Genomic DNA, 110,280 nt, shown 5'->3' with positions numbered 1-110,280 from the left:
GCAGAGGCAGGCGGATTTCTGAGTTCAAGGCCAGCCTGGTCTACAGAGTGAGTTCCAGGACAGCCAGGGCTATACAGAGAAACCCTGCCTAGGGGGAAAAAAAAAAGCAGCCAGTGCTTTTAACTGTTGAACCATCTCTTCAACACCTAGTTTTCTCATTTTTTAAAAAGATTTATTTATTTTTATGTATATGAGTATTTATGTAGCTGTACAGATGGTTGTGAGCCTTCCTGTGGTTGCTGGGAATTGAATTTAGTTCCTCTGCTTGCTCTGGTCGGCCCTGCTCGCTCAGTCCCTGTTTGTTCCGGCCCAAGAATTTACTTATTATTATAAGTAAGTACATTGTAGCTGTCTTCAGACACACCAGAAGAGGGCGTCTGATCTCATTACGGATGGTTGTGAGCCATCATGTGGTTGCTGGGATTTGAACTCAAGACCTTTGGAAGAGCAGTCAGTGCTCTTAACCGCTGAGCCATCTCACCAGCCCCCTGCAAACATCTTTTTCATCATAGAGTTAATGTGAGTACGAAGTGGAGACAAAATGTGCATTTTAGACATGGAAGGGGGAGACAAAGGAAAAAGCTAACCAGAGTGGAATGTGCTCGTAATGTCAACACTCTAGGAGGTAAGGAGAGTCAGGATCTTGGGGGAATCCTTAGCTGTAAGTACTTGGCTAGCCTGGGCTACATGAGACCCTGTCTCCAAAGAAAAAGATATCCTCTCTGTCACATGATGTTTCAGTAAGTGATAGCTACCATTAGTCTCTTTCTGAAACAGGTTTCACTATCCTAAACTGGGTGACCTTGAACTCCTGCTTCCTACTGAGTGCAAAGATTCCAGGCCCCGGCCCCCAGCCTGTCACCTTTTCCTGTTAGACTTATGAGGACCTCTGAAAGTTACTTGCAGGTTCTGTGACGCTCAGTCGTCACTGTGACTCTCAGTTGTCACTGTGACGCTCAGTCGCCACTTCTCTTTTCAGATCCCACAGTGTAGGATTCTCTGTCGGTACTTAGTCTTGGCACAAAATACTTGCTTCACACTTATTCCAAGTCCCTCAGGGCAGCCAGTTCTGTGACACTCATGCTTAACATCCTGCCTTGAGAGGAAAAAAAAGGATTTCATATACTGATGAAGCAGCCTGCTTTAATTACTTGTCTGCTGTAATTAACTTGGCCATGATGACTTGGGTCTGTGGTCTTTCTCCTCTCATCTTTGGGATTAATTAGACCCCGTAACTGAATTAAATAAAATTCGTGACTGAAACCAATCACTAATCCTATACGGTCCGAGTTCTGTTCTTCTGGCAGCAAGGCATGCACACATATCCTGTGCAGGTTAAATAGCCCCAGCTCCTCCTTGGGTGCCACCGTCCCTTATTTATTTTCTCATTGCTGTTACAAATGGAGTTACAATCAATAACTGTCTTTGTGACAAGTACCACCCAGTTTACAAGGCAACACAGCAGACTGACACACAAACAGCATAGTACCAGAAATGAAGCATACCATAAATACCTTTTGGAACAGCGATTCTGAAATGCTTTGTGTACAAGATGACAACAAAAACATTAATCTTACTATTTTACAAATGTCAGTTTGGCTTATATATTTTATTGAAACGGTTATTCTTTAAACATACACATTCCTCCACCTGCATTTTCTTACAAACATTTATTATTAATTTTTTTTTTGCTTTTGCCCATCAGTTTTTTGTTTGTTTGTTTTTGTTTTTTCCTTTTCTATTTGTTTCACATTAAAGACTCAGCTGGCTTGGTTTGCAAAGTCAATGGAATAAGGTTTGGAGCCAGTCATGGCTTTTGCTCCATCTTCAGCTCATTCATTCTCTGTCTTATTTAAACTCGAATGGCTGATTCTGAGGCTCTGTCGTTACTAAGACTTCAGTGCCTTATCTCTCAGAATTTCTCAGCTCCCAGTATAATGTTTGGCGTGTTTTAATGCAGTTTTCCATTGGGAAGAGTTTCCAAAGTAATTTGGATATTCAGTGGTATTGGTTTCTAACAACACGTTTAAAGAATTGGAATTTCCTTTTCAGACAAAGGGGACTGATCCCTGCTTGCAAAGCACAGACAGGAAATCCGATGCTCAAAGGCAGGGAACAGTGAGAAAATTGCTCCTGACAGCACAGCTGCAGCCTTCATGGTAAGCTTGTTTGGCTCAGGGACTCCAGGGATGAGAACGCTCAGAATTATATAGCAGAAGAGACATGTTGCTTGGATACCATCCTCCAAGAAGGATAAAGTGTAGTCAGATTAAGGGGCTTAAAATAAAAATCTTACAATGAGGACAGGCACCTGTGTTGTTTCCTCAATGTCTCTTATTTCTACCTCTTTAAAAGGAAGACAAAACTCAGGTTAGGACGGTCACTGTAGCATGCACAAAGCCCACCCAAACGAACCCCAGACAACTTAACGCAAGCATCATTTCCCAGGCACTTTAGAAGGAAATGTGTGTACATCCTGTGAGGATGTTCTTATGCCAATTAAACGTAGGAATAAGAAGCCAGAGACACAGGGCAGTGGTGAGCGTCAACCTTTTCCTGGAAGCATCCAAGTCCTGCTCCAGAGAACACTTCATCTCAGCAGCCACAGCGGCTTCCGCTTTTCCCTGGTCAACAATAGGAAATGTTCCGCTTCACCCACCATGACCAGCTGACTTTGCTTTGTTCTTTAAAGGGCTCATTCAGGCTTAGCAGCTATGCCTTAAGTGCCCTAATCTTCAAAACCATCTAAAAGGCAAGTTACTTGTCCTGGAAAGGCTGCCTGTTTGGTTTTTTTTTTTTTTACATTTCTCAGACACCTTTCTTCTCTTTGTGTGAGTTGTATTGATACTTTTGCTGGTAGTGAATCCTTTCTGCTAATTCCTTCCCAAGCGCCAACGCCAAAAATGTTAACAGCCTAGAGCTGAACCCAATCCCACCTCCCACCACCCCCTTGTTTTGCTCACCACCTACTCCTTCCATGTCTCTTGGAGTCTACCGCTGAGAAAAAAGACATCCAGGATACCATTCAACCTCTCAGCGGGGAGAGGGCCATGGGGGGTTTGGGTTTCAGTGCCTTTAGGAAATGATTGCTGAAAATTTAAGGCCTAGAATCATCAAAAGTTCCACATTTGCATCCTTCTAGAATGAAAGAAATGGGAGAATCGCCAAGTTTTGGGCCAGTATCAAATGTCCTTTGACCTACTGAGAGAAAGGTCTACTCTCCCTCTCTATTCCAAGCAGTCTTGAAATTCTGGTTGTTCTCGTTCCCAGAAAGAGGAGAAAGTGGTATGCAAGGGGATCTTTCAACATCCCTGAGAGACTTTCTCTAGAGGACTGTCCCTAAGGACATTCATTAAGTGACATGTAGTGAGAATTTGTTTCTCCTAGAAACATCCAGCAGAGAAGTCTTTAGGGGAGTCAGTCAAATTGGAGTAAAGAGCCACAACTGCCCCGGGATAATCGTTTTGATATCTGTTGGCAAGCCTCTGAATATCGAAAAGGAAAGCTCTTCAGTGAATCGTGTCCCATCTTGGTTGGACTCCCTCCTTAGTTATTATTTTAGGGTTCGACGGAAATAGGAAGATTGGCTGTTGATGAGGTAAGAGAAAATCCCTTTTCTCTGTCTCCCACCATCGAAAATCCTCCCCAACTAACGTTCAAACCTTATGACACAAGAAGTCAAGTCAAAGTAGAAAAAAAATGTGTTTCCTTCTTTTTTTTTTTAATGTTAATTTCTTAAATGCAGTTCTCCCAGTACATGTTGCAGATAGGTATATTATAAGGCGTGGGCTTCTGTTTTGACTATCTGAATAATCACACTAATCCAATAAATTTGCAGAAATGAATAGAAAATTGATCTACGAGATTCCCGCTTCTTCTTGACTGTGGTGACTTGCAACATCCTAGGTAAGATGTTTCAGGTGTGTGCAGCCTCACCTTTCCCTTTATTTTCACCAAATAAGCTTGGGCCCCTCCTCCCCTCCACTCTGTCTGAAGGCACAGTGAGGTGCCTTTAGAGATAGATGGTCAGCCTCCGTCCTTGTGTTTGTTTGGTATCCTATATAAGGAGGGTACTCATCAGAACTGGTCCGTGCCATATCTGCAGCTACTTAAGTGAGATCGTATCTGGCTGAGGGGCTTGCGTGGCTGGTGGACGAGCTCCAGTGACTAGGCTAAGATCCTGACTTTGGGGCAAGTGCGAGTCAAGTCCACTCTAAGTCAGACAGTTTGGAAGGCTTTGCTCTGGCTGGGCGTTGTGCTGAGTGTGGTTTCTGCTTTGGTCAGGGTCGTATGGTGGACTTTCTTTGGTTCAGAACCTCTCACTTCTGGTCCTATGAGGCTGTACGCCTGCGGGGCTAGCCCCGGCTGCTGCGGCGCTGCTTCACTCGACAGCGTCCGCTGGCTTCTGGAGGCACTGTTCCCGGTGGAGCGGGTGGAGGAGGAGCCAGAGCGTGAGCTCCGGGAGCCTGAGGAAGAGGAGCTAGGCTTCACAAGGCGGGCTCGGGGCGCTTCGGCGTCTTCTCTGAAAGCGGAAAAGGGAACAGACAGCAAAGATAAACTTTAGTACTGCCCGGGCTGGGTGGACACTCGTTAAAGTTACTTCCTCCTGAGATTTTTTTTTTTTTTCCAGTAAACTCCTCAAGCCATAAACCTCCAAGGCAGTCAGTTAAGGAACTGAGCAGTTTCTGGCTTCCTAAGACTTAATGCTCAGTTTAGGAAAATGTTTGTTGACTGACTGCCAGAGAGGTTAAGCCAGTTGCACCAGGATGATACAGCTCAACAGGAGACTTTGATTTGCTTTGATAGAATTGCTTTGATTTGGGGGTTTCAACCCTTTCATGTCCTGTGGGTTGTACCCTTTTCATTATCTACCCTTGCTAAGTGGAAGTGAATCAGAGGTAAAGTTGAGACTTAAGCTGGTTGATTGTTAGCATGACACAAGCTAGAGTCATCCGGAGAGAGGGAGGGAGCCTCAGCTGAAGAAATGTCTCCATCAGAATGGCTGGTTGGCAAGTCTGTGGGGCTTTTTTTCTGGACTAATGATGGCTGTCTGAGAGTACTGCTCTTGTGGGTGGTGCCACTCCTGGGAAGGCGGTGCTGGGTTCTATTAGAAAGCAGGCTGTGAGGAGCAAACCAGTAAGCAGCGCCCCTCCATGGCCTCTGCTTCAGTTGGCACCCCCAGCTTCCTGCCTTGAATTCTTTTCCTGCCTTGAATTCCTTTCCTGCCTTCCCTTTGTAAGGGACTGTAAGCTGTAGGGGGAAATAAACCCTTTTCTTTCCAGGCTGCTTTTGCTCATGTCCTTTGCCATAGCAACAAGAAGCAAGCCAGGACAAGGATAGTTTCACAATAAAGTGAATCACATCTCCTGTCCCCAGACTGTAATTTCCTACTTGCTAGGATAACCCTTTGAAGAGGTTAATAATGCAGGGACCTACGGGATGATATTGACTGGTTACTATGGAATTGGCCTGTAAAGAGAGTTTGCACAAATAGGGAAGCTTACCGGATTTCATTAGGTCTGTCTTCTTCCTCGTATCTGTCTTTGCTTTTCCTTCGTATTAGCAGCCATATCAGGAGGAAAATGAGCAGGGCTCCTGCCACTATGCCTGTCACTGCTCCTGCCACCATGCCAATGCTCTGCACATCTGTTTCCTCGGAAACACAGACAGAAGTACCGTCAAACATAAGCTCGGAAACAGGACAGAAGCCCGGACAGGGTGGCTTCCAGACCACACCCAGCAACCCTCGCATGCTGTGACTGTGCCTTTCCATATTCTTGCAAGCTGAAGTGACTGAACCACTTTACTGGTTTGCTTAGATTTTAGTGACTACGTCTGTCTTGGTTCACATGATAAAACAGGCTAGGAAAGTTATTGTGTCGTGTACAAAAAAAATTCAACCTTCATAGAATCCTTCTGGGCAGTCTTCTAGCTCTGCCTCTCTTTATCTAAGTGCCCCTCTCTAACAGTAAAATAAAATAGAATATAGCCCACAGCATACAATTCTGTGTGTGACTGCCGGTGACTCTCAAACTCTGAACTCAAGGTAAATTTTTATTTAGTAACATATTTGTTCTCATTTGGCTATGACACATGCTAAATATTTGTTAAGTGCCCATTTAAGCCAGCAGTCTTGTAAAGTTCAATAAGAGTTTCTCTGTTTTTGAGTTTGCACTCCACAAAAGGGAAAAGCAATAAAGAATAGATGCAAATAATTTCGGACAGTGGACATGTGAGGGCAAAAGTGTACAACTGGCAGCTTAGAAAGAGAATAGGGGACTACAGTCTCAGTTTGGGAAAGTGGTGTTCAAGTTGAAATACAAAAGACAGGACCATCTTGTGGTGAACTGGAGACAGCGCTCCAGAAGGTACAGAGGGTGAGGTGAATGTGAGTGTGTCTGGAGCACAATGAACAAGGGAAAGCGTAGGGAGATGAAGTCACAGTGACAGGAAGGGACCACTCCCATGGGTCCTCATGGGCCAGGCAAGCATTTCACTATAGAAGCAACAGAGGAGTTGCATGGCTCGTGTTACAGTGAAGACAGCACACTGTGGCTGTTCTGGGGGGAAATGGAGAACAGGAAGCAAGGATACAAGTCAGGATGCTTCTGACGGTGCAAGCCACAGATGACAGTGAGTGGACCAGGCTGGACCTGATGTGCACAGAGGCTGGTACAAGGATGCAGCTTCTGTTCTGAAAGTGTTGTCTACCAACAGAAAGTTCTTGACTCTTGAGCTGCCTATTTTTATAAACGACATGGTCTCTTACTATAAAAATTTACCTTTTATCTACCCCCCCCCCAAGATAGTGTCTTCGGTGGCCTTGAACTCATTATATAAGTTACCCTGTCCTCACTTACAGAAATCCTCTTGCTTCTGCCTCTGGAATGTGGGGTTAAAGGTGTGCACCACCTACCATGCCTATCTTTTTGTTTGTTTGTTTGTTTCCCTCTTTGAGACAGGGCTTCTCTGTAGCCCTGGCTGTCCTGGAACTTGCTCTTAAGACCAGGCTGGCTTTGAACTCAGAGATGTACCTGCTTCTGTCTCTTGAGTGTTTGGACTAAAGGTGTGTGCAACCATCATCATACACACACACACACACACACATATATATGTATATATATTTTGGAAAGAGATTGGACTTTAGCTATTGCTAGGTTCTTGAAAAGCTAGAGTTTATCTTATTTTATCATTACATTTATTTATTTATTTTCTATGTGTTTATTCCTTTGTGAGTGTGTAGGGGTCAGAGGATAACTTGCATGAATCTGTTCTTTCCTTCCATCATGTGGATTCCTGTAGTCAAATTAAGGTCACGGGGCTAGGCAATAAGCACCTACGGCTGGGCCATCTCACTGGCTTTGGGATTTATTTTATGTAAACAAATTCAGTTCAGGAATGTTCTTTTCCTTATGGCCCCACCCCCAATATACACTCCGAATGGATTATCTACTAATGGAAATTACCGCTGTCTTTACTTTTTCACAATCAAAATATTTCATTAATTTCCATGTATGGGGCTGGTGAGATGGCTCAGTGGGTAAGAGCTCCCGACTGCTCTTCCAAAGATCCGGAGTTCAAGTCCCAGCAACCATATGGTGGCTCACAACCATCTGTAACAAGATCTGACGCCCTCTTCTGGAGTGTCTGAGGACAGCTACAGTGTACTTACATATAATAAATAAATCTTTAAAAAAAATTCCATGTATGTTTGCATGCTTTTGGAAAAATATCTAAACGATAAATTCACAGAAATGTTGCTCAATATAGTGAAATGCATTTCTCAATCTACAGTTAAATAGAATAGATAACAGGCATGGTGGCACATGCCTATAATCTCAGCATATGGAGGCAGAGGCAGGGGGATTGCTGTGAGTTTGAATCCATCTTTGGCTATATAGAAAGTCTATTGAAGTTCTGGGCTGCACAGTGAGACCCTGTCTCAATAATAAGAAAAATTTTACACACACACACACACACACACAATGTATCAATAGGATGGATTTGTAATTGAGGCACACTAGTATAACAAAACACTACAGAACAATGGGGATGTCCAGTTGGTGGGAACACTGTAATTTCAGCATTTGGGAAGTCGAGGCAGGAGGAATTCCTGAGTTTGAAGTCCAGCTTCAGCTACATTGAAGACTTTGCCACAGAAAGATGAAAGCTGACTGCTTGCTTAGAACATGCCAGGCTCTGGGTTCTAGTTCCCTACACCTTCCTTTCCCCACAAACCCAGAAAACCTCAACACCAGTCAACATATCACAGCAACAATGAAAGTAGGGAGAGTTTCAGAAACAAAATGAGGTATAGAAGAAGTCAGTATAAATGGAATTTTACTTCACTAGGGATCTAAAACAGGAAGAGTAATCTGTCAAGTTAGTCTCTGGGTCTAAGAGGCAGCAGGAAGCCATGACTGGTCTAAGACTATGATGCTACTTACCATTTTTAAAATAAAGATTTATTTATTTATCATATATACATATACATACATACGTACGTATGTACATACATACATACTTTATCTGCATGTACACTTGCATGCCAGAAGAGGGCATCAGATCCCATTATAGATGGTTGTTAGCCAGCATGTGGTTGCTGGCGATTGAACTCAGGACCTCTTAACCACTGAGCCATCTCTCTACCCATGATGCCCTTTACAAGGACACAATCACTTGCCATTCTACCAGAACGTGCACTCAGGGTTTACGTGCTCTCTGAAGTTCCACTACACTATATTTTCTCTTTTCCAGTGTACAGACAATAATAAAAGGAGCTAGAATTTATACTGGCCAAGAATATAGCAGTATTTAGCTCTCCCCACCCCATTTCTCCTTTATTTAAAAAATATTTCTTTGAAGCAAGGTTTCAAGTAGCCTAGACTGGCCTCAAATTCTTTATATAAGAGAATGACATTGAATTCTGGATCTTTCTACTTCCACCTCCTAAGTACTGGAATTATAGATATGTAGCACCAGGCTAAAGAACCATTCTTTTTGTTGTTGTTTCAATACATAACCTTCCTAATAACTGGTATTATTATTATTATTATTTATGGGTGTGTGTATGTGTGTGTGTTTGAAACCCAGCCTTGGTTTATAGCCCAGACTGATTTTGAATCTATGATCCTCCTGACTTCAAGATTTTTACTAACACCATAGCTTGAAATAAAAAGGACAGATGTTCAGTTGACACGAAAGCCAGCTCATACGTTTTCAGTGAAGACCTTGTTAAATTTGTAAGACAGCTGATACTTGAAAGGGTAGAAGTACCTGACAATTTGTAACTCCATGATGGCAACTTACGGCAGAAAGATTCCTACTCCAGTTAAACAGGTGACCGACCACAGAAATCACAGATTAACTATTAATCACATTAACTATTTTGCTGCCTGCCCCAGCAAGCTTCACAATCTCCAAGTTAAAGTGTCTTTGTCCCTAATCTAATGTCTCAAGTGGCCTTTGGACCAGTTTTAACATCTTAACAGTTCTTTCTTTCATTAAGTGATGAAGTAGTTTTTGGTTGGTTGTTTTTTTTTTTTTTTTCTTCTATATTTATTTATTTATTTTGTGTGCTGCATGTGGGGTGGGGTGGGGTGGTGCTGGGTAGGCACGTGCCCCCCCCCCTCCCCCACTCTCCGGTGGCTGCCACAGGACAACTAAAGGAAGTTGTTTCCTTCCTTCCACCACGTGAGTCCTGGACATAGACCTTCAGACCATTAGGCTTGGTGCCAAAGAGCCTTATCTGCCTGAACACCCTTACTGCCCATGATTCACTTGTAGTAAATGAAATACAGGCGTGATCAGAAGTGATGGCAGGTCACATATGAGACTTGGGTTATACAAAATCAGTACAATTCTTAGTTCTCAAGTCTCTACATCTCAAATGCCTGTGTCAGGACGTATCTCATCAAGAAGCTGGGGGAGAGGGGGCTTGAACTTTCAGATCATGAGGGAAGCCAGCTGTGAATTTGTTTTTTGTTTTGTTTTGTTTTTATTTATTTATTTTTTGAGAGCCTATGTGAAGAAAGAAGGCCTGCACCCAACAGCCACTGGGAGCCATTTTAGAGGGCTAGCCTCCAGCCTCCAGGTCTTGCCACGTGTGCAGCACAGGTGACAGACGCTCTGTGTAACGTCTCCTGAGGAGACAGTGAGCCTGACTTCCCAGCTAGGCCACTTGCAGAAACTGAGACTAAGAAGTTTTAAGTGCAGGGGATGGGGTGGGGGGCCTGAAGGGATGACTCAGTGGTTAAGAGTGCTAACTGCTTCCAGAGTCCTGAGTTTAATTCCCAGCAACCACACGGTGGCTCACAAACATCTGTAATAGGGTCTGATGCCCTCTTCTGGTGTGTCTGAAGATAGTTACAGTGTACTCATACATAAATAATTTTTTTTTTTTTAAATGTTTTGTGCCGGGCATGGTGGCGCACTCCTTTAAACCCAGCACTCAGGAGGCAGAGGCAGGCGGATTTCTGAGTTCAAGGCCAGCCTGGTCTACAAAAGTGAGTTCCAGGACAGCCAGGGCTACACAGACACAGAGAATCCCTGTCTCGAAAAACCAAAAAAAAAAAAAAAAAAAAGTTTTAAGTGCACTAAAGTTGAGGTAATTTGTTCTACAGAAATAGATACAGATATTCAGGTTGGTTTTGTTTTGTAAATTGGTTTTTGACATCTTTTAAAACAGTGTTTAGTAGTCCCCAAGACAGGAAGGCTACTGCTTCACCCCTGAAGATACTTTGGCAGGCTGTCATTCTCCCTTGGCATATTTATTTATTTATTTACTTTGTTTGTTTGTTTTGAAACAGGGTTTTGTTATGTAGCCCAGGCTGTCCTCGAACTCACTATGTAGACCAGGCTGACTTCAAACTCAGAAATTCACCTGCTTCTTCCTCGTAAATGCTAGTGGGATTAGAGGCATGTGCCACCACGCCTGGTTCTTTCCTTTCTTAAAAAAAAAAAAAAATTAAAAGAAAAATTATATTACCAAGTAGCTCCAGCAGTTATCAAATTCATTATCCTCCTGTTCCAAGAGCTAGGATTACAGAATGTACCAAAACACCTGACCCTACATTTTTGTTTATATATATATATATGTGTGTGTGTGTGTGTGTGTGTGTATATATATATATATATTTTTTTTTTTTCGAGACAGGGTTTCTCTGTATAGCCCTGGCTGTCCTGGAACTCACTTTTGTAGACCAGGCTGGCCTCGAACTCAGAAATCTTCCTGCCTCTGCCTCCCGAGTGCTGGGATTAAAGGCGTGTGCCACCACTGCCCGGCTTAATATATTTTTTAAAAGATTTATTTATTTAATGTATGTGAGTATACTGTCTCTGTCTTCAAACACATCAGAAGACATTGGATCCCATTACAGATGGTTGTGAGCCACCATGTGGTTTCTGGGAACAGAACTTAGGACCTCTGGAGAGCAGCCAGTGCTCTTAACCACTGAGCCATCCCTCCAGCCCCGTTTTAATATTTTTTGAGACAGGCTTTTATGTAGCTTTGATTAGCTCTAAACTTCTGTGTGTAGGGGGGTGGTGGTGGGGGGGGAGATGATCTTCAACTTCCGTTATCTGGCTTTCACCTTGTAAACTTGAGGATTGCAGTGTGTATCTCTAAACTCACCCGGTCTCTGTTTCTGTCTCTAGAGTCTCTGTCTGTCTCTGTCTCTCTCAGTGTATGCACACACTTTTGTGTGTGTGTGTGTGTGTGTGTGTGTCTGGTGGTGGTGGTGGTGCTGGCATCCTACTGAGGGAGCTACCCATGCAGGGGCTATCCCACTGAACCAAATTCCCAGCTCCATAGTTTGCTTCTAGTCCAGAGGACTGGCTAATTCACATTGGTAACTATACACCCAGACAAAAATCATTAAATGGTCTTCTAGAAACGAAGACTTTGACCTTGACCTTACTTTTATTCACGACTAAAACATCTTATACTAAACTGCAATGTAACAATACAAATTTTAAATGAAACAACAAAAAAGTCATTATTGGGAAGTTGGGGGGTTTAGCTCAGTGGCTATCATTCTAAAGGTCCTGGGTTTTTAATCTCCATCGTAAAAGAAAGACAACCCCGAGATACTCACACTGTACAGTCACCCGTACCACACAGCTCTCCTTTCCAGCCTCGTTGCCTGCTGTGCACTGGTAAAGCCCAGAGGAGGCCATGGTGAGATTCTGCAGCAAGACTCGGCCAGGGTTGTTGTAATCTGTAGGAGCAGAAATCGAGATGGCAAATCCCCTCCACAACAGCATCTCTGTTGTTTATTGATGAGCATCACAGACCTGTGATGTCAAATGGTTGGATGGGATGAACTGACAGAGAAGATCCTGTTTTGGAGCATGGGGAATGGGGAGATATTATCTGAAATTGTTGTGCATCCTCAGGAACTACAAAACATCGGGAACAAAGGACCTGTAGCTATTTGGGAGGCTGAGGCATACATAACATTACCAGTCATAGTCCTAACTGGGTTACAAAGTGAGTTCAAGGCTGTTTTGCACAACTTCCTGAGAGTCTGTGGAGAAGGGGATATGTATACAAGGTCCTAGGTCCAATCCACAGTCAGAACCAAAAGGAAAAAAAAAGATGGAGAATAGTTAGTGGATACTAGATACTAAACCAGTTAATTCAAATAAAGCCTGCCCCCCCCCATTTCCGTGCCATTTAAATAAAGAAATGGGTTTTGTTGTTATTACGGTCTGAGTTTACAAATGAAAAATGAAATTCAAGAGGTTTAACAGCAACTCAGTCATGTTGTTAATTCCCTGTAATCCCAGCAACTGGGAGACAGAGACAGAACAATCCAGAGTTCAAAACCATCCTTGGCTATATAGGAAGTTATATGTCAGCCTGGGCTTCATGACACCCTGTCTTAAAAATAAAACAATAACAGCAAGTGAGGTTCACACTGGGCATGGGGGTAGTGCGTGTGTGTAAGCCCAGCACTTTAGAGGTGGAAGCTAAAGGATCAGTTGTTCAAGGCTAGCCTGGGCTACACAAGACCTCACATTTGATCTCAGGCAAAGGGTTGAGAATAGACCTGTGCTGGTTAGTTTTTAATTGTCAAATTGACACATCTGGGAAGAGGGAACAAGTAACATTCCAGATTAGACTGGCCTCTGGGCATGGCTGTGAAAAATTGTCTTGATTAATGATTGATGTGGGAGGAGGGCTCAGGTCACTGTGTGCGGCACCATCCCTAGGTGGGAGGGTCCAGGCTGTATAAGAAAGCTAGCTGAGCAGGCAATGGTGGTGCATGCCTTTAATCCCAGCACTTGGGAGGCAGAAGCAGGCGGATTTCTGAGTTCGAAGCCAGCCTGGTCTACAGAGTGAGTTCCAGGACAGCCAGGGCTACATAGAGAAACCCTGTCTGGAAAAAAACAAAAAAACCAACCAACCAACCAACCAAGCAACAACCAAAAAAAAGTAAGCTAGCTGAGCATGATTTAGAGAGAGAGAGAGAGAGAGAGAGAGAGAGAGAGAGAGAGAGAGAGTCAGTAAGTAGGGTTTGACAATGGTTCCTGCCTCCAGGTTCTTAACTTGCCTTCCTCTCTGACTTCTCTCAAAGATGGACTGTAACCTGGGAGAATAAGATGACATAAACACTTCCCTCTTTCACTAGCTTTTGGACATACTGTTCTATCACAACAACAGAAAAGCAAACTAGGACATGGTGCTGTATGAGAACCTGTCTCAAAACCCAAAAACTCCAAATCAAACCAAGCCAGAACAAAACAAGCCATTGACAACCACGCACTCACGCACGCACGTATGCACGCACGCACGTACGTACGTACGTACAAGATTCAGCAGCGTGCTCCAGGGCATCTAGTGCGCCTCTGACAAGGAAGATTTGGAATTTGTGGACGCCGCGTTATATTTTTGGCTCAGCAGCCTGACAGGGAGATGGCTTACCAATTCTGGATTTGGGTGGCAGGTGTTCATCCTCTCCCTCCTTCTCCCGGATTCGCTGCCAATAATACACAATGGGCTTAGTTCCAGAGGCAGACTCACACTGCAGCGTCAGGTCACTTCCTTCGGTCGGCTCTCCTTCCAGCTCACACTTGGGCTTGGATGGTCTCACTGGTGAAAAAGATTTAAGATTGATGGGTCAGAGAGTCTCCAAATGCCAGGAGAAAAAATACACCCCACTTAGCGCTTTATTCAACTCTCCGTCACGCCTGATTTTATTCAGTTTTGAGTTGAAATTTATCCAGCCATGCTTCACCTCCTGGATCCCTGATCACCCTCTCCTCCTCTGTCCCTCTCCCTAACAACATCCTCTGCCCCCAGCTGCTACTAGCAGCGCTGGAACCTGCAGTGACTCAGAAAAGGTAGACATTGCTATAAATCTAGAATATAAATGCTTCTTTGTGGTGATGTCTAAGTGCGCACTACAAAGAATTACATAGGGGATTTTACCACTTGCGGCTGTCTCTTTCCTCATAGATAGCACTTGAGATGCAGGCATTGCCAGGTGATGGTGGTGCATGCTTTTAAGTCCAGCACTCAGGAGGCAGAGGCAAGTTGGATTTCTACAGAGTAAGTTCCAGGACAGCCAGGGCTACACACACACACACACACACACACACACACACACACACAAAACCTGTCTTAAAAAACAAACAAACTAACTAACTAACTAATCAAACCAAACCAAACCACAACAGCAAAAGGAGGCAGACATTTATTTTGGGGTCCTACTTTACCTAGCACTTTCAAGATGACATGGCTCCAGACATAGCGTCCTGAATTCTTCACCTTGCAGGTGTATCTGCCTTCATCGCTGGGTTTCAGAGGCTCAATCTGCAGGGAAGCATCTCCTGCCAGGAAGTTGGAAGCGAAGGCCACTCGGCCCTTCTGCTCCTCGGTCAAGTTATTGTAGACATGACGGCTGGAATACGTAATAACCTGAGGAGAGAGACAGAGGCAAAAGGTGGGACTAAACCTTCTCCAGCTCTCAAGATGAGGAGAGGGCCAGGTGTGGTAGTACACACCAGTTATCCCAGCAAGCCCGAGGAAGTAGGATCACAGCTTCCAGGCCAGCCTGGAACTCACCATGTGGATCAGGCTAATCTCAAACTCAGAGACCCTCCTGCCTCGCCTGGGGGCAAAAGGTATGGCACCACCACGCAGGGCCTGCGTAGGGTTTATTCATAAAGTCCTAACTACTTCGTTAAATACTCAGAACGACTCCATTTGGGGTGGCTTGGCTGTGGACAGCTGCCATTACACTGAGCATACTGTTTCTGGAAGCGTAGCGGGAGAGGTTACCAGTGCTTGCCTCAGGTTAGAGGATTAGGAGCAGAAATGGCCGTCCACCACCATTTCTTCTGAATTCCTCTACCACTGGAATGTGGGCTCTTCAGAGCGCACTGCTCTCTCTCTCTCTCTCTCTCTCTCTCTCTCTCTCTCTCTCTCTCTCTCTCTGTCTCGCTGTTTTCCTCTCTGTTAGTCACTTTGTCACACTATCTGTCTCATCACATTTTTTTTTTCAGTAGTCCCCTCCCCCGACACGTTGTTAATTGTGCCTATTCCACAGACAGGCAGCAGAGCATTCGTCTCTGTAGCCATGGGGTTCATTTTTTGTTGTTGAGATGGGGTCTCCAACAGCCAGGCATGGTGGTGCACGTCTTTAATCCCAGCAGTGGGGAGGTAGAGGCAAGCAGATCTCTGAGCTGGATGGCAGGCCTGGTTTACCAAGCAAGTTCCCTGACAGACAGGGATACACAGAGAAACTCTGTCTTGAAAAACAAGATGGGGTTGGGGAGGTGGGGGAGAGGGAGAGGGAAAGGGAGAGAGAGCGATATCTAGACTGCCTTAGCTGTCTGTGTAGCTGACCTTACCTACCCCCCCCCCATCACCACCTTCCAAGTAAGTTAAGTGTGGGGTTTGCAGGCTCTTCTTCCACAGAGACTCGGTTTTTCCTTTTTGCTCTAAAATTTATTTATCTTTCAATAGCTTTCCCAGAAGATTTTAGAAATGGAAGAGAAAAGATAAAAATGAAGAAAAATATTGTTTTTTAAAAAGTACTTTTAGGCACTAGAGAGATGGCTTAGTAGGTAAGAGTACTGGCCGCTTTTCCAGAGGTCCTGAGTTCAATTCCCAGCAACCACATGGTGGCTCACAACCATCTGTAATGGGATCCGATGCCCTCCTCTGATGTGTCTGAAGACAGCTACAGTGTACTTACATATAATAATAAATAAATCTTTGAAAAAAAAACCTTTTAAATTTTATCTATCTTTCATGTGTGTGGGTGTGTATGTCAGCAGCGGAGGTCGGAGGACAGCCTATGGAAATCAGTTCTCTTCTTCCACAACACCAGTCCCAGGAATGGAATTCGGATTCAGATCACTGGTCTTATCACCTTTACTAGTTGAGCTATCTTGCCAGTCACTGCCAATAATATATTTTGTTCTTGCAAGAGCTGAGAATCGAGGCTAGAGGGATGGATGGTTCTGTTGGCGAAGAGGTTGCAGTTCAAATATAAGGACCTCATGTAGTAGCAGGGCATAATGCCGACACCCCTCCCCCAACACCCACCCACACTAAAGAAATAAGTGAACAAATAAATAAACAAGTAAGTAAGTAAGTAAATAAATAAAACCATTAAAAAATTGAAAACCCAGACAAACGGGATAATTAAGGACTAGAATTGCCGGGCGTGGTGGTGCACGCCTTTAATCCCAGCACTCGGGAGGCAGAGGCAGGCGGATTTCTGAGTTCGAGGCCAGCCTGGTCTACAAAGTGAGTTCCAGGACAGCCAGGGCTATACAGAGAAACCCTGTCTTGAAAAACCAAAAAAAAAAAAAAAAAAGAAAATAGTTTTTTGTTTGTTTGGTTTTTATTTATTTATTTATTTATTTATTTATTTATTATTAGTATTATTTATTTATTTTTTTTGGTTTTTCAAGACAGGGTTTCTCTGTATAGCCCTGGCTGTCCTGGAACTCACTTTGTAGACCAGGCTGGCCTCGAACTCAGAAATCTTCCTGCCTCTGCCTCCCAAGTGCTGGGATTAAAGGCGTGCGCCACCACGCCCGGCTTTGTTTTTTTTTTTTAAAGAGTAAGTTACTTGGGATGCTAGAGAGATGGCTCAGTAGTTAAGAGAACTGGCTGTTTGTGTAAAGGACATGGGTTCAATTTTCACCCAGATGAGCTCACTGCTCACAACTGTCTGTAACTACAGTTCCAGAGATCTGACACCCTCACACAGATATAGACGCAAGCAAACCATAAAAATAAATACATCTAAAAAAAAAAAAAAAGAAGAGCCAGGCGTGGTGGTGCACGCCTTTAATCCTAGCACTCAGGAGGCAGAGGCAGGTGGATTTCTGAGTTTGAGGCCAGCCTGGTCTACAAAGTGAGTTCCAGGACAGCCAGAGAAACCCTGTCTCGAAAAACAAAACAAAACAAAACAAACAAAACAAAACAAAACAAAAAAAAGGAGGAGAAGGGGAGGAAGAGGAAGAAGTTGTTACTTGGGGGAAAAAAAAATCACATTTTTTTTTTCCCACAAAACGCGTGAGCTTGCAGGGTTTGCTTGCAGGGTTTGCTTTTCCCAGTTAGTGAAAGCACATTTTAGATTTCCCTAAGAGAAGAAAACAATTCCTTACTAGTCAGTACATCCACCTTGCCTATCAGCCTGCAGTCCTTTACTCTTGCGGTTGGATGTCATTCCTGTTAGTCACAAAGCCATGCTGATCAAGCCTACCAAAACCCAGTCCTCTAATAGCAGCACTGCCGGCCAGTTCAGCATAAAGTCCATAACCCAGGAATGGCTGCTTCCCATCAGACATGCAAAGTCCTCTTGATTTCAATTACAATTGAGTGAGATTTGCAAGGGGAGGAGTATAGACCCGGAATACTTTTCCTTGGGTTTACTCAGAACCTAGCAAGAAAGAAAGATGTCTTCACTTTGGTCTCATCTGTAGTATTTTTTTGTTCCATTGTTTTTTTTTTTTTTTTTTTTTCGAGACAGGGTTTCTCTGTGTAGTCGTGGCTGTCCTGGAACTCACTCTGTAGCCCAGGCTGGCCTCGAACTCAGAAATCCACCTGCCTCTGCCTCCCGAGTGCTGGGATTAAAGGCGTGCGCCACCACGCCCGGCTTCCATTGTTTTTTTGTTCATTGTTCCATTGTCCCCTTTTGGGGACAGAGGATTGATTGAACTTAGGACCTTGCACATCTTCCACCGAGTTATACTTTCTCTCTCTCTCTCTCTCTCTCTAAAAAAATATTTATTTTATGTATATGAGTACACGACTGTATCTGTCTTCAGACACAGCAGAAGAGGGCATTGGATCCCATTACAGATGGTTGTGAGCCACCATGTGGTTGCTAGGAATTGAACTCAAGACCTTGGGAAGAGCAGTCAGTGCTCTTAACCACTGAACCATCCCTCCAGCCCAATAACTACTGTCTCTTAACCATTTTCCTTTGAGGAACAATTGTGAAGGACCTTGGAACTGGGCAGACAGGCTGATGGATGTACTTTCTATAATGTTGGATGTGTCCAGGGAACCCCGTGCAGCTATTTGATTTTATGTCCAGTTGTTGCAGTTTTGGGCTGGCTATTTACCAACTCTGCATTCAGCATGCCTTTTCTAAACTCATTCTCTGAGCCGTAGTCCATAGTCCCAGCACTTGGGAGATGAGGTACATGAGTTTCAGGTATCATGAGTTTGACACCAACCTGGACTACCTTGTCTTAGGACAAAACAAGACCGACCCACATGCTGTGTTCTTGGCTCCATGCTGGAAACTGTAACAACACAAAGGGTTGGGTGTTGTGAAACATTAATGGATAGCTTTTAGAGAAGGGGTAAAACCATGACTCAGTGCAGGAAAGGTGAGCAGGCTGCCAGGAATTTTTATTTCATTCATTAAAAGACTGAACATGGTGAGAAACCAGGTGTGGTAACAAACACCTATAATCACAGACTTCAGGAGGCCAAGACAAAAGGCTCTTGTTCTGGGCCAACCCAGGATAGAGCAAGTTCCAGGCTATGAAAAAACCTGTCTCAGAATAAAAACACAAACCAACAAACAAGAGCAGGAAGATGTTACAACCAGTGCACATGAGAAGTATGACTAAGAGCAGTGTATGTTTCCTTGGGACATCGATTTGTTTCTCTGTGAGCATCAGTGACTTTTGTTGCTGAGGCTAAGAAGTGTGAGTGATACTGTTAGCCTCCTACTCGTGATCCTCCTGCCTCAGACTCAATATGCTGAGATTAAAAAGCATGCACTACCATACCTGGACATGTTTATTTATTGTGTCTGTGTGCCTGTGCATAGGTATGCACACACACATGAAGTGTAGGCGTACAAACCACAGTGCATGTAGAGAGGTCAGAGAACTATTTGTAGGAGTGAATTCTGTCTACCAAGTTGGTCCCTGGGATCGAACTCGGGTAGTCAGGCTTGGCTGCAAGTGCCTTTACCCACTGACACATCTGGTTGGGCGGGATGATTTCGTCTTAATTGTAGAAAAGGTTAGAGACGAGAGTAAACTGTACATGGTGTGATATAACAATGGATATCAGCCCAATAAACACAAGAGACAAAGATGAATTACAGCTGTTGTGAGGCCGTGTTTTATGAACCTCCCGGAGGACAAGTCAACTTGTTATGTCTTATATGGACCAGGCAGAGCCCCTCAGCTGTCTGACAACTCATCTGTAGTGCAGAGGCCTGGGAAGCAACGGTAAAATTGCTTGTCTGTTTCCCTTTTGTTTACTTCTTGGCATGTTTGTACATGACATGGTGTGGGACTCAGTTCTCCTCCAGCGGGTGGGTCTCACAAATTGAACTCCCAGGTGCCAGGCTTGGCTGCAAGCACCTTTACCCTCTGAGCCAACCCAACAGATTGGTTTCTGCTTGTTTTCCATCAAGAATTTTCTTGCTCAAAGCCAAATGGGGAAAGGACAGGGTGACAAGTAAGAGGTTACCATGGGAACTGGATGCTTTCTGTTCTAATTACTTAATCTGAGAACGCAGAGAAAACTCTGTTGTATGTTGCTGGGCGGCTTTGGGAGGGGATGGCCAGTCTCCTTTTTTGAAATTTAGTCGGCCTTAGGATAGAAGAAGAAAAGTGATTGAATTCTTTGGTCATTCTACTCTACCAAGACTAAAATAAATACGTGTTCCCGGGACTGCCGAGCCACCCCCAGATGTTCCCTGCCTACTCCGAGCATCCTAGACAAAGGAGATAAAAACACTTCTCAACTTGAAATGCAGAGCTAAGCTTGTGATTTGCGTCACTGGTTAGCCCACTTCACGCAGCACGTCTATTTCAGCCTTTCCTGTTCCTTCTCTTCAGTCACCCTCAGACTCGCTCCACCCCCCACTCCCGGAAGTTATAAAGTCCTGGCAACTTTACCTACTATTTATTTCCTATCTCTAGGTTGAGATTCCCAACTACTCACACCCGTGGTTTAAACTTACTGTAAACTGGATGAGGTGGGAAATGCCCGCAACCTCAGCATCCAGGTTTTCCAGGTGGTAAGGATGGGAATTTACAGTCAATTTGGGATATACAGTGAGATTTGAAAAATATTTGTAGATTTTTCTCTGTGCCTCTGTGTGTGTGCTTGCTAAAGCATGAGTCAATTGGAGAATGAGTGAGTGGAGGAGGGGAGGGGAGATAAGCCTTTATTATATAGTATGAGATTATGCTTGTTGTTAGTTTAGTTGAGGCCCTCTTAAATCAATGCCTTAAAATGCAACGTGTCCCCAGCACTCTTAAAGTCTTTCTAAAACTCTATGGCGCCGGGCGTGGTGGCGCACGCCTTTAGTCCCAGCACTCGGGAGGCAGAGGCAGGCGGATTTCTGAGTTCGAGGCCAGCCTGGTCTACAAAGTGAGTGCCAGGACAGCCAGGGCTACACAGAGAAACCCTGTCTCGAAAAACCAAAAAAAAAAAAAAAAAAAAAAAAAAAAAAACCAAAAAAAAAAAAAAAAACCTCTATGGCTAATACATGAACAATTTTAAATGCCCTTGTACGGCTGGGAGATCATCCATGCTCAAGTCTTGAAGCCCCTACAGGCATCTTTATTTTTGTTTTTGTTTTTTTCTTTTTTTTTTTTTTAATTTGATTTACTCATGTATGAGCATTCTGTCTGCATGTGTACCTACCTGCATAGCTGCAGGCCAGAAGAGGGCATCAGATTGCATTATAGATGTTTGTGAGCCACCAAGTGGTTGCTGGGGCTTGAAGTCAAGACCTCTGGAAGAGCAGCCAGAGCTCTTAACTGCTGAGTCACCTCTCTAGGCCCCAGGCTTACATCTTAAACCTTGTCTCTTGAGTTGCTTAGGAATTCCTAGCCTTAGTGACTGCCCTGCTGTGTTTTCTTTCTGCCATCAAAACTTAAACCAAGGGGCTAGAGAGATGGCTCAGTGGTTAAGAGCACTGAGTACTCTTTTAGAGGTCCCGAGTTCAATTCCCAGCAAGCACATGGTGGCTCACAACTATCTGTTGTGAGAGATCCATGCCCTCCTCTGGTGTGGCTGAAGACAGCTACAGTGTACTAATATAAAACAAATAAATAAAAGTTACAAAAAGCAAGGCAGTGGTGGTGCATGCCTTTAATCCCAGCACTTGGGAGGCAGAGGCAGGCAGATTTCTGAGGCCAACCTGGTCTACAGAGTGAGTTCCAGGACAGCCAGGGCTACACAGAGAAACCCTGTCTTCAAAAACAAAAGCAAAAACAAAAACAAAAAAAAAAAACAAAAACAAAAAAAAAAGAAAAGAAAAGATTTCATCAAAGCTGGCCATTATGGTCTACGCCAGTTATTCTAGTGCTTGAGAGGCTGAGGAAAGAGAATCTCAAATCCAAGGCCAGCCTTGACCCTTCTCTAGCAAGTCTTGGTGGGTGGTTCCAGCTTTATATAGCAGTCCTCTTATCTCTGATTCTACTTTCTAGGGTTTCACTGCAGCCAATCATTGCCCCAAAGCACTGAATGAAAATTCCAAAGAGAAACAATACATATGGTTAAATATGCACCGTTCTGGGTAGTGTGGGGAAGCCTTCGCAGTTCTACTCCATCCTTCCTGAGCCTTCATCCAGCCTGTCCGTGCTGTAGGTGACTCAGTCACTTAGCACCAGGCTGCTCTTACATGGCTGTCTAGATAGTGTAGCACTTATGGCAGATTCAACAGTAGAAATGGTGAAAATTTGGAAACGCTGAGGAGAAGACATAAAAAGGTCTTCCTTCAGTCAAAGGTGAAAATTCTTGCCTTTAACAGAGAAAACAAACAAACAAAACACCATGTGCTGAAATTGCTATGGTTTCTGGTAAGACTAACTCTTTGTTCACTGAGACAGGGTCTCACGTCACAAAGACTGTACTACTCCTTCTCTTTATGAAGCTGAAGACGACCTTGAATTTCGATCCTCCCATCTCCATCCAAGTGCTGGGATTGCATGTGTGCACTGCCGTGCTCATTCTATTTGACGCTGTGGGTTGAACCCAGGGCTTTGTGCATTCTATGTCAGCAGTCCAGGAGGACTGCTTACAGGAGGAAGTACACTGCTTCCTCCAATCTTTTCCTTTCAAATTATTGGATGCCTTTCATGGGTGCTCCAAGGAGGCAGTGATATGTTGACCCCCTCACAGCTGTATCATGGCACCTAGAATGGCATAATGCTAAATAAATCTGTAGGGTCTGAATGACCGGATAAATGATGCCCACCCATCACCAAAGGTAAGTTTGGAAACTGTGACCACAAAGCCACTTGAGTGGTGTTTTTAAGCCTATATTAACTTCTTCGCTCCTGGAATCGTTCAAATGTATAATTCAAAAGCTCTTTTCTCCCCCTCTTCCTTTAAATGAAAACTTCTGGGCAGAAGTTAGATGTGTGGTTGTGGGTACTTTGAGTGAGTGGGGATAAACACAAGCACCACAGGAGAGAGTACTCCAGCGAGATTCGTTAAATATGGTGGGAACATCTATTCCACCGGGTGACTGATGACATCTGTAGACACTACTGCTGCCAGGCCTTGAGTCAGGGAGAGAGGTCGGCTCAACTCTGATTCAAAGAATAAAGCAGGGCCTTGAATTATAAAGAAACATCAGAGGTAAGAGAGCTGCTGCCTCTATTGAGTGGAGAGGATTGGTGTTGAACAGCCATCGCCGTGATTTGATGTTGAAGATGGGCAGATACTGAAGATGGGAACTATGTAGTGAACTGACTAGACAGGACTCTCACTCAAAACAGATTCCACCAGGACAGAAAAGGCAGCCCCAGATCATGAAGAACCTGGGGGTCTGACTGGAGTCAGACTCTGGAGAGAGTCTTTTTCAGGCTTGTTTGTTGGGCTTTTCTTCCAGGAACACAGAGCCACTTACTGTATTCAGGGCTGCGACTATCATGTCTATGACTGACCGGGACCTTCTCCGAGTAAACACATTCAGGTTAAGGTGACCTTGCTCTGCAGAGAACAGGTCGCCTTTGGAGGACGTGCTAGGAGAGAACAAGATGACAAGCAGAATCACACAACAAGGTGACACCAGCAGCCGTGTAGGCAGGTTAAAGACTCCAGCGTGATCATGAGAGGTATTTTTAGTGGAAACCTTAGCTTCTCCCAGTACAAACCATCCTATGAAATTAATAACGGGGACATCCGGAGGGAAGGACACCCTTTCCTCCTCTCTTTAAATCAGAGAGAGGGGAAAAAGCAAAGCGCCATAAAAAGGAGGCAAGATTAAAAGACTCTGAGCAAAATCTTTTTTTTTTTTTTTTTGGTTTTTGGTTTTGGTTTTTTCAAGGCAGGGTTTCTCTGTGTAACCTTGGCTGTCCTAGAACTCACTCTGTAGACCAGGCTGGCTTCGAATTCAGAAATCCACCTGCCTCTGCCTCACAAGTGCTGGGATTAAAGGTGTGTGCCACCACCGCCGGGCAAAATCACAAAATCTTATTTCACATAAGACATGTGGCACTCTATTATTAATCAAAAGCAGGCATTATGCTAGACCATTTTGCCCAACCCTAGGCTAAAACAAACAATATGAACATATTTAAGGTCGGATAGGTCCCGCTTTGGTATTCAGTAGATAGGTATATTAAACGTATGATGAGTTTGTGAACTTTCCTGTTTGTTTATGGAAATGTAACCATGTCTAAAGTTGAAGAGCATTGCTGCTTATGAAAAAAATTGCCCAGTAGGGTGTAGGACATACTTCCTCATTTACAGAGTAAGTTCTCTTTTTTCTTTTCTTGGTTTTTTTTTTTTTTTTGAGACAAGGTTTCTCTGTGTAGTCCTGGCTGTCCTGGAACTCACTCTGTAGACCAGGCTGGCCTCGAACTCAGAAATCCACCTGCCTCTGCCCTCCAAGTGCTATGATGAAAGGCATGCGCCACCACTGCCCGGCCAGACTAAGCCCTAAAGACAAAGATGGGTTCAGAAGAGTGGCGTCAGCTGCAGACACACAGCAAGAACAGACCTTATGAAAGGACATGCCACACATCTCGGATAGCAGGTGAGAAATGCCAGGACCTCTCACAGTGGGTATGGTTGCTTAGTCACTAGGGTAGACCAAGACCAAAAGCATAGATGCTCCGTAAATGCATCAGCAAGGCTGGTAAGAATAGAACACATCCTGGATTTTAAAACGCAGCAGCACACCCCCAAGTACTATCTGTGACTGACGGGCGTTGATAAAGAATTAGGTTTCCTATCCACTCATTATTCCAATCTTCCTCCATCAGAGAGTCTTAAGAAAAAGGTAAGTCTGAATAAGAGCAATAGTAAGTCACTGTGTAAGTGAGTGGTAAGTGTCTGAATGAGGACGAGCCTGGCTGCAGGCAGTCAAGGCAAAGAAGGATGGAAGGATGGTAAGCAGATTACTTAGCCCTGGTGTCTAATGGCAGGAAGCGAGGGGTGCCCCGGGAGTCCGAGCAGGCAGCATGGGGTGCCCCCGGAGTCCGAGCACTACAACTTCTGCCCACACTGCCAGAAGCACAGGACCCCATGCCCATCACAGCCCTCCCCACATTGAGTGTGGAAGTCCCAAGACTGCTTCTTTATTTTCCAACTTCAGAGCCAGCATCGGCTGTCTTGTGGAAGAGTCGGTCGTGGTCACATCTGGGAGCGACACTGTCGTTCCTGTCCCGTATGTGCACCTGTGTCACATGTCATCTGTCATCTTCAGAACCTGGAAGTTATGACTTCGCAAAGCCAAGGCCTGCTTAGGTGACGACAGTTTTAGAGAAGCAGGAGGAAGAGAATTCTGGGCTTTGAGTTCTGCTCACCAGACCAGGGCATCAAGCTGCTGCATCTTAGCCCGCTTCTTAGATGAAGATGTTAACAGCGCAGACTTCCTTTCCCAGTGTCTGGTGCCTCTGGATTAGATCCTCCTAATACAAATACTCTTCTATTTTCCCTGCTTTTTGGAGACAGGGTGTTACTATGTAGCCCAGGTTAGCTTCAAACTAGAGTTCTTCTTGCCCGTGCCTCCTGAGTGCTAAGATTATAAGTGTGTGCCACCTGGGTCCTTTTTCTCTAGTTTTGTACATGAATTCATTCAGGTTGCTGTTAGATGAGAAAACAAACTCTTCCAGTCCCATCAAGAATGATGTGAAGGCTAAAGAAGGTGACGTGAGGGCAGAAAGGAGAGCAACTGTAGCTAGGGGGGTACTTACCACTTTTTGGTTCCCTTCATTATCGGTGAGCAGCCATTCAATGTCCAGGGTGTCTTTCTCAGGAAGCCCCAGTTGATGGTGACAGGGCAAGGTAACCTTTTCCTCTGCCACTCTCTTGATCTCAGTGTGAGTTCCCAGCGTTCCAACATAATAGGATACTGGAAAGAGAGAGAGAGCAAAACCCTCTAATGAGCGATGCAGATGCTGGATGATAGCCCGGACCGGCAGAAATTGCAACAAAAAAGCCTTGGGAGAGCCTGTGGGCAAGGAGGGGGCGAGTCAAGGCTTCGGGATTCTAGGCTTGCAAGCACTATGCCTGCCACTGGCTCCTCACAATTGCAGAGGCAAAGAGTCTTCAGCCGCCATAGATTTCACATTGCTGCCTGTGTTCCTTCCTGGTTAATCTAGTTGGTGTTTTGTTTGTTTATTTGGCAACATTGTTTCACGGTATAACTGAGCTGACCAGGCGTGTACTATCTAGTCCAGGTTGGCTTTTTGCAATTTCCCCACCTCACTAGCAACCATGGTCAGTTCCCCTTATTAGTTTTGCGGTTGTTATTTGCTTTTTAAAATAAGTTATGAGGTAATTGCTGGGCCTGGTGGTATAGCCTTACAGCCTAGCGATTAGATGGCTAAAGCGGGTAGATGAATGGATTCAGGTAGGCTCAGGCTGCAGAGGAGTTGAAGGCCAACCTTGGCAACTTAGTGAGACCCTGTCTCTGAATAAAAAGAGTGAGCCAGGCCGTGGTGGTGCATAATCCAATTCTCAGGAGGCAGAAGCAGGCCCATCTCTGTGAGTTTGAGACCACCCTGGTCTACAAAGTAAGTTCCCAGACAACCAGGGTCACACAGTGGGACCCTGTCTCAAAAATACTAAATATGGAAGAAGAAAAAAAAAAGGCGAGAAGCCTGTGGATCTAGCTTAGTGGGAGGGTGTTTATTTAGCTTGTGAGAAGATCTAGGCTCAGTTCCTTTTTTTGTTTTTTTGTTTTTTGTTTTTGTTTTTTTCGAGACAGGGTTTCTCTGTATAGCCCTAGCTGTCCTGGAACTCACTCTGTAGACCAGGCTGGCCTCGAACTCAGAAATCTGTCTGCCTCTGCCTTCCAAGTGCTGGGATTAAAGGCGTGCACCACCACTGCTGGGCAATAGGCTCAGTTCTTAGCACTCAATAACAACATAAAACAAATGATATAAGTCAACAGCTCCTTTTGTTTTTCATTTTTTGTTTATTTCTTGAGGTTTCTCTCTCTCTGTCTCTCTGTTTGTCTCTGTCTCTCTGTCTCTCTCTCTGTGGCCCTCTCTGTCCTGGATCTCACTCTATAGGCCAGGCTGGCCTTAAACTCAGTATCTGCCTGCCTCTGCCTCCGGAGTGCTGGGATTAAAGGAATGTGCCACCACTGCCCAGTCACAACCATGTCTTTCATCTGTCTTCTAGCAGCGGCTTCTGGAAGGATGGCACTCACGGAAACTGCATCAACACAGGCAGCTCTAGTTCCTGAAGTTACAGGGTCAAAGACCCTGAAGCCCAGGAGAGCCTTCTTATTTTCAAATGAGCTGCTCTAACCCCAGAATGATTTTCTGCTTTCGAGCGGCGTGCATTTCGGAGAATGAAAACATTACAAACACCATTGTACTATAAAGGGAAATTATTCATGCTAGGAGAATTATGTAAATCTAGAGAAGTTCATGGGCATCTAATTACAGGGTTCAGGACAGTCTTCCAAGGGCTTGGTAAATATTAGAAATGTTGTATGGAAATCATCTGTCTAGGATAGGGTAGCATTTCAAAGTTCTAAAAGAAAGGAAACTGCTGTTATCACTGAGTGCCTTGCTAGTCATGCTGATACACATCTATAACCGCAGCTACTTGGGAGGCTGAGTCTAGATGGTCACTTGAACTTGAGCATGACAGTCAGACCCTGTCTTTAAAATAGAGAAAACAAAGGTCAAATCCATGTGCCCCTAGTCCCATCACTTGGAGTCTAAGGTAGGAGAATCAAAAGTTTGGGGCCACCTGGGCTAAAAAAAAAACATTAAAAAGATGGGGTCAGGGGCTGGTGAGATGACTCAGTGGTTAAGAGCACTGACTGCTCTTCTGAAGGTCCTGAATTCAAATCCCAGCAACCACATGGTGGCTCACAACCACCCATAATGAGACCTGATGCCCTCTTCTGGCGCATCTGAAGACAGCTACAGTGTACTTATATATAATAATAAATAAATCTTTAAAAAAAAAAAAAAAGATGGGGTCAGAGAGTTGGTTCAGCAGTTAAGAGCACTGGCTGTTCTTCCAAGCCAGGATTCCTGCCTCTTCTTATCACGTGTACCCCAGATGTCAAGTTCTTTTAGAACAAATGTGGTACAAAGTGCAAGGCTGTGAGATGCAACCCACGTGTTACACTCATATTTGAACAAATGTGTGTGTGCCAAGCTTATGTAGTGCAACCAATATAGAAATAACTTTTTTTAAAAAAAGATTTATTATATGTAAGTACACTGTAGCTGTCTTCAGACACACCAGAAGAGGGCATCCGATCCCATTACAGATGGTTGTGAGCCACCATGTGGTTGCTGGAATTTGAACTCAGGACCTCCAGAAGAGCAGTCAGTGCTCTTAACTGCTGAGTCATCTCGCCAGCCCAAAATCATACTTTTAAAATCATACTTTTACTGCCTATGTGAGAGGATTTCCTGTAAACTAACATAGTTTTGCTTTTGGTTTTTGCTTTTGTGAGTCTGAATACATAGCAGATAGCCAGTCAGCATTTAGACCTATTTTACTTTTGAGTGAACCTTGGCACAGGGGAGGAACATCGTGAGATGAGGTCCGGTTAAATCATTTAGAGTGGAAATGCTCTATAACATTGCCGGTTCTCCTTCAGCCTACATGGCAGCCCCCAGGAAAGCGGAGAAACTGACTGCTCTGTACTGTGTTGGGCTTGGCCGAGGATGTGCCAGCTTTCATTCGCCGCTGAAACCCGCAGAGTTGTCTTAGCCTCCTGCAAAGCTCAAGAACCTTATACCACCCTCTTGCATCCAGGAGGCCCTTGCTATATGCAGAATAAACAAATGCAAAGGCTCTGCTGTGAGACTTGCGGAGGGAGGCCACTAGAGGGAAACAAAGGCCCAGATTTGGCCGATGTCCCCAGAGGGCCGGAACACGGTGGTGGGCGGTGTGCACTGCGCTCTCTAGCTTCTATTTATAACACATCCAGAATTAAATACAGCAGCGCCAGGAGGGTGCCTTCGTGAATACAAACGACTTCAGCGAGGCAGGGAGTGTCAACCAGAGCCTACTGATCTGCCTTGTTTCTTGAACCTCAAGCCCCCGCCACCCTCCTCCCCCCCCCCCCCCAACTCCAAGACGCTACCAGATTTCTGGGATTTTTTTTTTTTTTTTTTGTCATCTTAAGAAATATTTTTTTACCATATGTTGAATCTACAGTTTGAGCTGGCAGGGGCCTCGGTAGTGTTTGTGGAAACTGCTTGGCATGTGCCTGCCATCTGGTGGGTGAGAGGGAATGGGCAGGTCCAGCCACCCTCTGGCTGCTAGCATAGGATTCCCTGGGCAACAGGGATCAACCTTAGGGCGAAGAAACCCTTACAGTCGGTATAACTTAGGAGGAGATCACAGCCTGGCCAAGCTAGTGAGTTGCAGGGGTTCAGGGAAGGGAAGAATTTTTGAAATTTTTGCTGTAGTATTTATCTATAGGAAGCGGGGTTGGAAGGAGGGTTTGGAAAGAGGCTTCTTGTGTATATGCAAAACGCCTTCCTGGAAGCCTTGGGCTTTCCCTAGTGGGGATTTTACGGGCAACTCAGACACTTAACAAGGTGCTAGTGGGAACCTCTCAGCCTTAGCGTTATCAACAGCCACCACCACCCCCCCCCCCCCCCCGGCCTGGGGTCAGCTGCCCTGGAAACCGCGCTCCCTCCGTGCTCCTCCATGCTGAGGTGGGGCTAATTCTTCGTGTACTTGCTGCTTAAGATTAGCTTAAGATTTTGCGCTCTAAAACCTTGGGTCTCATTGTACTCCTTTGATCATTCCAGACTTTTTTCAAAAAGACCAGGCAAGAGGAAGTTTTAACAAAAAACATATTCATATCCCCCGCCCCTCTCATAAGGGATAGTGGGCTGGGCGGTGACCAAAGAACAACCTCTAACCTCTCTTCTTCCTAAAAAAGACTTTCCTATTTTCCCAAAGCTCATTGAATGCCCAAGGCGGACGACTTGTCCCTAGTCACCCATGTTTGCTCTTCCTGAAGGGTTACCCCATGAGTACAGGCTCCCTACATGTTCCCAAGCTCCGAGTAATGAACTAAGGAAATGACCCCTGAATGTGTATAGTCAAAGCAGGCTCTAGGTAAGGCCTCAGCGCTTGGTGTAGGAGTTATCATCTAAGTAATTTACCAGCCTGTGTAGATCAGAGTTTACAAAATTAGAGCATCCCGTGGCAGGGATCGAAAGTCTGGTCATTCACATTGAGCAGTATACAGTACAGTGCCCTCTAGTGGGCGACACAGATGTAGCCTCCCTTTCTTCAATTGAGCGAGAACATTTTTCAATGGTTACAGGACATTTAGCATTCACTAACCTTGAGTGGGAGGAGTTTCCCCATATTTTGCTTTACCCAGAATGCTCCAGTAAGCCTCAGGAGAATGGCTGCACCGGATATACGTAAGAAAGTAACGTATTAGAAAGTAAAGTCATTCCGATATTTCCAAGCCTGAGGCAGGGAAAAAGCTGTGAGTACTGTGACTTCAAAGTTAGCCTGGGCTACACTGACTTATCCTGTCTAAAAGCAAAACACAGAGGATGAACAAAAACAAAGGGAAAAGCCCTCTTTCATTGTATAGATCAAGAATTAAGACGCGGGCTGGCGAGATGGCTCTGAGTTCAAAGCCCAACAACAACATGGTGACTCACAACTATCTGTAATGGGGTCTGGTCCCCTCTTCTGGTTTGCAGGCATACATGTATACATAATAAATAAATCTTAAAAAAAAGAATTAAGACACACAGTGACTCAAGCCAAGTTGTAGAGTCCTGTAGGGTGTGGGGGAGTATGTGTATGCATGAGTGAGGCATTCATGCTTTTCTGGAACACTGTATACATTTCATGAGGCACCATGGACCCGGATTTAGACAGTCTCCTGACCTCTCTCAGCCTTTTCTTCTCTGCTTGTTTTTGGGTTTTGTTTGTTTATTTGTAGACAGGGTTTCTCTATGAAGTTCTGCCTGTCCTGGAACTTGCTTTGAAGACCAAGGATCTCGAACTCCGAAATCCGCCTGCCTCTGCCTCCTGAGTGCTGGGATTAAAGACACTCGCCACTACTCCCACTCCCAAAACGCCTTTTCTTCTCTGTAAAATGAAGAAAGGTTGTTGGAAGGATTGTAAAAGATCTAACAAGGCACCCACTCAACAAACGGCGGTTATTAACAACGACTGTCACACTGTGTTGTAAAAGACAAAGAGACACAGGCACAAGGAGGCAAACCAGGATTGTGAGGTGTTCGAAAGAGACAGTTCTGGGGAGTCAGGAATGCTGTGGCTGCAGATTGGAGGGAAGGGAGAACACACCGGGTGGAGGGAGCACCTGGTGCTGGGGGAGCACCTGGAGCTGGGGGAGCACCTGGAGCTGGGGGAGCATCTGGTGCTGGGGGAGCACCTGGAGCTGAGGGAGAACGTGGCCTCTCTTGCCAGCTTCACTGACAGCTAGTGAGGCTCCTTTTCTACCCAGCATATGTTTCCTTCTAAGCCTTCCACCCAGCCCATTCCCGGATCTCCTTATGAAGGTCTTCAGAGGAGAGAAAAAACTGCATAGGCTATGAGTTGCTAACCACCAGACCAGACCTATTTCAGCGACTTCTTTAATGCAAACATATTTGGTATTTAGACAAAGCCAAAAGCTAAAGGAATGAGGCCAGTGGAATTTCAAACATCTGGAAACTGGGATGGTGTCCCCCTGAGAGGACATTTGTTCCGGGAGTCTCTGAAATAGTGGGGTGGCCACAAGGACTAGGCTTTGGTCAGGAGATGGGTCACAGGGATTTAGCTCCACACCCTAGACAATGGGCTGGGTTTTAAGTAAATGATAGGAAGGAGAAAAGAAAGGAGGGGTTGGGGATAAGGATAAGGTGACAGGAAGATGGTGAAGGGGACAAAAAGAGGAGGGAGTGAGGAGAGGGAGAGGGGAATAATAGAATATGAGTAAGGAGAGCCCAGTATTGACGGAAACAATAATGGGGATAGTTTTTTTTGTTGTTGTTTGTTTTGTTTTGTTTTTGTTTTTGTTCTTTCGAGACAGGGTTTCTCTGTATAGCCTTGGCTGTCCTGGAACTCACTTTGTAGACCAGGCTGGCCTCGAACTCAGAAATTGGCCTGCCTCTGCCTCCCGAGTGCTGGGATTAAGGGCGTGCGCCACCACACCCGGCTTTGGGGATAGGTTTTTCCTCTGTGATTTGTTACTGTAGGGCTGAGGCTCAAAGCTCTGGGCCTTGTACATGTTGGGCAAATACTTAACCAGGGAACTACATCCCCAGCCCTAAGTATTAGTATTTAGGTAAAATATTAGGTCTTAGGTGGAATGTTATGGCCTAGATAAAATGTTAAGGCCTGGGTAACTGTTACCTGGCTAGCCTGCCTTTATAAGGAAATTTTCTCATATGTTTCTGCTGTTACTAAGAACCCCTCTAATGCCAAGGTTGAGTATATATTCTGTTACGTTCTGAGCCCTTGGAAGCCGATCCTGATAGAAGACAGTACAACTGTTTTGTATCGCTACCCATAATAAGCTTGGACCTGAACCAACTACCCAACAGCTCTTCCTGCAGCTGTGTATAAGCTTTTATGATATAAGCTGCCCCTAGGATGGACCCCAATATAAGAGAGACACCTGCACTAATTTAAGAAATTATTTGGAGTAAGACTTTCATTTTGAGTAGTGGTTGAGTAAAGTTTAAATTCTCAAGACTTCCCTGGGAACTGACATCCTACTTGGCAGAAAGAGACATGTATGTGGGCAACTGCCATTCTGGTTGGCAAGTTAATTACATGAATGTCAGACAAGTCCCATCCTGGTAGACAAGTTAAAATATGAATGTTAGACAAGACAAGCCCCCGCCCTGGTAGACAAGTTAGGACATGAATATTAGACAAGGCAAGTCCCCTGCCACAGTTCAATACCCAACCAATGGAAACAAGATAGACATACAACTAAGACATGTTCCTAAGGAAATCCCGTATCCCTAAATCCTGATTGGTGAGATAACTTGGCATAGATGTTTGTGGATTTGGGGCTTTAAAAACCCTATAGAATCCTAACTCGGGGTCATGGTTCAGTTCCCGAATCTGGGGCGTATGTCCAGTAAACTGTCCCTTTCTGACTGTGACTGTATGGCCTGTGAGGTGATTCCTGCACCCCAACACTTACGTTTTCAGATGAAACAAAGGCTGATCAAAGCCAAAGCTCATGTCAGGTGTGGCAGTGGCCACCTTTAATCCCAGCGTTGGAGGCAGAGACAGGTGGATCTCTGAGTTTGAAGGTAGCCACTTTTAATCCCAGAGTTGGAGGCAGAGATAGGTGGATCTCTGAGTTTGAAGGCAGCCTTGCCTATATAATGAATTCCAGGTCAATTAAGGCTACACAGTGAATGTATGTCTCCAAAAAGGGAGGAAAGAAAGAAGGGATGAGGACTCACCCTTTCCCCACTCTGTGACAGACTATTATGTGATTTAATGTGACTGCCCGAATTAAGAACTTCCAGTGTTCTCTTTACTTACCAAGTGCAGATGGCACTAGGAATACAAAGACGTGGGCCTCATGTTCCCTATGGCCCTCAGAAAGCTGATGGTTAATGATACCTTCAATTAGTTTAACAGTTAACTAACTCAGCTCCTTCCAAAGCCTCGTCCCAAGTGAGGCCTGCGACTACAGAGTGAACTGATGCTATCCGTTCTGTTTAGCAAAAACTGAAGCCATGTGGTTTATAGGAAGCACCATGGAGATAGCTCCCAATAGTTCACCCTCCCCGCACCCCAATACAGTGGGAAACAGATCATTTCTATTAACTATATATATGCACCAAGCTAGGTAGACAAGTTAATCTGATTGGGCACTCTGGAGATAGATACATAATTGTCTTGCCAGCTGGGAGTCTGAGCCAAACAGAAAGAGAACTGGCTGTCCTGGAACTCACTTTGTAGACCAGGATGGCCTCGAACTCAGAAATCCACCTGCCTCTGCCTCCCGAGTGCTGGGACTAAAGGCGTGCGCCACTACACCCGGCAAAAGAGAATTTTAATAGAGATAAGTTGGGAGTTACATCCAGACATAAGTACAGGGTCGGAACCTAGAATCAAATAAGAGTTTAATGGACTGTGAATTTAAGCGCAAGGCTGCACTCATGGCAGTATGATGTTGCAGACACAGGAGTGACAGCCCACTGCATCTTATAGGAGCCAAGCCGTCACATTAAGCACAGCTATGTGCAGTGCTAGGCATTAAAAGCTGGATGAGGCTATGATGAAAAAAACAATAGAAATTTGCTGTCAGAGGATTGTAAGCAGGAAGTGATGAAGTTGGAGAGTCATGTCTAAAGTACAGTTAGCACAATTATAGGTGAAAGTCAGCAGGACAGAATACTACAGGGCAGTCTAGCATCTGTCTTCCCAAATATTTAAAAGACGGCAAAAGAGCCAGGCTTGGAGGCCCAGGCCTGTAATCCCAGTGACAAGGGGAGCTGAAGTAGGAAGCTCACACTGTCAAGGTTTGCTTGGACTAGAGTGTGACCACAAGGCCAGCAAGTTACTGGGCAATTCAGTGAAATTCCATGTCAAAATAAAGAGTGAAAAGATGGCTGAGGCTAGACCTCAGTTGTAGGTCCCTTGGACAGCATGCATAATCCTTCAACCCAGAGGGGAAAACATTTACAAAATGACAATGAAGAGGACTTCTTGTGTGGGGAGGCAGCGGGCAGCACCGGATGTGTCCGAAGGGCTCCTCATGACTTTTGTGTCAATCAGTGTGTGACTTGCTGACCTGTCTGTAGCTCACCTTACATCCTGGCTCCAGATCAGAGAGAGAGAGAGAGATGAGTGACTTTGGTGAAAAGCCTGCAACCTCAGCTGAGTGAACACCCCCCCCCCACCCCCTTTACAGTGCTGCCAGCTCATGATCAGAGTTAAATGAGACTCTTGTGAGTTCTTAGCCTCCAAACTTATTGCGGCATCAGGGTTCATGGATGTCCACGAGTGAGGCAGCTAAATGAACCTTGGAAGTTCAATGGCACATTATCCGATGCTACATTTCCCCGGCACCTCCTCTGGACCAATACCTATGGGTACCAATTTTTTTTTTTAACCATACTCAACATGATTTTCTATGTCTATGTGTGCAAGGGGGAGGGGTATGTGTACCTGTGGTATCATGGGTTTGAGTGGATGTGGAAGTGGAAAATCAACCCTTTTCCTTTTTTTCCCCCAATGTCTCTCACTGGCCCGGAACTCACCCAGTAGGCTAGATTGGCAGTTTAATAACCCCGAGGAACCTGCCTGTTTCTACCTCTCCAGCCCCGGAATTACAAGAGTGTGTGTGCCACTGTACCCGCTTTATTGGTTTGTGTTTTTCATGACTGCTAGGGACTGAACTCAGATCCTCACATTTGAATGGCAAGCACTTTATCCACTGAGCCGTCTCTTCGGCCCCGTCATGATCTTTTAAAATAAAAACTTGATGTGCTGTTTATATTTAAGAATTCGGGCTGGTGAGATGGCTCAGTGGGTAAGAGCACCCGACTACTCTTCCGAAGGTCCAGAGTTCAAATCCCAGCAACCACATGGTGGCTCACAACCATCCGTAACGAGATCTGATTCCCTCTTCTGGAGTGTCTGAAGACAGCTACAGTGTACTTACATATAATAAATAAATAAATCTTAAAAAAAAAAAAAAAGAATTCATATGGGGAAAAAGGGCTTCTTTAGATTAAAAAAAAATCAGTCACCTCATTAGCCAGTTGGGGATTGTTCCTTGGGGCAGGATTATAGCCATATGGCCTAAGTGATTCAACCATAAAATGATAGTTGGGAGATCTCCAGCATCTTCCCATATCACAGATAACGGAATGAATCATGTGATTCCCTTTTAAGAGACTTTAACAATATCTGGGGCTCATTCGTCGTTGTTGCGGGGCTTTTGTTTTGCAGTGCCGGGGAACGAACCCAGGGCCTGGCATATGCTGAGCAAGCACTGTGCCACTGAGCTACATCCAGAGTCTGCAGGTAATATGTTGATAGGCTTGTTAGCAGTACTGTCTGACAGCAGAACGAGCTGCGGAATTCAGGAAAGTTCTCATCCACCTAGGGTTAGTCAGAGGCTGCAAAGGGGAGCCTCCTACATTAACATTAAACTGAATGTTCAAAGCATTTGCCATAATGAAGAATATATACTCGGCAAATTTATGCCATGAAGAGTATAAAATACAGAAAAACACGTACTCTTGCATGCTGGTGTGTTTCGTCACCATACTGAGCTCTTACGGTTTACACTAAGGGTCTAGTTTTGTTTCCTTGTGTCCTTCACTTTCCCAGGGTTCTTGGAAAGACTGGAAAGGAACTTATCTATAGGGTTACAGCGCTCCTTTCTGCTCTGTAGATGTTTTAATCCACAAGAGGGCAGAATTCACTCAGGGAGAATTAACAAATAGCCAACCTTGGTTTCTCCTAACAAAGCTCATAACTGACAAAGAATTATAGACTCTCCTGGGCTTAGGCTTGATCAGCACTTTGCTGCATGTGGTGTCTTGTGTTAAAACTGCACACACTTAATTCCCAAGGGCCCATGCAACAAACGGAAACCTTAGGAAATAGCAGGGTTTTCAGAGGAAATTTATCCAGGAAAGGGGAATTAGCAGTGTTTTAATAACTTTAAAATAAAAAAAGAAATTGTGTTTTTGTGTGTTTTGTCTGTAAGTATGTATCACATGTATCTATCACATGCACACTCGGAGGCCGTAGAAGAGGGTGCTGGGTCCCCTGGAACTAGAGTTAAGGCATTGCAAGTCACAGTGTGGGTGCTGGGAACCGAAGCTATGTTCTCCGTAAAAGCGAGCAGCCAGTGCTCCTAGACTGAGCTATATCCCCAGCCCCTGGTTTTAATGAATTTTAACATCTCAAGATCAATATTTCACTCTCTGTAACTATAACAGATGTTTGCTTTGTTTGTCTAAGACCAAAAATATTTATTTTAATTGCAGAATATATTATAAGAAAAAACAAAACAAAACAAGTTACTCAGTAGATGTGACATAAAAACAAAAAGGGAAAAGACTAAAACCTGTCCCAAGCCAGATGGATGGCAGTGGCACAAGCCAATCCCTGCACTGGGGATGCAGAGGCAGAGACAGATCTCTGTGAGTTCGAGGACAGCCTGGTCTACAGAGTGAGTCTCAGGACAGAAACCCTGTGTCTCAACACCAAACAAACAACAACAATAAAACCCACAACTTGTGCCAGAGCCACATGCATGTAGTGCCTACATTTGGAAGGTAGGGGTAAGAGGATTGCTTAGAGTAAAGGTAAACTTTTCCAACCAAACCAAATCAACCAACTAGCCAACCAACCAACCAACTAACCAACCAACCAACCAACAAAAGGCCAAAGCATTGGCTGGAGAACCGGCTTATCAGTTAAGAACAGTTGCTGCTCAATTATGACAATCAACATTTGGGCCCCAGCACCCACATCAGGCGCTCACCAGCACCTATACCTTCAGCTTCAAGAGAACTCTTCTGACCTTCCCAAGCCTGGGTACACACACACACACACACACACACACACACATACACACACACATACACACACACACACACATACACACACACACACACACACACACATACACACACACACATACACACACACACATACACACACACATACACACACACACATACACACACACACACACACACACACACACACACACACACACACACACACACACACTAAATGTAATTAAAAGCCAAAGAACAAAGCCCAACAGAAATCTGCCCTGATGCTGAGAGGTCAGTTAAAGGCCCCAGGCACTTTCAGCCTTGAAGTTTAGATTCTGCTCTAGGCCAAGAATCTACCCTCTCTATAAAATCATGGAAGGTGATGCTTATTTGGACTCTAGAATCTTAAACAAGAGCAGGCATGTGGAAGGTCATCGAAGTTACTGTCATGGATTCGGGCCATGAATCAAGGTAGTCTGCCAAGATGTGTCAGACATACTCTGATTATAGCTGAGAATATGAATCACAGGGAGACAGTCCTGAGATCGTGACAGTGGTGTGGAATACCACCTTTTTATTATTGTATATCACACACCCGGGGATACCGACCGATACCACATTTCCTTACACAAATACCAAATCCCCTGCTTCTGTGAGTGCCACAAAGCAGCAAGGACTCTGACAACATAGCTGCCATCCAAAGAGGAGTGACAGGAGCACATCATTGTTCACAAATCAAATTGGCACTCTTGTTGTTGTGTTAGGCACTGTCAAGGGTGGAGGATTCTCTTTTGTCTATGAAAAGACCACAGCCTGACAGAGAAACACACAGACACCAAATCACACACACGGTGCAATGACCATGTTTGAGGGCCAGTAGTTCTCTAAGAACTCAGAGGGGGAACATCAAAAACAGGGTTGGGTCTACTTTGTCCTTTGAATTGGTTGACGTTCTAGCAGCTGTAAATGACAAGGGATGGCATGCTGTAAGCTGTGATTAACAGTCAGACTGCTTGGTATACCTAAGTCACCAAGCCGACTGTAGCACAGGCATATGAGACCCTTCATCCTGACATGTTGTCAGAGTGTAGCAGTGGGGAGGAGGAAGATGAATGGCACGCATGCTTCGCCACTGCAGACTGGAAGCTGGCCGGCTATCTAGGAATTAGCTTTTTTGTTGTTTGTTTGGCCTCACACTCAGGCATTCTTTCTGCCTTAGCCTTTCAAGGGCTGGGGTTTCTAGTGTGTGGCACCACACACTAGAGGTTTTATCCTCATTTCTCAAAAAATAACAACCAAAGGAAGGGTATCACCCTGCCCATAAAGACCAGGCCACTCAGAAACACAGCAACGCTTGAGCTTTTTCCTTCATCCTGTGTGTGTGTGTATTCTGGCTCACATATGTAGGAACACATACATGCACATCCCTGTCCTCTGTGTGCATGTCTGTGCCAACCCACAGATCACGGAGGCTTTGCCTTTGACTATGAATGACACTTGCAGAGATCCAGATCTTACCCTGGCTTATTTCCTCAGCATATCTATTTACAGCCTCGGTCTCATTCCAAATGTTAAGGCACTTTCATATCTAAATCTTTTATTACTGTCGGAGGAGATCTGAACAGAAGCGGGAATTCAAAAATAGGCACTTACTGGGAGTGACAGTGGATATAGTTAGGGACCCATGACAATGAGGGACTGAAGGGATGTCAATGGCTGAAATCCACATCCATATGAAAGTTTCGTTTGAGTGTCTGTCTATCTTTCTTATTTTACCTTCTTATCAAAGCTAGTAAAACAGAAGGTGACTGCTTTGAACTTCACCCCTTCTCCTTCCTCAGTCACTTTCTTTCTTTCTTTCTTTCTTTCTTTCTTTCTTTCTTTCTTTCTTTCTTTCTTTCTTTCTTTCTTTCTTTCTTTCTTTCTTTCTTTCTTCCTTTCTTTCTTTCTTTCTTTCTTTCTTTCTTTCTTTCTTTCTTTCAATTTATTTATTTATTATATGTAAGTACACTGTAGCTGTCTTCAGACACTCCAGAATAGGGCATCAGATTTCGTTATGGATGGTTGTGAGCCACCATGTGGTTGCTGGGATTTGAACTCTCAACCTTTGGAAGAGCAGTCGGTGCTCTTAACCACTGAGCCATCTCGCCAGCCCTCTTTCTTTCTTTCTTTCTTTCTTTCTTTCTTTCTTTCTTTCTTTCTTTCTTTCTTTCTTTCTCTCTCTCTTTTTTTTTTTTTTTTCGAGACAGTCTCAGCAGGGGAGGATTTGTAAGGGAAGTGGGTTCTGGAACTTTCCTTCTTCCAGTCACTCCTGTGACCCACACCCAAGTGACTCAAAGGACTACATCATGCTATGTGCTGTCTGCTGTCTTCACTCATGGTTTTCCTCACATGATCTAACTGTGAGTCCTGAGCTTGTCTTGCTAGTTTGTCTTCGCAGTTCCATCCGAGCTAAAAACCAACATGGCCTGACCTCCCTTCCTGCACACCCGGGCATGGGGCAGAAGAGTATCGAAGGACAAGACATCATCCGCACGAAAATCACCCGTGTGCTTTATCATCCACGATGAGTGTCCCCCAGTCCAGCTTCTGAGTAGCATCCCTTAAAAGGGTTTGAATGTAACCACACGGTAAGTAAACATTCAAACAGAACAAGAGGTGCACAGAAGAAATATATCCCCTCTTCACGCCCTGCCCTCCCTTCCCTTCTCCAGATGACTCACTGCACGCTCACATGCATTCTATGTGCCACACGGATTTACGGTTTGGCTGGACACAGACTGTTAGGTCGGAAATGGATTTTGCTCAAATTTCAGACAGATTGCTCCATTTAGAGCGGTTGATACTTAGTCCTGACTGTCAACTTGGCTGGATGGAGGTGTGCCTGAGAGATGAGGAAAGCCAAACTTTAGGCATGTTTGCCAAGGCACTGTCAGAGAGATACTTCCTGTATGTGGGCGTGTGAGCAAGAGGTACCATCCCTACTGACTGGAAAGAGGACCCTCCCTCCCCTACCTGTCCATCATGAGGTTAGGTTGTGCCATATGCTTCTCCTGCCTTGATGTTCAGATGCCCTGGAACAAGAGGTTTTTAGGCTTCTATTATCATCTTGGGGATTTTTCTCTTTCTCTCCCCACCCCCTCTCATTTGTTGTCAAGCCATTTAACATGAAGACGGTTCATATATCAGGGATTATTATTGTGCTATTTAAAAGCAGTTGCATACAACTCCTCTGTGCATTCTCCCTTAGATGTCGGGCCTCCTTGGATCTATTCTCTACTTTCCACGTCTGCTCAGTCCCGTCGTTCCACTGAGCCATTCCAAGGGTTTTCCTGAGGGCTCTCTGGGGAAGCATTATAAGAAAGCTGTTAAAACTGGCCATTTAGCTTTCAGATCTGTTCTTTCCCGGTTCTGTAACCTTCAGTACTTTCCTTTTCATTGTTGTATCTTAGTTTTTTCTCTCACCACATGATGTGGGAGATAACCATACAGAATCCATGACATTAAGAATTAAAGCTGAGCGTGATGGTTCACACCTTTAATCTCAGCAGGCGGATCTCTGTGAGTGTGACACCAGCTCCCCGCCCCACCAAAAAAGTATAAGAATTCAGAGAGTCTAAATATACATTGCATTGGTAAATATACAATATGCATTGGTGCTTTGCCTGCATGTGTGTCTGTGTGAGGGCTCGAGATCCTCTGGAACTGGAGTTACAGTTGTGAGCTGCCATGTGGGTGCTAAGAATTGAACCTGAGTCCTCTGGAAGGCCAGCCAGTGCTCTTAACCACTGAGCCATCTCTCCAGTTCCTTAAACACACTTCCGATACATAATAAATGTCCATTAAATATTGCTACTACTGTTGTTATTATCTGTTCCTCTTAAATAACATCCCATTCTTTAAGGATTCATCCTATTTATGGTTCTGTGATATTAACCAGTGTTCCTTGCATCTCTCTCTCTCTCTCTCTCCCTCCCTCCCCCCTCTCTCTGTTTTTCTCTTTACTTAGATGTCTTAGAGAGAGAGAGAAAGAGAGAGAGAGAGAGAGAGAAGAGAGCACGCAAAAACAAGTTTGATGGTGCTGTGAATGGATAGGAATGGGAATTGGTTCATGATGGGTTTCTCTGTAGACTTTTTCATTGCAGAATTTCTAAGTGGCGGTGTCTGTGAGCCAGTGTCTCATGAAGCATAGGCTAGACTTGAATTGGCTAGATGGCTGAGGTTGGCTTTGAACTCCCTGTCCTGCTTCTGTTCTCAAGTGCTGAGATGATTGGTTTGTGACTCTCCACCCAGCATTGCCCAGAGGTCAGCTGTCTGTTGGCAGGAGGTGGGTAAGGAATGTCTGAACCATGAATACATAGAGCAACCTCAGAGAAAAGGGCTACAGACTCTGGCTTTGCTTCCAGGTTGGCTTGCTTTGTCTTGTACCTGATGCCACTGAGTCTAAGTTCCTAAACGTCCCCACTGGGATAACAGAGGATTTGGGACATCTACATGGAGGTGTAGAAACAGAAACTTAAATATCTAACTACCTGCCATGGTTTGAATATGCTTGGCCCAGGGAGTGGCATTATTAGAAGGTGTGTCCTTGTTGGAATAGGTGTGCCATGGTGGGTGTGGGCTTTAAGACTCTGCCTGGATGCAGCCATGTTCCTATCTTGATGACAATGTACTGAACCTCTGAACCTGTAAGCCAGTCCCAATTAAATGTTGTCCTTATAAGATTTGCCTTGGTCATGGTGTCTGTTCACAGCAGTAAAACCCTAACTAAGACACTACCCCTATCCTTTTAGAAGCAAGGTCTCATGTGACCCAGGTTGGCTTTAGACTTCTGATCCTTCTTATCATTATCTCCCAAACCCTGGGATTATGGACATGTAGTACCACACTCTGTGTACTATCCTTTAAAAGCAGATCCCCTAGCCCCAGCTGTGAGCCCAGGCCTCAGTTCCCCTGTCTGCTGTACTCAGGTAGACTCCTGTCCTTTGATGGACTGGCTTGCTCCCTGTAAGTCTTTATCCACCAGCTCACACATCAGTTGTCTCTCTCCTGCACACTCTCATCCCTAACACTTGCTGACATTTCTCCTCTGCTTTTATTTCCTTCCCTATTCTCTTGTCCTTGGGGACTCTTGTCTACTCTGCTCTTTTGTTTTCACCTTAATGGGAGCTGGGAGAAGAAACAGGAAAGTACTTATGTCCGATCCACTGCTACTTACAGGAAGTGATTTGGAAGGGAGGGCAGGTAGGCATCTCCTCTGTTTCAATTTTGAGAAGATCTACGACTTGGCTGTGCCTGTGACTCTCTATCCTCCCACTTCCTGTATTGACAGTCATCTTTGCTGAGTTCAGTACCTCCACTGCCAGGGTGCTTGCTGTCCTGATGCCCAGCTCTGCACCACAGGGGACAGTCCTTGGAGAAGAGGACAGCTGCTCCTTGTGCTCAGCAGCTTCCGTTGGATCCTGGTTGTTCACACTTGGGCTGGGAACCATTGCTCTTGCAACCTCCTCTGCTCGGCATGAGACAGAGCAGAGCGAGCTCCCTTTCCCATTAGGCTCTGCTTCTCCACAGACTGTCAGTCAGTCAGTAGTCTGTTTTTCCAATATTGGGTCTTGCTATATAGCTCATGATGGCCTCAAACAGACCATCGTCCTGCCTCAGCCCCCAACATTTATTTAATTATAAGACAAGGTCTCACTATGATACCCAGGCTACCCTTGAACTCCTGGATTCAAGTGGTCCTAAACAGCCAGAGCTAGCACTATTGAGCCTAGCGTTGCTATCTCCTGACCCCATGCCGGGATCTGACCCATGGCCTCACCAATGCACTAACATTTTTACCTAAGACACCACAAGAGAAAATCCCCCCTTTCTCTATTTGTCCCTCAGAGGCTCTCACTTCCTCTTCACTTCTTTCAGTTTAGCAGGTTCTCTGAGCTTTGGGTCTTTTTGGTTCTGACTGGGGAAAAGGAACGGAGGTTTTCAGAGGTTACAGAAGCACAGAAATCCCCTGGATCAGCCATCACCACAGTGCAAATGAAGCCCTGTTCTGCCCAGCACAGCGCTTTCTCGCTTTCTCAGCTCTCACTTCTTTTGCTGTGTCTGCAGTTTGAAAACCCTTCTAGAGACTGAGGTCTGCTTAGGAAAAATATTTGTTTAAGTCCTTCTTTTTTTTTTTTTTCTTTCTCTGTGGTCTTTAGAAACCACTATGGTTTTCAGTCTTGCAATCAGCTTTTTCTGGGCATATCACATTTGTCTCCAGCTGTGACCTTTCTGGGGCCATGAACTCTGCAGAACTCTGGGAGGGATCTGATATTCCTGTGGGTGAGAAATTGGTGGTAAGGTCTGCCAGGGGATTCAGGCACACGCAGACAAATGTCACAGCCAGTGAATGAGCAACTGGACCATACAGTGTTTTCCAGGCTAAGACACAAGCAGGATTGACTCATGATCCCTTCTCCCTGTCCTCACGAAGCATCCAATAGAGTTGTAAGACTTAAGGGAGAAGTCATAAAGCTTGTTAGACTGATAAAATGTGGCATCACTTTGAAGGCCACGGGAGCCTGCAGGAGATGGTAATGAATGAATGGTGAAGTCAGGGAGGAAGCAAGACCGGCCTGCAAAGGACTGTGGCATTTCAGAAGACGGGATGAAGGGCAACTGCAAAGTCACAAAGGCCGGATTGAGGTGGGGTCTTTGGTTGGAGTAAACTGATCAAGGTTGTAGCACAAGGGAAAAAAGGAGCAAGGGGGGAAAGAGTGAGCTATCCGAAGGGGACTTAAGGTTAGAACAGCCAGAGTTTCTTCTCTCTCTCTCTCTCTCTCTCTCTCTCTCTCTCTCTCTCTCTCTCTCTCTCTCTCTCTCTCTCTCTCTCTCTCTGTTATTTTTGGTTTGACAGGAAGCATCTGTTTTTTTCCTACAATTTTCCAGCTGACTGGTGTACCATTCCTCGAGATTGTGGCAGACACAGGTAGACATCTATTTCTGCTCTCTTGGGCTGTAACCCTTCTTATCACTTCAGGTGGGATGTAGAGTCACAGGTGAGATCAAAGGAGACAGGAATGGATTTCACCCAGCAAATGGGCCTGTCTGCTGATCCTAGAGGGGCCAGATCTCTAAGCCCCTGAGTTGTGGCTCTGTAATAGGCTAACAAAGCCATGGTCCCTAATTCCTTGTTTTGTGTTCTCCCTCCCCACCCCACCCCCACCGTGTATGTGGTGTGGTGTGGTGTGGTGTGTGTGTGTGTGTGTGTGTGTCTGTGTGTCTGTGTGTCTGTGTGTGTGTTGAGACAAGGACTAATCTACCTGAGGCTGGTCTTGAACTCATAATCTTCCTGCTTCTCAAACCCAAGTACTTAGAATACCAGTGTATATCACTACACCTATGTACTCTCAATCATTTCTTAGATATCTGGTCGTGTCCTTCTATCTCCTATTCATTTGATAAGCATTTATTGGACATATGTCAGGTGCCAGTAAACGTCTTAAAGGGAATACAAGTAGTCACAAGAAACCAAGATGGATAATCTTCTCATGTGTCCTTCTCCAAAGGGACACTTAAAGCTGGCACTGGCACATGTGAAAAGATCCTGGGTCAGCCTGAGCTACATGGTGAGGTCCTGTCCCAAGAAACAACAAACAAAGAAAGGCAAGTCATGAGGAGTCTGATAGGAATGCTTAGATTTACAGAGTGGTTATATAATCTGTGTGTGGTGGTTGGAATGACAACCATAGCCTCATATTATGAATGCTTGACATACACCCCCTGCCCCAGTGTGGGTGTGGAGGCTTCAGAAGCCCCAGGCAGGCCCAGTATCTCTCCCTCTGCCTGGATGCAGCTCTTGGCTCCTGCTCTAGCACTGCCAGGACACTCTGTGATGACAGTGGACCAACCCTCTAAAACGGTAAGCAAACCCACAATTACATTCCTTCTTTTATTAGAGTTGCCTTGGTCATGGTGTCTCTTCATCATGACCAGTGATTAAGTGATTAAGTTAATAGTGTAATAAACAGTCACCTGGAGTGTCATTTTCTGAATGTCAATAAGTAAAACCAATTTCTTCTTTCTTTTCCTTTTTTCTCTCCCTCCCTCTCTCCTCTTCTCCCCCTCCTCCCTCAATCTTTCCTAGTCAGAGTTTCTCTATGGAGCCCTGGCTCTCCTATCCTGAGATTTTGCTCAGTAAACCAGGCTAACCTTGAACTCAAAGATCTACCTGACTCTGCCTCTGCTGGTATTCAAGGTGTGTGCCACCATAACCAGCTCAAATTTTATTTTATTTATTTATTTATTTGGTTTTTCAAGACAGGGTTTCTCTGTGTAGCCTTGGCTGTCCTGGAACCCACGTTGTAGACCAGGCTGGCCTCAAACTCAGAAATCCGCCTGCCTCTGCCTCCCAAGTGCTGGGATTAAAGGTGTGTGCCACCACACCCGGCTTCAATTTCTTGTACTTAAAAAATATAAAATGAGGGGCTGATGAGATGGCTCAGCGGGTAAGAGCACTGACTGCTCTTCTGAAGGTCCTGAGTTCAAATCCCAGCAACCACATGGTGGCTCACAACGATCCGTAGTAAGATATGACGCACTCGTCTGGTGTGTCTAAAGACAATTACAGTACTTACATATAATAATAAATAAAATCTTAAAATATAAAATGGAGGGATGGGTAAGCAAATGGCTCAGTGGATAAAGGCATGTGCTGCCAAGCCTGAGGACCGAAGTTTAACCTACATGACTAGATAGAACCAACCCTGATTGCCACATGTGAACTTAGACATACATGTACATATATACATATATATATGCACATATATATAATTCATGTGTATTTTTTAAAGTAATGCATCCTTGGGGCTGGAGAAATGGCTCAGTGGTTAAGAGTGCTTAAGAGTATTCCTGCAGAGGGCCTAAGTTCAATTCTCAGCTTCCACAGCAGGTGGCTCATAACCTCTTGTAACTTTAGTTCCAGAAGGACTTGACACCTCTGGCCTCCAGTGGTACCTTTACATACATGCACATGCCCACACACAGGCATACACATACACACAAAACAAGCACACAAAGAAAGAAGGAAAAGACTCATGCCTATGCCATATTGTCCAGAGCTATGTCCTGAATCCTGAGAGGAGAAGTGTGCTCCTTTGCCTTAAAGAAACACTTGGAGTCAGGAGCAGTGATGGGTGCCTTTAAGCCCAGCATTTGGGAGTCAGAAGCAGGTGGGTCTCTGTGTGTTCCAGGCCACTAGATTGCATAGCAAAGTCCAGGCCAGCTAGAACTATATTGTAAAACCCTGTCTCCAAGTGGGAATGGGGGCTGGAGAGATGCTCAGTGGTTAAGAGCACTGGCCGCTCTTCCAGAGGACCTGGGTTTGATTCCCAGCACCTATATGGTACTTCAGAACTGCCTGTAGCTCCGATTCTAGGAGATCTGACTCTTGACAGCACCAAGTACACAAATGATACACAGATAAAGATGCAGGCAGAATATCCATACGTATATATAAAAAATAAATAAACACTTTGGTAGAGAAACTGGCAAAGCAGTGTCCGACTTAACAACCTCTGGTGGCCACACAACTACGTGCAGGGTCCAAGGGAGGCTCCTGAGACTTTGTTCTCAGCTACTTGGTCCTGGGCCAGGTTGGGCATCACAAAGACGTAGTCCTATCTACAGCCATGCTGCTGTTATACCTCACCACCACCACCTCTTCCTCCCCTTCTTCCTGTTCATCCTCCTCCTCTTCTTCGTTTCTTTCTCCTTTTTTAATTTTTTTTAAAGACAGGTTATCTCTACAGAGGCCTGGCTAGAACTCACAGTAATCCACCTGCCTCTGTCTTCCAAGTACCAGGGTTAAATTTGTGTGCTACCAACCCTGGCTTTATCTCACCTTCTTGAGCTGGAAACTCTCTTCTGATTAAGCCTTTTCCAGAAAAAAACCATGATTTCTTCTTCTTGCATTTCTCTATAATACTCTGTAGATACACTGCCCCTCCACTTTCTCCTTCTCTTCCCTTTTCTGTTGAGACAGGCTCAGGCTGGCTTTGAACTCCTGCCCCTCCTTCCTCCATCCTCCATCTCCTAAACCCATTTCCTATTTTCTTTCTCCAGTCAGACAGTAAGCTCCCCAGGCAGGGGCATTTCTCACGTGCACCCCACACAACATTTGCATCAACAGGCATCCATATAGGCTGACCTGATTAATTTTCAGAGGGACATGCGAATGGCTGGGAGAGCTCATTTAAATTTAAAAGCATTAGTTATTTTATTCACTTATCACTTTATGAATTAATTAAATATCAACTTTCTATTCTTGAGGTAGGTTATGAATAGCAAAGAAAACAGATCTAGTCTCTTCTCTTATAAAGCTTATAATTGAAGAAGACACCTAGGAATAAAAGAAAAAAAATACTTAATTACAAGTATTTAATTATACCCAATAGGATAGATTAAGTATAATCAAATACTAGCTATGAAAATGTGACAAATTTTCTATGGGAAAGATGTAGGAAGTTATGAATATATAATTCTATCTCCGAATACAGTGATTTTTTTTTCCCCATGCTGAGGATCAAAACCACGGCTTGACACATGTTGGTTACACATGCTGGACAGACACGCCCTTCTTGTATGAGATCTTTACACTGTCCCACTTTGAGAATAATCATTGCTTTTCCACTGTGATGAGTAAGCCTCACCACATAGGGTAGAGAGAACTAATGGACAGGAGTTCTCTTCAACCTTTAGACATAGAGCTCAAATTGCCAGGAGCAGAGAAGCCAATTCTTTTTTCTTTTAACTTATTTTTACTTTATTATTTTATGCGTGGGGGTATATTGCCTGTGTATGTGTGTGTGTGTGTGTGCGCGTGTACATAGTGCGTACAAGGCTTACTGAGGTCAGAAAAGGGTACTGGATCCCCTGGAACTGGAATTAGCGATGTTGCTAGCTGCCATGTGGGTGCTGGGAATTGAACCTCGATCCTCTGGAAGTGCAGCGAGTGCTTTTAACCAGTGAGCCAACCTCTCTAGCCCAAGAAACCAATTCTGTGGTCTTTCAGAAACTAGAAGAGCGTGAGCCTTTCTCAATACATTTCAGTCACTGTCATTCTAAGCCTAAAGCCAAAGATACCAGACATAGGAAAAAGACCAATGTCCCTCAGGTACATAGGAACAAAGAAAAAACATATGATCTGCTCATGCAGATGACGATGCTTGGGTCACGTGAGTTTCATAAACTTGCTGCATCCAATCCCCAAAAGAAAACAATAGAACCTGATCACTGTAATCCCCTACATTTGTAGATGAAAGAAGAAAAGCTACAACTTCCCAGAAACTGAGAAAGTCTTTAACAGCCAGGTGCGGTGACACACATTTTTAATCTCAGCACTTGGGAAGTAGAAAATGACTAATCTCAGTGAGTTTGAGGCCAGCATGGGCTCCATAGCGAGTTCCTGGCAGCCTTGTCTCAAAAATAAAAGAAAGAAAGAAAAAGCATCTAACAAATGCAACACACGTGCATCATCTTTACAAACTTTTCAGGGGTCCGGTGAGGCTCAAAGGTTAAGAGCCACCTTAACCTCTCCTCCAGAGGACCCCAGTTTGGTTCCCAGCACCCACACTGAGTGACTCAAAATCACCTGGAACTCTTACTCCATGAGATCCAACACCCTCTTCTGAACTACAAGGGCCCCTCCCTGCACTCAGGAACACATACCAGCACAGACATACAGACAACATCATTTAAGAAATTACCAATAAACCAAGAAAGGGGTCAGATTTAAAAACAAACAAACAAACAAACAAGCAATAAAATAGGCAATTAAAAAAAAAGAAAAAAAGAAATTGAATAATTATCCATATGAAATTAAATCATAAAGATTTGACCTATTTAAAACACCAAATCTTAAGGTGTACAGAAACAGCAAGATTGCTTTTGCTCATGTAATGTCCATGCTGATGGCTAGCTTTATGGAGCACCTGTTAAAACCGCCAGGGATATATTTAATCCTTACAACAACCCTATGAGATAGGTAAACTTTATTCCCATTTTACAGATGATAATACTAAGGTTTAGAGGAGTCAATGGCTAAGTACATGTAGCTGGATGGTATAACCTGCATTTGAATACAAGATCTGCTATTTGGAGATCAGATCCCTAGCTGCTCAATATTACTTGTTATCCAGTCAGGTTACCTTATCAACTAGATAGCCGAACCTAATGGCAAGGTTCAAGCTGGGGCTTGAACCCAGGTCTCTTCCTGTCAATGCTGTCTTTGCTTTTAGAAGACACTACTTTCCCATTGAATCCTCCTACCTCTTCCTTTTCACTGAACACTCCTTTTTCTTTCTTGGAAGTTCCAGCCCCGAAATACTAGAGGAATAAATATAACTTATAGCGCCAAGGACTGAATTTCATCTCCTGCTGGGTTTAGCATTCGAAACCGCTAAGCCACAGGGAAGCCTGCCCACTCTGAGAAAAGAACATTCAAAAGCAGACTGAGAGTAATTCTCCCTTCCTAGGAATGTAGATGGTGCGAGAAAGACTAACCATTAGAGAGAAGAGGAGGTGGGAGGAGGGGTGGAGCCGAGAGACTACAAGAGCTTCACTTCATGGCTCTCTTCTCTCTTTTCATTCTCTCTCTCTCTCTCTCTCTCTCTCTCTCTCTCTCTCTCTCTCTCTCTCTCTCTCTCTCTCTCTCCCTCCCTCCCTCCCTCCCTCCCTCCCTCCCTCCCTCCCTCCCTCCGGAACAAGAGTCTCTGGGCTCTGAGCGGGAGATTCCAGGTGGACGTAAGTGCCCCACAAGGCTTTGAGATGATCCGTCTTCTTGTGGACCAGGAACCAGTTTCCAACATCTTTACTGCCCCAGAGACCTTTCTAACTCCCTGAGAAGTGGCCCCCTGGGAACCAAGACTCCAGAGTTCTACCCTGCTCTATGGTCAGGGTTTGACAAAATCAGAAGCAAAATTCTTATTCATCCAAGTGGTGGGAATTAAAGAGAAAAATGGAGGCTGGAGAAAATCATTCAGCTGGTAAAGCACTTGCCTTGTTAAGCACAGGACCTGAGTTTCATCCTCCAAACGCATGTAAAATAGCAGGAAATGGTGGTGTCTACTGTAAACCCATAAGGGCTGGGAGTGTAAAACAGGTGAATCCCTGGCATTCACTGGCCAGCCAGCCTAATTGGTGAGTTCCAGTCCAGTGGGAGACTCTACCTCAAACAAACAAAAATCCATACTGGCACTTGAGGAATAGCACCCAAGACCTCCAAGCCTCCATAGACACGTGTGGACACCTGCACAAATATGACGTGTATGTGTGTAGACAGAAACAGAGAGACATAGACATAGAGAGGAGGCGGTGGGGAGGACAGAGGCAGAGAGGAAAATGGTATTGACTAGACAAGTCAAGAGGGAGAATAAAAGTCTCTTCTGCCTGTTTTGTTATGTGGGCTGACATCTCTTAAGTGTTGGGGAGAATAGCACCTTGATAACACCCCAAGCTAGCTGCGCCATTTCTATTTCCTCACTCATAAGGCAGATGGTGTAGAACAGGCACTCTGGAACAAGGAGTCTAGATCAAGGAAGGAGCTGTTGAAAAGGGAAGGGGACTAGTCTATGACCTTTTCTAAACATTGTCAGGGTACACAGGGTAACCAGTGTGGGGACAGATTTGTTTTCCTTTCCCAGATGAATGTCAAGAATATGCATTCCTCCAGAGTAGTGTTGGAGTGATCATTTCCTTCTCTGGAAGAACTTCACCTCCAAGGTAAAAGGTATAGAAAGTTCACTTTCCCCCGTGAGTTATATATAGAGAAATATTTCCCAGGCGCCACAATGGTTGGAAAAAATACCGGAAAGAGTATTTTGAGTCTTACAGGTAGTTTTGAATCCTTCTTGGTTTTTAATTTTATGTGTGTGAGGTTAGGAGCAGCAGGGCATGGTGGGATACACTATAACCCTAGCCCTCAGAAGGTACCATTGAAATGATCAGGAAGCCAAGGTCACTTTTCCCTACATAGTGAGTTCAAGGCTACCCTGGACTACATGACAGCATGTCTCAACACACACATGAATACGTGTACACACACATAAAAATTCAAAATAAATCAAAACAATTAGAAAACCCAGTGTAACACCAGTGGTCACCTGAGCTGGCTGGAGTCAAACTGAAGTCCTGCCTGCCATTTACTAAGATCCTTCATTGACCTAAGCTTATTGTAATATGTGCTAATGAGCATTAGTATGGCTGTCATCAGATTAACTATAATAAATATGAACTAGCCAGTACCCACCCCCAGAGCTCCCAGGGACTAAACCACCAACCAAAGAGCACACATGGTGGGACTCATGGCTCCAGCTGCATATGCAGCAGAGGATGGCCTAGTCAGACATCAATGGGAAGAGAGGCCCTTGGTCCTGTGAAGGTTCTATGCCCCAGTGTGGGGGAATGTCAGGGCCAGAAAGCTGGAGTGGGTAGGTTGGTGAGCAGGGGAAGGGAGTAGGGAGTATGTATGGGTAGGGTGTTTTTCAGAGGGTGAACCAGGAAAGGGGATAACATTTGAAATGTAAATAAAGAAAATATCCAATGGGAAAAAAGATTAACTATAATAGCTCTTGTTTGAAGCACAAAGCATTGTCCCCATAGAAAAGAGATGCCTCTTGACTTATAATAGGGTTATCTTCTGACAAATTATCACATTAACTGAAAACATCAGAAATTTCTAGTGCCTTCACATTTAACCCACAAAACACGAGAACTTAGCAACATTGTGGGCTGGAGAGAGAACAAGGGTAGTTTGTCCTCACAGTCAGGAGGCTGACTGCGATGGGGGCTCCCTGCAACAGCTCAGAGTCATGAGAAGGGACAGGTCATCTTGTTTTGCAGCCCTGGGGAAAGCACAGGACCAAAGTAGGATGTCGACTGAGTGCTTGTTGCTTTTGCTCCATCATCAGGTCAACAAACAAACAACCCTAAATCGATCCATTGTTAAGAGTCCAATGGTACACCTTAGCTCTTCTACCAAGGAGTGGGAAGAGACAAGAGGGCACATGCCTACAATCTCAGCTTTTAGGAAGTGAGGCAGGAGGATAAGGAGTTTAAGGTGATTGTTGTCTACATAGTGGGTTTGAGGCCAATGTGAGTGAGCTATCTGATACTCTTTGGGGGAAAAATACAGAAGAAAGAAGAACAAGTCTTTTGGATATAGCTCAATTTTAAAATGCTTGCCTAGCATTCATGAAGCCCCGAGTTCGTGTCCCTGTACCGCCACCACCACCACCACCACCACCACCACACACACACACACACACACACACACACACACACACAAAGTGCAAAACCAAGGCAGTGAGATATCTCAGCAGGTATAAGTCTGGAGTCCTGAGTTCAATCCCTGGAACCCACATAAAGGTGGAAAGAGAGAACCACCCCCATAGAATTGCCCTTTGACCTGCATGGTGTGTCATGGCACATGGGTACCCACACACACACACACACACACACACACACACACTCACACACGCACACACACTCATACAATAAACAAACAAACAACAAACACATCTTTAAAAAGACTCAGAATTGAACCCAAATGCTGGGCAGAGCTTCTGTTAGCACAAATAGCCAGCTAGGATTTCCAAGTCTCCAGGTCAGTTCTTCAGGCCTGCATCCTGGGTGCAGAGCAACCCAGGACTCACAAGAGAGTGCTTACTTTGGGAACCGGCAAAGGAAAGCTATTTGAGGTAGTACGTGGGCTAGCCACGTAGAGATGACTAGTTCCTAAGTAACAGTTTCCCCAACATTTCCTAAGGCTGACTCCTGAGGTCATACGTATTCACTAAAGGAATCCTGGGAAAGATGAGACATTTCCACTGACTTCCTTGGAGGACGGACAGGATGTTGACACTAGAAATCCAGCTGAAAGGTAGAACAGGGTCAGGTCTGCGTGGTGGCAAGCAGTTCCCTTGACTGAGCCCAGGTCAGAACCCTTTAAGGCCTTCTTTTGCTTCTTCTCAACCTTGGGTGCTATGCTGACCCACTTATGTCAGCAGGAAACTTCCTGAGTCACTTTAATGACACATCTCACTCTTGATCTAACTGGTTTACCACCATGGTCTACTTTTAATAACCACCTTTTATTAGGTCTGTTTTAGAAAAAAAAAATTTGCCCCATTCTTAATGTTTCTATCCTCCGACTTCCCCTCCCTGCTCTATGGCTGCAAATCTATTCTTTTTATATTTAAAGTTCATTTCCATCTCTCTCTCCTCCTAAAAATCCCATTGTAGTGACCACGGATAGGGCCCCAAAAGATAACACTTTGGCACATTGAATATTTTAAGCTGAAAGGGTGGGAGGAAAAAGCAGAAGGATCCTGTGATCTTCCCCTGTAGCACGCAGATTCTAGGAGAGATGTCCTTCCTACACCCAGAGAGAAAAGGGCTGAGGGATACGGAGCGGCGAACAGCCTCACTCAGCCTGGCCTTCCAGTTCGTTCCCCTCGCCCCACAACTTTCCACTATAAAAACACTCAGGTTGAATCATTTCTTTGAGCCTTCATTTCCTTGCCAATGTTCTGATGTCAGAGAATACATTAAATTTAGATGCTTTTCTCTTGATCATCTGTCTTTTGTTATAGGGACCTAGCTAAGAACATGGAGGGGTAGAAGGAAAATTATTATTACTATTTTTTAAAATTTTTTTATACTTTCTTTAAAAAGACGTTCCACCTCCAGCAAGTATTATGAATAGTTTTTATCTTTTGCAATAAAATACTGAGGGGATTAGGTCATTCTTGGTACACAGGCCAAGAGGAGCCAATGGGGGTTTAAAGCAGGGGGGGCTTTATGTCTCAGTCTGTAAAGCTAGCATATGAGCTGTTAGCACTGTGACAGATGCCATGCAGGGAGGGAGGGAGGGTTTGGTGTCCTGGAGACCAGCTGCAGTGTATCTGAGGGTCACATTAAACAATGAGCTGCTTTTGATCCTGTGAAATTTTCTGTTTCTGAATTGTCTCAATAACAATAAAATACCTGGGAGGATGATCAAACATCTTTGCGATGTTTATATAGATATTCTAAAAAACAAGTTATGTCTAGGGAAGGGGAGAGTGGGTAAGATTCAAGGTTAGTTCCCAGCACCTACCTTGGGTAGTTCACAATCACTTGTGACTACATCTTCAGGGCCCAAATGGCCTCTCCTGGTCTCTGTGGGTGTCTGTACTCCTATGCACATGCACACACACACACACACACACACACACACACACACACACAATTAAAAAATAAAATGAACTTTAAAAAAATTAAGTTATGCCTGTAAAAACAGCCAACCCTGCTTTATAAAGCCTGTTTACTATAGATGTTGTAGTCAAGGCTAAAGACCTGCAGTGAATGTCCCAGAGAGCCCAGAACCCTGGCTCCTCCTTTAAACATGGGTTCCCCTTTCCTTAGCCCCTCCCCTCATACCAACCCAAATCCTGAACAGGCTTTCCCTGACACCCGGGCTTTCTTACTTTCTCTGACTTCCACTCCTAGTTTCCCTCCATCTCCCTCTTCCCTTTCAGCTTACTTGCCTTGTTATTTTTCTGTCAAACTTTAATAATAAAATTGTTCTAGAGCTTCCTTTTGAGTCCGTTTTAAAATTCTTTTATTAATGAGACTAAGAACGCAAAGGGAGATCGCCGTTTCCCTGGCAACAGATATTTCAGGAATGCAGACCAGGTATGGGGTTGTGGAAGAAGTCTGCAGTAAATTTCTACCTCCAGTGTAACATTTCATGGCTGCAGCCTAGGATACCGCGTTCAAGAAATACCGTATGCAACGTGAAACCCAAAGGGTTCTTTTAGTAACTTACAGTAAAAAGAACTGGGCTTACAGGCTGGAGAACGTCTTTTGGCTCCCAGCGTGACAGGCTGCTAAATTAGACTGTCAGGGTTTGTCCTTTTTCCAAACCAAGTAAGTCAACCGTCTGTGCCCACCTTCCTGAGTCCCATGTGCGTTTCTATTCAAATCCTTCTCTAGAAAATCAAATTAGAAAGCTCAATTTCTGTAGCTCACAAAATTGTGCCCCACACAGAAGAAGGAACCGGGAAAGATTCCGAGTAAGAGACAGGCTGGGGAAATGGCCATCTGCTAAGAACCAGCGGTCTCTCCAGGGTCCCGCTCCGGTCATCTGCTGGGTGTTTGATTTGGCAAGAATCTGCAGAGAGGGCGCGGGCCTTCCTATCCCTGGAGACTCAAATTGCAGCAGCCCGGATTCCGGTGCCTCCTGCAGCCTGCAGCCTCCCTCCCGGGGCTGCCCTGCCATGGCCGCAGTTTTATAGATCTGCAAGGCAAAGATCAGAGCCACTCCCGAGGGTGGTCACCAGGGTTGGGCTGGGCTCCTCCCTAAACAAAGAGTCGCAGAGCTCTCGGAGCTGCAGGGCTTCTGCGCCGGGCGGAAGGCGCCAGGCTGGGTGATTGAAACCACATGTGCGGGAGGTCTGCGACAGCTGGGGGCAGACACCAGGGACCGGCGGCGGCTGCTGCTGCTGTAGCCTCTAGCGTTTCTTTAGTCCCTTGGGTTTCCAGCTAGAGCGACTGAGAGCACTAGACCACAAGCATCCTGGAAGGAGCCCTTCCCCCAATAGCAAAATAATTAGAAACCCCGAGGCCTGGGGTCTCTGTTTCCAAATGTACTGGACAGCATCAGTTCTTGATTTCTCAGTTGTGAAAAAGGTCCTAATTGCCCTCCCAGGACACAGCAAAAGGGATGAGTCTTACTTGTGGTTGTGACGTCAATTTATCAAGGATAGCCGCTACGCACACGCACACAGGCACCCCAAAGTACTATTGGCACTTATAAGCCTTTTTGAAGGTTTCAAACTCAGGATAAACACATGCTCTATTGTTGTTGTTGTTTTTGTTTTTGTTTTCGAGACAGGGTTTCTCTGTGTAGCCCTGGCTGTCCTGGAACTCACTTTGTAGACCAGGCTGACCTCGAATTCAGAAATCCGCCTGCCTCTGCCTCCCGTGCGCCACCATGCCCGGCTCTCTATTGTTGTTGTTATTGCTGCTATTATTATTATTATTTTTAGTTTTATTTATTTATTTATTTATTTATTTATTTATTTATTTATTTACTATATGTAAGCACACTGTAGCTGTCTTCAGACACACCAGAAGAGGGCATCAGCTCTCATTACGGATGGTTGTGAGCCACCATGTGGCTGCTAGGATGTGAACTCAGGACCTTCGGAAGAGCAGTCAGTGCTCTCAACCGCTGAGCCATCGCTCCAGCCTTATTATTATTATTATTATTATTATTATTATTATTATTATTATTTCTAAACATTAATGTCTTCCTTGACCCAGGCCCTTCAACCCTCTCAAATAATTGTTATTATTTTTGTTCTTGTTGTTTTTGTTCTTTGAGACATGGTTTCTCTGTATAGCCCTGGTTGTCCCAGAACTCATTTTGTAGATCAGGCTTGGACTCGAACTCAGAGAGCAGCCTGTCTATGTCTCCTGAGTGCTGGGGTTAAAGGCATGTACCACCACCAGCAGCAAAATATTTTTTAGATTTACTTTTAGTATTTTATGTGTACAAGTGTTTTGTCTGTGTGTACATGTGCTCACCATATTTGTACTTGGTACCCGGGGAAGTGGTCCTACGTGACAAGTAGGGCTCTTAACCACTGAGACAACTCTCCAGCTCATAACTGTTATTACTTTTATAAATACTTTTTCCTGTGTGGTCACAAGTACCAGCGTATGCACACAGGGGAAGATGAGCCTATACATTTAACTACATGGGTCTTTGTATGTGCGTTGTTTGTAAGTCATCACAATCAGTAGTAAATTTTAAAAGATGTATTAACCTTTCTTTAGCCCAAGTGCCCGAGTGCATGCACACAGTCGCTTGCGTAGTGCTCTTGGAAGTCAGAAGAGGGCTCAGATACCCTGCATCTGCAGTCACAGATGCTCATGGGCCACCATGTGGGTGATGGGAACTGAACCTGGGTCCACGGCAGGAGCAGCGAATGCTTCTAACCACAGAACCCTTTCTCTAGCTCCAGTTCTTGATAGATTTGAATACTTTTCCCAGACTATAACAAAGACTTACTTTTCACTCTGTGATTGAGTTTCTCATGTATCATGAGAAGGAGGGGCAGGTATGATAGAGGGATGAGCTAGAGAGCCCTACTGGGCCAAAACAGCAACAGCGCAACGGCTCTTTCCACCAGCTCTCCGCACACTTTGTATGACCTGGTGCTGAGAATGTTCTCTCTCTCTCTTTCTCTCTCTCTCTCTCACTCACACACACACACACACACACACACACACACACACACACACACACACAGAGTTCTGGGCTCAGCCTAAGTCCCTGCACACTCTAAGCAAATGTGCTCAGCCCCTTGCATTTGGGAGACTGAGGATCAAAGTGTTTCCTGGCACATGAAAATGGCATGAGATCCACTCATATTTCTCTACACAGGTCTACATTATGTAAAAATATCAAGATACATAACATCCCCAGGTCCAGACATCCTCCCTATGCTTGGTTTTAGTCATCTTCCAAATCAACATTCCAACTTTCATTACTATAGATTCATCTGACCTGCTTTGAACTTGAGAAATTATATGAAATTTGAATTCATTATGGTCTTCAGCGGCTTTTACTCAGCCAAGCTGAGTATTTGCAATAGTACTGGCTAAGTCTTCAAAGCCTGAGATACTTATCAGAGGGTCCATTACAGAAAAACTTCGCAAACTTCTGAGATCCCAAATGGTTTTTTGTTTTTTGTTTTTTTTTGTTTGTTTGTTTTGTTTTCTTTTCTTTTTTTTTAAACTCACTGGGAACCACCTTGGAGAAGAGGTTCCGAAAGTGACTGGACATTAGATGTAAAAATCAAAGAACAGGAACTGACAGGAGCTTAGAGTGTCTGGACTTTACAGCCAGTTTTGCTATTTGGCAACTTGTAGGGTCTTGCCACGATTTCCCCCTTTTCAGGGATATATTTCGACATCTATAGGACAGAGGGGGTGGACCCAATCTATAGGCAAGCTTCCAGAGCCTTGGGAATCCTGGAAGTAAGCCAGGTAGGAACAGTTGGGGGTGATGTTCTTAAAAAGATGGATTCTTTTTCTCTTTTCTTCCTTTTCTTTTTTCTCCTCTCCTTTCTTCTTTAAAAGAGGGTGTCATCTTCAAACTTACTATATAGCCAAGGGTAGCAATGAACCCTCATGGAACAATTAAAAACAAACAAACAAACAAAAACAAAACCCAAGCTGTGCTGGCCAGTTTTACATCAACTTGACACAAGCTAGGAGAAGCCCCGATTGTGAAAATGCCTCCGTTAGATTGCGCTGTAGGCAAGTCCATATTGCATTTTCTTAATTAGCAACTGATGAGGGATGGCCCAAGCCCTTGTGGCTGATGCCTTCCTGGGTTAGTGGTCTTAGGTTCTGTAAGAAAGCAGGTTGAGCAAGCCATGGGGAACAAGCCAGTAAGTAAGCAGTACTTCTTCATGGCCTCTGCATCAGCTCCTGCCTCCAGGTTCCTGCCCTGTTTGAGTTTCTTCCCTGGCTTCCTCCAGTGATGAGCTATGATGTGGAACTGTAAACCAAATAAACCCTTTCTTCCCCAGTTTGCTTTTGGTCATGGTGTTTCAACACTACAATAGAAACCCTAAGACACAAGCAGTCTCTATTCCACATGCATCCGTGACTCCATTCCTTACTGGTGTCTCTGCATAGATGCAGGGACAACATATCAAGAAACCAATGGATGGAACTGGAGAGGTGACTCAGTGGTTTAAAGTGTAGGAGCTCACAACTGCTTGTAACTCCAGTCCCAGGGGATCTGAAACCCTCTTCTGGCTTTCACAGGCACCAGGCCACTGGCAGTGCACGTACATGCATACAGGTGACACACTCATGTACATAAAATAAAGAAGCCAGTGGATGCTCTACACTTTACTCAGTGCCTCTGTGAGCCAGCCCTCTCACCAGCAACACCAGCATGGGCTCAGCAGGGTCCCAACAGATCTTGCATCTAGGCTGTACTTCCTATTTTTAATCAAGCTTCCTAAGGCCAGGATGCACTTCTTGCTGTCACTGTGTGGTGGAAGGGACACTGGGTGCAGACTCAAAGCACACAGACCCCAGTCCTGGTCCCCTCCCCTCCCCCCTCCCCCCTGTGAGACGAGTAGCTATGGCCAGTCTTTCTCTCTGACCCTCACTGTCCACTTTGTTAAACAACAGTAACAGACCCCTTTCTGTCTCATCGCTCTGATTATTCAGGGTTGATCCCATTACACAGCCCGACTGTTGTCCAATTCCCAAGCTTTCTAGGTCTAGAACAGGTTAAGATCTGTTGAGTGACTTCCGGTCAGACTTGGCTTTGGACTTTCCTTCCAATTCACTGATGTATTATAAGACCCCTCTTTTCTTGCAGGTTCATCTTCAACCTAACTCCTGTATTGGTTTCCGTGACTGTTTACTCTCACTTACTTGTCCCCCAGGTATTTATTGAACATCAACTTTGGGAGCATTTTACAGGCTGTGAAGTAGGCAAGCATAAATAATACACTGTCACTTTCCCTGTTGACAGGCAGCAGGACAGGTAGATAGATCCACAGTTACAGTATAGATACATCAAGCGCCCGTAAGAGGCTTAACAAATACAAAGCTGGTGTTCTCCCTTCCTGGCCCTGCCTACCAAAGTTGGGAGAGAACCTGGTCACTTAAGTTATACCCAGATATAGAAGTCAATGAGCACCAAATGTGTATCCCCGACCAGGACCACTTTCCTTATTTCATAGAATCTTCATTTAGAGCATATCTATTAACTGCTATCAACTATAGCACATCTGATGTCTGGTGGACGTTTTCTAACTTTTTAAGAAAGAATTATTTATTTTACTTATACGAGTACACTGTAGCTATCTTCAGATACACCAGAAAAGGGAATTGAATTCCATTAGAGATGGTTGTGAGCCACCATGTGGTTGCTGGGAACTGAACTCAGGACCTCTGGGAGAGCAATCAGTGCTCTTAACTGCTGAGCCATCTCTCCAGCCAGAGTTCTTTAACTTTAATACCACCGTCTTTCCCCCTTTTCTTAGTTCACCTCTGATTTAATCTTTAGCAACCCTCTTTCTCCTGCTTCTTCCTGTTACAAAATGTTCTTCATAATTAATGCCATCAGATTGCTTTGCCCATAGCACCATCCTGACGGTAGTCCTTAAAAGTCTGCTGATTGAGCCATTTCAATCCCTTCCAGTTTAATTTCAAACAATAACCATCGTATAACGGTTGGAATGATGCCCCGGTGACTTCATTGACTATCAGAGCCATGAAAATGAGATAATGTTTATGAAAAAAATTTAATAATTGCACCGGGCTGTATGTACACAATATTGCTTTTGTTTTACTGCAACCCCAGATTTGAAGAGAAAGTCTGTCTGTAGTTTGGTGCTCTGCTCTTTGGTTTATAATTTTCTCAAGCTATTCTCTTGCTCAAAGGGGATGCTCCAATTTCACAGTCAAATAAACAGAGGGATTGGGACACACCATGGTGCAGAGAAGAGCACGCAGAGATGTGAGAGAAGGTCCCGGAAGAAACCCTCCTAACTCTTGATCCCAGACCTACAGCGTCCACAGTTTTAAGGATACAAACATCTGCTCTTCAAGTCACCCAGTCAACAGGACTTTCGTCTGATAACCCTGACACACAAAAGCACCTCTTAAAGATATCTACTTTGGATTCGCTTTAGAGTTCAGATTAGGAAGATGTTTGCTAAGTACCTGGTCTTGTTTTCCTCTGGTTTCCATTTTGCCCCCTGTATAATTCCATGTTGCATGTTATATATGTTTGCCTAGCAGAAATCTGCAGTCAAAGGACTTAAGCACAGAGGTTAGGCCTGGTGGGGAGACAGACTGGAAAACGCTGTAGTCACTGGGCCAATGCAGAGTACCATGAAAGCAGCTCATTGTTATTTTTGTAAACGTTTTTTCTTTTTTCCCTAGGAATCATACTCTCTTGCCATGAAACATGTCTGACAAAGCAAATGAAGGACAGTGACATTAAGTGTAATTGACATTAAAGCATCACTCCGGACTGCCTTCCGCAGAGCGCTTAAGGTTTCAGGGCTTGCATGGCAGTGAGCAATGACATTCAAGCTTGCCAGTCATCTGGAACATTGAACTCTCCTCTCCCCGGGCACAAACAGCCTGCAGGGTTGGAGCAAACCCGAGTTTCAGATGCATCTCTGTGGGATAGGGCCCAACTGGAACTTCTATCTGATCTCTTCCTCTGAACTTCCCTTTCTCTCCTATCAGTGCCTCTGAGCCCCATTACCAGGACTGTATCTACACCCGCCCCCAGTGATTTGTACCTCTCTCACTTAATATTTGGGCCACAAATGGAAAATACAAAATCCTCATTCCTCGTGCTCTTTGATAAAGCTGAAGCAGGCTGGAACATTTATGAGAAACTGTAAACTGAATGGGGGGACCACACACACACACACACACACACACACACAAAGAGAGAGAATACGAGAGAGAGAGAGAGAGAGAGAGAGAGAGAGAGAGAGAGAGAGAGAGAGACAGCATAAAACGACTTATTTACTATTGACATTTAGCTAACTAGCCCACTTAACTTGCTCATTAAACACCAATGCTTTACATTTACAGGCCAGGAGAGATTTTGCTTTAATTCTTGGGCTTTTCTTTACTTGATTCTTTTCTGATCCTTTCAGGAGAAGCAGTGAGTTTAGACACCTATCACAATGCTGACCTTCCGACCCAAGCTTGAATCTGACCCAACCCAAGCTTGAATCTGATGGCCAGCCCAAGATGAACACGGGGCCTTCCATTTCTCAGAATAAGGATCTACGCTAAGACCGCCCTCTCAGTCCTCTCCACAGAGGAGGGCACCACAGGAAGGCTTTGTTAGACCCTGTCCTTACAGCACCTTTTATGAATCAGCGAAGAGCTGAGGTTTTTCCTTGTGATGGGAGCGTGCTGCGGCCAAGATGAAGACATAGACTTCACCCTCTATCTACATTCAGACTAGTAACTATATTGATTGCTGGGAGAACCTTACATGGAGGCCAAATAGGCCTGCTTTATGGTATTTACAGGCTCAGATTTGTATGTCTGGAGGTTGAGCCTGTTTGTGCAGGCTCCTATAAATAGAGCCTGAGAAGATAAGTAGGTGTTTGTTTGTTTAATTGTTATTGTTGTTGTTAGATGAGAAGGATCTTTACATCCTATGTCAAATACATAAAACAGATCATGTTTATATAACACATACATATGGAATTAAGGAATTGCTTAAACGCTTTGGGATCAGGGATCCAAGTTAGAGCCCCAGTTCTCATGGTGGATGAACCAGCGATTACTGATAGGAATTTCTGATGAGCAGGGACAATTGAGTTAATGGGAAGAATGGGAGATGAGTATGCAATTACCAAAATTTGTTTGGTGGCTAAAGGTATTTTAAAAATATGGGGGCTTGGGGAAACAAATAACAGAGAAAGACTTGATGGTTAAAAATGTGTTGACTTATTAGAATAACTGACACCTAAGTCCTTTCTAAGTGACCTTCTAGATTCCTGGTTTGTACAGCACAAGGGTGTGAAGTCACAGCAAAGCTGCAGATGGGAGTAGGGACAGGTGAGGCTAGTGACAGGTGGCACACGTTTGGAGGGGGGAAGGAGCACTTACCTGATGATAACCATTTGTGACATGCCAAGTCTATTTTCTCATTCAATACTTAATTAACAACCATTTAAATTGAAGTCAGTGCTGTCCCAACAATGGAGAAACAGGCTCAGACATGCTTAGTCCCCACAGTTTACAAGTGGCAGCTCTAGAATCTTGTTGTATTTCCAGGACTGCTGGTTTTGAAGTCAAGTCCTGATCTTTCACACTGGTGTGGGTGCTGGCCTCCTAGATGGTTCCCTGGCATATGCGTCCATCTGGAGTGACTTCCTCCCCTGGGGAAGACTGATCGTTTTAGCCAGCAGTATTTCTTTCTTTCATCAGAAATGATGGTGTTTAGCTTCCAAAGCTGGGTCATATAACACACTGTGTGGCTTCTACCCTTCTCTTTTGGACTGCTCCTCTTGGGAGAAGCCAGGCATCACAGCACCAAGAAAATAAACCAGTCACAGAGAGTCTCCCATACTTCCTATGAAAACAAACATCATCTAAGTGTGTTGTCCAGGAAGCAGTAGACCGAGGGCCGGGCGTTCCCTGTTCCAGTTCATAGGCAGAAGTTGCAGTTCCGCCTTAGCTATATGTGAAGACGGAGCTTCTAAGGAAGTACCTGGGCATAAATGAGATCATAATAGGGGCCTGGCCCAATCAAACATCTTCGTAAGAGGAGCCCACAGAGAGCTCTCTCTATTTATACATGGGAGACAGTCCATGTGAGGACATAGTGGAACAACAGCTGTCTACAAGCTGGAGGGAGTACTCACACCATACAGCAAATCTGCTAGCACCTTGATATCAACATATAGCTTACAGAGCCCCGATAAAGTAAGTATATGTTGTTTCAGCCACCTAGCCTGGGTTGCTTTGCTAAGGGAGATCCTTCAATCCCAACCAACCTTCTAGATGAATGGAGCCTGACTGTGACCACACCCACAGGATGACCTAAGCTAGAACTGGTCAGCTAAGCCTTTTCCGAGTCCCAGATCCACAGAAACTGTGACCTGATCAGGGCATGATGGTTTAAGCCACCGTGTTGGGGGTATAATTTTTACATGTAGAAATAATTGACTAGTGAATGGAATAGGTAAGGGATTTACCTCAAGGCAGAATAGCAGAGGTGTGGTATATAGCTTGAACTGATGCTTATAAGATTTCCCAAACCTGTTCCATCCCACGGATAGAGAGGCTCACAAACAATTATTCTTGTTGGCTGTGTGTTAGAGAAATGTCCAGGGACACTCCTGCTCACAGATAAGAAATTAGCAAATGACATTCCTCTTCTCCAAATGTGTTGTGGAGCATCTCCAGGAGTGGCGAATGGGACTGAGGGAACATCTCCTGGGATATCACACTTGGATGTTTTCTTCCTGGGTCTTCAGCTTGCTACTTTGCTAGTACATTTTTGTTGAGATTTCTATCACATTGCTGAGCCTCATGACCAACTTTAGGATAGAAACCCTCAGGGATGCAGCATCCATTTGTTGGCGAATGGAAGAGATACAGATATGACTGGGTGGCTGGCACCAATTCACTAGCTGCCTCTGGCTTCCAAAATGAGACTTAGAGGAACTTGAGGAGATAACTTGTCTCAGGTCAGGCACAGCAGAGTGGGGTGTTCTAAATACCTTAAGACATGACTTCAAATCGTTCAAGAGAATCACAGACTGTCAAAGCTAGAACTCATCCAAGACCACCTCTTAATATTGTGAAAAGGGGAGAGAGAAGGCAGAGAAACTATGCCATGCTTCCGAACGTTCACGGTATAAAATAGTAAGACACAGCCTAGGACTCTGAGCTCTTATGTTCTCTTGGCTGACTGTCTGGTGGGTTTCATCCATTTTTTACATGTGCACCCTCAGCCGTGTGTGTGTGTGTGTGTGTGCGTGTGCATGTGTGTGTGCATGTGCGTGTGCATGTGTGTGTGCATGTGCGTGTGCTTGTGGTGTGTTCAAGTGTGGAAATCACAGGATAATTTGGGGGAGTCCATCCTTTCCTTCCACCGTGTGGCCTCCAATGATCAAATACAAATCATGAAGTTTAGTGGCAAGCACCTTTATCCACTGAGCCATCTCTCTCACTGTCCCTTGTTTGGTTTTGTGAGAAGGGATCTCATTATGTGGCACAGTTGGCCTTGGACTCTTAACTATGTAGCCCAGGCTTAATAGCCTTTTGCCCTAGCTTCTCAAGTGCTGCTATTATAGATATGGACCACTATACCTAGTTTGGTTGTTTGGTCTTCATATTTTGAGTTCGGAGTGTTGTTTCTCTCTGGGGGTGGGGAGGGGGAGGGGCGTTTTCTACTGAGGTCCTCAGTATTGCTCCTCTGGTTCCTCACTTGTCTTAGTCCCTTTTCTTCCTGCTTGGTTCCTTCTGCCCCAACTCCCAGGTTTGGTCTCTCAGAGGCTTTCCCATTGATCACTCAGTCTGCATTCAAAGCACACTGCTTGATTCAAGTCCTGATGTCCAGCCAGCCTTTGGCAGGACAGAAAGAAGGTGGAATGGAAAGTACCACCGACTGCAGGGTTAGAGTGAGGCTCTCATGTCAGCCACTGGGCCACCCAGGGATTGTAGGCAAGTCACGTATTGTGTCCCAGCCTCTAAGTGCCCTTCCAATTATAGCCTGCTGTCTCATCAATCAGAGAGAGCAATCCCTTTTAATGAGTTAGCTAGCTAACGTTCAGCGTGCCTAGATAATATAATGCTGCAGTCTTGATACAATGCTTTTCTCTTAGAGGCACGCTCAAGAGCAGTAACTATGGTGGAGACTTTAGGCTTTGTAGATGAAGAAGGTTTACGCGCGCGCGCGTGTGTGTACCCACGTATGCTAGCGGGGATTGAACTCAGGGGTCCGTTAGGCACTAAGCACATGCCCTGCCACTGAGCTATATGCTCAGCACTACCACATGAATTCCCTTTTCAAAACACCTGCCTTTTAAGTTAGCATATGAAGCAGTAGGTTTCACTCTGACATTTTCATCTGTATTTTTCACTGTGCTTTGCTCTTAGCTTATCCCTCTCCCTCACCGGCCTAGTCCAATCCTTCTGCCCACCTCTCTTCTGCTTCCTCCCCTCAAACAGTCCCCATCTGACTTTCATGTCATTTGTATTCCAATCCTCTTTATTTCTTTGTGTCTTCCCTTCCTTAAGAGCTCTTCTAACACTCTTCTGGGCTGCCTCTTACTTCCAAAAACCTGCATCTCATATGTGGACATAGCAGGTATTGCTTGTCTGGGTCTGCTTCAGCTTGTAGAAATAATTATTTTGAGATCAGGTCTCATAACCATCTGCCTGAGTGTTCCTAGTATCTGAATTAAAGGGAAGGAGGCAAGACTTGTATGCCACTTTCTGCTTCTAGAAACCAGACTTGGTCCAGACAGTTCTGCCTTGCTCTGAAGGCTTCGCAACCTTTGGTGGACCCATCTCTGCTGAGACCTCACTACTTCCTAAAAACAAAAACAAAAACAAAAACCCTCCTCATATTGTTTCCCATGTGTGTCTTGATATTGGGTGTACCACTTTAATTTTGCAATAAATCATGAAGCCAAGAGCCAGCACAGATGTTTGCAGCCCCGAAATTCAATTGTTCTTGTATTTTTTGCTCACTGAAGCACAAGGGGATTTGGTAAGAGGCAGATCTTGCTTTGAACTTTGCTTTATTCTTTCCAGTTGTTAGAAGTGGCCAAGTGACTTGGCCCCTCCGACCCTGCGGCGAGTCACTGAACAGTGTTAACCACACAGAGGGAGGTAGCATCAGCATTAAAGAACATTATCCGTAAAGGGCCTCACCCTGTACAGCACTAGGGACCAGTGGATATGAGTGGTGACTACTGGATGGTCCATGGCTAATTCATAGAGCCTCCTCTTAGGAGCAAGATATTCCGTGTGGTGCTAAGATAGAAATAAAAGACAGGGCTGGTGAGATAGCTCAGCGGTTAAGAGCACCGACTGCTCTTCCAAAGGTCCTGAGTTCAAATCCCAGCAACCACATGATGGCTCACAACCATCTGTAACAAAAATCTGATGCCCTCATCTGGAGTGTCTGAAGACAGCTACAGTGTACACACATATAATAAATAAATAAATAAATAAATTTTGAAAGAAAGAAAGAAAGGAAGGAAGGAAGAAAGAAAGAAAGAAAGAAAGAAAGAAAGAAAGAAAGGAAGGAAGAAAGGAAGAAAGGAAGGAAGGAAGAAAGAAAAGACAGTCAGAGGAAGTTTGTGAAGTAGTTGCCACACAATCTTAATTCTCAGACCTTTGGAAAAGGTAGGATATCTGTTTAAGCGTTAAAGAACTAATTGTGTTTAAATTTGGATGTGCATGTGTGCTATTAAAAAACAAAAAAGACCCAAACAGTTTCTGGGTTTTTTGTTTGTTTGTTTTGTTTTGTTTTGTTTTGTTTTGTTTGTTTTCTGAGACAGGGTTTCTCTGTGTAGCCCTGGCTGTCCTGGAACTCACTCTGTAGACCAGGCTGGCCTCGAACTAAGAAATCCTCCTGCCTCTACCTCCCAAGTGCTGGGATTAAAGGAGTGTGCCACCACTGCTCAGCACAGTTTCTGGATCATCTTTCCAAAAGCCACTCTCCCTGGGAATTATATATTTACTTTCCATGCAAAGGCATCAGCTTGTGGGGCTTCCAGAATGTGTGCATACCACATTACCAAGGAGCAGCGTAAGCCTACAGGCCAGCATGAAGACCAAACTGCAAATCACCAAAAAGACAGCTTGCACCTGACACCAAGAAGGAGCTAGGAACAGAGAGCCAGTGGCTGAGAGGGGTGAATGTTGTTGTCTCCTGTGAATCACTGTGCTGTGGGAGTCAATGGTATCCTCCAGGTAGGTGCGGGAAGTGTCCACACAAGCCTCACATCTGATGAGAAAAAAAAATATCTCTTGTTGGGATGGAGTCCACAGATGCATCAAGTCGGTGGGTGTCCTATGTCAGTTTTAACTGATGTTGTTTTATCTCTGCAGCTTCAATCTGGAGGTAATTTTCTCACATTTGACAGAATAGAGGACCAGGGCCGGACAAACTACAAGGCAGTGAGGTAAATGTTTGCTGGGTGGTGGTGAGATGCCCAGGTGCGCAGGGAGCACCCAGGAAGGGGATTTCAGAGGACAGCTGCGTCTGGTCTGCGGGGCAGGGGAGCAGTCTTCCGTTGATAAGTCTTTCCCAATACACTCAGTTGATCGTGCTCACTTTCAAATCTGTTCTTTGGTATCTAGCTCAAAAGGGGGAAAGATCAATTTACAAGACATTTTTGCATCTACCAGATTTTGCCCATCCTTCCTGATGGGGATGAACTTATTTTTTATTTTTTGCAAGTGGAACACTTCTATACATTGTTATTTATAACTGTGAATTCCTTCTAAATGCTCAGGGAGCTGAGAGATAGAAATCGGTGCTAAGAATCTATTGTAATAATCCAACTGTTCTCTATGCATTCAATGCTTCTCCTAAGAAGGTAAATTATTGATGAGGAGAGGCCTTGGGAACAAGTTTTGCTGTGTGTCTTTGCTTCACTTTTTGTGACTTCGCCGAGGCCAGCTCACGTGACCACGGTGTAGTTCCAGAGAAAAACCAGTGTGCACAGCAACTTTGTAACTCGAGCTTCTTGGGAGCAGAGGCTGAATCATGTGGAATGATTCACACGGTTCATGTCCGAGAATTTGACTTCCTGACACAGAGCGCCTGCCCAGGCCCTCCTGCTATGCATTTCTTTTCTATTTTTTTTTTGAACCCTCCTCTTCCCCCTCCCCCTCCATTGTTTTCTTGTTAACTCTCCCGAGAAACAGTCAGGGTTAGGTTTCCTAAGATTTACTCAGCCAGCAACAGCACACACAGGTCCAAAGCGGCAGTCACTGAGTTCTAGCGAAAGGCTCCACCTGGCCTCTCCCAAGGCATCTGCCAAAGCTGCACTGTCCTCTTAATCTCCAATTGCAAACTACTTATCCTCTGGGGATGCCACACGGAGATAGGTGCAATGAGTGATTTAGCCCATGAAATATTTATCAAACCTTTGCCGTGCGCCAGACGCATCACACTCCACCTGCGTGTGAGAACACGGATCCGTTTTTTTCTGTCCTTCTATTTTTCTTTCTTACCCAGCGTGGCTGGATCTCATCCCCCAGAGCAGCTGTCTTCCCAGCAGTTTTCTGTGGATGTCATCCGGAAACTCGTTCCCACGTGAACTCTTGGCTTGTCCTCCTAGGAGTGGGTTTCAGCAGTCTGCGCCTCCTGCCGCCCCGAGAGTGCTAGGATGTCTGCAAGCTCTAGTTGGAGAGGAAGCTGCTGGGTACCGTGGCAGGCTTGGCACCTGAGTCGTCACAGAGCAGTGCAGAGTACGTGGCTATGGAGCCAGGATAGGGAGCCATTGTGCTGACAAATTGAGAGATTCAAAGAACACGGCCCCTGACGGAAGTTCTCACGTCAGTGGGTTGGTTATTAATACAAATGCCACTAGATGCCACGGAACAGCTCTACCCAGGAGGAGGTGGACAGATGAGCTAGGGCCCCACACAACATTCTGCAGGATTTCAAAGAGTTTTGGATAAAACCACACAGAGGAAAAGATGAACAAAGGGGCTGGAGGCAAGGGAGAGTAAGAAGAGCAGACAACAACCTGCTCTTTACACTGTCTTGAAGGCAGTTATACATTCACTCAACAAACATCTCCCAAGTGTTCACTCTTATAGCTGATCGTTGATTTATAGTTCAGTGACTTTCAAAGAGGATTTGGGGTGATTTAAAACACATCCCCAAACAGGGACGTAAGTAACGTAAATAGAACATAGAACCATTAAGAGGTTCTAGGGAATCGTTTCTCAGGCACCTGGGATGGATTAATTGAAAGCTTGCTGGGAGGAAGCACTGCAGAGGTGCCGTGGGCTTTATTGAGTGAGAGGAAGTAACTTAAGAGTCCACAAGGGAGGAGAGAAGTGTACATAAGAAACCGCATTTAGGCAAAGAGCTTTGGAACGTTCCAGATAGGCAAGATCATTCTGAGCCGTGGAGCACAGTGCCAGTGTCCAGGAGGAGGGAGGAAGTTTGAACTCAGAAGGAAGAGGAGGTCGGAGTTGCAGTTGGAAGCGTGAAGGAGTACCAGCGAGGTGGGAAATGGTTATCAAGTTCTTAATGGCAAAGCAACAAGCCAGCTGGAGGGTGGGACAAGCCAGTGGGAACATAATAAATTCCTGCAGAAAAAGCCACAGCCCAACTTGAGAGGGTCTTCTCCTCAGCTGTAGGGATTTCAGTCCAGCTGGCTAGTCGACCATGCTCACGTCCAGTGTCTCAGTGGGGGGAGGGGGGAGGGAGAGGGGTAGGGCAGGAAAACATTGGAAAGATAATAGTTTAGGGGAATTGACTTAGCAGACACACATAGGATGGAGTGGGAAAGAGGGGTTTCGGGGGACCTCTTAGGAGGCTGAACCTGGTCTAGACCCCAAGAGGAAGGGAAGCACAGCATGAGCGGGGTACAGAGGAAACTAGAGAAAGGAGACCAGTTCCAAGATATGCTTTGTGGCTATCATCTACAGCTTGCTTCTTCAAGTGTGGTCCCACACCTGGTCATCTGGGAGTGAGTAAGGCCGGGAACCTCTGGTTCCATCCGGACACTGCTGAATCCGAACCTGCATTTTTACTAAAACCCTAGGTAACACACAGACCGAATAAACAGTCCTCATGGCCACTGGGAACTGACAACCTGCTTTGTGTGCAAGAAGTGGGGTGGGGGTGGGTTAGGAGAATTGTACATCACATATTTCCAAGTCTAGGTCACAGGGCTTATGGAGGCTCAGAATCAGTTTGTACTGAGGTTGGGAGGGCCAGACTAATGGCTGGCTGAGGAGCTCTGAGACCAATCGCTAAAAGGGATCAGGGTACTTACGCTTAATTTTGTATCTTTGTGCCAGACTATTGTTCAATAAAGCCACTTTAGTCACATTGTATAGCATATAGAATTATTTTGTCAAGCGGAGAAATGACAATATTGTCCAAAACTTTTATAACAATAAGATCCAAGCTAGCCTTTCCATTGCTTGTTTGGTAATAACATCCACAGCAGTGTGGGCACACACTATATCAAGCTTACAGTGTTTGCTCTGATAATTCTAGGCAAATAAATACTAACGGGGCAACTTAAAACTGTACTCGAGCTGGGGGGTGGCATTCAAGTAGTAGGGTACCTGCCTAGTATGTACAAACCCCTTGGTTTGCTCCTTAGCATGACTGAGCGCAGAGGCAAACACTCAGGAGCTGGAAGCAGGAGTCAGGGGTCAAGGTCACTCACAGCTTTGAGTTGAAGTCAAGGCCAACAGGAATTCCTCTGGGCCCTTTTAGTTGTTTGTTTACTGCCTGCCCTCAACAGACTCTCCCAGGTTTCAGTATCTTAATTAAGGTATTAAAATTGGTAGTAAGTAACTCACTGACTGATTGCATTTTCCATGATGAAAAAGCTCATCTAAAGAAGAGTACATCTCAGCACAGTGACACTGTGACACGTGTCACAGTGCTCTTGCTTGGACATCTGCCTCATCTGAGATGACTTTGTCAATATTCCTGTTCCCAGGGTTGAACACGGTGTCGTCAGCTATTTCATATAATCACCTCACAATGAGTTTGGATGACTAAACGAAGTCATATTTGCAAGTAGAGGCTTTTAAAACATGGTAACAAATGCCTTAAAAGTTAATAAAAGTAACCTTAGGCTCCTTGGATTTGAAACCAACCACGGATTTTTTTCCAATGATCTATTTATTTTTATCTTATGTAAATTATTTTCCTGCATGTATGTATGTCTGTGTGAGGGTATGGGATCCCCTGGAATTGGAGTTACAGATAGTTGTGAGCTGCCATCTAGGTCCTAGGAATTGAACCCAAGTCCCCCTGGGAGATTAGCCAGTGCTCTTAACCTCTGAGCCATCCCTCCAGCCCCAACCAGGGAAATTTCTAACATGAGTATATTATCATTTGGCCGAGGAAGAAAGGACGTCATATCGGAAGGGTAATGATAGCGACAAAGTTCTAGAAAACGTAGCTATAAAAATGTGATGTTGACAGGTATCGCTCTATGCTGTGCTTGAGGCAGGGCGTTGTAACAAAACCGACACCTCTTCAAAAACAGAGACAGCTTCTCCGGTTTTTACTAGCTGGATGAGAGGGACCCCACCCCCCCCCACCCCCTGCCCCCAACAAAGCCCTCAGAGCAACTTCTGATCTGTTACTAGTCTCCTGGAGGGCGATGGCCTAAGCAAAGACCTAACCTTGGTATAAACAAGCTTGTAAAACCAGCTAGAACACAGTAAGATGTCTGGAGCCCAGCTCTGTATATGATAAGTCTGAAACATTGAACAAGTCACCAATCTCTCAGAGCCTTAGCTTTTCCTTACAAAATAAGAATAAAAGCAACCCAACTCCTCAGCCTTATAGAAGATGTCTCTAAAGCTCCTTGGTGTGTACAAACCCAGTATCTGGTACTTCACCCATCTCTGTCCTGAGCTATCCTCAACCCAACCCCTGATGTCCCTTTCATGCTTAGCAAACACCTGACTGTTTTCCAATATTCTAGCAGGTACACAGAGGTCCACTGTAATGCCCAGGGTGACAGTCCTGAAGTTCTAATTCCCTGTAGCCTCAGCAACCAGCAAGCATTCCTATGTTGGTAGCATTATCGGATGTTTCCAAACTTATTAGAAATCCACACAACGACCCTGGTGGTGACATGCACCTTTAATCCCAACACTCAAGAGGCAGAGACGGCCTATCTCTGAATTCAAGGCCAGCATGCTCTATAGAGCAAATTTCAGGATAGCTAGAGCTACACAGAGAAACCCTGTCTCAAACAAACAAAAAACACAAACAAACAAAAACAAAAGACTCTCAAAAAAACCACCACCACTACCAACAACAAAAAACAAAACCTCAAATAAATAATTAAAAATAAAATGAAGAGATTAGAAAAAGAAAGAAGGGGGCTGGAGAGATGGCTCAGTGGTTAAGAGCACCAACTGCTCTTTCAGAGGTCCTGAGTTCAATTCCCAGCAACCACATGGCGGCTCACAACCATCTGTAGTGGGATCTGATGCCCTTTTTTGGTGTGTCTGAAGAGAGCAATGGTGTACTCATATGAATAAAATAAATAAATCTAGAAAGAAGGAAAGAGAGAAAGAAAGAAAGAAAGTAAGAAAGAGAAAGAAAGAAAGAAGGAAAAGAAATCCACACATCTTTGTGGTAGGTTTGTTTCTTTATCCAACAGTGGATTCACCTGGTTGTTGGGAATTGAGTGTTTTTAGGACCTCTGCTCACTCCAGTCAGCCCTGCTTGCTCCAGCCCAAAGATTTATTTATTATTATACATAAGTACACTGTAGCTGACTTCAAATGTTTGTTGTTGTTGTTATTTTAGCTCAGGGGATCATTGTCAGATAGCCGGCAAGCATGCCCCCACTATATCATCCCCATCCCTTCTTTCCTGAGATGGCATCTCAGTCTGTAGTCTGTGTAGACCAGGCTGACCTCTCCATGGCCTCAAGCATCCCTAAATGGGCTGGAATTACAGGCATAGGCCATCACCACGTTTCAATGTTTTCTTTTTACCCAATCCTAGGTCTCCAGGCATCTTAAAACTCTCCCCTTAAGTTTTGTCATCCTAAGAACTAATAGCACAGGGTCTACCTGGGGCCCACGCAGCCTAGTGCTCTCAAATCCATGGAAACAGAGGAGACACAAAGGGTAGACCGTGCTACCAGTTAGCGTTCCCATTGCACTAACACTCCTAGCTGACTTTCTCCTTTCCAGGCTCTGCTTTAAAACGTTTGCTACTTCCTATATGCATAAAAGCATCTTGAAGTACATTTAAGGGGAAGATGGAAAACAATTTAGAGGTATACGGTCTGAATTCCTTACCTCAAAACTCCATGTGTACTTGCTACATGTGGAGATTCTGATAGACCTTCTGGCCTTGTCGCAGGCTGGGGGAAGGTACTGATGAGGTGTCACTGAATGGACATGATGTGCCCATCAAACTGCCTCCTTCTTCGTTAGATTTATTATTCTTTTAAAGATTTATTTATTCATTTATATGAGTTCGCTGTAACTGTCTTCAGACACATCAGAAGAGAGCATCGCATCCCATTACAGATGGTTGTGAGCTACGATGTGGTTGCTGGGAATTGAACTCAGAATCTGCACAGGCTCATAACTGGGCATGTGAAGGATCAGTAACCACTGAACATATTAGCCACAAATGGGACACCAATGCCACTCCCTCCGAGGCTTAGGGAATACTGTGGAAGAAAAGGCAAAAAGACTGTATGAGCCAAAAGGAGGGGTGTGTGGCGTCGTAGAATGGTGACTTCCAGACATGATGTGGCTGTCGGACTCTTGAACTTACAGTGGCTCAGATTACTTGCACAAGAGCTGAACACACTTGGGCTCCCTAATGTGTTGTTGCAGAAGAATAAAGAGCCCACTCAGGCTTGCTTCCCCAGTGAGGATCTGTACACAGTTAATGACGGATGAGAGGAGAGATATTTTCTTCAATGGTCTAGTTACTCGCCTATGTTCTTTCTAGCAACAGCCTTAGTTGCTGTGGGGAGACACCATGGACAAGGCAACTTAAAAGAAAGCATAATTAATTGTGGTCTTTTTCTAGTTTCAGGGATTAGTCCATGATCATCATGCGGGAAACTATGGCAGCAGGCAGGCAGGCAGGCAGGCAGGCAGGCAGGCAGGCAGGCAGGCAGGCATGCATGAGACTGCAGCAGTAGCTGACAGCTCACCTCACATCTGACCCAAAAGTTCTAGGCAGAAAGATGAGAGAGAAAGATGAGAGAGACAGATGAGAGAGAGAGAGAGAGAGAGAGAGAGAGAGAGAGAGAGAGAGAGAGAGAGAGAGAGAGAGACTGGGCTTGGTTTTGAACACTCAAAGCCCACTCCTAGTGACACACATCCTCCAGCAAGGCCACACCTCCTAACCCTTCCCAAACACACTTCCAATAACTGGGAACCAAACATTCAAATATATGAGCCTATGTGGCCACTCTCACCCAAGCTATCACAGAAACTCTCCTCTCTCTCTCTCTCTCTCTCTCTCTCTCTCTCTCTCTCTCATAGAATAGGGGTTAACAGAGAAGAGGAAAGCGATTCCTGAGAAGAGGACAAGAGGGATGGATATGACAGAAATACGTTATGTTCCTGTAAGAAAATGCCACAGTGAAACCCATTATTATGTATAATCAATATATGCGAATGCTATTTGTAAGCACAGCCCTTCCTTTCCTTCCACATTTCAACTTTCTCTCATACTCAGGACCCTAAATGCAGCCCTACTAACAAGCCAGGCAAGATGTGCCTCCTTGTGCGAAAATAGCAAGTCTGCAACTGCCATGTTCTTGCCCTTTGGGCCCAAAGCAGGAGCAGCCAGGCCCACGTTTCTCCGAAATAGGTTTTTGGATATAAGGAGGTTTTTCCGTGGTTACTGCTTGCCTCTCCAGGCACCAGGTGCCTCTTCTCCAACTTCGTCTCTTTGCCCAATGCCAGGCTTCTGCTCTCTTCAGTAGGGTTGACTATAAATGGTCATCAAGGGGAGGCAGCCAGAATGCCAAGAGCTATGAGCCTGACAGAACTTGTATATCGGCCTGACAGCTTCAATAGCCCAGAGTCTGTGAGGAATCCCAAATAGCCCTGGTTCCTTCCTTCTCAACCCCAGGCTGCCTGCCTGCCTCCTGGCCTTGTTTAAACAGGACAAGAGCAGGCTATGTTTGCACTCATAGGCCAGTGACCTTTCCCCAGTGTGGGGGAACAGGTTGGTCAGACTGCTTGGTCTGAATGTGAGCTGCTTCCTTGCTTATGGGTCTGTCTGACTTTAAAAACAGAACGGTAGGGTTTTCACTATCTGCTAAAAGTGAGACATGTTCACAGAGGATATGAACTTCTTGGATATGAGGGTAGAGGTCATTATAATTTACATTACTGTGTGCCAGGCTTAGCGCTAAGTACTTTGGGAGTAATGAGAGTATAGCATTTGGCACAGAACTCGGCACACAGGAAGTACTCATTAAGTGATAGCTACTATTATTGATAATCTTTTAAAAAATCTTTTTAAACTACTTAATTTAAATTTTTTAGATTTATTTATTTTATGTGTGTGGGTATTTTGCTTGCATGTATATATGTATGTATATTTGTATGTATGTATGTGCACCACAGATATTCCTAGTACCTATGGGAAGTCGGCATAGGGAACAGGTGTCAGAGACAGTTGGGAGCCACTATATGGGTGCTGGAAATTGAATCCAGGTCCTCTGTAAGAACAGCATGAGTTCTTAACCACTGAGCAATCTCTCTAGCCTATGATTTATTTATTTTTATTGTATGCATATGGGTGTTTTACATGTGTGTAAATCTGTACACCACGTGTTGAGGTAGCAGGAGGAGGCATGAAGAAGGTGCCGGATCCCCGGAACTGAAGGTTACAGTTGTCAACTGCTGTGTGCGTCCTGTGGAAGAGCAGCCTGTGCTCCTAACCACGGAGCCAGTGTTCCAGTCCCACCAACAACACTGTTTTAAAATTTAAAAATTACACTTATTTATTGTGTGTGTGCATATGCACTTGTGTGCCGTGGTACTCATGGAGGTGAGAGGACAGCGTGCAGGAGTTGGCTCTCTTCTTTCTCCAGAAGGGCCCTGGGGATTGAACTCAGGTTGCAAGGCTTAGAGGCAAGCACCTTTACCCACTCAACTGTCTTGCCAACCCTCGTCAATAATCTTTTAAAATTTAACTTAACTAATTAATTACATTTTCCGAGACAGAGTCTAACTATGTAGCCCTAGGTGGCCTAAAATTCGCTGAGATCTGCCAGACTGTGCCTTCCAAGTGCTGTTTAAAGGCAGGTGCTATTATGCCTGGTTCTCTCAAAAATAATCTTACAGATCATTCTATGAGGTTTTTTCCTCCCTTTTGTTTTTTGGCAGCCAATACAAACACAATGCTCTGAAAGCAAAAGGTCCTTTTGTATCGTTAGGCTGTTTTTTTTTTTTTTTTTTCTTTTTTTTTTCTGTGTATAGTTTTTTGTGGTTTTTGTTTATTTATTTGTTTGTTTGTTTGTTTGTTTTATATGTGTGCCTATATGCATGTGTGTGTGCACATGGCCTGCAGAGTCCAGAAGAGGGCATCAGAATCCCTGCAGCTGGGGTTAAAGGCAGTGGTGCATGACGTGGGTGCTGGGATCTGAACTCAGCAAAAGCACTGCATGATTTTAACTGCTGAGCCATCTCTCCAGCCCTAGAAAGTCCTCTTTGTAAACTGACTGCAGGCTGCCAACTTGCTGAGATCAGCAGCGAAGTCGGGGTTGGGGAAGCTTTTTCCTAATAGCAGCACCAGATCAGATCAGAAAAACAGTTGAGCTGAATATGCAATCCCATTGCTCATTCCTTTGCCCCACCCCTTCCCACCCTACCCATGTTTACCGTGTGTTTTATGCACTTGTCTTAGAAAAAGCATCTGCAGAGAGACAGGGCCACAATATGATTTGGAAGGAGCTGAAGCTTATACTGACACTGGGGCCAGGGCATCTTAGCTTCACTGGACAGCACCCAAGGGCAGATGGACCCTCTCTGTCACAGTGGATTTGAACAGCTTCCTTTAGGAGTTTTCTCTGAGATCCTTTCTTTCCAGAAGTGGAAATCATAATGCTGGTTGAGGCACTTGGCTCAGATGCAGAGCTGTTGGAATCTGGCTCTTGGGGGCTGACTGCTTTTCTCCGTGTCACTCAGCTGCTCTGCACTGCCCTGAAAAGGCAGGGAAGACAGCTGGCCATCTGTCCATAGTCGGTACCCTCCCAAATTCACTCACTCACTCTCTCTCTTTCTTTCTAAATTCTCTTCTTACAAGAGCCCTCTGGGATGAGCTCAGATCCCATGACACTTCCTTCTGGTTCTGCCTCATCTCTGTGAAATTTGCAAGGTTGCGAACTGCTAATTGTGTTCCCATTTACAATCCTCTGGTGTCAATGCTGGGCTACCCTTTTAACATCGTGTTGTTCTCTGATTTGTATGTTCCATTAGACCTTTTACGAACATAAAGTCTTGGGTCTCCTCATCTTCCAAACCTCCCACCTCTGCTATGCTCCTCCCCTGTGCCTCCCCTCCCTAGGTTGTCAGAATCTCGTGTGTGTGACGCTTGCGCCCATGTGTGCTCTGGGATCAAGCATATGAGACGGTAATGGGGAAGTCCCATTAATATGAAGTCCCTTTAATATGAAGGCCCAGTATAAGAAAGACATAGAAAGCATGGAATGCTAGCACTCCAAAAGACCATGTGTCTAATTCTCGCACTCTAAAATGAGCTGCTAGGCCCCTCCTAGGGAACATCCTTACATCAATGTGGCTCCCCAGACACAGCTGACTTTAGAGGTCCAGGGGAGGTACAAAGTGAAGGATGTTCTCTTTGGCTATGAGGGCCTCCGGGACTCCCAGGGGGAACCCACACGCCTCATATATATTTATGTGAACTTAAGATGCTAATGAGTGTTGCGGAGCCAAGCGCCCCACTGCGTTTTGTGAGCAATTGGGTCTACTCTTAACATCAGCTTCTTTGTGTGCAGGGCTGTAGGTTCAAATTACCGATTTGAGCTTAGAAGTGCAGCTGACATGGACACCTGCCAGGCCTACAGCAGCATCAGAGGGACACCAGCAGGAAGCAGAGCCGAACGCCTGGCTGAGATCAGTTTGTCCATCTCCCAGGGTCCAAGAGGCAGTGCCTGACATCTATTAGAGAGGGAGTTCTTGGACCCCGTTGCTAAGGGATTCCTGCCCCCACCACACATCCTTTCCAAGAATGGAATTCTGTGGAAGCCCCTCCCTAGCAGACCAGCTTTGCGAACCTAACCGCAAAGCCTTGCTGGAGCTTGAAAATCAGCCCTTCATTGTCACCTTATAGAGCATCTCCCTAGAGCTGCCTGATGCCACCTTGGTTCCAGGTCAGTGGCCACCTTCAGTCTGTTTGTCACCAGACAGTGACTCTGTGCCAGGCACCAGGCATAGAGAGAAGAATGAGTCAAACTTTGTCCTCCCAAACATATGGCCGTGGGGACAATCATTAGTTATGGAGTTTGTGGAAATGGAGCTATGAGCGAGAGTCTCCGTAAGGAAGGGCAGCAAACAGTAACCTCCCTACTTGGGGATGATAAGTAAGGTTCCCAGGAAGGCTAACTCCTAAGCTTAATATAAAAAGAGAGGGAGGGAGGCTTGATAGATGGCTCACTTGGTAAGGTTTCCAAGCATCCACATAAAAAGTCAAAAAAGGTGCTGTCTTAGGGTTTCTATTCCTGTACAAACATCATAGCCAAGAAGCAAGTTGGGGAGGAAAGGGTTTATTCAGCTTACATTTCCACATTGTTGTTCACACTGAAAGAAGTCAGGACTGGAACTCAAGCAGGTCAGGGAGCAGGAGCTGATGCAGAGGCCATGGAGGGATGTTCTTTACTGGCTTGCTTCCCCTGGCTTGCTCAGCCTGCTCTCTTATAGAACCAAGACTACCAGCCCAGAGATGGCACCACCCACAAGGGGCCTTTCCCCCTTGATTACTAATTGAGAAAATGCCTTACAACTGGATCTCATGGAGGCATCTCCCCAACTGAAGCTCCTTTCTCTGTGATAACTCCAGCCTGTGTCAAGTTGACACCCCAAACCAGCCAGTACCTTTAATCCGAGTATCCAGAAAGCGGGGCAATAAGAGGAACTGGAAGCTCACTGGCCAGCTACTCTAGCTTAATTTGTGAGCTCCAGGTTCAGTGAGAGACCTTGTCTCAAAAGATAAGCTAGAGAGCAATTGAGAAAGACACTGACCTGGACTTCAGAACTACATGGGAGGGTCTGCACTCACGCACACACCCACTCATATACGCATGCACGCACACACGGAGGCGTGCACAAGGGTAGGCAGAGGGAAGAAAGGGCATTCTCAGCAAAGGAAAACATTCTTGAAGAACAGCCTTGAAAGGTTCTGACTGGTGTGGTGAGCAGCAAGTACTGAGTAAGCTGGCACAGTACCTCCTAGCGTGGAGGCAACAGGTAGCTGAGGTCTTCATTGAGACCAGAGGTAGCCCGATTACTGCTCCCAAAGGACTTTGTTGTGTATGACACGTGGTCCCCGGAAGGTTTAGCCCAGGGGAAGGAGGGTGGTTGTGGACTCTCGAATGAATTTCAAGCAAAAGAAAGCTATCTGGGGGGAGCACATAGACACACTAGGCAATTATTAAATAATAGGGGCAAAATAACAAAAGAATAATCAACTATATCCATTCTTAATTTATGACTACACATTTCCTGCCAGTCTTTACATTTTTAAAATGCTTTACACATCATATGAAGTAAGAGGTTTTCTTCATCTTTTTTCATCATTGATAGGCTAAACATCTTACCATACCTCCAGTCCTGTAGTATTATTAATCGATATTATACCCTGAGCAGTTACCCAAGTCATAGAATTTCTCTCTTATCTGTTTTTCTGGGCACATCCTACTCATGGCTTTGGATTCAGGACTGGCTGTCACCAAACCACTTTCCTATTTGGGGCCTTTCAGGTCAGGCTGGTATTTGTGTATATACTTTTGGGTCAGGCAAGTTTTCCGTCTTTTACCATGCTGGAGATCCAACTGGGGGCTTCATGCACAACTTCGTCTCACTACACCTCTGGCTTGGCGACTACTACATTAGATTGCGTCCTTAGCATAAGTTTCTAACAATCGAATCCTTGGGCCAAAATTATGATTTTTTTTTAAATTGCTGAGTCAAGCCTTTACATTTTCCTTTAAGAGGTCTGTGTAGTGACTGGCATCTCTCCCCTCAATGAATAAATTCGTCCACATTCCCAGAGTGACAGTCTGTGATGGCCACCAGACTGTCTTCCCATCACCGTTCTGATGTCAGTTCTTCAGGGAACATGATCAACCCAACCCCCAACCCCACCACCACACACACCATTGTGGATCTGGGCCAGGAGCATCCAGTTTGAAGAAGTATCTCCTCAAACTTCTTCAGAATCATTATTAACAGAGCAGGCGTGATTAGCAAATGTTCCTTCCTGGGACAGGGTGGTAGGTTTTGACTTCAGAATTAGCCTCATATCTGTAGAGGACACCTAGTGTCTCTCTATGGAGGACAAGTTACTGAGTGTTGGTTGCAGGCTGCCTCAAGGTGGAAGCCACCACATAGCTTCTGCAGGATCATCTGTGGTTCTAGCCTGCTCTGTCCATCTGTCTGTCTGTCTGTCTGTCTTTCAATTTTTTAGTTAGGGGGTAGGGTTGTCATGTGCACTCCCTTTTACCTGAAGAGACCAGAGGTGTGGGAGTTGGAGTTACAGGTGACTGAGCCACCTGAATCAGTGCAGGGAGTCGAACTCAGGTCCTCTGGAAGAGCCACACATTCTCTTCACATCTGAGCCATCTCTCTAGCTTCTTCAGCCTGTTCTTTACGTATCTTTATGTGAGCCAGACTACAACAATGATGCTAATAGTTTTACATGAGTGTGTCCACATGCATAAGGAGATGTGGGATGGTCTTTCTTTCCTACGTGCCAAATGGAACTAGGAGGGAACCATCACATGCCTGGCTGGTGACATTTTAACATGCGGTCAGTCTCTCGTTTGGAGAGTTGTGTGACAAAGGGAGGGCACACAGGCGTGGCAGTCAGATGTACATGACTTCGAGACTGATCAAGCTTTGTGGCTTCTCAGAGCCTCAGCTTCCTCCTGCAACACATTGCAGGTCACATACTGGCTTTACAGATATAAAAACTGAGGGCAGTGACAAGATACCTCCCTCAGATCACAGAGCTAATACACAGATGGCACCACCCTCCCCTGCCCCCTCCAGCATATAAAAATCCAAGCTTAGAATCTAAACCGCCCCCCCCTTTTTCTGTACTGAATGTTGAACCTAGGGCCTCTTACATGCTTGGCAAGCACTCTAACCACTGACCCACACTCCCAGCCTAGCTTCAGCTTCTCAAGGGAAATACAGGTCAAAGCCTGCCGTCTGCCATTCTTTTTATGCATATTTGTGTGTTCTCTGTACCACATATGCAGCCTCATATGACCTCCCACTGGCCCCACTTCAGTGACAAAAAGTAGTTAGACACTTTTTTCCCCATAGTATGTATAATAGGAAATTGTGATTGCTTTCATCGTTTCTATTAACAGAAATAAGATGGCCAACCGGAAGGGATGCTGTTGGCCAAGATGGTCTGGACAAACCACATTCCACTCTGAATCTGGCTCCTTTTTCTTCTGTATGGGACAGTGCTATCTCCTGAAATGTGATATTTCATATCCCTGACATTGGGTCTCCTTGAGCGGTTTTGGTAAGGACAAAAAAAAAAAAAATAAACATAGTCTCCCACTTGCCTCCTCTTCCGGAAGAGGTGTCTGGTCTCCGGGGAGACTTTGCAATACACAACCCCCCACCCTTGTGCTTGTGTCCTCTGAAGAACGCCCGCCCGTTTGGCTACAGACAGCACTCAAAGCCTTTAGAGCCTCTTTCTGTTTAAGTCTCCTTTAATCCAGAACGTAGGGAAATGTTTAGGAAATTTTTTTAGAAGGTTCTTGAGAGTTATTTAATCCATACCTCCTTACTCAATCCCACATTTCCCCCTTGGCTGGAACCATCTGGTTTGGTGCCATTGAGAAATCTGAGAGTGGGGTGCTCCCTTTTTCAAAGTACAGGAAGGAGAAGGGGGCACTCTTTCTTGCTTTTCTATCTCTCCAGTTTCCACCAGGCCTCACAAAGGAGGTTGGAAGCATTTTGCAGTGGCTGGACTCTGATTTGCCTAGGGGGTATTACGTTTGTCAACAAAGGCTGCAAGCACGTGAGCCTTCTGGGAGCAGAATTTGACGGGCCACATACATCAAAGAGAACTTCAAAGGGAGTCATTTGTCATTTAGGTCCAGAATAAGTTACTCTGAAGGGTCACATCCTGGTTTCTGTCTTCAGGTGGAAAATGTGAAGTTACCTAAGAAGGATCCTTTAGTGATCCTGACAGGATGGTGTAAACTGCAGCAGCTGGACCAGAGTGAAAGCTCTCATAGCATCCCGGGGAAGAAAATCAGACAGTAGACACATGAAAAGGGAAAGACTGTCAATAAACTACTTAGAACGGTGCCTAGCATATAGTAAGCACTTAATAAATGCTAGCCATTGTAAACAGAAAGCTGACAATATATAGCTACCTGCCTTTTTATGCTGGTTGAAATGCCACTTCTTTTAAGGAATGAATTTAATAAAAGAACGATGATTTGTGGGATTTTTTAAAGTTTATTTGCATTGGTGTTCTGCCTCTGAATTTGTCTGTGTGAGGGTGTCAGATCCCCCGGAACTGGAATTATAGACAGTTGTGAACTGCCACGTGGGTGCTGGGATTTGAACTCGGGTCTTGGAAAAGCAGCCAGTGATCTTAACCACTGAGCCATCTCTCTAGCCCCCTTTCAATTGTGGTTTTGTTTACATCTATAGCTAGTAATAGTTTAACAGCTAAGTTTCTGGTTTTCTACATTTTAATTTACTATTTTTGTTTTTCGAGACAGGGTTTCTCTGTGTAGCTCTAGTTATCCTAGAACTCACTCTGTAGACTAGGCTGGCCTTGAGCTCGGAGATCTGCCTGCCTCTGCCTCCCGAGTGCTGGAATTAAAGGTGTGCACGACCACACCCAGCATTGCGTTCACATTTGTTTCTCTGCAACGTTATTTCTGTGCAAACTTCATGGATCCTGAAATGTAAGTCTGAGAAACACTAACCTAGGCACTGTACTTCACTCAGTATCTACATTCCTTTTTAAGTAACATAAGACTGTGTGGGTCTTTAAACATGTATTCACAAGGAATGGATATGTCTGGGAGGCGACAGAGACACTGGTGGCTAGGAAGCTAGTATTCTGTGGAGATCTGTCCTAGGCAAAGACAGAATCAATGGGATCCCAGCTGCTGAGATCCGCCCCCATCTCCCCTCTCATTCTCCATGTCTGTTTCACTTGCCCCCCTTAGCACCCATAGGATGGGGAGAGAGGGAAGCTGCATCTACCTCAAAGCAGCCTCACCAGCAGCAGCCAGGCTCATCAAGCTGGCTAAACTGTTAGAGAGAAGACCTTCTTCTCTCTAACTCTAAGCACCTTCTTCTCTCTCTCTCTCTCTCTCTCTCTCTCTCTCTCTCTCTCTCTCTCTCTCTCACACACACACACACACACACACACACACATACACACACACACACACACACATACACACACACACACACACACACACACACACGAGAATCACTGTTGTGTGTCATATAGCTGCTTGTGGCAAGTTTATGAGACTCTAAGGTCAAGCCCTTCCTTGAAGCTGAGGACACTGGGCTTGGGCCATTCACTTGTTCCATGTACACTGAGCACTGAGTATCAGACACTTTGGGGATGCAGAGCGGAATGAGATCAGCAACCCTCACCCTCGGAGAGCTCCCTGCCCAGCAGGTGAAAAAAAAAGCTTGAGCGAATAGCTACTTCTGAAATGCCTGCTTTTGGCAGGGCAGTGAGGGAACCCCAAGGGTAAAGATCGCATCTCGCCACTTAGGCTATCTTAGAGCAAGCCTGAGTTTTGAATTCAGAGTCGTCCATTGAAATTATCAATGTTGTAGGGTGTTTTCCTCTTCTTTTGGTGTAACTTGTATTTGGGGTTTGAAGTGAGGGGAATGGGCATAGGATAGGGTGGGAAGCGCAAACCCACCCTATATCCCCATGTTGTGGAATGCTGTCTGTTGCACATATAACACATCTGTGGCCGTCTTCATCAAACTCAGGAGGCCCACATAAGATTTAGCCTACAAATATTCCCTTGGAGAAGGAGGAAGGGGAGAATAGCAGGTTTCATCTAAGACTCCAGCCAGTCCTCCTCCACGGAACTGCATGCAATTCTGTCCCAGGTAGAGTGTGAACTGAAATGGAGACTCCGTCTTTGCCATTTTAAAGGGTCCTCATCTATGCTGGGGGTAGGGGGGTGGACTATGCTGATCAGTGACTCATCTGTTTGGGACTCATCTACTTTCCTGTATTGTAGCCTTCCACCCAAACTCCTATAAGTAAGTACAATAATGTCATTCGTTCACAAAGCTAGACTTGAGTGGAATCTTTTCTTTGGTCTGTCACTGGGGCCATATCTCAGATAAGCAGACATTTGTCCACATCTTGCTAGGACAAATGACACAATAGACCACTGGGTATCTTCTGGAGGCCTTGATGTGTCCGGGTACATTAAATGAAGGTTGTCTCTGCTTATTCGATTGTTGATTGTTATCTTGGCAGGGAGCTGAGTACTAGCCAAATCTTGGTATTGTTATTCTGAGGCCTGTCACTCACTGGCTTCATATTTTGCCAACAATTACCTTCCTCACTTGCCGGTTTTCTTAATAAAGATATGATGGCAAATAGCTAGGCAGGATGTGGAGGGAGGAACTTTTAGGCAGAGAAACGGTCTCTGGAGAGGAAAACAGAAGTAGGGCTCACCAGCACGTCATGGAGAGAAACCGGGACTGACAGAGAGGTAAAGAGGAAATCCATGTGCTGGGACGGAAGGCTAGAATAGTCAAGTCAACTTAGATTGAACTAACGAGAGTCTACCCAGCTAAAGACCTAAGCTATAATAAATATTAATAAGTCTCTGTGTCATTTAACTGCTGGCAGGGCCAGAAAGTCCTGCTGTATTACACAGTGAGTTCCAGGACAGCCAGAAATACAGAGTGAGACCCTGTCCCAAAAAACAAGCAAAACAAAACAAAAACCTTAAAAGGTTTTTGGGTAGAAGGATGTGAGGCCAGTGTGAAGGACACGGCTTCAGAAGCTTCCTAGCCTGGCTCACTGCGCACGTCACCCAGTGTACTCTGTGCCTCAGTCTCCATAGCTGTTAAAGGTCCATGGGCACCACATACTTCAGGGAGATGTTGTTTTACTTGAGGTGACATGCATATGAACCCAGCAGGCATAGGGTCTGTCATAGATGAATGTTTAAAAGCTCTCTTCTCTTGCAAGGTGGTAAATCTCTGCAGCCTTGGTCAGTGGCAGGAAGGGAGATCCCCATACTCTGAGAAGAAAGTCAGTCCTCATGCTGAGAGCTGTCTTAAGAAGGACTGTTGAGAGGGTTTCTCTGTGTGCTCGAATGGAGAGCAGAGGACCAAGTCCCTGAAAGTTGGAAAAGTTTTCAGCAAGGCTACATTTGACATGCATCAGTGAGACAGACAGACACACAGACAGCCTGGATTCCTGTCCTCACACTGTAGCTCACTTGCTCTATAGCTTCTCAAGGACTAACCCTTCACCCATCAGATGGGATCCCAATGGTATCTACTTGATATAGGTGTGCTGTGAGCATCCCGTTAGATGATACATTGAGAGCCTTGAAGGCTTAGCTAATGATGTTTCAGTTCTGAACCCCATTGGTATGAGCCCTGCAGACAGGAGCACAAGTGTGCCTACCAAGATACATGGAGAATTTCTGTCAGACACTGCTCTCAGCTCAGGGGGGTAGAGAGGAAAAGATGAAGTCCAGGCTGTGGTAGAAACAGACACTAGACAAATGTGCCTCACTACAGACAGATGTTTGTGGGTTCTCCCTCCCCAATGGAGTTTCCATGTTGCAATCTCAGCTCTGTGTGTCTCTGCAAGACATTTGGAAGATACTAAGGTCCTGAGGGGTGCAGTGCGGATGCAAGAGAAAACAGCTTTTAGCAACCCACAAGACGGTCCTCACCAGACACCGAATCTGTTTGTAACTAGATCTTGAATTTCTCAGCCTGTAAAAGATATAGAGATACATTTTTGTTGTTTATAGGCTACCAATCTAGGACAGTTTGTTACAGTTTTCTGAATGGGCTAAGGCATACTTGGATGGACGTGAGAAAAGATATTCAAGAGTGTTGACGATGTCAGGGACAAAGTATAGCCAGGTAAAGTGACAGTGATGTCTAAGCAAGCAGGCATTCTGGTTAGACTGCAGAGGGAGTTCAGGAAAGGTCTCGGTGAGGCAATATGCGCCCTCAAACCTGAAAGGCAGAGGGCCAATCTCGAAATCATCTGGGCAAAGAAGACTCTTGGAAAGGGAACTGGAGCAGAGACCCTGAGGCAGAAGCCACTGTGGCATCATTGGGGGCAGAGGTCTTAGCAGGCTTGGACGGCCCAGGATGGGGAACCTGGGAGATGGCTAGACTCTATTCTCAGTGAAGGGAAGTCTCAGAGAGCAAAGGCAGAACAGAGGCTGGGGTGCTACCGGAGTTTAGGCAACAGGGGCCATGGCTCAAACGTCATCTGCAAACGCCTTGGCTCTCGTCTGGAGTGGAAAAGCCAGGAGAAGCCATTGGTCTTTGGCTTTCCTGTAAAAGAACACTCCAGGGCTCTGCAGCTGCAGTGTGGAAAGGAACCCAGAAATTCTCACTTCCAGTCTTTGTCCCTCCAGAATGGTCACAGACACCCAGAATGAGAATCCCCTCTGGCTCTGTCAGTTTCCATTGCCATAACTAAATAGTAATGCTGGCTAATGTATAAACAAAAGATGTTTATTAATAAGTGAATATCCTGGAAATCTAAGGTTGAGCAGGTTTTCTAGTTATGGTCTCATGGCAGGATGTAACGTGGAAGGAAAGAAACGCAAGAGAGAACACTTCGTGATGGAGGAAGCAGGGTCACTCATAATTGCAGGAATTATCCAGGGTCCCTCAGTAACTCCCTCTCCTTCCCCATCTCTCCTTCCCTCCCTCCCTCCTTTCCTTTCAAGGACAGCAGCCATTAAAAGTCTCATCACCTCTGAAAATCACCACGCAAGGGACCAAGCATTTAGCACCCGAAACTTTGTGGAGAAACCACATCTATACCACAGTCTACTGATGTTCCCTACACTGGCTGAGGTGCCCCCCAAGCCTGTGAACTACAAATATGTATTATTTCCAGAGGGAGACAGACCAAGATGTCACAACAGCCTCCACCTCCCACGTGTCCTCCCCTCCACCCTCTGCTCCAGGCTCTCTGAGGCTCCAAGCTCCACCCTGTACCCTGCCACCCTCACCACCCCCACCCTGCACCCGGCCTTGGTGCAGTGCTCTTGTGCGACTGCGCTTCCTCCACTACATATCCTTGTTGCTCTGCTAGCCAAGAATCTTCCATCTTCCCAACCATCCTTTTGTAGAACTCCTGTTCCCCCACCTTGCCTGCTGCAAACATTGTAGCCCCGTCGCCATTTTCTTTCTCCTCTGTCAACCTGGTCCCCTGACCCCACTGAAATGAGAAGAGTCGTGAGTCATGTGTGGTTCTATATCCACCCACGGAACCAAACTCAGGGAGTTGCTCCTTGATTGGAAAACATCTCCTCTCAGAAGTTCCACCTCCAGCCAAAGACAAAAAGTACACAGGAAGAAAGTTGTCAAGAAAACCAAAGTGAGGTCAGAGATGTTCTCCCTCCTACGGAAGAGGTGACAGCTTGATGTCTTGGTGCCAGGGTAGGACTCAGAGCACTGCAAAGATCAGCTTGGTCTCAAACAGCTCTGACTACATGATAAACACATCTATCTTGGAGCCTGCCAGTCATTCCCCTGTCCCCACCCGAGTTGTCCTCCTTTCTAGCTGCCCACTGAGCATGTGACTTGGAATCAGAGAGAAGGTTGACACGTGTGGGTTGTCGCTTGTTTTAGTTTAAGCCAGCTCTGCAGTACCAGAAATACAAATGTCTTCCCCCACCTTTGTTTGGTGTCTGTTAGGCTAACATCTGATTGTTTGGGAGCAAAGAAAAAGGAAAGATGAACAAGAGTCGGAGAGAGGGCTCAGTAGGTAAAGGTGCTTGCTATAAGGCCTGACTGAAGACATGTGTTTGATACCCCGGACCCACAGGGTAGAAGGAGGAGAGAACGCAGTCCTACAGGATGTCCTCTGACCTCATATTGCTCTCTCTAGTGTGCCCCATAGCATATACACACAGTAAATACATAAGTGGTTTTGTTTCTTTTGAGATGAGCATAAGAGGGCACTTGCTATCCCTGTGGAAAGCTTGACCATGTTTGGTCAGAACCCAGAGACATTATTAAAGCCCTTCACCTAGAGCCCAATTCTTCAGCTCTGTTTATACCCATGTCAGGTAATCACCCGGGGGGGGGGGGAGAACAGGCTGGCTCCTCCTTGATAGCTTGTTTCTTGTTCTAATGGAGCCAGACATGCTGTAAACAGGAACATGTGTAGGCTTGGGCAGTTCTTTCAGAGCCTCGTGACTCTATTAATTAATAGTGACTAGGGTCCACTACTTCCCAAGCATGGCTCCTGTGGGGCTTATTTTCCCATCCCTAAGCCTGCTGTACACACTGCTCATCTGCTGTCAGCTGTCATGGTCCAGCCTCTACCAGCAATGAATGCTGACACTACGTACCTCAAGGTGTTTTCACGAGAATCACAAGAGCAAATGAGGGAATGAGCACGTTCTTAAAGCCCCATCCAGCTTTTGGGGATGACTACCTGACTAGTGTCTCTTCTTGCTCTGCTTCAGTGAAACCCTGGGAGGATTAGTGACAAGTGAGGAAGGACCCACCAAAGCAGGAGAGGAAGGGACTGGGAAAATAGCTAACTGAACAAAGTACTTGCTGGGAAAGCATGGGGATCGGAGTTTGGATTCCTAACACGCAGGTGAAATCTGGGTGTTGCCACAGGCACCTGTAATCCCAGTGCTGAGGATGGAGATGGGTGGTCTTGAGGGAGGGGGTCTGCCTAGCCCCAAATAGCTTCACATTTGGGGAAGGTCTTGTCATCAAAAATGAGGTGGAGAGTGAGAGGGGAAGGCATCCCAGCATCAACTTCTGGCTGCCATATATGATGAATAGGAGCACACACATACCTCCTAACACACATATGCACACACAGACATAATGTGCATGCATGGGCATGGACATATGTGTGAGCACGTGCATGTACAGACAGTCAGACGGACAGACACACACACAGAGAATGAAGAGCAGAGGGGGACAGGGTTGGGGAGGCAGAGGAGGAAGAGGGCCCTAAGTTCTACACACTAGGGAACTGGCTAGGTGCTTATGATCTACCCTTTGGCCACTTGGCCTACAGGACCTTTGTTCAACATCTAAAATGGACAAAACAGGATCGAATCAGCACTGCTGGGTTGGCCTTGTTCACTATAGATACCGTTGGGAGGAGAAGCCACATGTCCTGAAAGTTATTAAATGGAAATAAACCACTTGGAAGGGCTGAACTGCTCCTGGCTCTGGAGTCAAGCGGCAAGAAAAGACTATGATAGCCAGCCTCCCCTCTCTTACACCCGCCTCACTGTAACCTCCAGCCCATCCCTTCTGGAGTCAGTGCTATTCAGGATGCTCTGAAGACTGTGAGGCCTTCAAGACTGGCCAGAGGAGCACCTCTCCCTACAGATGTACTTCCCATCTTTGTTCAGCATCTTCATTATCCTTTCCTCTCTGGGGCCTTTCTGATGACAAAGAGACTCTTGGGAGAGGGAACATCTTGCCTTTCCTAAGCTTGTTCTTCCCCATTCATTAATGTGTTTCTTCATTTCGGCTCCACGCATCCCCAAGTCTCTAACAGGAGCCAGTGACCCACATGACTACAGAGGAAAGAGCCTGGAAGCTACTACAATGTAATGCAAAGTACTGGGAAGGGATGAATGAGATACTTCTAGGGCACAGAGCTCTCCGCTTGGGGCGTCCGGGTATATGGTAAAGAGGCTAGAATATCCAGGGATCCATCCCATAATTAGCCTCCAAACGATGACACCATTGCATACACTAGCAAGCATTTGCTGAAAGGACCCTGATATAGCTGTCTCTTGTGAGACTAGGCCGGGGCCTAGCAGACACAGAAGTGGATGCTCACAGTCAGCTAGCTATTGGATGGATCACAGGGCCCCCAATGGAGGAGCTAGAGAAAGTATCCAAGGAGCTAAAGAGATCTGCAACCCTGTAGGTGCAACATTATGAACTAACCAGTACCCCAGACCTCTTGACTCTAGCTGCATATGTAACAAAAGATGGCCTAGTCGGCCATCACTGGAAAGAGAGGCCCATTGGACATGCAAACTTTATATGCCCCAGTACAGGGGAACGCCAGGGGCCAAAAAAAGGGAATGGGTGGGTAGGGAAGTGGTGGGGAGGATATGGGGGACTTTTGGGATAGCATTGGAAATGAAAATGGGGAAAATACGTAATAAAAAATTATTAAAAAAAAAGAGGCTAGAAGGGCATCAAGGTGGAGGTCCCTATGAGCAACGTGTAGGACCCAAGACAAAGTCACATGATGAACTTAGGACCCTTAAGGGGTAGGTCCCCTGCAGGGAGCTGCTTCAGGATTGTAGGTACAAAGTAGGTGAACTTCACAGATCTCTCCTCCCACTCTTTGTCCCTCCTCCAAGAGCAGATCATTTGGGGCCTGAAGAGAGAGGGACAAGAAGATGACAAAGCTACTGTGGCAGTGTGTTCAGAGGACTTGGATTCTTCGGGGCCAAGGGAATTTCAGAGCTCTGGGAACAGGGTATTCGAGGTGGTGGAGCAGAAAGGTGGCTGTGGTGCTGTGGCCTGGTTTCTGGGAAGCAGGGCAAAGCCTGCTGCCCCTGGCTGTTGGCTGAAGGATGGAAGATAGAACTCGCCTCCCAGAGGAAGGCAGATGGAGACTGGGCCTCAGAGAACAACCCAGACTCCAGCAGCCTGGCTCCAGAAAGGGTGCAGAGTGGGAATTCAAGGCCTGTAGGAATCTGGGACACCAGCCTTGTTGTCTTTTGTAGGGAGGAAAAATCACACTTTGTTCCTTGGGTCAATGGGGAAAAAAAGCAGGTTTTTCTTCTCACCTTGCGGTTTTCCTGTCTCCTCCCAACCTTAAAAAAGGAAATCTAATTCAGCGCGTCTTGGATCTGACTGTTGGGCTCATTGGAGTCTAATTTTGGTGAGTACATGACCAGCTGAGAACAAAGGAATTTCAGGTTTGTGGGAGGCCAGACCCCAGACTGCCCTGTCTCTGTGTTAGTCAGCTGTGCGTTGTGTAAGGAAAGAGACGATGGATGATACAATGATCCTAAGAGCAGATCTCCTAGTCAGATGTTAGCCATCTTATTCATACAAGTGCGATGTATGATGTTTAAACTGAGATAGAATTGCCAGTCGTGTAGCACAGGCTACCCAAGCTGCCTCTTCATTCTCCTCCCTCCCACCCTCTTTCCCCTCCCCCATCTCTCCTTCCACACCCCTCTCTCTCTTCCCCTCCCATCTCTGTGTGTATGAGGGAAGGCATACATGCACAGATATGAGAAGGCCAGACATTAACCTCAGGTGTCTTTGCTCTCTCATTCTCCCTCCTACTTCTTGAGATTGGTCTATCATTGGACCATTTGTTTGGGATAGGTGGGGAGCTGTGAGCAGCCACCTGTTTCTGCTTTCCGGCACTGCAGTTATAGAAGTGTACTTCTGGGCTCTGACGTGGGTGCTGGGGATCCATACTAAGTGCCCCATGCTTGGAGAGTCACCTTCCCAGCCCTGCCTCTCTGTTCTTGTCCTTCCATAGCAACCCCGAAACAGAATGCAAAGGTCCACCACGTGGACTCAGGCAGTACAGTGTAGAGCACCTGACTTCCTGCCTCAGTTTCTAAGGGCAGAAAAGAACAATCAGCTCAGAGGTTGCTATGCAGCCGACTACCTGCATGAAGCGCTGGCACGAGTGGCTAGCGACAGTAGCTACTAAACAAAGCATTACTCGACGGTGAGAACAGAAATGAATCAGCTGAGCCATTCCACTCAGACAGGCACTAGGGAGCATGCGGAAGAGGGCACGGGAAAAGATTTTCAGGCTGTGTTCCTGTTTCAGGGACCTGCAGACAGTAAGCTAAGCAGCCAAAGAAAGGCCATCTTGACCACAGCTACCTAACACACAAAATTGTTCTCCCAGAGAAACTGCAGACAGATGGAGTACAGATGGGGCTATGAGCCTCGTGAGACTCTAAAGGACAATAATATCCCCCAAAGGACTAGGGACTTGCTAGTGGGATAAAGGACCAGCAGTGGCCACTACAGACGGGCTCGAATGGCATGGTGTCAGCTTACTTCAAGCAGGCTGCCCACCAAATACCCCATGTGCCGACGATCCCTGCGCAAAGACAGTCATGATAATGACAACTGACATTCGTTTAACTGCTGACTATGTAGCAGGCAGGGAGCTAAAACTTGAAATGCATTACTTCATTTAGCTTTAGAACACACACACACACACACACACACACACACACACACACACACACACACACTGTTATGACATTGTCACAACACAAAACGGCTGATGAGAAAACTGAGGTTAGGGAGGTGCAGTAATTTGCCCAATTTACCAAGAGCCCCAAGCATCAAGCCAGGGTCTGGGACCCCAAGGATTGGCTCTCACGGCAATTGTCCCATGGCTGGCCCACAAGGAAGCCTTATGTGCCTTCCCCCTGCTTGTCCCTTGAAGAGTGACTGCAAATAATTGGAATTGTCGTTGGAAATAATGAGAAGTGACAGGGGTTGGGTTAGAAGGCACCCCGCTCCAAGTCTGAACGATCCCCCTCAAACCCAAGCCTAAATTTAAACAATGAAGTCACAAAACAATTTCCCTCATAGGGATTGGATTCTTCCTGCTGCCTTTCATCACCCAGAAGAGAAAATCAGAATATGTCAGGAGCTACAGCTCTGTTCTGTACAGTGGATTTCTTTGAGGACAGAAAATTCCTTCTTGGCTTAATCCTGTTTGTTTTCCATGTAGAGTAAAACCACTTCAAACCCAGCCGAGGAGTCCACCCGTCTTAATGAACACATCTCAACCCACTAGTACGGTCCTTCTTCATCTTTCTCTTCTTAGCATCCTGTGAGGGATGAGGCAATGGAGGTGACAGGTTGTGATGAAGAATGACACCATACATTTCAGAAGGCAAGGACACAGAGGGTGCTGGGAGGTTTAGTCCCTCCAGGAAGCACCTGGCATGTTGCCAAGGATACACACTGATTAATCCAGCCTTTCTGATGTTGATGGGTCACCCTACCAGCCTGCCAGCTGCTTTCTTAGCACCAACCTTGATACTCTGGAAGCGTAGTAAGAGATTGAAGTTCATAAGGTCCCTGCAGGCACAAGAGGAGACCCTGACTCCCACACAGATAGAATTATATTTCTTCTGAGAACTGCGTAGGGGCCTCCTAACATCCCTGATGTTTGCTTTCTCCTGTGTGTGCTTGCCCTTGTTTCTGACCATCTCCTTCAATGCTCAGTGGTTAAGTGATAGAGACTGGCCTTCCATTTTATCAGCATTTCAGATCCCAGCTCAGGGGTGGTACCCACCTCTGAAACTTTGAGGGAGAAGATGTGAATAAAGAAGGATCTTGGATGAACGTGAGCACCAAAAGAGAAAACTGATGAATTGCTGCAGCCATCCTTGAGGGACAGACAGTGCCAGAGAGGCCCCTCTGCAGACACCACCAGTCAGCTTTGCTTTGCACTCTACTGTTTCTAAGCTCTGGCCTCCCCACTTCTCCATCCTCATCTTTTTCCTTCTCTTCACTTGACTTTCCTGACCTGACCTCTTCAGACTCCCTTTGCTACCTCACCAGAAAAGCCTTCACTAACTAAGGAACTGTTCTCAGGAGAACAGTTCCATTTTCTCCTCCCAGGAGGGGCCCAAAAGGGAGCAGGCTTTCTTCCCTGCCTTCTCCTGAGACAAAGCAGTTTTCAGCCTTATCACAGGCCGACTTTGGCTGAGGCTACACAGACTGATCCAACCGTCTGCCACTCACAAAATAAAGGTTCATTTCAGCATTCTTCCCCATTTTGGTGCCAAAGGAAATAAACTTTTATGTTTTCAAAAACCAGACAGTTGGAGTTCAGAGAACCAAAACCTTTTTTTTTTTTTTTTTTTTTTTTGAGAGGAGTTAAAGGTCTGCATTCTTTCTTTAGGATACAAGGAAGGCAGAACTGCTAAAAGTGGGGTTTAACCAGAAAAATGCAATGCACAAGCAATTCACACAGATTCCCAAACCTTCCCATCCATAGCCACAGGATCTTGTGTTAACACAGGAGGCTCCTGTGCCTGACCCCAAACAGGTCACAACATCTCACCAAAGAACCCTGAGGACAGCAAGGGACCTTCAGTTAGTTAGCAAGCACTGACCATGGGATGCACACAGGATGTGTACAGAGACTCATTTATAAACAATAGTTGGTAATCCAAACAAACCATTTGAATGGGACAGGGAAAGGGGATGTGATAAGTGGCCCAACATCTAGACTGCCCCCCTCCTTTGGTAGCACTGAGCCTTGTAGAATAACCATGTCTGCTGGTAAAGCTCACAGCCTTGGGAATCCCCAGTCCTAGGTTAGTGTCTCTGCTCATCTGTTTCCTGGGGTATTTGTGCAAGCTCATTTTTACTTCTCAGAACCTTGCTTGGTTTATTTATTTGTAAAGTAGAGTAATAAGTCATTTTTTATGGAAGAACAATGTGAGGATGGTATAAGGTATGAGAACAGACTTCGTGTGAGAACTTGAACCTATCTCTTTAAGACACACTGGTCACTTTGGCCAGATCCCACAGCTGGAAGAAATCAGGCCATTTCCCCTGCAGCTCTCTCTTTGGGATAGAGAATCCATGTGCTTCTGGGCAGGGTGGTGGTGGTGGTGATGATGATGGTAGTGGTGGTGGTGGTGGTGGTGGTGGTAAGAGGGGTAACAACCCTTCATTTATGGTTCCACTCAGTACCTGGCTCCTGATCCTTGTCATGTAGGCTAGCCCAGACTAAATGATGTGGTACGAAGTTTCCTGCCAGCCGCTGGTAGGGGGCATTTCTCCTCTGGGCTTCCCCTCATCACTGATGCCTAGTTTTCTTTTATATTAAGCTACTTCTCTATTGGAGGTTGTCCACTCTAAGTTGTAAAAGGAAGTCTCTCTTCTCCTTTAAGTCACATCTTCTTGCCTCTAACAATTTCTCACCTGGCAGCCTGATTCTGGCTCTTGTAGTTGGGAGACCCTCTCTTCTATCAAACTAATTTCTAAAAAAGAATTTCATGCCAGCTCTTCTCCCGAACCAACCCATTAATTGCTATTTCCTGCTTTTTTCAAATACTTCGTAAACTCTCAAGCCTTGTACAGATGTTAAAAATGGAACCAAGGAGCCGGGCGTGGTGGCGCACGCCTTTAATCCCAGCAATCGGGAGGCAGAGGCAGGTGGATTTCTGAGTTCGAGGCCAGCCTGGTCTACAGAATGAGCTCCAGGACAGCCAGGGCTATACAGAGAAACCCTGTCTCAAAAAAAAAAAAAAAAAAAAAAATGGAACCAAGGGTGTTGGCTCACACCTGTATCCCAGCACTTAAGATGCTTGAACAACAGTGTTGCTGCAATGGAAGTCTGAGGCCAGACTGGGCTACAGAGTAAGTTTCTCTCACAGAAACCCACACCAAAACTGTTGAGAATTTCTCCCTACTGTTCTGACTCACGGAATCCTCTCTCAGTGAAATATAAGTAGGCGAACAATACAGGATTAAATTTGAAAACACAAACTCGAATTCTGATCTATGCAAGGAAGCCAAGGAGCTGTATGCCTTAATGGGTTCACTTTATTATGTGTAAATTATGGATAAAGTAAAGCAACAAAGGGGATGGTGGTGAGGAAGTTAACAGGACAGCTAGGGGTAAAGAAACTTGCTACCAGACAAGCCGAATGACCTGAGTTCAGTCTCCGGAACTCATGTGGTCGAAGGAGAAAACTAGTTCCCGTGGGTTGTCCTGTGAACTCAGTATCCTCACTATGTCCATCAAATCCTCAAAATTGGTCTTCCCTGGGTGTCCCTTTTTGGGGGTTGTTTTGAAGGTAACTTTGCTATAACTCCAGTTATGAACTATCCAAGTACAAGGACCTGGACATTAGTCTGACCTTGAAAAGGGTTCCCTGGCTCACACAGGACAACTGTAAGATGAAAGACACGGACCACTTTGTTCATAGTACTTAGTTGACCCTTATGGGTTTATAATCATCTGCCATCAATTGCTCCAAGTGGGCAGTACCTGAAACAAAACAAGAACAAAAACCAAGCGAGCAGAGTGGTAAGACCACATCCTTTTCAGAGAATAGTAGGAAATAGCCCTGCAAGAAAACTTAGAGGGGACTTAGTCAAACATTCTTGTGGGGTATGGGGTGTAGCAAGCCTGGAACAATAGAGCAAAGTTAAGTCAGAAGGGAGCCTCTGGTGTGCCATTCTGTTCTTTGTGTGCACACAGCCACATGTTTGGAACTTCGGGTATTAATTCTCCCTTTTCTGAACACATCCAACATGACACTTCAGAAAATTTCCAAGATTTCCAGTTATGATGGCTGAATTGAAATGTTTCGACATCTGCCCTATTTTCCAAGCCGTTTCTCAACATGAAAGAGCGTGCCAATTACTCAGCATTTAGCTCATCTAACTGAAACACTGGAAGGCCAGCTATGATCCTGCAGCTTAGCTGCGCAAGACAAAAGGGCAGGGAACACATTCTCCATCTCACGGATGTGTGGCGGGACACATCATGGAATCTGGGGACTAGACTAGTTGGGTAGCCTTAGCCAAGTCTCTCTGAACTTTGGTCCCTTCTTCATCATAAAAGAAGAGGTAGCTTTAGATGAAGGGTGAATTTGTATTCCAAGGAAGGCTACCAGGAAGTCAACAAAACCCTAGAGATCAATGGAAAATCTTATGCTTGTGTCTTCCTCTGAGAACTGGTTTCCATTAGATTCTCGGAAGGGGTCTGAGGTCAAGTTTTTAAGTTTGTGTAGTAGTTTAGACCCCCCCCCCCAGTTGTGCCGAATCTTTGGGTCTATGTTTCAAACCATTTGTTCAATAGTTCACCATCATTAGGTACTTTGATGAAACTCAATCATGTGTCGCACAGCTGAGCATAAGACATAAATAAGTTAGGACAAGACGTGAGTCCACTGGGATCACACTGCTACTGTGAGCATCATCACTAATGTGGGAAGACGAGGGAAAGACCTGTGGTCCTGCTCAAATCTGTGTGCAAACTTTCCTCGTGCTCATTGCTGGGGAACTCAGCTCCTGCCCTGTCCTCTGAGTGAAGTGTTTATGCTCAGTATCAAAAGCAATGGATACTGGGCTAGGGATGTAGCTAGGTAGGAAGAAAGCATACCTAGCATATACTAGGTTCACTTCCCAGCAAAACACACACACACACACAGACACACAGACACACACACACACACAGAGGCAGGGGGTCGGGGGGCACAATGGCCTTTTACAAGCTAACCTAAATTTTTTTTTAAAGTGACAAAAAAATAACAAGAACTGTTAAAGACTTTGGAGGAACAAAATGTCATAGAATTAAAAAAAAAAAAAAAAAAAGAAGAAGAATTCAAGATCTTCTACCTGACCTGCTTTTTTACAAACAAGAGCGGTGGAGCCAGAGGTGGAGCCAGAACCCAGAGAGCTTGCCGCTTTCCAACCCAGGCTCTTGGCTTCCTATCAGGTACAGACAAGACAGCAGAGTGTAGCATGGAAGGTGTGGGCCATGAAAGACACAAACACGACAACTATTGCAAGAAAGCCAGGAAAGATAATCAAGAAAAACAACAACAACCAAAGAAACAAATAACTCCCCCTCCAGCCGGGCGGGGGTGTGGGGGAGGAACCAACCAACCAACCAACCAACCAACTAACCAACTAACCAACTAACCAACCAACCAACCAACCAACCAACCAACCAACCAACCAACCAATCAAACAAACAAACAAAACCAGAACTAGATAGCAAATGATGGCTCAGGACAGTATCAAGAGGGGCCAGGGCCTCTCTCTGTCCCTTAGGGGTCACTACCTGTTCATTCATTCACAGTAAAGAAGCAAGGCACTGGGCCTCACTCTCTGGCAGATTATATATATAAAAAAAGCAAGAAGCCCAATGGCCCACCTTTGCACAGATGATTAAACTCTTCCAGCCCCCCAGCTCTCGGTTATACTGTGCATTCTCTACAAAATGAGGCTCTACTGCAGCCACTCATGAGGGGAAACAATATGAAAAATTACCCCTTTAAAGGACAAGTGGAGTGAGAAAGGGTTGGTCTTGTTGGTTTGTTTTGTTGCTAGCTTTTTGTTTTTGCTTTATTTCTGTTTTTTTGTTTGTTTGTTTGTTTGTTTTTTTAGGCAAATCCAGATTTTAATTTGATGTTGCTGAAGGGTCTTCAATACACCAATGCTCAAAGCCATTCTGCAAAGAGAAGTTGATCCAGCCAGCATGGCTGCTTTCCTTGTGTGCTCCTGATCCAAGGCAAACTGTCATTTGCAGTGTGTGTGTGTGTGGGGGGGGGGGGGGTTCTGAAAATTGCTCCTTTTTGATGCCTGCCTCTGACTTGAATAGTTGAAGCAACTTAGACCCAGGACATCACAAACTTGAATCTGCTAATAGCCAGCTGAGGCAAGAGCTTAAGAGGTGTGGAGGGAGAATTCACGGCCAGTCATTCTTTCTCTCCTCCCAGTCTTTACTTCGTGAGAATGCCCAACAAAGCAAGCATGTGGGGAATTAACTCAGCCGCTTACTTTCCTTATCAAGGAAGTGATTACACCTATCGAGCACTTAATGAAGAAGAAAGAAGGGCTGGAGAGATAGCTCACTTGTTGCTCTTTGCCGAGGACTGGGCTCGGTTCCCTGCACCCATCCATACCTCCAAACTACAAACCACCCATAACTCCATCTTCGGAGGATCTGTTGCCCTCCTTAGCCTCCGGGAGCTCCAGGCACATACACGGTACACATATACACAAGCAGGCAAAACACTCACACATGTAAAGTAAGTACATCTAAAAGTGGAATTAAAAAGCAAATAAAGAAGAAACAGTGAATAAGTATGTCCTCTGATCTCCGCCTCAGTCAGACCCTTTCTCATAAACCCAGAGAATGGCTGCCATCAAGGGTCACATCCAGGCCTACCTACCAGCTGACTCCAACCACTTGAACCAAAGTCACTGTTCATTTTTCATGGCACACCATGCGCAGTCTACCTTCAAATCCCACATCTGTTCATCGTGAGCTTGTGGCTTTGTTGGAGTTACCTGACTTCTGTACACCTTGCTCTCTTCATGTGCAATATGAGTTTAGGCCTACCGGGTATCCAGTAGGGCTGACTCGAAGAGCAGAGGCGTTAATAAACTCATTCACATGAAAGTACTCAGTATAAAAAGGACTCAGAGGCTAGTTGGCTCCAATAAGGTAGTTCTGAGTTTGATTCTACTGCACATCTGAGTATTGGTAGCTTAGAGGTGCCTCTGGGAGGCTGACAAAGGTGCCATCTAGCTATGCCAGTTGTGCTGCAACAATTGGCCAATATCTCAAAGAGCTTGGAAAAGAGCCCCTCCCCTTCTTTCCTTGGGCTGTAGCTGTCTCTCTCTTTCTATGCCTTAGCAGCTACCAGTCTGGGGGCGGCACACGGGCATGCCAACCAATGTGTAAGTTTTCAGTGACTGTCTACAAGCTGTAGTCACTATGCCAAGTGGCTTTTCAATTCTCCTTCACTTCTGCTGGTTTTTCTGGGTTCCAGCCTCTATCTAATTCATGGAGATACTGGCTCTCAGGCCTGGAAACACCGGAAAAACGGTCTCATTTTTTTTTGGGGGGGGGGAGCTAAGCAAACAAAGCCCTACATAGGGAGCTGCCCAGAGTCACCTGGCCAGTCAGTTCAGATCCTTTACTTCTCTGCCAGCCTCAGGGGGCCACCACGCCTACCTTACTCTGAATGCCCGCTAACTTTGGGGTTTGACTCCAGGTGGACAAAAGCCCTGCTTCTTCACACACACACTTGGACTTTGTTCAGTTGTCCTGCTGCCTTCCAAGGGCCTGGTCCCTCACAGGTTCACAAACCTCCTCCAGCTCTTTCCATGTACCCCTTCTGTGCCCTGGCCCACAAAGCTGCCAGGTCCAGCCCAGGAATGTCAGCCAGCCTGTGTCTTAGGACACCCCTCCACACCTCTATCCCAGCCTCAGGAGACCCGCCTGGTCCTAAATGAGGACCACCCAGAAGGGCTCTTTCTGCCCCGGAGCCAGGTTCAGGGGGGGCAGAGTATGCTTTTCCCTCTGTTGCCTCCTTTGCTGCATTGGTTTCAAGGACTCCAGGCTCCCTTCTCTCAGGCTTATCTTCACATTCCTGTCCTCCGTTCACTCTGCTTCTCTGGCTCTTTCTTTCTCTCCTTCCCCGGGTCGCGTTCAGCCTGCATCTTCTGGGGTCACCTGGCTTTTTGGTGCTCCTTTCACCCTGCCCTGTTTCCCTCTACCCTTTTCTTCTTCCTTCTCTCCTCCCTCTCCCTCCCTCTCCCCCTTCAACACATCTGTTTCTAATCTGAGCGCTCAGAGGCGCCTGTTTGAAACAAAAAGCTCCCCCCACCCTCAAAACCTGGCACAGAAAACCCTGGATGAACCTTCCCTCCCCAGTTCTCCACTTTCCCCTGGTACTCCTGAAACCAAACCACGCGCTGAAAAGTACCCTCTACACCAAACGGTTCTCCGCCAAACTCCACCAGGAAACGCCCCCACCCCGTAGCTGGCTGGAGGGCCCAGATGTGTGAGACATTTCGATGGCCGACTGGGCGGTCCTCCGCTGCCAGATGCGCCCCTCGGTGGCGCGGAGGCAGGGACCGAGTGGATGCCGCACTCCGAGACTGCGGGGACCACGGTGCTGAGGGCGGGTCTCCACCCAAACGCAGGGTGGCGTTTCCCCAGGGCCATCCAAACTCCCGCCCTCCCCAAGGCACTCACCTAGCCAGAGGAAGAAGAGGGACATCCCGATCCCCGGACACGGGCACTTCCCGGCTCAGCGCAGCCTGGCTGCAGGGCGACCGAGCCCAGCCGACGGACCTTCTGTGAGCAGGGCGCGGCGCCTCGGGGTGCGCGCGGGGGGCTGCAGCCATGTGCGGGCGCTGGCCCCGCGCCCGGGTCCCCTGCGCGCTGCGCTCCGGGGGCACCGAGGGCTTCTAGCCCTGGCTCCACCAGCTAGCGCCGGGACGGGGGCCGGGCCCAGGGTTAGGGAGGAGAAGGCGAGGCGGCAAGGAGCTACCTCTTCGTGGAACACTTTTCCCTGTTTGGAAAGAAAACCGACTGGAGAAAGAGGAAAAAAAAAATGAGCTGGAACCACACGGCTGCCTCCTACCGCAGCCCCTCCCTCCATCCCTCCCCTCGCCCTCCCTTCTCTTCGCTCCCGCCCTCCCTCTCTGCGTTTGGGGTTAGCTGCTGGGGCTGCTTTACCTCCCACCCGGGAGGGAGGGCCGCGGCCCGGGGTGATCGAGGGGGGTGCTCGGTGCCAACTGATGCGGTGCAGGAGAGAATCCGCAGCACTTCGGCCAAGAACCGGTGGATGCGGCCTTTTCAATTCTGTCTTTTTTCTCCTTGATCTCTCTAATCTCTCTGCTCTTTTGTATATTTTTTGTCTCTCACAATGCTTTATGCCTCTCTCTCTCTCTCTCTCTCTCTCTCTCTCTCTCTCTCTCTCTCTCTCTCTCTCTCTCTCTCTCTGTCTCCTCCCGAGGATGACTGGGGTGGTGGTTGACAGGGTCGCACTCTGTAGTTCTTTGTTGGTCTGGAAGTCTATGTAGACTAGGCTGGCCTCGAACTCACAAAGATTTACCTAGTGCTGAGCGCATCATTACACCAGATCTTGTTCCCTTTTCTTGCTCTTGTCTCCTCCTTTCTTCCTCTCTCTTCTTGTTTTCCCCAGCCTCTTATTTCTCCTCTCCTTCCAGGTCTGGTTAGGTCGGTATGAAATCACTAGGGGCACCATATAAATAGTGGGTTTGTGCAGTAGTGGGTTATTAAAACAGTTCTTCAGGCTTCCTTGTTTGGACCCTTTGTGGCTCACATGTGGCCTTTGCATTTGCTATTCATAGTCAAGTGCTGTTAAATCCGCACAGACCTAAGCCTGCCACTCTCCCAGAGAAGTGGGAATCCAGAGTTCAAGGAAACAGTGATGCTTTAAGCTGAGGCAGGAGGATAGTCAGGAGTTCACATCCACCCTGGGCTATTTAGTGAGTTCCATGACAGCCTGAGCTAAGTGTAACCAGCCTTGCAGGGATAAAGAAGTTAGCGCTAGACACTTGCATCCTTCAGCCTGTCCATCAGACTATTAAAATAATGAATCCCAATAAGCTGGAATCTGCCCCCCCCCCGCGCCCCCAATCTCATGTTGGGAGAAGAAAGAGTCTAATGCCTGGGTCAGCCAGAGAGAAATCTTTTTTTCTTGAAAAGAATTTACAATTTGTCAGACCAACTTACTAGAGAGACAGAAGCAGGTGATGGGCAGACCACTCCCTGATTGGGAATCTGTTAGATATGAACTTGGGTTCTACTTAAGCCTTAGTCCAGAACACAGAAGATGGATTGGGGCAGCGGGCCACTGTATCTCTCTCCCTCTTCTCAACAAGGCTGATGAGATTGAATAAATCTCCTTTTTCTGTCCCACCAACACTGCATTGGAGGTGGGCAGAGGGCAAGAGACTGGTGGGCCCCCAGAGGAGAGCCTGGAGCCAGTCGCCCTTGGTGCTTAACCTCCTGTGAGGAAGGACCAGAGAAGAGAAGAGCAGCAGGGGCTGCTCAGGGCTCAAGGGCTCAGAGCTTGTCCTGGCACCTTTCCTGGCACTGCAGAAAAGATCAGTCCTTTGTAGTCCCAGCCTATGGATGTCCCTGGGGGACTGGCTGGGGCTGCTGCAACTCACCTTTAGTCCCACCACCTAGACTGGGGGCTGGGGCCAGAACCTAATCATAACTGATGTGAGCAATTAACAGTCCCCTCGGAGGCTGGCAGGCTGCTCCCCTCCAGCACCTTTCTGGCTCCCTTAGCCCCTTAGGACTGGCATAGGCCTTCCCAGTTGTACTGAAAGTCAGTCCCATTTCACAGTCGAGAAAAGCAGAGTCTAGGAGAGACTGCACCTCTTACATCACATCGAAGTGTTGTCAATAGCCTGAGTTGTTGGGGTTTTAGGATATTAGCTCCAACCCTTCCCCTCCCCCATATTCTTTTCCTTCCCCACATTTTGTCCTGAGAATCCAACCCAGACTCCATGCATGGGCATTCTTATTCTGTTTTAGAGGGAAGGAAACTGTCTCTTAGGAGGGTGAAATGTCCTGCTCTAGCTCAGAAATATTAAAATCTCTTTCTAAAAACCAAGCATTTAAAAACACTATATTTATATTATGAACTATTTAAAAGCTTTCTTTCATTCTGGAGTAAATGTGTGTGTGTGCGCGTGTGCGCGGTGCTCACGCATGTGTGTATGCTTGTGTGTTTGTGTGTGTATATGTCCTATATGTGTATGTGCGTGTATGTATGTGAGTGTGTATGTTTGTGTGTGTGGGTGTTGTGTAGGTGCATGAGTGTATATATGTGTGTCTGTTCTGCATGTGAAATGTGTGAGCACATGTTGAGATGTATGTTTCTGTGTGTATGAGTGTATTTGTGTGTGTGTATATGTTGTATTTGTATGTGTGAGTGTGTGTATATGTGTATGTGTATATAGGTGTGTGTTTGTGTGTATATGTATGTATATATGTGTGTGAGTATGTGTATATGTGTGTTTGTGTGTATATATATATGTGCATATATATGTGTGCATGGGTGTATGTGTGAGTATATGTGTTTATGTGTGTATATTTGCGTTGTGTGTATATGTGTTAGTGTATATGTGTATATATTGTTGTGTGAGTGAGAGTGTGTGTATATATGTGTATGTGTTATGTGTAGGAGTGATTATGTATGTATATGCATGTGTGTGAGTGTATGTGTGTGTTTGTGGTGTGTGTGTATGGGGGGTGTTTGAGGAAGAGTCTGACAGGATAGCCCTATTTTGCCTGGAACTCACAATGTAGTTCAGGCTGGCCTTAAGTTCATAGAGAGCCTCCTGCATCTGCCTCCAGAATGCTAAGAATAAAGGTGTGGTGTGTGGCACCATAGGCAAAATTTTCATTTGTAATCACTTATCTAATAGGGTATATCCACAACTATGTTGAAAAATGAATTCTTCGTAAAGGCTGAGGGAGTAGGAAGGAAACTAAAGGAAAGATACTCTTTTGATATTTCTGATCCACAGCTTTAAAAAAAAATGCTTGACATCTTTTCAGACACACCAAAGAGTAGGAGCAACAGGACAAAAGCCTCCGGATGCCCTCTCCTTGGCTCCCCCTCACTGTCCCTCTCTCCTTGGCTCCCCCTCACCGTCCCTCCCTAGGAGAGCTGTGATTTGATTCTGTATGATTCTAAAGCATGGCTTCCACCACACTGCTATCTTTCTCACTATTGCTGCTCTGGCTGGAGGGATGTGTGCCTGAAGACAGACGTGTGTAAGTGCAGCCGATGTGTGCCTAGGTCCACATCACCCAAGCTGAGGCTATCAAGACTCCCTGGGTCCCAGGTTGTTAATCTCTGACCCAGGTCCTTAGGTCACGCTGAGATTAACACTCACTCTCCATAAGTCCAACGTCCTGGGCCACTTAGGGAGCAGATGCATCTTCCTCGGGTAGAGGTTTGCCACTGACCTAAATCCAAAGTAGAGCTTCTGGAGACAGCCTGGAGTAACATTCCACTGCCTGCTGATGCTGGGTCCCTTGGGAGAATCCAGGGATGTATGTGATACTCTTACCTTTAGTGGGCCATCAAGTCCAATGGAGAGAAGACCTCAGCATGGGAAACAGTTCACCAGCAACAGAAGACAGTTAAGTTTCCAGTAAAAACAAACTCGGCATCCCAAGGACACTGTGGAGTATGGTGGTTAGAGAGCAATGTCTCAGCTTTGAGGGTGACTAGGACTGAACAAGGATCCTAGGTGGGTCAAGACATGGATTCTACATACTCAGGAGACACTGGTTGAAAAGGAAAAATGAAGTGATTGAAGCAAAAAGCCCTGGAATGTGGGACTGAAGTCAGACGGAGAAAGCTACTGAACGCCAGGCAAAGGCTTCTGGAATTTGTTCAACGTCGAAATCATGTTAACATGAAGTATCTTGATGACCACAAGGGTTGGTGGGCAACGGAGAACCTTAGCTTCTCCCCCATGCCTGCTCCTCTCCTCACTCCAAGATTTCTTATGAATATTAAACGTTGTCTCAGAATTTTGGCTTTCTGTTTGTTGGGTTGGCTGGTTTGGTTTGGTTTCTTTTGTGTCAGGGTTTCATGTAGCTCAGGCTGGCCTTAAGCTTGATATATAGCTAGGAAGAGCTTAAACTTCTGATCTTCTTGCCTCCACATCTGAAGTTTTCAGATTACAGGTATGTACTTCCAAGCCCAGACGTCTCCAGATTTTGTAGAATATTCAGTTTCAAGAATCACTTAGCTAGAGATGTATCTCATACGAGAAACCGAGAGTTCAATCTACCATTCCACATTAAGCGAGCATGGTGGTGAACACCTGCAATCCCAGCTGCCTGAGGAAGAGACAGGAGGATCAGAAGTTCAAGGTCATCCTGAGCTGCAGAACACATTTGAGGTTAGTGTGGGTTACAGGAGATCCTGCCCTCCAAGGAAAGGGAGGAAGAGGAGGAAGAGGAGAAGGGGAGAGAGAGTAGGAGGAAAATGATGAAGAAGGAAAGAAGGCAGGAAACACTTGTTGCTTAGCTGGTTGTGGTAGCATGTGCTTGCACTCTCTGTATTGGGAGAGACCGTTGTGAGTACAAGACTGTTGCTGGCTACAGAGTGGGACCCTATCTCAAAACAAAGCAGAGACACATGTCCTGCATTCTAATTCTTGATCTCTGGAACACCAGAGAGTGCCATCCTAACCCTTTCCTCCAGGAGGCCCATGAGGTCTGGGGTGGGTGGGGTGGGGTGGTGCATGACACCTTGAGGGTGACTTAGGAGCTAGTTAGAATGTATCTCATTTAATGCTTGATGACAGGAACATAGAGAAACAAACAGAAGACAAGTGGAAAGAAGATTAGACGGGGCAAAGTGTCTAACAGTTACTGTGCATGAGAGAGGGTGGGGTGGACAGAAGAGGCACCAAAAACAAGTGTAGGGGACCTAATACAGTATTCTATATGCCAGGTTTGTTTTGTTTTGAGACAGGGTCTTGCTATAGAGTCCTGGTTGTTTTAGAATGTGTTATATAAGCCAGTCCTCACAATAGTCTTCCTTTCTTTGACTCCCACGTGCTGGATCACAAGAACCAGCCATTCTGCTAGGCTCTCTACGTGCTAAGATCAACCTATGTGCTTTAGAATATCTTTGCAATGATGAGGCTGGGTTTGGAGAATAAAACTCCTAAGAGTAGCAGACAACGAAGGCCTGACATACAGTAAGAAGAGACAAGGCTCTTAGACCTCAAGACTGTGGTTGAACGTGACACATTGTGGAAGTCAAGAAAGTCAACGTGTCAGGCTAAAGACAAATGGCTCAGTTACTCTGAGAGATGATAGCATTGAAGGAAGATAACCAATCCTCTATCTGTCATCCGTCTTTTTATATGTTTTTCCAATTAGTAATTCAGAGCCAAGGACATAACTTGGTAAAGCATATGCCTAGGAAAAACAAGACAACAACCAACCAACCAACCAACCAACCAACCAACCAACCAACCAACCATCCAACCATCCAACCACAACAGCACAAACCCTCAGCAAGTCTGTTAAATCAATGGTGACCAAAGAAAAGTTGTCCCTGCTCTCCAGAGCTTGGTACTAGTTAAGGGAGAAGTTGTTGCAAAGCAATCTATGGAATGAGAGTGTGGAGCTCACAGCTGACCCTGTGCTCAGTTAGTCCATGGATGTCAAGGGCAAAAGTCTGGGAGGAAAGACTGTGAATTCCTTTCCATGGGCAGAGCCACCCAGTGAACTGAGCCATGAGCCTACAAGTATATCCAGAAGTCAAGTCGTGCAGGAAGAAGCAATCTGACTCAGTGAGCTTTCTTTTTGTGGGTCCCCTGATGGCACTACTGCCAGTTCTCTGTGATCCACATCACTACACACCCAGCAGGATAAAGTGTACAGGCTCCAATACCAGACTAAGCAAGGATATGCCATATACACAGATCTCTGTGTACTGAGCTCTGTGTACTGTGGTGTCTGCTAACAACCAGTTCGTACCTGTGCAACTTATGGTTGGCTTGTCTGCCACAGTGCTAACCAGGTAAAGTTTGCCCAACATCTTCATTCAGACTGTTATGGGGGAGATAGCTGCATGCCACAGTGGGGCTTTGGCAGTCCATAATGCTTAGTGGCTTGGTGAAGATTCCATACACAGGCTTTTGTTTGGTTGTTTGTTTGGTTGGTTGGTTTTGGTTTGGTTTGGTTTGGTTTGGTTTGGTTTGGTTTGGTTTGGTTTGGTTTGGTTTGAGACAGGATTTCTCTGTGTAGCCCTGGCTGTCCTAGAACTCACTCTGTAGACCAGACTGACCTCAAACTCAGAAATCCACTTGCCTCTGCCTCCCAAGTGCTGGGACTAAAGGCATGCGCCACCACTGCCCGGCATCACACAAAGTATTTGAGGTTTTCTTTATTGATCCCTTTCATAAAGCTACTTGGAAGAAATCCTCATACCCAATGGGTCACCAAACCCATCCACAAATGCAGCCAGATACTTATAGGTATCAAGAGTTGTGGCCTTGAAAGGGGGCCACAGGCTGCTCACACTATTGATGACTCTTGCCATGCCACATGGCTTGTAAAAGGCTCGACACTTTCTAGGTCCACTGTTAGTGCGAACATAGTGATGTTTGCAAAATTCATACCCGATAAACAATCTAGGGTGGTTGTAAAATAAACGAATGTCTGCAAACTGAGCTGGAGAGGGACACAGTGGCAAGATAAAGAACTTATATTTTCCCACCCCATTGGGAACTATATAGAGAGCATGTCCCTCCCACCCAACAGCCAGGACAATCCCCAGAGCATCGTATATGCTGGACTAATACACTCCAGCTGAGAGACACCCAGAGCACAAATGTTATCTTTCAGTGCCTTTGAGGTCCTGGATCCACCTGTGTTCTAGCCTCACAGATGAGGTCCAAACTCGTAAGGATGTTTGAGGGGATGTAGCTGTAGGTGATGGGAAGGGTTCTGGGTGGGAGGCAGCAGGCTTGGTAGTTATGAATAGGTCCCTAGATTTCCCAGTACCTTCCTCTCCTCTGCCCTAGCACGGCTATGGTGAAGAAATGACTACGGTGAAGAAATGACTGCAGTGAAGGAGCCTTCTGCAGCGTCTAACACATACGGAACTTGGTAAATATTTGTTCCAACTAAAGCTGAAGTGGAGTTCATAGAATTCCATTCTGTGCAATAAACAGAGCCAATTTCTGTCTCATTTCCTTTTTTTCTACTCAAACAGGGTTATCTTTATATATTCTTTCCTGTCCTACAAGGATGCTTCTCAACTTGGCTATTCAGTGTGTTTCTTTTTACGGCTGGAGAGTAAGAGGCCCCAGCTGGCTTTCAGAGTTTTGCCAGGATAACTTTAATGGAGGCTGTGCCTGCGGGCCCCGTGTGCTGGGGGAGGCTAAGTAATGAAGTGTTCGCCTCACTCTGGGAGAGAAAGTGGCTATTTTCTTCCTGAAGGGTCAGGACAAGGAAGAGGCGAGAGTGTCTGGATTCTCTCCTTGCAACTGAGTGGGGAAGTCCCAAGCTTCCACCTGTGGGGGTCCTCTGAAGAGGTAGAGACCTAGCGGGGCTGGTGTTTCTCTGAGGACATTTGCTGAGGACCATTCTCTGCACCAACTCCTGAGGTTCAAGGTCTATCCCTCTACCTGGTGGGGCTTTGAGGGAATCATGGGAGACTCAAGAGGAGCTAATTCATCCTAGAGCCCTTGCCATCTTTTCCTCTTCCTTCCCTGAGAGCAGTGTAGTCTGGGCTCCTTCCCCTTTTAGTTCCCATGACACTGAAAGTGCTCCTCCTGACCCCCCCCCCCCAAATAGTCCAAATTTCTTCTGCTGGTCTTCATTGTCAACCTGACTGGATTGGAATCATTATGGAAACATACTCCTGGGTTTGTTTATGAGGGTCTTTTCCAAAATGTTAACCTGAAGAGGGAAGATGCACCCTGAAAGCTGACGCATGCTCCTTCCACTTTGCCTTCACCTCCATGACGGACTCCACCCTCAATCTTCGAGCCAAAGCAAAC

General features: G+C 45.6%; 1 protein-coding gene across 1 annotated transcript; it reads right to left on the bottom strand.

Moving 5' to 3' along the window:
* Positions 1–1,364: 1,364 nt before the first annotated feature.
* On the bottom strand, positions 1,365–102,319 carry Clmp (CXADR like cell adhesion molecule). The gene is made up of 7 exons (XM_021172772.3): positions 101,945–102,319; positions 25,660–25,817; positions 14,722–14,923; positions 13,928–14,095; positions 12,096–12,218; positions 5,505–5,646; positions 1,365–4,522 (listed from the first exon to the last, which is right to left on the bottom strand). Exons 1-7 carry the CDS (start codon positions 101,967–101,969, stop codon positions 4,219–4,221), a joined length of 1,122 nt encoding a protein of 373 aa, XP_021028431.1. The 5' UTR covers positions 101,970–102,319; the 3' UTR covers positions 1,365–4,218.
* Between the last annotated feature and the right edge of the window lie 7,961 nt (positions 102,320–110,280).

The sequence above is a fragment of the Mus caroli genome, unplaced genomic scaffold (assembly GCF_978045245.1).
Source record: "Mus caroli unplaced genomic scaffold, Mus_caroli_1 scaffold_11, whole genome shotgun sequence".
NCBI lineage: Eukaryota > Metazoa > Chordata > Mammalia > Rodentia > Muridae > Mus > Mus caroli.
Note: the sequence above shows the minus strand (reverse complement) of the source record. Positions and strands in the feature narration are given on the sequence as shown.

Bases quoted from the DNA above. Each gene is read 5' to 3' on its own strand.
- Clmp (XM_021172772.3), bottom strand. From the start codon at position 101,969: ATGTCCCTCTTCTTCCTCTGGCTAG. The intron at 25,818-101,944 runs GTGAGTGCCTTG...CTCTCTTTCCAG, and splicing joins CCTCTTCTTCCTCTGGCTAG to TATCCTATTATGTTGGAACG. The intron at 14,924-25,659 runs GTAAGTACCCCC...CTCTCTCCTCAG, and splicing joins ATGAAGGGAACCAAAAAGTG to GTTATTACGTATTCCAGCCG.